At 29.4% G+C, this 144,179-nt stretch overlaps 3 protein-coding genes, 1 long non-coding RNA gene, 1 other non-coding gene and 1 pseudogene across 6 annotated transcripts; 4 read left to right on the top strand and 2 right to left on the bottom strand.

Annotated features, from left to right (window-relative positions):
* The first annotated feature begins 33,162 nt into the window (after positions 1-33,162).
* LOC111317374 (ketol-acid reductoisomerase, chloroplastic-like) lies at positions 33,163-35,989 on the top strand. 2 transcript variants are annotated; one of them, XM_089742854.1, is made up of 4 exons: positions 33,163-33,634; positions 33,730-33,895; positions 33,999-34,091; positions 35,709-35,989. In XM_089742854.1, the coding sequence occupies exons 1-4, from the start codon at positions 33,594-33,596 to the stop codon at positions 35,790-35,792; spliced, it is 384 nt and encodes a 127-aa protein (XP_089598980.1). In that variant the 5' UTR covers positions 33,163-33,593; the 3' UTR covers positions 35,793-35,989. The 2 variants fall into 2 exon arrangements, with proteins under 2 accessions (XP_089598980.1, XP_089598978.1); XM_089742852.1 differs by having other exon boundaries at positions 33,708-33,895.
* A 7,430-nt stretch (positions 35,990-43,419) lies between these two features.
* Positions 43,420-45,541, bottom strand: LOC111317373 (uncharacterized). The gene is made up of 4 exons (XR_002693492.2): positions 45,322-45,541; positions 45,070-45,204; positions 44,045-44,161; positions 43,420-43,706 (listed from the first exon to the last, which is right to left on the bottom strand). It is a non-coding gene; the product is annotated as an uncharacterized LOC111317373 (long non-coding RNA).
* A 35,960-nt stretch (positions 45,542-81,501) lies between these two features.
* LOC111317773 (L-serine--phosphatidylethanolamine / L-serine--phosphatidylcholine phosphatidyltransferase-like) lies at positions 81,502-90,117 on the top strand. Its single transcript, XM_022920173.2, has 10 exons — positions 81,502-81,682; positions 83,504-83,692; positions 84,757-84,840; positions 86,403-86,493; positions 87,085-87,201; positions 87,342-87,426; positions 88,660-88,751; positions 89,060-89,277; positions 89,393-89,481; positions 89,632-90,117. The coding sequence occupies exons 2-10, from the start codon at positions 83,529-83,531 to the stop codon at positions 89,757-89,759; spliced, it is 1,068 nt and encodes a 355-aa protein (XP_022775908.2). The 5' UTR covers positions 81,502-81,682; positions 83,504-83,528; the 3' UTR covers positions 89,760-90,117.
* An 11,662-nt stretch (positions 90,118-101,779) lies between these two features.
* On the bottom strand, positions 101,780-105,350 carry LOC111318455 (5-methyltetrahydropteroyltriglutamate--homocysteine methyltransferase 1-like; annotated as a pseudogene).
* Positions 104,603-107,849, top strand: LOC111317372 (palmitoyl-acyl carrier protein thioesterase, chloroplastic-like). Its single transcript, XM_022919803.2, has 6 exons — positions 104,603-105,744; positions 105,853-105,986; positions 106,391-106,504; positions 106,605-106,773; positions 106,856-106,924; positions 107,008-107,849. The coding sequence occupies exons 1-6, from the start codon at positions 105,370-105,372 to the stop codon at positions 107,338-107,340; spliced, it is 1,194 nt and encodes a 397-aa protein (XP_022775538.2). The 5' UTR covers positions 104,603-105,369; the 3' UTR covers positions 107,341-107,849.
* Positions 107,850-123,105: 15,256 nt separating this feature from the next.
* Positions 123,106-123,212, top strand: LOC149520100 (small nucleolar RNA R71). The gene has a single exon (XR_016335658.1). It is a non-coding gene; the product is annotated as a small nucleolar RNA R71 (small nucleolar RNA).
* Positions 123,213-144,179: the final 20,967 nt, after the last annotated feature.

Below are 144,179 nucleotides of genomic sequence, written 5' to 3'. Positions count from 1 at the left end.
TATCAAATTTTCCTAAATAAATAAGTTATTTCAAAATTTAAGGAAATAGATGAAATATTATTTTTTTAGGATAATTTTTTTAATGATGTTATGGAAAAAATTTAAAATATCAATATTTCTTTAAGGTAAATTTTTGAATGATTAGGAAGAAGTTAAAATATCAAATTTTCCTAAAATTTTGATAGATTAAATGAAGTTTTGAATCTTCCAAAGATTGAATTACTATAAAGTTCTAATTGTAATTTTATGTAATATTCTAGATGAAGAAATATTCTTAAATTTTTGCCAAAATATTAGAGTACTTTAAAAAGGTTTTTCAATATCAAAGATTCCAATTAAAATTGAAAGTTTGCAAAAGTTTTTAAAACTAATAATGAAGCCTTTTCAAGAGAAATAATAGTTTCGTTGATTACTCATGAAGTGAGAAAATGTTCTTAAATGTTTACCAAAATATTAAAGTCATTTAATAATAATTTCCAATTCATAAATTATTTTGAAATTTTCTTTAATAAAGTTTTTAAATACTTAATGGATAACATGAAAATTAGTTGGAATTATCCTTCGAATAAGTGTTGTGGAGTGATTCAACTTTCTCTTCACATAGTCATTTTTTCTAACCTAACTTAATTTCACAAACAAAAATCTATTATTTTAAGGAACCTAAGTTAAGTTTAGAATCTCTTTAAAAGAGGACAGGTTCAGTTAGGTGTCTAATTCTACCGAATAGAAAGTATTGGTGGCAACTCTTCTTTTTATGTTCAGTTATCGAGTTTTCTGACTTGTATGTTATGACAAGGTTGACAATGTTAATCCTAGTTTGTTATTTTTTAGGATTAATACCATGAATGGCCTTTAAACTATAGTTAAATATTCATTGCAGTACCTGAACTTTAAAAATCTCTAATGTGTTACTTGATTATAAATTTGTTAACTAATGTGGTACTAAAGTTATTTATTCACCACATGTCATCATTTAAAACTAACCGCATTATAGGTGAGTAGCACATTAGTTAATATATTAATAATTCACATACTATATGTCATAACATAAAAATCCGTAAATCTATAGCTAGACTTAACAAGAAAAATCACCATAAAGCTTTTATTAAGGTGTGATTGGCCAACTAATAAATCTATCCTTTTGAGAAGCTCCTAAGTTTGATTAAGGGTCCCTAAAGAATAGGTTCTGACCTTCTAAATAGAACTAAATTTGGGAGTTCGATTACGTGTGAGGAATGTTATAACACCTTCATAATGCCCATCCTAAGATGGTACCATTTAATTTTAAATTATCCTAGCAATCATCTTGGTTCTAACAATCCTTATTTTATTGTTTAAACATTGAAAATCACTTCTAAGATTTCTCTATCAATCTAGTAGAATTTTGAAAAATACTTCATCACCTCAAAAGTATTTAAGAATCCCATTTTTTTTTTTGAAAAGGCTCCATCATCGAAAAAAGATTTAATCATTTTTTTATTTTTGTTTTTATTGAAAAAAATCTAATTCTTCCACCATTTGGGTCAAAATTAAAAATATTTTCTCACCTAGAAATATCTTAGATAATCATTCATTTGTGATTACTAAGAATTTCGTAATCGAAATTTATTTTTATTTTACAAGTTTTATTTTTAAATTTTTCACCATTTGGGTCTATTTAGAAATATATTTCTTCTATTTATTCACCACTTGCTTATTAATCCTAAAAATTTTATAGAAATTAGCCACATGTAATTTTTAAAAATTTCATTATTGGATAATTATCAGTTATTTTTTAAATTTTATTAATGTTTAATTTTAATATTTTTTTATAGTTTTCTTAAAAATTTAATCATGCAAAAATATTCCAAAAAAATGAATAAAGAAAATAATAACATAAAATAAAAATAAATAAAAACCATAAAAAATACCAAAACAAAAGGACTTGCTTGGCTTAACTCAACTACAACACTGACTCAGCTCCGGACACAAATGATAACTTCAGAGGCGTGGCTCAACTGATTGGCAGCTCAGCTCCATAACATCTTAAAAAGGATGGGTTGTGGTTCAAAGTGCTACGGATCAAGTCGAGTTTTTGGGGTAGCACATGGATCTTAAAGGCTTTATGACCAAAACAACGTCATTTCTTGTGTAATATAAAAGCCCAAAAAACCTATTTTTTCCATATTTCTCTTTTCTCTTTCTCTCTCTTTAGCATTTTCTCTCCCTCTCTTTTTCTATAAAATCAGTTGAACTTTCATCAGATTCTGAGCAACAAAACCCGCAACTAGGAATGTACTAGAAAGACTTCAAACAAATTTTAGGATGGATCATCAAAATCTAGGGTGGTCATCGAAAACTAGGTTTTTCACTAGATTCCAGTCTAAAAGCTTAAATTTGGTTGGAAAATTCAACTAGATTCTGGAATTCCTAGAATTTTCCAAAAAAAAAATTTCAAAAAAATTTCAATGATTTTTCATACCAATTTTGACTTCCCAAATCAACCTAGATGAGAATCTCCAATAAAAAAAAACTCTCTTAAAAGCACTCCAAAATCCAACAATCAACCCAAAATCGAATTTCCAAACAATTGCCCCCTTCTAACTTTTTTCTTTTTTTTTTCAATTACCCTTTTTTTCTCCCTCTTCTATGTTAATTAAAGCCAATTTATATAACAGCTTCTCTAGTTCAACTAGTGTTGTGATAAGAATCAAATTCCTCAAAGAAAATCCACCAGAAATTAGGCTTTTTCTTTAAAAAGAATCCCTTTCCTCTTAAACTCACATATCATCTTTTAAAAAGTTCAACCTCTGTTTAACTTTCATTATCCCACTTTTTATTTTTTTTTAATTTCTTTTATTTCTTAGGAATTATCTTTTATTTTTTTAATCATTATTATTATTATTATCTTAGTATCATCTAACACCTAATTTTATAATAAAAACTAAAGATAAATCAATAAAAAAGTCAAAGATAGATAAAAAAAACTAATAACAAATAAATTAATAATTAACATATACAAAAAGATAAAACCAAACAAATGAAAATAGATAAATAAATAAAATAAAATGGGTTGGGCTTGAATAAATTAGCCTAAATTGGTTTGTGCCTAATTGCTTTGGGTCCGAATCAAATAGGGTGTCTACAGTTATCCTTCTTTACTCATTTTTTGTGCAACAGAAATTGTGCAAAGATATAGATAACCTAGTACGTTTGGGTCTAGATTATTTACCTTTCTTTTTTTAAAAAAAAAAAACTCTTTTAAACAAACACTTGGACTTTTTGAATAGCATAAAAGATCATCTAAACAAAGATTCAATAACTTAAAAAAAAAAATAGAGAAAGCTCTTCTAAATAGAAGCTCAATAACTTTTAAAAAATATAAATGGCCCATATAAATAGAGGCTTAATAACTTTTGAAAAATATAAAAGACTTTTCTAAACAGAGGCCCCAAAAACTTTTGAAAAATAAAGAAGGCTCCTCTAAACAAAGCTCAACAACTTTTGAAAAATAAAAAAAGGTTTCTCTAAACAGAGGCTCAACAATTTTTGAAAAATCCAAAAAACTCCTCTTAATAGATACTTAACAACTTTTGAAAAAATAAAAGACTCGTATCAACAAAGGCTCAACAACTTCTGAAAAAAATAAAAGGTTTATCTAAATAGTGGCTTGAGGTATTATAGATCATCTTTGAACTCCAATGATTCACAATTTAAAATACTTAAGAACTTCACAATCCGACAATTAGTAATGCAAGTTGCAACTCAAAGATTCACAATTTGAGTTTAAAGAATCACCATTTCGAAAATCACAAGTTTGCAATTCAAAGATTCGTAAAAATTCAAATTTGCAAGATTTTAGATTCACAAGACTTTTAAATTCATAAGATTTTTTAAATTCGCAAAATTTTTTAGATTTGCAAGTATTTCATATTTGTAAGCATTTCAGATTTGCAAGCATTTCAAATTCATAAGATTTTTCAGATTCATAAGGATTTCAAATTCATAATAATTTCAAATTCGTAAGCATTTCAGATTCATTAGATTTTTCATTCTCAAATATTTTAGGTTTACAAGAATTTGATTCTCAAAATTTTAGATTCATATTTGAGAGATTCACACCCAAAGTTCAATCCAAAAATTTGCATCAAAATTGCAAGGCTCACATCCAACATTTAAAGATTCACATTTTGGAGATTCACACCCAAAAGTTAAAGATTTTTTTTATTTGAAAAACTTTAGGGATTCACTTCTAAGATTTCAAAGATTCTGATTCAAAAATTTTAGTGTTTCACATTTGATATTTCTCATTTAAAAACTTCAAGATTTCATCCAAAATTTCAAAGCTTTTCATTCGAGTTCAAAGATTCACATTCGATAAATTTTAGAGTTTCACATCTAAATTCAAAGGTTCTCATTCAAAAGATTTAAGGATTCACATCCAAAATTCTAAAGCTTCTCATTTGAGTTTAAAGATTCACATTTGATAAATTTTAAAGTTTCACATCTAAATTTAAAGGTTCTTATTCAAAAAATTTAGGGGTATACATCTAAAATTTCAAAGCTTCTCGTTCGAGTTTAAATATTCATATTCGATAAATTTTAAAGTTTCACATCTAAATTCACATTCAATAAATTTTAGAGTTTCACATCTAAACTCAAAAGTTCTCATTTAAAACTCAAAGTTTCTTACTTAAAACTCAAATATTCTCATTTAAAACTCAAAGACAAAGATTCTCATTTAAAACTTCTTAAAGATTCTCATTTAAAACTCTTTAAAGATTTTCATTATTTTTAACTTTAAAAATGATCTTTTAAAAGGCTCTATAACTTTAAAATTCTAAATGTTTCCCTCATAAAACATTTTTCCATTCGAAGATTCCTAACCTTATTTTAAAAAGCTTTCCTTAAAAAGTTCAAAATTTCTTGTCATGAAAATTTTCAATCTTTTATCAAAGTCAAAATTTTATATATAAAGAATGTCATGATAATGACACATATGTTTTCTTAATGATGCAAATGCAACAGTCTAGATTCTCATAATAATGCAGATGCCATAGTTTAAACCATAATTCAAATGTTCACTACATGATACAAATGCATGGCCAGCCAAGATTCAAGTATTCACCAAGTTATAAACATGTATTGTGTACACGATAATGCAAACACAATGCATGGAAAGCAGATGTCACTAACATTAAGTCATGAAATTCTAATTAATTGTAGTAATATGATTCTCAAGACTCCACCATCTCATATTTCCTTTTCAGCTTTTTAGCATTAACCATTTTAGAATAAATTTCGTCCAATGATCCACATTATTTTCATCATCTGATCACAACTCACAAGTTATGTTGACCAATCCATCACTATATTCATCACTTGATCACCCCATATTCTTTTCAAATCTTCTTTTCAAGCTTCTTTTATCTTTTCATTTTCTTTTTACCCCCTGGATTTCTTTTCAAAGGAATACAAGAATCTTTTCTAAATATTATCATTCATTCATTATCATTTCAATTCTTGACAAATATAATGCAATCATACATTTCTTTGATTTATTCTAGAGATGTAAAAATAAGAGAGAATAAGGTGAATTGGGAGAAAGGTAATCAATACAAGAACGAGTTTGGTACAAAAATAAATAGGCAAAGGAACAAACTCAAAGCATATCACTAGGGATGAGTATTGAATGGTAAAACAATGTCCAAATAATGAATATTCAGATAATTCTTAACATTATTCTAGAATTCTTTTCAAAAACTTATTCTATTAACTTTCAAAATCATTTTGAGCTAATCAAACTTTGTCCCAACTTTAAAGGATATTTAGATGTCTTTGATCTTCTCTATATTTGACTGCTTATCTAACTCTCAGCTTTAATATTTTTTTACCCAAATTATCATTTCGGGTTTTCAATTTGAGTCTTCCTTTTCCATCATTTCACGTTTTTCTTTTTTTTTTTAAATTTTTTTCACTTTTCTCAATTTTTTCATTTTTCATTTTTTTAATTTTTTTATCCATTATTGATATTTCTCATACATCAATCTCTAAAATACAAGAACAAAGCACATTCCATTGCTCTACTATAAGCATGCCTTAGCCTAACATATGATCATTCAATTCAAGCATTCACATTTGATCAAAATAGACTTTTGAGGGTTGTAATGTAGGTTATGGTGAGGGATCATGAAAGAAATGGCTAAAATAGGCTCAAAGCATATGTTTAAAGGGTTCAAACCAAATGATCATTTCCCATCATGTGATGTAATTTGGCATTTTGCCCATTTCCAAATCATTTCACTATTTTTTCTTTTTTTTTTCATTAATCATATTCCTTACAAAAGGATTCTCATTATTTTACCCTAAATCATTTGTGGCATTCATTTTTTTTGTGTAAAGGGGTTATTCTTTTCCTTTTTTTCTTTTTAACTTTCTATCTTTAAGATCTTTTGTGATCTTTTGCCTCTTTTCTTTTTCAAGTAGGTTCTTCTCAAAATTTATTCCCTAATATGGAAGGTAATCCTTAGTTGGACTTCTTTAAAAAAAATCATAACAAGCACAAAAAGGGTAACAATGGATGATTTTATCATTGGTAAAAGAAATATGGCCATTTTCATCTTAAACATGAATGCTTTCTTTGAAAACCATTTATTGAACAAAGATAAACTCAAAAGTCATTATAAATGATTGCATATCTCTAAGTCATATCAATTTCATATTTGCTAGTAGTTTGCTTCTTTTACTCAAATAATCTTCATAGATCATTATGAATGAGTTTCTAAAATTAAATCCTAGAATTATTGTTATCATTGTCTAAGCATTCATCATTTAAAATTTGAGAATGGGAATAAAAAGACATGAAAAAAAAATAAAGCATGAAATAGTGGCTGGGATGAAAGAGAAAATGTAATGAAATGCATTATACTTGCTTTTTATTAAAATGATAAAAAATAAAATCTTATCATATAAAAAAATCGTAATATTACTTTAAAAGAAATCCCAAAATGACAAGCAACATCCAACTAGCCTTACCATCCTTATCTTTTTTAAAATTATGCCCTTACGTGATCAGAGGAAAGGTTTTTATTGACATCCACCCCTCTGATTTGTCAAAGCTCACCAAGCCTTTTTGGATCAAACTTTGTACTTGTGCTTGAAAGTATGGCAAGTTTCAATAAAATGAGCTATGTTCCTATTATGGTAATCATATATGGCATTAGCATCATACCATTTAGGATAGGATAGTTTCAGTAGTTTTAGAATAACTAGAGCTAACAAGTCATTTTTGACCAGTTCTGAAAATATCTCAATATAAGTCATGGGGATAAGATCAATATGGGCTCTTTTTTGGTTATTTCGAGATCTCCTCAAACCATTTGCTTGGTTGTTAGGCCTTGAAGCTAATGTAGTGATATAACTAGACTCATATGCAAGTATTTGAAATATTGGTTGATAGATTGATGAGTATTTTGGTTGTAGATATGGTTGGTAAGGGGCTTGCATAATACCATTAATTGTAAGGTAGTAAGAAGGATGAATAGATGATGAATATGAAGTATAGCTTCTAAATTGTTGCCAATTGAATTCACAGCTTAGGCTTCGATTTTTTTCTTTTTAAACAACTCTCTTTTTTTGGTGGTTTCTCATTCCTAGAGCTTACCGCTCTTGATAGTATTTTTAATAATTTCTCTTGAAATCACCATATCAACGAAGTTTTTCGTTGCATTCCCTATTATCTTTTCATAGCAAGGAGATTTTAAAATACTTACAAACAGCATCGTAGTCTCTTTCTTAATTAAAAGTGGCTAAATTTGAACAACCATGTCCCTCCACATTTGGACATACTCTTTAAATGACTCAGTCTCCTTCTTTTGCATATTCTACAAAAAAAGGTGATCAGGAGCTAGATCTATTATGTGTTGGTATTGACTGATGAAGTCACGTGTTAGCTTTTACTACGAGTGAATGTAAGATTAATCTAGTTAAACATACCATCTTGTCACAGAAACAGTAAGAGTGCTTGGAATACATGCATTAAAAGCTTTTTATCATTAGTATAGGCAGTCATTTTTGAACAATATATGGTAATATAACTTATTGGACACGTGATACCATTATATTTCTTGAACTTTGAAACTTTAAAATTTAGAGGAATAATAACATTTGGGACTAAACAAAGCCTAGCAGCATCCATTGAACTATAGAAACCAATTCTTTCCACCATTTGTAATTTTTTTTCAAGCTTGTTCATCTTTTGATAAACTTTTAAGTCCTTTAGTGACTCAACCAGTCTTAACTTTAACCTTTCTTTCTTTTTCGGATCATCCAAATTGGGGACCTGGATTGATTTTGAGATTTTCTCCTTAAAGTTTGGATTAACATAAGTTTGGAACTGACCTTAGGCAATAGTAGATTGCATTCCTAGGTAAGTGTATAGATAAGCTCTAGGAAAATTTGCTTGTTCCTCTTGAGAGTGTTGGCCTTGATAAGGGCTGAATCTTGGAGGGTTCAAAGGATCAAATACATCATACACAGGATGCTTTAGCTGACTTGAAACTTTTTTCGCCCCTTTTCTTTTATTCAACTTATTCAGAGCTTCCAAGATTTTATCCAACTCCTCTTTGATATCTTTTTGGGCCTTTTCAACTTTATCAAAATTATTGAAGTTTTCTTATTTCATCTGTCTAACTCAAGCTCTGGTGTTGTATTCGTGGTGAATGAGGTTTTTAGATGGTAAAAGTATCCTTGAACCTTTAGTACCACAATTATCATGTACATATCACTAAATGTTTATGCCAAAGTTTTTCAAGATTAACTTACATTGTTTAAGAATCCTATATGCATAAATGAATAAATGTATTGAATGTATGACACAACAAATTATGATGCATAAACACGTGAATGTATGTATAACGATGTATGAATGGATAAATGAATGCATGTGCTAATTTTTGTCATATTATGATGCATAGATGAATACATATGTTAGTGATGTTGGAATAAGAATACAACATACAACATACAACAACTTAATCAATAAATAAGGATCAAATAACATTTGTCATGAAAGTGATATGAATAAAGCTCAAAAGGTCCATTCATATGTCCTAACTAGGTTACATTCTAATGATGGATAGATAGGGCTCTAACCTAAGGTTGGATTCTTATGTTTTACTACATGTGATTTGGGTTAAATCTAAAGGTTCCCAAATTCTTTTCACATCATTATCCATCTTAGACTAGTAAAACACTCAAATCTTCGCCCATCATAGGCTACAAATGGAAATAATTCAATTTGAGTGAAAGTATTTCTCTAGCCATTATGAAGATTATCATTTCACAAAAGCATAGGTACTTTACTGCCTTCTAAGAAGGATAGAGCCCTAGTATAGAGGTCATATGATGCATATGCATGTGATAATGTGTGTGAAAGAATACATATATCTTGATTCACAATTTTCACAAGCTAAGTCAAAGAATAAAAAATAATAAAAATAAATGCAAACAAAAATGATGAATAATTTAAGACCAAAGAAACCAAAAGTTAGGATAATTCAAAATTAATTAATGGCCTGACTCTAGAGTCTTTAGTGGAGTTGCCAAACTATCATAACGTATAGATCTGTAAATCTATAGATAAACTTAACAAGAGACGTCACCACTAATTTTTTATTAAGGTGTGATTGGCCACCTAACGAATCTATCCTTTTAAGGAGCTCCTAAGCTTGACTAAGGGTCCCTGAAGAATAACTTCTGACCTTTTGAACATAACTAGATTCGAAAGTTCGATTACACATAGGGAAGGTTATAGAACCCCTAGAACACCAATCCTAAGATTGGTACCACTTAATTTTAAATTATTAATGTTTAAATATTGGAAATGACTTCTAAGATTTTTCCATCAATCTGGTAGAATTTTGAAAAATACTTTCTCACCTCAAGAGTATTCAATAATCCCATTTATTTTCTTAAAGAGGCTCCATCATCAAAAAAAGATTAAATCATTTTTTATTTTTTTATTAAAAATAAATTAAATTCTTCCACCATTTGGGTCAACATTAAAAATATTTTCTCACCTAGAAATATCTTAAATAATCATCCATTTGTGATTATTAAGAATTTCATCATCAAAATTTATTTTTATTTTATAAGTTTTATTTCTAAATTTTACACCATTTGGGTCTATTTAAAAATATATTTAATCTATTTATTCATCACATGCTTCTTAATCCTTAGAAAAATATTATGATAACTATTTTTTTAATTGTCATCTAAATTCTTCCTCCATTTGGGTTGAATTTAGAAAAAAAAATTCTCACATAGAAATTTTATAAAAGTTAGCTGCTTGTAATTTCTAAAAATTTCATCATTGGATAATTATCAATTATTTTTCAAATTTTATTAATGTTTAAGTTTAATTTTTTTTATAGTTTTCCTAAAAATTTAATCATGCAAAAATATTCCCAAAAAAATGAATAAAGAAAATAATAACATACAATAAAAAAAAATAAAAACCATAAAAAATACCAAAACAAAAAGACCGGCTTAGCTTGGCTCAGCTATGGTGCTAACTTATCTTTAGACACAAAGTATAGCTTCGGAGGCTCGACTCAACTGACTAATGGCTTGACTTCACAGCAACTTAAAAAGGTTGGGTCTCAGGTTAAAGCGTTGTAGATTGAATTAGGTGTTTGGGGTGGCACATGGATCTTGAAAGCTTAATGACCAAAACGGCATCATTTCTTATGTAATATAAATGCCCAAAAAACCTTTTTTATTTCCAAATTTCCCTTTTTTCCTTTCTCTCTCGTTAGCCTTTTCTCTTCATCTCTCTCTAAAATGTATGAGTGTCAGTTAAACCTTCACTAGATTATAGGCAACAATATCAAGAATTAAGGATGTGCCATAAAGATTTTAATCAAATTCTAGCTTGGATCATCGGAATCTGGGTTGATCATCGAAAACTGGGTTTTTCATCGAAATCCTACCAAAATACTTGAATTTGGCTGAAAAATTCAACCAAATTCTGGAATTCCCATAATTTTCCAAAAAAAATTCAAAAATTTTTTTTATAATTTTTCAGACCAATTTTGACTTCCCAAATCAACCTAAATTAAAACTCCAATAAAAAAACTCTTAAAAGCACTCCAAAATCCAACAATCAACCTAAAATCGAATTTCAAAAATAATTATCCCCTTTTTTGACTTTTTTTTCTCCCTAATTACCTTTTTTTCTTTCCCCCTTCCGTGTTAATTAAAACTAATTTATAGAATAGCTTCTCTAATTCAACTGGTGTTGTGATAAGAATAAAATTCCTCAAAGAAAATCCATCAGAAATTAAGCGTTTTCTTTAAAAAGAATTCTTTTCCTCTTAAACTCATAAATCATCTTTTAAACAAGCTTAACCTCTATTTAACTTTCATTATCCCATTTTTTCTTTTTCTTTTTTTTTTAATTTCTTCATTTCTTAGGAATTATCTTTTACTTTTTTAATCATTATTATTATTATCTTATTATTATTATCTAACACCTAATTTGATAGTTAAAACTCAAGATAAATGAATAAAAAAATCAAAGATAAATAAAAAATAATAAAAAATAAAAGAATAATCAACGTATACAAAAAGATAAAACCAAAAAAATGAACATAGATAAATAAATAAAATAAAATGGGTTGGGCTTGAATAAATTAGCCCAAATTGGTTTGAGTTCAATTGTTTTAGGCCTGGACCAAATAGGGTGTCTACACTATATTAGAAAATTTTAAAGTTCAGATATTGCATTGAACATTTCACTATAATTTAAGGGTCATACATGACATTAACAAATTTTTATTACTTTTATCTTACGTTGCTTTCAATTAGAAAGATATGACAAAAAAATGGAAGGTTGAAAAGTTTTTCCTTTAACTAAGAAAGTTTAAAACTTTAATTCCCAAAATAATGTACATCTAAACTTAATTTCATAATTAAGGTTTTACATGCCACCTCATTACCATATCATTTAAAAAAAATAATATTAATAACTACGTCTTTGATAGGGCATTAGATTTTTTGAATAATAAAAATATATAAAAATTCTAATTTTTACAAACACAAAATCTTGACACATGATTAAACACTAAATAATCTAATTCTATTCATCCCTAAATCTATATTCATGTGAAAATGCATGTAAAAATTATAGAATATTTACATTAAAATGCAAATTTCCCTACATATGATTATGTGAAATTGGATTTGTAGAGCATCGCTCCAATTACAAATCATTTTTTTTTTTTGTTTTTTCACTCTATAGAATATATTTGTTGATAGTGTTTTAGTTGTCTTAGTTGGAAGAGAGGTAGGAGGAGAAGACAATGGTAACTTGTAGCCAAAAAGCATGATTATGGGGCATAGGAGTTTTTACTTCGGGGTGTGCTTCGATGCTCAAGTTAGTTTGATGCTTAAGGTAAGAGTAAGAAGCAAGGTAGGTGAAAATGGTGAGTGTGCGAGGGAGTTTTCAATAGTGAGAGAACCTAAAAGAGGTGAGATGTTGGTTTTGTTTTTTCTTATGTTACCTTATGTATCTAGTTCTCCTTTACCTCTCGTGTGAGGTAAATGGTCTTAATTTGATTGGGGTGATTGATAGTTGAAAAGATATCTTTGTAAAGCTTTAGAAAGGTCCACTTGAATAGATGAAAATTACATTTAATGATGCCAACTAGGCATGGATCACATTTAATGATCTTGGGGCTACATTTAATGACCCTGGGCAAGCTGGTGGCCCATTGGTCAGTTCCAAAGTGATTGTCTTGACAAGCCATTGGTAGAACCTTGGGTGAATTCTTCTATTAGTAGTAACGAGCTATCTCCTTAAAGCAAGTGACGTGGTTGTTTGGGTGTGTTTCACCTAAACGACCCGAGGGCCTTGATGTGTTAACTAAGCTTTGACCAGTGATCAATTGACTTAGATGTAACAATTGCCTTTAGGTGTGAGGGGGTTATAAAATGACCGTTCTCAGACTGTTATCCAAAGCCTATGACAATGAGTTAAAGAGAATTAGAGTAATAATATTTTGGTGAGGGTTTTTTTTATCTTAGCAAGCTTGGCATGATCATTGTCCTCTTGGGGATGAAATGAGTGCGTTTAGGAAGTTGTTGTGCTGAAATGTTTTTGTAGGAATAGCAAATGTTTTTAGGGAGCTCTATTGTTGACATGTCATGTTGGGAAGTAATGACTGTGTTTGGGCAAGTTTAAGAATTGGTAGGATCATAAAGGCTATTAAGTAGGGATTTAGAAAAAATTTTTAAAAAATTTCTTGTACTCATTTATGGAATGCATGTGGTCAGGAAGCATCTGATGGAGTGGTTTGTTGTACGCATCCATGCTTCTAAGCAAAGTGACTGATGGGTCACCCTTGCCACATTCTTTAGCCCCATCTATTATGGTGGGAGAGAAAAGTGTTGGAAGAAAGGTTACTCTTCCAATTTCATAGATTTTTTTCTTACTATAAAGGCTTACAAATAAAGAGCCATCCCAAGGTAACTAGTGGTAATTACTTTTGATGACTTGTAGCTATTGAGTGCCAATCTAGCTCGAGATGGTTTCATGTAGAAAACATAGTTTTAAGGGATCAAGAAGAAAATTTGAAAGAATTATAGCTCAAAGAAGTGTGATGCCATGGATGTCGAGCCTCAATATACATTTATGTTCTTTAGCAATTATAGCTTGGGTTGTCATGGCATCTTATAGGGAACTTTATTTCTCTAATAGTTACCTGTTCTTGATTTTTTACTTGTGGAAATTCCTGTAGCATGAATTGGCTAGAGAAGTATCCTAGCCATCCATTAAGGCTGTATTTGAGTTGTAATCCTGTATTTTTCATTGACCATGTATACATTTTTTAGATATCAATGAAATAAACTCTTTGTTGTCTTTGTCCTATCTGGTTATTTTGTTCTTGATAACTGTGACATGGTTTAATACTGTGATTTGAGAATAACTGTTAGTAGAACTTGGTTATGGATGTACTTGCCATAAATGATTGAGGTAAAAGAGAATGAACTAACCATCTACTTGCTTTTAAAAAAAGGTTGATCTATAGACTAGATTGTTAAGTGGATTCTATCATAGATTTACTTGCCATAGAATAACCAAAATAAGGATGAAAAAATTGGCCATCTACTTACTTGTAGAAAATGGTCGAGAGAAAGACTAGACTATTAATAGGATTTAGCCATAGTATTAATTGGTAGAGAATAGCTGAGATAAAGATAAAGAGATTTTCCATTTATGTATTGGTAAGAATAACCAAGATAGAGACAAGGAATTGGCCAAGTCTTTTAAACAGAATCTCCGATCATGAGTCAATTGAAATAATTAGGCTAGACTTGAGCCTTGTTCAAATATACTAATTTCACAAAAATTAATCTCTAGCCAAGATTAAGCTAGTGAAGTAGATATTGAGTAGTGGTGTTATGCTTAAAGAATTCATACGAATCAAACTAGAGTGCACAATGAACATTGTTTTTGAATGTTGGAACATAACAATCTTGCATATAACTAGTTTTAATAGAGAGTAAACCAATATAGTGAATCTTAAGTAGTGAGATTATACTTTTATAATTTGTATAAGACAACTAAAGTGCATCATTGATATTTTACAGTTTCATATGATAAGTTTGGTTATTCCACAACATTCAATAGAGTAATGTAGATTAACATTGTGAACTAAACTTTTGCTTTTAAAAAAACTAGAACTTTGAATTTAATGAATTTCACAAAATATATCATAATAGAATTTCAAACTTAAGGCCATAACGTTGTAACTGACTTCAAGGATTATAAGAAGGGTAAAATCATGAAGGCAAGCATTGTCTTAGAGATGCTACAATATTTAAGTGCAATAATGGAGATAGAATAGCTTGTTAAAATTAACAAGCAAATATTCCATATTGTAAGGCCATTGAATTGTTGTGTGAAATTTGGCGTGGCAACTAGAAAGATGTTGCAAAGATTGTATTAGGCATATTAGTTGTAAAGTCTTAACACAAAAGATAAAAGTGGCATGGGCACATTGGGCTTGTTGGTGTAGGGCCCTAACATAAAAGAAAAAGGTGCTAGGGGCATGTTGAGTGTGTCAGCAAGAAGTGGAGACTACGTTAACCCATATACCTTAATGCAAATAAATGGCATACGGAGCGTGTTAGGCATGTTGTTAGGGAGTGTGGACCATGTTAACCCATATGCCTTAACACAAAAAAAATGGAGTGTGGGGTATGTTATAAGACAAAGTTTAAAGAAAGGCGATATAACACCATCCATCTTCATTAAAAAATTTTCTATACAAAATTGCTTACAAGGAAGGGCAATTAAAGCCAAACGTGTAGCTTGAAAAGATATAGATATTGTAAAAATAAATACAAAAATTGAAAAATGCTGTACAGATGTAAAAAACCTAGTTAAATGAATTACTTCTTTAAGTGAGTGGCATTCTAAGTCCTTGGTATAAGGTTTCCACTTATGTCTTCTAGTATGTATGCTTCAAACCTAATAATAATTGAAACTCTATATGGTCCTTCCTAGTTGTTTGATAGCTTCTTTCTTTTACTTGCTGATTTACTAGCTTCACAGTTTTTGAGTACCAAATTGCCCACCTAAAAGTGTCAATGTTTAACTTTGGAATTGTAGTGTTTGGCAACTTGTTATGTCCTAGCAACCATTTTGACTTTGACTAAGTCTCTAATTTCCTATAATAAGTCCAAATTTGCCCTTAGAGCTTTTTCGTTTTGGCTAGGGTCAAAGTGGGCTATTCTGAGTGTATTCACACTCATTTTAGTAGGTATGACTCATGTTATATGTCAATATGAAAGGGTTTTTTGTTGCTGAGTGATCTATGGTTCTGATTGCCTAAAGTATATCAAGGGTTTTTTTTATCCATGCCCCTTTTGTTTCATCCAACTTTTTTTTGAAGACAGTTAAAATTTTTTGGTTCATAGATTCTACCTATCCATTTCTTTGGGGATAAGCTATTGAGCTATGCACTAGAGTTATTTTAAAGTTTTGGTAGAATTGCTTCAATTTTTTAGCCTAGAATTGTGTTTCATTATCTACTATAATAGTGTGAAGAAAACCAAATATGCACACAATATACTTCTGATTGGTACCTTTTATATAGCCTACTTGTGCACATATCATAATCAAGTAATAAAGTGAGTAAGTAGAGTATCATTTCCAGGAGGATTATGTATGGGTGTTGAAACCAAGTACCAAAGAAATTTTTTTCTAACTTTATATTTAAACAATTAAAAGGGTTGATTGAAACTATAAAAGCAATGAAATTGTAAAGAATGAAAATGTGATAACCAAATGCATAACTAACCACCTGTCACTTGGTAGCTTTAAAGGTAGAATGATTATACAAGAAAATAAAAGAAAATAAAAAGCTTATAAAAAAAAGTTGTGCATACAAAGTAAGAAAGAGAGATTAGAGTGAAAAAAAAAACTTATATTAAAGAAAGCTTTGAAAACAAAATATGGTTAGATAGTCACTCTAACCAAGAATTACAAAAAATTTAAAAAAGATTTAGGCTAGTATTTCACCCTAGCCTATTTACAAAGAAAACAAGTAAAAACTAAAAGAACAAGAAAGAAGAAAGGAGAAATGTGTTAGGATACAAGAGAGAGCTTCCTATTTATAATGGTAGGTTTGGCCAAGATAGGGATTAGGATTACAAGTTTGCTTTTATTAAAACTCTAAATGATAAAGCTTTATCTTGATTTTATAAAAGTACGACTAAATAAAAGTCATCAATATTGAGTGCATTAGCCAAATGGTGCTTCTAGATTAGTCTTTGGTGTACATATGGCATGCCATCTCATCATCTTGCAATATTGATAGGAGTTTAAGCTAAACATGAATTCCAAGAGCAGTCTTCATGAAGTCATTGCTTTAGGTTTAAACTCTCTTAAGATAAATCATTTTTGAATAGAAACTTTAGCCTTATTTCTTGTAAAAATGTCTTTCTTGGTTTTAACTTTTGTAAGATAAATAAAGGAATCCTCTTACAATTAAATCTTTTCTTGATCGAATATACTTAGAAGTCATTGTCCAAGTATAAGCTTTTAATTATCAAGCACATGTAAGAGTCCTCTTAAATATGGTTTCGTTGAACATATGTAGAGTCATAGTTCAATTAAGATTCCTTTATCCAAGTGAAATTAGGAGTCCTAATATTAATCGAATTTAGCTAGTCTTTTTCTTTGCATGGAATTCATGTCCTATAAGCTTAATACCTAAAGATCAAGATAACACACATTAAAGGCACCAAAGTCAAATTAAATTTCAAAATTTTTAGACTGAAAATGACTTGTAAAACTTTATATATTTAATGTTATCAACTTTCATATAAAATACTCTATTATTTTAATAGTAATGGTGATGACTGGTTCACTTTTACCCATTTTGAGAAATAATCTTAGGCCATTATCATGAATTTCTTTTGGGCAATTGCTATAAAGAATGGTCCTAAAATATCAATGCCCCATTGTACGAATGGCCACGGGCTAAAAATCTAGTTGAGTGCTTATATTGGTTGCTTGGGGACTTTAGCAAACTTTTGCCATTTATCGTGTCTTTTAATCAGCTCTACTTCATCTCTTTTCATGGTGGGCTAGTAATAATCCTTTTTTAATGTTTTTTGTGCTAGGGTTTGCTCTTTTATATGGTGGCTACACACCCCTTCATGAATTTTCCTCAGAACATATTTTACTTTAGATGAGGAAACATACTTAAATAAAAAAGCTGAGGAGGCTTTCTTGTATACAATATCTCCTACTAGCACGAAACGTGTTGCTCTTTTTTGTACCTTTTTACATTTTGTAAGATCATAAAGGTATTTTCCTTTAAGGTATCTCGTAATAAGAGTCATCCAAGTGTCCTCTTTCTTTATACATAGGATAGGTGGGACTTATAAGAACTTGGGTATGGGCACATATTCTAACAAAATCTTCTTACACTATGTAATTTCAATTTATGCTACCAACTTTGACAAGGAGTCAACTCTGGTGTTGTTAGAGTTAAGGACCGGCTATAATGTCATTGAGGTTGGCATATGATGGCATGGTACTTGGCATACATAGGATTCCTAACTTTGTACTCGCCATTCACTTAGTAGGCAACCAATTGGGAGTTTGTGTATATGACCAAGTCTTTGACATTCAAACTTGCCACTAGCTCTAATCCTATAGCTAAGGCCTTATACTCAACTACATTATTAGAGACAAAACTGAAAGATAATCCATATTGCAACTCTTACCTCTCAGGTTTCATAATAGAAATCCTGTGCTAGAACCATTTTTTTCCTAAATAGCTATCTATATAGAATAGCCATGTGTGTTTTGGTAAGGGGCCCTCCACTAGAGGATGTTAAATAATCTAGGGGTGATGTGTAGTCTTCAATCAGTTTGTCTATTTTTTAGGTTTTTTGTGGTTCTTGTTAGGTTTGTCCTATTTGAGGTTTTAGACTTGTGGGTTAAGATTAGGGAGGTTCAAGGAAGATTTGTGCTAGAACTTTTGATTCGATTGTGAAAAAGCATAAGGCGAGAAAGTTTACTAAAGTTTGGGCCTTAATGGCCATTCACGACTTATTTTCAATATGGAACTCAATAAGTTTGACATTTCACTTCATGATTCTCCCTAAACTTCCTTAAGTGGACGATTCGTTAACACGATTATGGCATGTTAACTAGAAGTATTGTTTTAATCGGTAAGCTACCATGATCAGTGCAAACGCTATATTCTCTAACCTTATATAGTTAATCTCCCTATTTTGTAAAGCTCTACTAGCATAACACACTGCCACTTGATTTTTGTTGGCCTTTCTTACCAACATTGCTGCCACTGTTTCATCTGAAACTACCAAGTATACATATAAGGGTTCACCATGAACAGGGTTGGCAAGCGAAAGTGGATAGTGGAGATATTGCTTAAGTTCTACTAAAGGCCTTCTAACGTTGTTTATCCCATTTAAATCTTATTGCACTTCAGAGGACTTTAAAGAATGGCAAACACTTATCTACCAATTTAGAGACAAATTGTTAAAGATTGCCACTCATACTGTCAACTTTTTCTTTTTGTTAGTGGTTTTTAAGGGGCTCATGTCTAAGATAGCCATCACTTTCTCAAGGTTTGCCTCTATGCCTCTATCAAAAAACATGAACCTTAAAAAATTCTTTACTTGCAAGCCAAATATGCACTTAGTGGGATTCAATTTCATATTATATTTTCTCAAAATGGCAAAGGCCTTGACTAAGTCTTAAACATGCTATTCTAGAAAAAGGCTCTTAACAAGAATATTATCTATAGACACCTTCAAATACCATCCAATTTGCCCCTTGAATATTTTATTCACCAATCTCTATTAGGTGGCCCTTATATTCTTTAGCCCAAAGGGCATCATTGTGTAGCAAAATAAACCACCCTCAATGACGAAGGATGTTTTTTCTTGATTTGCCCTTATCTGTTTGATTTGGTTATACCTTAAGAAGACACCCATAAAATTCAAATACTCATAACACGTAAAGGAGTTTACTAATCTATCTACTAAGGGCAAAGGAAAACTGTCATTTGGACATGCATTGTTAAGATCGGTAAAGTTTACACACATTTTCCATTTACCATTTGTCTTTTTCACCGTGACCACATTGGCAAGCCAATCAAGATACTTGACTTCTCTAATATACCTAGCTACAAGTAACTTGTCCACCTCTTCTCTAACTGTTTGGATTTGCTTAAGGGTGAATTTTCTCTTTTTCTATTTTGACTAGCTTGGTAGTCAGATCAACATTTAAGTGATTAGTGATAACACGCTTATTAATCCCAATAATGTCTACTGCAAGCAACGTAAACATGTCAGCATGTTTTTGCAAAAATCTATGTAACATACCCTTACTTTAGCATCCAGTAGAGAACTCACTTGTGTTATGAGGTCTACATTTGAGGGGTAGAGTTAGACATGTATAGTTTGCTTAACATGGCGAGCTTTATCCTTTCTGGTTTCATCTTGTCATCCAATCTATTTCTAGTTTCATCTTGTCATCCAAGCTATTTTTGGTTTCATCTTGTCATCCAAGCTATTGATACTTAGATTTTAGGCTAAGGCTAGATTTATTACATGAATTGACGAGGAGAGATGTGTCTATAGGCCTTTTATGAGTATGGATGGAGATAGGTTGATGGTTTGATCCTTCTTCTAAGTAAGTTAGAGGCTCAAGAAATGGCATTGGCAAGTCATGATTTAGTTTATTTTCATATATCCTACCACTGTAAGGGTAGGAAATTTAACCTTCAGCTAATAGATGGCAATCACCATTGATGCCAGGAATTGATGGTTGAAATATTGAAAAGTAATTGTAAATAGAAAAAGCTCACAAAGAAGACAACTCATAAGAATTTGAATAATAGCAAAATATGATTATTGGATTAAAAGGATAGAAGTTCACCACTAAGACTAGACATTAAAGGATGTAGAAGCACCACCTTAAGAATTTCAATCAAGGATATATAACTATAGAAGTTCACCACTCTAGTAAATTCACCTAAGTGATACAAAACTTGAGAAGTATTTAAAGATTGCTTAAGGATAAAACAAACTTTATTTTGCCTTCTACAAAGAATAATATAAAATAATAGGCTAAAAACATCCCTTCAAGTATAAGAGTTTTAGAGATTTGATTACTAAATTGATTGGATGACCTTCAATCTTGTCTTGCTAAAATGGTGCCTCAAATTATGGGATTTGCATGTGAATATAATAATCTGTAGTGTGAACACAATTATATGCCCATTTACTTCTGTAAATCACATGATAATATGCTGAATATTTGGTGCCTAGGTTCATCCTTGAATCTGACCATAATTCCCATCCATTTTCATTCTTTTATTTTTCAGTTAGTGTGAACACAATCTCCTTATTTCGACCCACCTTAGTTTTTCATTTGTTTAATGGATTTGGATCAAGGATAGGTCCATTTTATTTTTAGATAAGTCTTTCTTAGTCTCAGTCTAAGTTGTAAGATATGTTGACACTCTAGTGTCAATCTCCTCTAGTTGGAAAAGACTGATCCTTAAGTTTAAATTAGTTTTCTTGCCATGATAGGGTGACAAATTAGCAACATTAAAGGTTAGAGATACTCCATAAATGTCAGAAAGCTCTATCTTGTAGGCGTTCTCTCCAATACATTGGAGAATTTTAAATGAACCATCTGCCTTAGGTTGAAATTTGCCAAACTTCTCTAAAAGAAATTTCTCTTTTCGTAAGTTAATCCACACCAAATCACCTTCTTTGAACTTCACATGTCTTCAATGCTTATTTGTTGCCCTTTGATACTTTTTGTTTTATTGTAAAATTCTAACTCTACCTTGTTCATGCAATCATTTGATACCCTTAGCCATTTTTTTTACGTTTTCACTAAATTATTGAATAGTAGGAAGAGGACCTAAATCTCAAAAGGTTGATTGGATTCTTACCATACATCACCTTAAAGGAGCTGCAACCAGTGATTTGGCCTAGTGAGCAATTGTAGGCAAACTCTACTTGAGGTAAAACAAGTCCCATTACTTGATTTTTTTCCTACATAACTTCTTAAAAGGTTACCCAAGCTATGGTTGGTTACTTCTATTTGACCATCTATTTGAGAATGATAAGAATAACTATACTTAAGATTGGTGCCAATATTCCTCTAAATGGTGCACCAAAAATTACTAAGAAACTTGGAATCTTGATTAGACACCATGGATCTAGGAACTCTATGTAGCCTTATGATTTCCCTAAAATATAAATAAAAAACTTGAAAAGCATTTATAATTTTGGTACAAGGAATGAAATGGGCCATCTTGGAAAATGATCCATAACTACCATGATAGGTCTTTATTCTTTTGAGTTCTAGGTAGTCCTACTATAAAGTCTAAACTAACATCCTCCCAATAAGCATTTGGCATGGGTAGTAGAGTATACAATTCAGTGTTTTAACCATAACTCTTGGCAATGTGGCACACTCTACATCGTTCAAGGTGTTTCATCACATTCTTCTCCATTCTCGACCAATATAACTAATTTTACAAAAAAGAAAGTGTCTTGTCTCTTCTAAAGTGTCCACCTAGTGCACCATCATAAGCTTCATTGATTAAGGCTTGTCTCAAGGAGCATAAAGGAATGCAAAGGCTATTAGCCTTGAAAAGATATCCATCATGCAACAAAAACTAGTTGTCTTGCTTGTATTCTTCTCAAATTCGGCCAAAGTAAAGGTTTACCTCGTAGAGCCCTTTGATCACATCAAAACCAATAACTTCAATAGCCATTATCCCTAATAAGGAATGCTTTTGACTCAAAGTATCTGCCACTACATTTTGAGTTCCCAATTTGTGTTTAATAGTGAAGTTGTAGGCTTGAAGGAACTCCACCTAAGCTATATGCCTTTGGTTGAGCTTGTGCTAGCTATTGATGAACTTTAAGGCCTCATAGCTGAATATAGGACAAATGGCTTGGCAAGGAGATATTGACTCCAATGGAATATAGCTCTATATATGGCATAGAACTTTTTATCATAGGTTGAATACTTTCTCTTAGCTTTATTAAACTTTTCATTGAAAAATGCTATAGGCTTTCCTCTTTGGCTTAACATAGCACCTATTTTAGAATTGGATGCATCACATTCCACCTTAAACACTTGATCAAAATTTGGTAAGGATAGGATGAGAGCTTCTGTAATCATTTTCTTGATGAGCTCAAAGCTGTGTTAGGCTTCTTTGGTCCACTAAAAAGCTTCATGCTTCAAGCATTCAGTGATGAGAGCCATAATAGAGTTAAACCCCTAATGAAACACCTATAAAAAGATGCAAAGTCATGGAAGCTTTGGGTATCATGTAAAGATACTGGTGTTGGCCAATTTAAAATTGCCTCAACCTTGCTAAGATCCATCTTTATTCCTTTCTTTGACATCACAAATCCTAGAAACACAAGTTTAAAAGTAAAGAAACTACACTTTTTAAGGTTAGCATAAAGTTTTTATTCCCTCAATATACAAAATAGTTGGTGTAGATGATTTAAGTGTTAGTCCTCATCTTTGTTGTACACCAAAATATCATTAAAATATACCACTAAATATTTGCCAATACAAGGTTTAAAGATATGATTCATAAATCTCATGAAAGTATTGAAAGCATTTGATAAATCAAAAGGCATTACCATCCATTCATAGGGACTATCCCTTGTCTTAAAGGTTATTTTTGACTCATCTCCAGGCCTCATTCTAATTTGATGATAGCCACTGCTTAGGTCTATCTTGGAGAAAATAGTTGCTCTATGTAGTTGGTCTAACAAGTCATCTAAACGTGGGATAAGAAAGCAATAATCAATTGTGATTTATTTAACCGCCCTACTATCCACACACATGTGCCATGATCCATCTTTCTTAGGCACTAAAAGGGTTAGGACTACATAAAGGCTCATGCTTTCATGCACCATTCTTTTTTTACTAATTCATCAACTTGGCACTGTAACTCTTCATGCTTTTTAAGACTCATCCTATAGGCTACCTTATTGGGTAGAACAGTACTTGGGATAAGGTTTATGCAGTGTTGAGTATCCTTTATTGGTGGTAGACCAACTGGTAACTCTTCTTGAACAACATCTTAAAATTTTTCCAGCAATGGTTTTATGACTATAGGGGGCTCCTCACTATCTTTATTTTACCCAATCAACACTAGTGCATACATAGTGCAACCTATTTTAATTTTCCTTTTGTAATTGGCCTTGGTAAACAAGCTGCTTCCTTCCCTTTTGGTTGGTTTTGACATCACTATGGGCTTGGTAAAACCTAAGATGATTTTGCATCCATCCTTCACAAATGTGTAAGTGTTGCAGTAACCATCATAAATAACCCTTATATCATAATGTCAAGGTCTTTCAAGTAGTAAGTGGCAAGCATCCATTAGAGCTACATCACACCACACTTCATCCTTATATTTTTTTATATGGAAAAAAAAACCAAACACCTTTTATTGACCTTGATTTCATTCTCTTTTTACAGCCAAGATAGCTTATATGGTTGAAAGTGATCCACTATTTTAAGGCCTAATTTTTACACCATAAAAGTAGAAATAATGTTTTCAAAACTTCCACTATCGATATCACATACATTCCTATGGGCAATACACATTTTTACACAACCAATCTTTTTCTTTAGCAGGTGCGGTACTCAAGCTACATTGTATGACTAAGGATTCTTTACAATTACCATAGGTTACCTTTTCTTTCTCTTCGAGGTTTTGATTCTCTTCAACCAGTTCCTCTTCATTTTTCTCTAAGTCTTTTTCTACTAAAGTCACAATCTTTCTATTTGGGCATTTTAAGGTAATGTGTCCAAGCCCTTAACACTTAAAACACCTTCTAGTTTATGCACTAAACTAAAGCTTGCTTGTTGAGGTTTTATTTTTCTTTTGGGGTTGCTTTCAAATAGGCTTAAAAAAAATAAAAGTTTTAGATGAGCCATATTTATTGATATAGCTTTCTCGGGACCCAAATCTCAAATTGCTATCACGGGACTCTTTTTGTCATCTCTCTACCTTAAAGGCAATCTTGCATACATCGTTGAAAGTCTAATAGGATTGTAGCTATACCATATTAGCTATCTCGATCTTTAACCCTCTAAGATATCGTATAATAGTCTACTCTTTTTGTTTCACTAATTCGTATTTTAACATGAAGTGGTCAAACTCAGTCGTATACTCCTCTACTAAGAGATCTCTTTACTTCAAGTTATGAAGCCTAAGTAAGACTTCTTACCAGAAGTTATCTAAGAGATACTTCTTCTTCAACTCTCTTTTCATTTCCTCTCAAGTTTTAATTTTTTTCTTTCCATCTTTTTCTTTTTGTTTCTTCAAATTTTTCCACCAAAAAGATGCATGCTTTCTAAGTTTGATGACTATTAGCTTCACCTTATGATGTTCAAGGGCATCATGGTTCTGAAAATGTGCTCCACAGCATGTAACCAATCTAAGAAGTCTTTGAGTTGTATTTTTCCCTCAAACTCGAGAATCTCTATATTTATGTTAAACATACTATGTTGAAATTGGTTTATAAGTAGGTAGTCTCTACCTTACCGTGGGTGAGGTGGGGTGCTATCATTAGAATCGTTATTGTTTTCATAGTATGGATTGGCCTCTCCTTCATCTTTTTCATTCCTCTTTCCTTGCTGCCTTATTTCTTCTCTCACTTTTTACATATGTAATTGTTGTTGGAGTTGAAAGATTTGTTACTGCATCTCCTCTATGAGGGCATCCCTTGGGTCAGCATTTGTAGCTGCTGTAATATTAGTGTTGGCTTCAACATCTTCTGCGGGTGCTTGATGATGATGACCTGTCATATCTAAGATACCAATTTGATGCTAGGAATTGATGGTTAAGATGTTGAAGAGTAATTGCAAATAAAAAAAGCTCACAAAGAAGACAACTCATAATAATTTGAATAATGGTAGAATATGATTATTGGATTAAAGGTATAGAAGTTCACCACTAAGACTAGACACTAAGAGATATAGAAACACCACCCTAAGAATTTTAATCAAGGATACAAAATTATAGAAGTTCACAACTTTAGGAAATCCACTTAAGATATACAAAACTTGAGAAGTATCTAAAAATTGTTTAAGGATAAAATAGACTTTCTTTTGCCTTCCACAAAGAATAATAAAAAATAAATATGCTAGGAATATCCCTCTAAGCATGGGAGTTTCAAAGATTTGATTGCTAAATTGGTAGGATTGCCTTCAATCTATAATGTGAACACAATTATCTTTCCATTTACTCCTATAAATAACATGATAATATGCTGAATATTTGGTGCTTAGGTTTATCCATGAATTGACCATAATTCCCATCCATCTTTATACTCTTATTTTTCAGCTAGTGTGACCACAATCTCCCTATTCTAGCCCACTTTATTTCTACATTTGTTTAGTGAATTTAGACCAAGGATAGGCTCATCTTATTTTTGAATAAGTCTTCTTTAGTCTCAGCCCAAGTTGTAAGATGTGTTGATACTTCAGTGTCAACCATCTTAGCTTTCTTCATCAATGGCCTACACAAGATGACATTATAGGTAGAAGGTTGGTCAACCACAAGAAAATTTACTAGTGTTGTCAATCTATACTCATTGTACCCTATTGTAACTAGTAGGGTGATGGATTTTTTTTACTACGATAGGCTAGTTGGCAAACCCAAATATAGGTCCTAATGGTCTCAAGTGTTCATCCATAAGCCTAATTTGCTTGAATGCCTGATACCGTATGAAATCTACTCACTACCACTATCAACCAATACACATTGCACTTAGTAGTTGGCTATTGTTGTTGTGACCACTATAGGGTCATTTCCATTATTAATTAGGATGTTACTATCTTCTTTTAAAAATTACACCTTCCAATCTTTAACTTTTTATTTCTTGGGTGTAATGTTAATGGCCATTACACTACGCAAATGTGACTTGTTCTTGGATTTGTTGTTGGCCTAGTCTTTAGTGGCTCCCATAATGACATGAATGGGTTTGGCATTTGCCTGTGACTTTTTCCTGATAGGCTTCTTTCATTTGGTTGGATAACCTCTCATTTTGCTGATGATTAATCATATCATGGCTTTGTTAAGGTGAAGGGTTACTAGATTGAGATTTAGGTTGGGCATTTATCATGTTCTCCAATCTTTCAATTTTCTTTAGGTGGGTCATTGGGTTGGGCATTATGTGATGGCATTTAGGGTTTTATTTTGGTTTTGGTACTAGTCAGATTGTGTTTGAGGGTTTTCATTATTGTTGTTGTTGTTATTATACCAATCTCTTTTTTTTTGGTTGGTCATGGGCTTGGCAGTTATAATGAAACCATTGGCTTGGTGTGATAGTTTGCTTGCTTTCTCCTAGTGGACATTCTTGACATTGTTCACGTCATTCGACTTTATTAGTAGCCCTAATCGTTTTGTCTTCTAGAAATTTCTAGGCTTTTTCATATATTTAATACAATTATTTTGGCTATTCTCCATCAACGAGTATATCAAATGGTCATGCTTCACCCCTGAGGTGAAAACTTGAATGGCCTATTCAACATTCAAATCTTTGATCTCCAGAGTGGCACTATTAATCCTTTTTAAGTACTACTGTAAAATTTTTTCAAGTTTCTACTTCATGGCCCATAAGCTTATAAATGAGTGTACAGTAGCCCTACTTTTTAAGAAGTGTGTCGAGAATTACCTAATCAAGGCATCAAAGCTATTATAATGGCAAAAGTCATAGAATAAAACCATGTCCTAGCTCTCCCACGTAGGGTGGTAGGGAAAGCCTTACATTTATTGCATCAAAAGCATTATGCAAGTCCATAAAGGTCCTGAAGTGGTCCAAATGGTCATTTAGGTTAGTGGTTCTTTGTAGGATCTTTTGGCAATTTCAGGGAAGATAGGATGCCAAATTGTCTAATGGTGGAGGTAAGGGGGTTGTGGTCATCTCAAGCCATTAAAGATCTTTATTTTTATCCTTTTTTAGCTCAGTTAATTCCTTGTGTAAGGTTACAATTTGCGTAGCTAACCCATTTTTCAAGTTAAGGTTTGCATGTGTTTGGTTTAGTGTTAGGTCATGACGATGAGTGCTATCATGCAATGTTTGGGGGTAGATTTCTTCAGGTTGGGTTGCATTCTGAGGTAGTGGTGGTTTTTTGAAAGATAATGCTAAGTTTTCCCTGAGATGAGATTATTCTTAAGAAGGCTTGTTAGTACTATTGGAATAATCTTTGTTGGGTAACCACTTGAGCATTTAATAGTTGTATCTACGCTATGAGCATTTGATAAAAGTTTGGTGGTGTTTGCATGACTGGTGGGCATTTTGGAGTTTGTGGACATGTAAATAAGACATGTATAATGGAAGTTACAAAGAGAATATTTGGCCATGAACTAGCATTAATGGGTTGTAAGGAATGGATTTGAGTCATGGGTAGTTAAGGAACATAGTTTAAAGGTCCAAATGTTGTGGTGTGGACCAACAATGGTGTCAATGTCATTTTTAGAGATAAAACTCCCATTAAATTCTGATAATAACTTAAAGGTTGTAATGTCCAAGCATTTAATGAAAGCTGATTACCAGGGAATAAAGAGTTACAAGAAAGAAAGTTGGTGATGGAATTTGATGAGGATTCAATAAAAAAGATGTTACCTCATTATGAGTTATAAGTTAAGTAGTAGCATTAATGATGAGAGTAAACGTCTCAAAAGAAGGCGATTGGTGCAACATGGCTACCGTTCCCACAGTAGTGCCAATTGTTGATGGTGTTTTTAGTTGTCTTAGTTGGAAGGAAAGAAGAGAGGTAAGAAGGGAATACAATAGTAACTTACAGTTAACAAGCACGGTTAGGGGGCACCAGAGTTTTGTCCTCCAAGATACACTCTGACATTCAAGTCAGTGTAATGCCAAATGTAAGAGTAGGGAGCAAGGCAAATAAAAATGATGAAGTGTGTGGGGGAGTTTTCAGCAGTGAAAGAACCTGGAAGGGTGAGATCTTGGTTCTATTTTTTCTTGTGTTACCTTGTGTATTTGGTTTTTCTTTACCTTTAGTGTAGGGCAAGGGTTCTAATCTAATTGAGATGATTAACAGTTGAAAAGATGTTTGTGTGGAGCTCAAGAAAGGTCCATATGAATGGATGAGAATTGAATTTAATAATCTCAAGCAGGTGTGGGTTACATTTAATGATCTTGGGGCTACATTTAATGACCTTGAGCAAGTTGGTGGCCCATTGGTCAGTTTCGAAGTAACTGCCTTGACAAGCCATTGGTGGAACTTAGGGTGAATTCTTCCCTTGATAGATGGCGAGCCATCTCCTTAGAGCAAGTGACATGGTTGTTTAGGTGTGTTTCAACTGAACGATCCAGGAACCTTGATGTGTTGACTAAGCTCTAATTGTTGACCTGTTGACTTAGGTGTAACAATATTCTTATCCTAAAACTTAAATCATTTACTACAATTTTGTCCAAATAATCTTTCTTTTTTCAAAATCAATCTCAAAAACCAAAATCTTCAAATATAAAGAAGAATAATTTGACTAAGCTCTAATTGTTGACCTGTTGACTTAGGTGTAACAATATTCTTATCCTAAAACTTAAATCATTTACTACAATTTTGTCCAAATAATCTTTCTTTTTTCAAAATCAATCTCAAAAACCAAAATCTTCAAATATAAAGAAGAATAATTTGAATAGAATCAAATTGTTGAAATCTCCTCCTAAGGGAGAAAAGTGAATGCATTCTTCTCAAATGAAGATATAGTAGTTGTAACAAAGGAAATATGCAAAGCTTTTCTAATTTTTTATTCGCCATAGCTTGAATGTATTTGGCACAGAATCCCTTGCTTGCTTGATAGGGCTTGAGGTAGAAATCCAAGATGAAATCTCAATGCATCATTGTGGAAAGTGGCCTATAAACTAGCTTTAAAGGTTAAGGAAAAGCTAAAGAGAAGGGGGCACCGAAGGTGATAAGGGATCGACTTTACAATCAGACGAGGAAAGAGACCCCTTTTCTCTTCCCTCAATATATATGGCACATTTTACTAATATGAAAAAAAGTAATGTATCTAGAATGAATGGAATCAAATTGTTTGGTGTTTAATCTTGTACAAAGATTTTGTGCTTGTAAAAATTAGAACTTTGATTTTTATTATTTAAAAAAAACCTAATATTCTATCAAAATGTAATTATTAATATTTTTCTTTTAAAAAATTATATGGCAATGAATTGGTATGAAATCACATAGTTATGAAAATAAGTCTGAATGTACCTTATTTTGTAAATTAAGATTTTAAACCTTAGTTAAGGAAAAAAAAAAAACCTCAGAGATGGAGCATGCTTGACAATTTACTTTTATCATCTGAATCCTTAAATCCATCTTATTGTCATCCATTCAATCATAGTTTTCAAAAGTTAAAAAAAGAATGTATTTGTTTGGATAAAAATAAAAGAAGATTTCAAATTTTAGGTGAAATTTCAACAGTGAATTTGAGGTGTTCAAATTCCTTCATGAAATTTCACTTAAAAAGTGATTTTTCAAAATTTTTCTAAATCATCTCTTTTTTTACAATACATGATCCACCATAAAATACAAAATTCAAAAAAATAAAATATGATTTTATTTAACTCTAATATATTTTTTATTTTTATATTATTAATAACATCTATATATTTTTAAAAATCTAAAAATAATCGTATTGGATATTATGTTTATACATATATATTTTTTATCTTTAATATATTATTCATCTTTTTTAATTTTTATTTTTAACTAATTATTATACATATATATTTTTTATCTTTAATATCATTATTCTTCTTTTTTATTTTTTATTTTTAACTTATTACATTCTAATAGACTAAGTTACTTTATAAGAAATATTTATCCAAACAAAATAATTAAAAATGCTAGCATTTTAAAATGATGCATTTAAAATGCTAGTATTTTAACTTTCATTTCAAATTTATTGAAATTTTCAAAATTCTTCATCCAAACACACTCTTAATCGATAGTATTTTAACTTTCATTTCAAATTTATTGAAATTTTCAAAATTCTTCACCCAAACACACTCTTAATGGATTTTAAAACAAAGAAATTTCATTTGAATTTTCTCAAAAAAAAAAAAAAAGAATATAAAAGGAGCAATAGAATTTTGTTCCTTGAATCCCATAAAAAATGTTGAATTGCCCCAATATTTTCTCTTTTCTCTCCTTGATTTTGCTCATTAGTTTCTCCATTTATGCTAAGATCGGTATCTTAGATTTGATTTTTTTTTAAAATTCTTTTTTTTCAATTAAATTGAGAACCCTAATTTCATTAATTCATATACAATTCATATTTTATCAATAATTCAATTTTTTTATAATTATAATATTTGTTCATTTTTTTCCTTTTTCCTTTTTTAAGAATACACTACAAAAAATCTAACAATTTGTGACACTTTTTCTAAGTGACACATTATATTTTGTCATGTAAAATATGTAAAAGGTGACGAAAAATATATTTCATCACCTTTTTATATTGTTTAGATATTTTATATGAGAATATATAAAATCGTCACTTGATAACGTCACCAAAATCTTGCCACTAGGTGGGAAATATTTTTGTGACATTTTCTTATTTTAGGCGACATTATAATTTTGTCATCAATTTAAAATTTTATCTGTGACCAATTTTTTCTGATAGATTTTAGGTGACAGTATTAATTTTTGTCACAAATTAAATACTTTAGTTAACTATTAATGACATTGCAATTTTGTCACATCAATGTATGGTGTTATATGATGATAATATAAATATTACAAACTTTTACCGTCAATTTTATTTGGTGAAAAATTTTTTTGTGATGTTTTTTATTTTAGGTGATCTTTAAATTTTGTCACTAATTTAAAATTTTATGTGACTAATTTTTTTAATAGATTTTAGGTGACGTTATCAATTTTTGTCATAAATGTAACACTTTAGTTAACTATTAATAACATTGCAATTTCGTCATGTCAATGTATAGTGTTATATGACGATAATGTCATAATCTTTTACTATCAAATTTATTTGGTGGGAAATTTTGTTGTGATATTTTTTATTTTAGGTTACGTTATAATTTTGTCATTAATTTAAAATTTTATTTGCAACAAATTTTTTCTAATAGATTTTAAATGATGTTATTAATTTTTTTCACAAATTGAACGCTTTAGTTAACTATTAATAACATTGCAATTTTGTCAGTCAATGTATAGTGTTGTGTGATAATAACATATATATCACAAACTTTTACTATTAAATTATTTGATGAAAATTTTTTTGTGACGTTTTTTTATTTTACGTGACGTTATAATTTTATTACCAATTTAAAAATTTGTCTACAATAAATTCTTTTTTATAAACTTTAGGTGACATTATCAATTTTTATCATAAATTGAACTCTTTAGTTCACTATTAATGACATTGCAATTTCGTCACGTCAATGTATAGTGTTATATAATGATGACATAAATATCACAAACTTTTAAAAAAAAAATTTTGATGATTTTTTATTTTAGGTGACGTTATAATTTTGTCACCAATTTAAAATTTTATCTGTGATTAATTTTATATGATTGATTTTAAGTGACATTATTAATTTTTGTGACAAATTGAATACTTTAGTTCATTATTAATGATAGTACAATTTCATCACATCAATGTACGATATTATATGATGATAACATAAATGTCATAAACTTTTAAGTGATGTTATGATATTATTTATCTGTCACTAATAAGTTTAAATTAATTTATAATTTAGAAGTGACGATTTTATTTAGATTATATATATCTATTTAAGAATATTATTTTTAATTTTTATTAAGCATAATTTATTTAAGTATGTATTCATATATAAAAATTTTCTAATTAAAAAAATGGATTAAATATTACATAAAATAAAAATTTTAAAATACACAATTTATTAAGAATTTTAAAATTTTGCAAATAATAAATAGCATAAAAATAATTTTAAAAAAGTTAAAGGGTATAAAAGGCCCTTAAATTATAATTAAAAATCATATAAACTATTATTTTTTGTTGCAATTGATTACTTCTCTAATATTTATTTGTGTCTAATTAAGTGATTATTTAGATGAAAAAATTAATATTGTTAACCATTTTACCAACTAAGTAAAATTTCATGTCATATCAATAAAATAGATTAAAATTTATCACTATGACACAATTAATATACATGAAAATTAAATAAAACAAATTTTTTTCTTTTTTTTTTATTTTCTTTTCCTTTCTCTCTAAAATCATTAAAGATTCAATTTATTGTAATTCAAAAATTGATTGATTTGATTTTGTTACGTAATTAAATTTCATTGAATTTAGAATTCAATTGAATAAAAAAAATTAAAAACTCGATTATTTATAATAAAATATTAAAAATTTAAAAAATATTTTAATTATAGTTTAGGAACTTTTTTTTTTTTTTGTAGGAGTTAAGGAACATTTTTTACCTTTAGAAAAAAAAATATTAAAGAGTTATCCACTTAAAAACAAAAGTGCAAAATGAAGCATTATTTTGGATTAAGCCTAGGCCTATAATGAGCCAAGTACATGAACCGTGGACTTTGATTTTGAATCAAAGGATATAGCTATACAAAGAGTAGTAGCGTAAAAAGAGGGAAAAAAGCCTATTTTCGATGTTTATTTCAAATTTTTTTCTTGCTTCTACCTATTGCTAAGGTTTTTTTTTTTCTTGTGAAATAGCTTTCATGGGGCTCTCCCTCCCTCCATCCTTCATCAGATTTCTACAATTTCCTCAAACAATCAAAAATCTCAAACACCAACAATGCTATGTACGAATCCAGAGGGAAAGTTCGTTAAAACCTTGATTTAAATTTTTTTTCTTCTTGTTCTTGAATGGAATGATTTAATTTGATGAATAAAATTTATAATTTAGCTTAAAAGGAAAAAAAAATACAATTTCATACTTTAATTACTTTTTTTCTCAATTTTTTACTGTTTGTTTCTCTTAGGTAATGCATATGAGTGGATTTCATGTTGGGTTTGGATCAATTGTATGGATTTTTTAATTCTAGGTTTGTTTCTCCACTCTCTCTCCTAATTTTTCTTAAAAACCCCTTAAAATCTTAACTGACCCTTGTAATCTAGGCTTATTGGTCTCTGCTTCCAGATCCTTGAGGTCTCTCAAAACAACTAGACTAACTACTGCTAATGGCTGCGGCTTAACTCTAGCCTCTTGCATGGTCTCCATTCCTACTATTAAGCCTCAAACTTCTCTCAATTTTGAGATCTCTGTCTTTAAGAAGGAGAAAGTCTCCTTTGCTGGTCACGGTAAGGTAGGTTTGGTTTTTTATTTTTTTATTTTAGTTTGGAATTTGCATTTCTGATCATTTCAAGGGCTTATTAATTTGGTTTAGTGTGTTAAATTTTGGTTTTTAGTACATTGTGAAAGGACGAAGGAATTTGTTAAAGTTGCTGCTTGATGCTTCCAAAGGGATTAAGCAGATTAACGTTATTGGTTGGGGTTCGTTGGTACCAAACAAAACCTTAGTGTTCTTTTTTTTTTAGTAAGCTTTGTTTGGTTTGTGTATTTCTTTTTTGTTTGTATTTCCAATCAGTTTTGTTATTACAATGTTTTTGCCGTTGCTATTTAAACAATATGCAACATGAGTTATTGTTGCCATTTCATTGATTATCTTCTTCTTAATGAAGAATGTGTGTTTTCTTTGCTCTGATTTTGTATCGGGCTTGACAAAATAATTAAAATGAATTAGATATAATAATGGAAAACAACCCCAAAATGAAATTTTGACTAAATTTCTTCATTTTCTATATAAAAGAAGAATTTTTCCTAATAAATTTCCCCATCTTGAAGTAATTAGGAAAAGAAATTGAGGATTAAAGTATGAAGGGAGATGTTATGCCCTTCTAACAACTAATCCCAAACTATTTTTCCCTTTGTTTTTAGTCCTCTTTTTGCACTTTCATCCTTCATCATAGCAAAAGTATCTATAATTCAAGCTATGAATCAACATAAACCATCATTTCCAAGTAGTTTCATATCACCTTATGAGCCTCTATTTGTAACACACATGTTCGGCTTAATCTTAATCATTGCCATCAACTTAGTAGCCTTATAATAAATTATGTCAGGGAACTTATTATATAGGAATGCTTTTTTACTTTTAGAAACAGACATCAGATTGTATTAATAGAGATCAATTTTGCAAAAAAAAAATGTATGATGAATAGAAATCAAACTTGAATGATTTAATATTTGTAGTTGGTGAAATATTTTGCTTTTAAGATTAATGCTTTGATCATTGCAATTTAATATAGGCTACTTGGCATCCAAACCTTATGAAATTTCATGGGCTAGAATAATTCTGATCAAACCAATCAAAAAACCAAGAGAAGTTCCATATTAATTGTGTTTATACAAATTGCAGCCTAGCTTTTCCAGGCCTGTGTTAATGCACAGCTTGATTTTTCTTTATTTGCTAAGTTTTTGTGAAGTTTATTTGTCAATTTCAAAGTTACAAAAACTCCCACAATCCCACTATAAATTTCACCTTCTAACAAGTTACAACTATATCTGTACAAGGGAACCTTTATCTCCATATTCTATATCAAAGAGCCCTTGCCCGGTTATTGCGATTCTTGATTTGATGTGGCTACCTATGCTATATCTGTGTGTTTCTGCTTTATTTGTTTACATGTTTATATCTTAGTTTACGTTATTATTACAACTTCTACTTTCCTATCTTGATTTGAATGATAAAATGTCATTCCTATGATGCAAGATATATCAAAGTATGATAGATATATAGGCTTCTTAAAAGCAGGTGCAATTATAATTTTCCTATGATTTATCCGAATTGATTTAAAAATAAGCTTGAGATAATGGTGATTACTTGTTTAAACATGAACCACCCATCTTTTGTCTATTTCCTATGATTAGTATCAACATTACAAATTGAGAAGTTTACTTGTCAATTTCTTGACAAGACCTATTCTTTAATATAGAGTAGGGCCTCATTTAAAAATTTTATATGCATAAATTGGATTAGTTTATTTTTTATATTAGTTTTGATCTTATTGTGTGCATTATGGTTTGTTTTGATATTTACTATTATTTATTTATTGCAGCTTCAAGTAACACAAACTCACCATCAACACAATCACCCTCGACACAAGATTTGGATTGAAAGCTTGAAGAGAAGATTTCGATGACTACGTATTTCATAGTTATGACCTTTTTATTTTTTAAACAATATTATTTCTAGATGATTTTAGGGTAGACTTTAAATAATATGATAAATTTAAAAACCAATTTAAATATTTGGTGGATTTGTAAGAACACTACATTAGATTATTCCACAAAAATGTTTTTATATATAGGATTTAATAATGTTAATTATGTTACCAATACTTTGATGATTTATCTTTTGTCACTAATATATCAAATTTAATTATTTATCTTGTGATGATTATAGCCATTAATAACATTTTTTCATAAATAGCTAATGAAAACTAATGTAAAAAAAAAAAAAAAGCATAATGTGACATTTGATTTTATTGTCACGTTTGACGTTATCTTATAACCTTTTGTGACGATAATTATGTTACTAATACTATGATGATTTATCTTTCATCATTAATATATCAGATTTTATCATTTATTTTGTGATGATTATAACCTTCAATGACATTTTTCTTTATAAATAGCTAATGAAAATTAACATCATATAAAAAAAAAGCATAAAGTAACATTTGATTTTATTGTCATGTTTGATATTATTTTATAATCATTTGAGATTATAATTGTGTCACCAATATTGTGACGATTTACCTTTTGTCACTAATATATAAGATTTTATCATTTATTTTGTGATGATTATAGCCTTTAATGATGTTTTTGTTTATAAATAGCTGACAAAAACTAACATCACAAAAATTAACACATAAGGTGATGTCTGATTTTATTGTCTTATAATCATTAGTGACGATAATTTTGTCACTAATATTGCAATGATTTATCTTTCGTTAGTAATATATCATATTTTCTCATTTTTTTGTGATGAATATAGCCTTCAATGACTTTTTTTTTTTATAAATAGCTAACGAAAACTAATGTCATAAAAAGGACATAGGGTGAGGTTTTATTTTATTGTAACAGTAGATTTACAATAGGTGACGATATTTTGCTATCGTCATATTAGACCTTTAGCAACGGTGTAAACGTGAAGAACGTTGTGACGTTTAATTTTTTGTCACGGAATATATAGGGTGACGAAAAACAAATATTTAGTCACATTATTTTATACGCCACTAATGACCAAATTTGTTATAGTGATAGATTCTATGACCTTTTTTAGTATGCTATATAGAATTATTTTTATTTTTCCTTTTCATGTTTCTACTTTGTTGCCAACAAAGATTTAATACGTTCAATTCACTAAAATTAAAGGTGTAAACAAATAAAGTTTTCAACAAATCGTTCATTATTATATTCGGTTTCTATTTGTTTATATTCATTTATTAAGTTTAACAAATGATTTTGAACAACATGTTTACGTTCATTTATTAAACGAACCAAATATGAACAAAGGTCTGTTTTGTTCATTTATATTCATAAACAAACTTGTTTAAGGTTTAAAACTTGTTTGTTTATTATTCGTTTATATTAATAACAAAATTACATTTTTATCATTTACCCTAATCCTATTTTAAGGTTCATTTATATTTGTTTAGGGTTTGTTTGTCTAAATTTGTTTGGTTATACTTTGTTTATTGTTTATGAACATGTTCGATTATATATGTTCATAAACATTTTTGTTTAATGTTCATAAATGAGTTCATTTAACTTAATTGAATTGAACACAAAATAAACTAAACTCGAACATCTTACCATTTTAACAAACTGAGCTTGAATGATTAGAGCAATTTTCTTATTTAGCCCAAACACCTCTAAAAATAAACAAACAAATCATAATCATACATTCATTTGTTCATGTAAGATTCATTTACATCCCTAACTAAAATGAAATTTAATCACAGTGATAGACTTGTTTTCTTAAGATTACAATTTGAAGTCATTTATCTTGGTGGAGATAAGGAAATTGAATGCTAGCTATTCTGTCTATGCACACGATAGTAGATTGGTTTCTTTTGCTTCAATAATGCAATGCAAGATGTTTAATGGACTTTAGATAAGCTTCACTATTTATCATAATCCTTTTACATTTAGTCTCCACTCAATGCAAGAAAATAAACTTAGAAATTAGTCGTGGAGGCTAAATGCGAGAAAATGGTCTAAAAAGCAAAATTATTCATCTATTGAAATGGGCATGAATATGTAGCATTAAAGTCAATACAAGAAAATAGGCTTTTTGTGGCATTTTTTTAGTGATGTTTTACAACAAATGTAACGAGTTTTCGTGTTTTGAATATAGCAACATTTGTAAAATCAAATGCCACTGATCATGGGCTTTTGGGGCATTTGAACAATAAAATGCTGCTAAATAATTTTGAATTTTATTAAGTCGGAAATATAATTTTATTATAGTTATTTTGCCGTGTTTCACTAAACAAAAAACAAGTCAAATTTTTTTTTTCAAAATAGCGACATTTATAGTATAAAATGCCACTAATTATTAAACATTTGCGACGCTTATAAAAGAAATCGCCACTAAATAAGCCTCACATATTGAAACGCATCATTTGGCATTATTTAGTGGCGTTTGTTCACACAAACGCCGCTAAATAAACCCCACATTAAACCCGCAATTTTCGACCATTTTCATGCCCAGAACATTTCTGTTTTGAATTTCTTCTCTGCCCAACTTTGTTTTCATTTTCTATTTTATTTTCTTGTTCCAGCTTTTCTTTTTCTTTCTATTTCTTCTTATTTTCCATCCGATTGTTGTTTGAATTTTGAACTGAAACCCATTCGAAAGCTCATACTGAAACCCATACAAATCCATCTTCTCTGGTGTTCCACCGCCGGCCGCCCTGTTGTTCTAAGCTGAAGCGACGACCTCCTATACCACAGCCAGCTTCTCCGGCCTACTGCTGCACGCACCAGGTTCCTTTTCATTCTGCTTAAACTATTGTTCAACTTCATTCTGCTTAGTTGTTTGATCATTTGTTGCAATATTTTTTAGAAAGGTTAAAAAGAGCAAAGCTTGAAGACTAAAAAATTAAGATTCTAGTTTTGGTTTTAATTTATGCGTAAACATCTGTATGGTCCTGTTAAGTTACATTTCATTTTCCTTTATTTTGTGAGCGAAGATCACTGTTTTACTGCTGTGATTTGCTGAAAGCGGTCTATGGAGGTAGTCCACGCATTTTATTTTTTATGTTGGTATTGCATAATTAGATTGAGACATGAGCTTTTAATGCCAAGAAACAGTTCATTTATAACATTTCAAATATAATGTGCTTTTAAAGAGGTTTTAATGTTATTCTTTCTAGTGACGGGACAGGGGACTCATAGGACAATTGTTTAAGCCAAATGCTCAAAAAAAAAAAAAAGAAAGAAAAGGTATAAGAACACAAGAGAGAAACGAATTAAAAGAAGACGCTGCGTATAGAGGTTGCAATTTTGCTAAATCAATTTTAGACTACAGTGTATTATGCCTTAGCATTCATATCTGATCTCTGTGGAATGCATCTGATCTCTGTGGAATGCAAATGGTGATGCAGAATGTCAGTTAGGTGGCTTCCTTTCTTCATTGCTGGGAACTGGATGTGAATGTGAGGGTTATATTTACGAATGGTCGGGCATTCCAAAGAGGTGCAATTGCTGCATTGCTAGGAATAAGAGTATGCTTTCCCTTGCTCCCCTGATGTGATAATCTGCAATTTGTTTATATACCATGCTAAATGATTGAATTAGACATAAGACCATAAAAACAAGGTTTAGGTAAACATGTATTTTGTGCCCACTGAATATGGCCATAATCTCCCCCTCTTTTTTTGCATCTTTTCTTCAAAGTGCAGATTGTTAAGTGACTTGCATGTCAGTAGATATCAAGATGAATCCATATTTATTAAACCATGGGAAAGTAGAAAGGAGGGTAAATTTCACTTAATTAAATATGACCTGACGGTTTCTAAAAGAATCTCTCAACTTGAATTTGTGGATACTTGTTAAAATTTGAAAGGACTTGGTTAAATAGAATGTAAATTTTAGTTGTTCAACTTGAATTTATGTTGGTATTCTGAGTAGTTTGTACCTGTCCTATAATGATTCCCACATGCTTCCTCCTCCCTCCCTCACCACAATTTTTCACACAAAGCTCTCTGACCTATAAAGCTCACTGTTCTACAAAGTTCATGAAACATTCCACATTTTCCAAAATATGCACAGAGGAACCAGATGAATTGATTCCCGTATCAATTTTTATAATCCTCCTTTAAATATGAAAATCCTCATACATTACCTTCTGTAAAAATTGCGGACTGGGACTTATTTCTCGTCATGTTTCTCTTATTATTTTGTTATTCTTTTATTTTACTATGTCCAGAAGAATATTTTTATTCTTTTTTTAAAATAAAATTTGATTAATTTTTGCAAGACGTGAAACTAAGAATACCCTCACTCATGCACCTCCAAGCTAAAGGTTTCCTCGATTTCAATGATTATTAATAAATTTTCCAAGTTTTATTTTTCTTGGTTTGATGATTGATTTTCATTTTTTGATAATTGATGATTGATTTTCTTCAATTGATGATTGATTCTTGGAATCTTAGAAAACATCAATTTTTATCATTTAAATTCATTGGTATCTCCAGAAAGCTTCAATTATACTGATCCTAATACCAAAATCTAAACCAAAACATGCAGATATTTGCCCTTATACATAAAAGTAAAGAATCAGTCCAAAACTACCTTTTTTAGCATATTTGAAGTGTATGTACGTCATGGTAATCAATGGAGTCAATGTTAAACTTGGAGTCAAGGCCTTTCTTTTTCACGATATCACTAAATACACCTTCAGCCACTCGACTCCTGTAGATGTTGCCTAAGTAAACAAACAAAACAGAGAAAGGCTTTGTTTATGTGACAACCCCTGTGGATGGTGCTGACGAGGCCATTGATGCTACCAGCGACCCAAAACAAGCTCCGCTTGAAAGTAGTGGCCACAAGTGGAGGCCATTAAAAATAGTGGGCACAAGGCCCAATAAATTAGGGAATTGGCTTTAGATTTAAGGAATAATAAAACTGATCAGCTGGTTAAAAGTGATGCGGACAATACATTACTGATGCACATATATAGAAGTGAATTGCTTAGTTGATGTCATTTATTTTTGTTTATTAATGAAATCTCTCTTGGTGCAATTCTTGCATATATTCCTGCATGCATTTGTTGAAAATAATGATTTAAACTTGCATCCTCTTAAAGAAAAAAAAAAAACTATAATATTTATCGTAGGAAATTAAAAAGTTATACACAAAAAATGTCCTTTTTTGTCACATCAAATTTTCTAATCCAGTAAGTCATCTCATTTTTTTATTATTATTTTAAAAAAGTCATCACAAAACAATTAAGTGCATTTTGTGTGTATGTTTTTTACACGTATATAGCGTTGTCATCGTATAAATGAGATATCAATAATTTTTAGTGATGTATGCATACACATACAATAATGCATACATACAAGTTTAAATTTGATATTAGTAAAAGTTAAAATTAATTAGGTCAGTCCAACAAGAAAGTCATTAACAAAGTTAAGGATTTTATGCAAGGTAGGACCCAAAGCATTTATAAATACACATAATTTCATCATGTAATATAAGTAGTCCATTTAAATATTTTATTTAATAATGAAAACATATGTTTTTTAATTAATTAATTAGGTGGGAACCTACAAATTTTCAAATAGAAAAAAAAAACATTTGTTCGTTATGAAACATATACTAATAGGTTAAAAAAGAATTAGCATATATATTTTAAAGGGGAAATAAAATATATATATATATAGTCCTTTTAATCTAGAAATCATATGAAAAAGAAAAATCAACCTAATAAATTAGCTTATTACTAGAAGCAGGTGCTCTTTATCGTACAATGTTTTCAACTGCTAACATGCAGTTTTCATTTTCTGCAAGTAGAAGAAAAGGGGATAATATTTCCCTTTTGCTTTGCAGAAAACTCGAAAAGTAGAAGTTTAATTTTGCAAAAAGAACTCTAAGAAGAAGCATTAATAGTGAAAGGAGTAACTCAAATTCCAAATATGAATTTTTGGGTTAGCTTTTGTTATCTTGACAATATTAAAACAAGCCCAAAACAATATATCCTCTGTATGCATCAGAAATAACTATCAATATGCATGTCTAATATGCTAGAGATAAAGGTTAGTTGCCAATTTTTTTTCTTATGTTTGACTGTTTGTTTTTAATTTTTTGCTTATTTTGTATATTAATCTGTAAAAATACTGTTATGTTTCTTTTTTCTTTTTTTTTTTCGATTGAGATAAGGGTTTGCTCATCAGCAATTGCTCCATTTCTGTCAATTGTGTTTTTGCCCATTGGTATTTTGCAATTGCTCTAGTTCTTAAGCACACTAGTGATCATAGTGAAAAAAATCCTTCATCAATGGCAATGCTACAAGTCTAAGAGATCATCAAATTTATACATTTTAAATTGTTGGTTAATGTAATGAAATAATATGAATGTTATTGTATTAAACTTTCACTTGCATGCATAATAGAAAAAATTATATATTTAGATATTTAAATATTTATAATATTTAATTTATGAATTTAAATTTGTTTTTATGAATTTAAAAATATTTATCTATTTTTATTTAATAATAATAATAAATATTAAAAAAATAAAAAAGTAAAATTTTTAATTTAAAGACGTTTGTAGTAAAAAAAACGTCGTTAATTTAACAACGCTTATGTCTAAAAACGTCGCTAAATTACAGAAATTAGTGGTGCCTCTAAATTATTGATTTTTTTACACAAATGCCACTAAATAACAATTTAGCAGTGTTTGTAAAGAAAAATACTGCTAAATTTAGTGGCATTTGTATGCGAAAATACTGATAGGTTAGTGACCTTGTTTTCTAAAATATTGCTATTTTTCCTTACGCATCGACACTCTTAATAACGTTTTTTTCAAATGCTGTGAATCATTTAACAACATTAATAAACGTCACTAAATATGAAAAAATACCACTAAAAACTTATTCTCCTGTAGTGAGTGAACGATGATTCCCCTTCCAAAAGGGATTTTTTTCCTCTGCAATTTCATTAATTGGACAAGTTGCTACCTTCTATGTTCATCTTTAATCTGCTAGGATTATTCGATTATCGACGTTTTGAGGTGGTAATGGTTGAGGAAGTGTAGATAGCACGGTTTGATACTACTAGAAAACTGGCTTTTAGTGTAAAAATTTTTCATCGCTAAAGTCCGAGTTCTGTTGCTAAATCATAGCAGCGATAAAATTTGGCGTTATTATTCCATCAAAAAAGTTGAAGTCGCTAAAAATATTCTATCTGTAACAAAAATTCCGTTAGTAATAGGTTAACTTGTAGCGACGGAAAATTCTGTTGCTAAACTTTTTAGCAACAGAAACAGTTTCTATATGAATATACTTTTAGCTATGGCAATTTCGTGAATAATTTACAAAATTCTGTTAATAAAATTATTTTCTTCAATAATATTTTAGTGACAAAATTATGTCGATAAAACTTTATATGGAAAACGGTTTTTTTGCAAAATTGCTATGTTTCCTTAAAAGCCCAAAAGATCATTTCTTTTTAGTAAAGGATCGATCTGCTTTGACTCTTCAACTAAAATAATTCTTCTGCATCCCAAAGGAAGATCAGTCCTTTTGCAGAAAAATATAATAAATACTCATAATAAGAAATAAAATAATATTTTATAAAATTGTTACAAACTCTATACAAAATGCAAAAATTAAACTTTGTACAATATGTTACAAACTTAAAACAAACAGGATACAAACTTAATATAAAAGTAAAAATAAGAAAAATAAATATGAGATATATCTTTCTATTTTGGAAAACGATACATCTTTCTCTCTCATCAAACATTGTGCGAATGATCCAACTAGATCAGCCTAGCATTAATCCCTATCCTCCAACATAGTCCATTTCTTTATACCTTTCCTGTATTTTACAAAGTTTTGTTTGCAATCAAAATGAAAGTAAACTACCCAACACAACTTTGAAACAGAAGATACAATGTACAAAGACTCCTAGTCAAAATTTAAAAAAAAAAAAAAAAAAAAGAAGATAAATTCCTTTGCCTAGTTGGAACAAGGCTAAAAGTAAACTTCACCTACTGCACCTTGAGATTATATGTGTGCTAAAGAAATAAAACTAAAATCATTTTTTCTTGATATAGGATAAACTCAATGTAAATAAGGAAACAATAAATTAGTAAATTAATAATAATATTTTCCCCATCTTAATTAACATACTGTTAAAAGTAGAAAGATCTGTACCTAGACAAACACATTCCCAACTCCATTTTTTCTTGCATCAGAATCTCGAAGTGACTTCATCACCCTTTCATTTTCCCATTAGAAAAGTGTTATTCTTTGCCTTAATAGCATGATGTGCTAGTCATATCACAAAAGAAAAGGAAGACATCTTAAAGATGAACCATATATAAAGTTCAACCGAGAATATACGTATAAAAGATCAACCAAAAAGTCAGACATAACTGAACACATTCTATCATTTAATAGCAAGCATTTGCTCCACCCTAAGAAAGTGTTTGATATAAGGTGATATGTTTAAAAATTACATTGATCTATACTCAATAGTTACATCACTTTATTTTATAAAAATTTTAAAATTTTATGTGTTAATGATATCAAATCATTATAATAATAAGCTCATTGTCTTTGAGAGTGATTTAATTCTCAATCTAAATGATGAAAAAAATTTTATCATCATGAAAAAATAATTTTTAATATTATTTTTTAACTAATTTACCTTTACGAAAAATATAATTAACACTAATATAAGATACTGGTCACTAAAAATTTTAAAATTTTTGTTTTTTTAATTACTTATTTTTTAAAAATGTTTTATGTTATAAATTTATATTGACTAAAAAAATAATAAATTTATTTTTTTTGGAAATTATTTTTATCAAAATTGATTTTATTTTATAGTTTTTTATAAAATAACTTTTAATTATTATATAAATTATTGATTCAAAAAGTATTATTTTTTTTTTTCAATGTTATTTTGGATATTTAGTATTATATGATTTATTTTTTTCATATACTACCAAATATAATGCTTTAAAACTATTAGTGATTTATAATATTGTATTAAATATAATAATTTAAGATTATTGATGATTTTATCACCATGGTAATTAGATCACTGTAAACGATGCCTAAAAGATCAAACTTTTTTGACAATATACTAGTAACCCAAAACAGATGAAAGATCAAATTTTGAAACAACGAGAAAGGAAAAACAAAGAATACTTTGAAAAAGAAAAGTTACTAACAAATTTGACGTTTTGTCCTGAGGAGGAATGAAGTCGACAAAATCACAAAAAGACTTGCCCGTAGAAGAACCCTTACAAACACGAACAGAGCCCAAGCTCTTAATCTCAGAGAAAGCATCAAAAACAGCTGCTTAACTAAACTCAGTGTAGATAAAAAAGCAATAAATTAGTAATTAGAAAAAAATCTCAAAACCCATATTTCAAATTGGAAAAAAACCTTAATAGGAAAAAATACCAAAATTCCAAACCCACCCTCAGATTTATGAAGAAGGAGCAATGGAAAGAGCAAGTGGGGGTGGTAATGTAAAGGAGGGCAACTGGAGAAAGAAGGGGAAACAAGGAGAGAAAGGGAAGGGAACAGGCTGTTGAATCTTACATGAACGATGGGATCAGGTGGCCAAACAGCGGAAAAACTTGCCGGAGTCAAGGAAAAGGTTGTGTGGTGTTGGTGTTGGTGTTGGTTGGGGAGGGAGGGCTAGGGGAGAGAGAAAGAAGTAACGGAGGAGAGGAGAGAAAAGAAATATAATAATTTAAACTAAAGTTTTGATTTAGCAGTGGAAATGTTTCGTCGGTAAAATCCGTTGTTAAAAAAAATTCTAACAAACTAATTAAGCATTAGCGACGAAAATTAACAATGGAAGTTCGTCTCTAATTCACCAGATGACAATTGGCAATGAAACTTTTCATCGCTAATGATTATTTTCCTTTTAAAAAATAAAAAAATAAAGGTTTTATGAAAATAAAGAATTAACGACGAAAATATTTCGTCACTAAATATGCGAAATAAAACATAATTAGTGACAGAAATCCATCATTAACTCTGTCGCTAATATTGGTGTCATTTCTAAACTTTTGACTGGAACATTTAGCGAAGAAATACCTTTTGACGTGTAATTTTTGTCTTTACAGATGGATTTTCGATGCTAACTCCGTTGCTAAAATTAAAATTCAATTCATTGGAATCCATCAATCATCTATAGTAAACCATCAGTATTAATGACTTTTAGCAATGAAAAATTCTAACAATAAATTTTCGTTGCTTAAAACATGTTTCCTTGTAGTGTGAGATTAGAAATCTGACACTAAATAGCTTTTCATCTTCCATCAGGCATTCTTTTGTTTGAATTTGTGATTGTGACAACATGATTTAAATTCTTGAATCAACAGTTTACGAGAATTTAAAATTTGATTCTTTTCTACAAGAAACCAAGGTGAGATGGATGACTAGAATACATTTCTTGTCGGATATAATGCCATTTGAAGCCTATAAATGTTTTTTCCTGCCATGAAGCTGTCATATTTATTCTTTTGTTTTTCAATTTTTATTGACTGGTGTGGACCTTATCAGTTGGGCTTTCTAGGCATTTTTATTAACTAGTGGTAGGATGAGATAACAATCATGAAAAGAATAATGGTAAGATTTTTTTATTTCATCGGCTCTTTCTTTAGCCAGTTGGGCAAACTAAAGGATAAGTCTCTTATTGCTGACTAGTACAAGACCATTAAAATTTTAATGCTTCTATATGATGCAATTATATGGTCGTAAAATGGTTTGGGCATAGCCCATACATGGCTTGGCAAAGTTAAATCTTTGTTAAGTGAACTATTTTTGCACTATATTCACAAAAAGACAATAGTATCTTTATTGTTATGGCTTCCTTAATTGTCATGGCTTCATAGTTGTCGTCTACCCCTTGATTTCTAGTAATGATCTTCTAATTTATGCAGTTTCCTTTTTTTTTTTTTTTCTTTTACTAAGCCACATTTATTAAAGCAACTGAATGTTTACAAAGCTGCAACAACTAGCAGGCAGAGATCCAGTACCATCACTAAGAGCGAAAAAGAAACACCTAATTGAGAACAATAGAACAAACCTCCTAGCAACAAGATATTAAACACTAAGATAAAACGAACCGATAGAACATAGCAAAAGCACAAAGAACAATTTCATAACCGCTCTTAAAGAAACTACAAACAACGATCCAAGCTTGTTAATATCATTGATGCAGCCTAACATATCGAAAGATTCAGCAAACTTTGAAAGCTAACCATAAGCTACTAATTTTTAACAATATCATCCCACTCCCTTTGTTCAATTTCCATTAATCTAGTAATAATGATCTCTTCATCACCTACACAATACTGCCCAAGACGTTTCCCAAGCTCCTAAGTTTTAACAGCCTTATCTCTATGTAAAAAATTCATTCATCAGATATCATTGTCAAAAAAAAAAAAAAAAGTATCATTTTTGAAATCACCAGAGGCATGGGAAAACAAACTATAGTCTTCAAATGAGCCATTTTCGTTTTCCAATTGAAATTCTTTTGTTTTTCTTTTTTTTTTTTTTCTAAGATATTTCAATTCTTTACTAAAAATGAAATCAACACAATGTTAAATATCTCCGCAATCAAACTTCACACTCTAATTCCCTATCAAATTCACTCTTATGTATGATAATTGCACATTGAATTAAGTAATATATACCTTTGAAAGAAAAGTTACAACATAAAAAAATGATGTAACACATATTATTTATAAGTTTAAAACTGCGTGTATGATAACTTTTGGATGATAAATATGTTTATATATATATATACTATTCACAATGCCATTAGGATTATCCTAGCTATTAAATACTAAAATTGATCTTAAAAAGAGTCCAAAATATATGGAAACGAAATGAAAAAAAATGATTTTTTACTTTAGAAAAATTCAAACATATAACAAAAGACTATAATTAAGTTAACGAAAATAGAAAAGATATGCATGATTTTAAAGTTATTAAAATTGTAGAATAAATTACAGTTAACGGACAATAAGATTTTAAATTTATAATAATTTTGAAAAGATCTTATTTATTTTGACTTTGATAAGTTATAAAAGTTACACATTTAAATATCAAATATAAGAATTAAGCTTTTTATTTGAGTTGGAAATTTAAATAAATTAATGCATTATCCTACATATCATGAAAAAAAAAATTCATATAAGCATCCACATCAACGCACCTTATCCAGCAATCTTGTACTTTACAATATTTTATATATATATATATATATATATATATATATTAGCAAATTTATGGCTTTGTTTAAGTCAAAATTTCTTTTAATATGAACAAATAATAAATATTTATAAAATAATATCTAATGTCAACAAATTTATTCAATTGGAACCCTATTGATAAATAAACTAAAAATAAAACCTTAATTTCTAATGATTCAAAACCAATAACTTAATAACTTATACTTTTACAATGTATTGAAATATTAAAAAAATTAAACTGAAATATAGTACTTTTGATTAATTTGATTCATGGTTATTTATACTATTTCATAGATATATTAAACTTAAATTACACTAAATATTAATTAAGTACATTCATCCACAATTAATTGGGTTTATGGTTATCATAGATTCATGAATGGCTAATTTCATTAATAGTTAAATTCAATTTATAATTATTTATACTACTTAATAGTATATATTAATCTAAAAATAAAATATTAAATTTAAATGGTACCAAATTGGAAGTACATTCATCCATAATTAAACGAGTTGATGGATACCAGGGATTCATGAATCACTTACTTCATGACTAGTTAGATTATATAACTTAAAATAAAAAAAAATAAATGTATTAGTTAATAATATCTATGAAACCAATTAATTACAAATCCCACAATAAAATTTGTAACCCTATTTATCAAAAGGCTTTGCTTGGGTAATTTTTTTTTCAGGATGAACAAATAATAGATATATATAAAATAATATTTAATATCAACCATTTTATTCAATTGGAACCCAATTGACATGTGTATAACCTTTATCAATCATCATGTGTCCTATGTTAATTATATTTATTTATATTTATTTCTTTTTAAATTGATATGAATTGATTTGATCTCATAAAAATTTTAAAATATTTTAATGCATTAATTATATTTATTTTCTTTTAAATTTTCAATTGACTTACCTTTTATTTCTAATAAAATATCCTAAATTATAAGCTAAATCAACGAGACATTATAATCAAAGAATTTCTTAATGATTCATAAAATTAATAAATACTATAATTATGATTATTAAACATTTTTTTAATGATTCAAAAGACTTCTATTGAAATCTAATAAAAAATTTTATAAAAAATTTAATAACCACTATAATTAGAGTTAAGAGTTGATTCCTTAATCAATTATTTGATACATTCATATTTGATTAAATATAATATCCAACTGAGCAATGGATATTATTCATTTATAAATATATATAACATAATGATCTTATATATTTATATAAGATTATGATACATTACAATGTTAGATTTTTGTTTTTGTTATAAAATCAATTGTACATTATAATTGTAGACACCCGATTTTGTTTATAATGATTCGATTTTGATCATTTTTATACTTGATTTAAATGTCTCAATTTAGACCAACTTAAGTGTTTTAGCCGAATTTGTGAACGAGTTTTGTGTTAAGATAATCGTTTTTCAATCATTTTTGCATGGGTTAAAACCCAATTCAATTCAATGTGGATCAAGTCAAATTTTGATAATTTGGGCTTGAAGGCACGAAGTCTAATGTGAGTCTATATTCAATTTAGAAAGCCCAATTTCATTTTGTTTTAAATTACTTACTTTAATTAATTAAAATTGAACCAAAATTTTTTTAACTTTAACTTAAAAAAAAAAAGTAAGAAGAAAAATTGAAGCTAGCACTGCCAGCAACTAGTTGGTCACTACCCTGCACCCTACAACAGGTAGCCTATTGGACACTACCTTGTAGCTCTGAGGAGCTGTTAAACCTTAGACTATTGCAATCCCAATTCAAAGATAAAATTCTCAAGCACCATTTGCAAAAAAAGAGGAAGGGAACAATTCATAAAAAAAAAAAAAAGAGAGAGAGAAAAAGCTCCTATCATTGGAAACCCATTTGGCCTCTTCAGCTTTCACCAACCCTAGAACTAACCTTTGCACATACCAACTCTAAGCTCCACCCCTAAGCACCAACCTAAACACGCCATGCACCATACCACAAATCTTGTAATCATCTTCAAACCACCAAACAGCTTATGTCCCTGTATGCATTGGGTCCATGTGAACACCACCCCCAATCACCAAAAAAACCTAAGCCCCCTAAACCCCTTTTCATAGCCTTCGACCACAACCTCTGTAAAACATAGCTCCAGCCCTTAGCACCAACATTGACAACCACTGCCCAAATTAGCCTTTTCACAACTCACTAACATCACCTCGAGCCTTGGCACCAGCAACGCAAGCCTTTCACCACCATAAACTATACCAAACCCAAGCACCACCACCACCATAACAAACCAAAGGGGCCTAATCCCTACGGTGCACCATCTCTCCATCACATTAGGGCCAATTTGACACCAAAATGTCAACGTATCTTACAACTTAGGCTGAGATTAAGGAAGACTTAGCCAAAAATAAGATGGGCCTATGTCCAAATCCACTAAACAAATATAAAAATAAGATGTGTTAGAATATAAAGACTGTGTTCACACTAGCTGAAAAAAGAAAGCTTGAAGATGGATGAGATTATGGTTAGATTTATGGATAAACCTAGACACCAAATATTAAACACATTATTAATGTGCAAAACTATAATTTACAGAAGTAAATGAGCAACTAATTGCGTTCACACTATAGATTATTGTGATCACATGCAAAGCTCATAATTTTAGGCACTATTTTAGTAAAATAAGATTAAAGGCAATTCCATCAATTTAGCAATCCAAAAAAAGGTAATCTTCAAAGTTTTTATGCTTAAAGAGATGTTCTTAGCTATTTATTTTCTGTTATTCTTTGTAAAAGGCAGAATAAAAAAATTTTTATCCTCAAACAATTTTTTAAATTGTAATCAAGTTCTATATCTCTTAGGTAGATTTCGTAGAGTGGTGAACTTTTATAGTTCTATATCTTTGATTAGAATTCTTAGGGTGGTGTTTCTATATCCCTTAGTTTCTAGTCTTGATGGTAAACCTTTATCCTTTTAATCCAATAACAATATTTTGTCATTATTCAAATTCTTGTGAGTTGTCTTCTTTGTGAGTTTTTTATTTACAATTATTCTTTAATATCTCAACCATCAATTTCCAACATCAAATTGGTATCAGAGCTATGGCAGATCATCATCATCAAGCACTAGTAGAAGATGTTGAAGCCAACACCAATGTTGCAGTAACTACAAATGCTAACCCAAGGGATGCTCTCATAAAGGAGATGCATCAACAAATCTTTCAACTACAATAATAGTTGTGTATACAAGAAGAGAGAGATGAGATAAGGTGATAAGGAAGAAGGAATCAAGAAGATGCATTAGAGGCCAATCCATACTATGAAAACAACAACGATTCTAATGATAGCACCCTACTTCACCTATGGTAAGTAAAAACTACCTACGCAAAAGCCACCTTCAACATAGCATGTTCAACCTGAAAATAAAGATTCTTGAGTTTGAAGAGAAAATATAATCTGAAGAGTTTTTAGATTGGCTACACACAGTGGAACACATCTTTAAATACCATGATGCCCTTGAACATCGCAATGTTAAGTTAGTGGCCATCAAACTTAAAAATTATGCATCTTTTTTGTGAAAAAATTTAAAAAAGTAAAGGGAAAGAGAAAACAGGAGTAAAATTGTAGCATGAGAAAAAATGAAAGAAGAGTTAAAGAAGAAGTATCTCTTAGATAACTTCTAACAAGATGTCTTTCTTAGGCTTCATAACTTAAAGTAAAGAGATCTCTTAGTATAGGAGTATATGGCTGAGTTTAACCACCTCATGTTGAAATGCAAATTAATGGAATAAAAGGAATAAACTATTGTATGATATCTTGAAAGGTTAAAGATCGAGATAGCTAATGTGGTATAGCTACAACCTTATTAGATATGTAAGCTCACCTTTAAGGTGGATAAAAAAAAGAGGCCCATGGTAGCAATTTGAAATTTAGGTCAGAAAAGGCTCAATAAAATGGCTCATCCAAATTTGTTGTTCCTTCTAAGCCCATTCCAAAATAGCCCTAAAAGAAAGATAAAATCTTAACTAGTAAGCCTTAATCTAGTGCATAAATCAGAAAGTATTTTAAGCATTAAAAGCTTGGACACATTACCTTAGAATGCCCAAACAGGAATATTGTAAATCTAGTAGAGGAAGACTTAAAAGAAAACGAAGATAAGCTGGTTAAAAAGAATCAAAACCTTGAGAAAGAGGAAAAGGTAACCTATAGTGATTGTGGAACATCCTTAGTCATACAATGTAGCTTGAATATTGCACCTATTGAGAAAGAAGATAGGTTACATAAAACCATATTCACACTAGGTGTACTACCATAGGAAGGTATGTGGTGTTATAATCGATAGTGAAAGTTTTGAAACTATTGTTTCTACTTTTATGGTACAGAAATTAAGCCTTAAAATAGTGGATCATCCCTAACTATACAAGCTATCTTGGCTGCAAAACAAGAATGAAATCAAGGTTAGCAAGAGATGTTTAGTTCCTTTTTCCATAGGAAAGTAATACCAGGATGGAGTATGGTGTGAAGTAGCTCTTATGGATGCTTGCCATTTACTACTTGGAAGACCTTGGCATTATGATAGGAGGGTTATTTATGATGGTTACTGTAACACTTACACATTTATAAAAGATGGATGCAAAATCATCCTAAGCCTTACCAAGCCTATAGTCATGTCAAAACCAATCAAAGGAGAAGGAAATAGCTTGTTTACTAAGGTTGATTATAGATGAAAAATTAAGATGGGTGGTACTATGTATGCGCTAGTGCTGATTGAGGAAAATGAAAATAATAAGGAGCTATCTACAATGATATAACCATTATTGGCAAAATTTCAAAATGCTCTTTAATAAGAGTTACCAACTAGTTATTACCAGTGAGGGGCATTTAACATTGCATAGACCTTATCCCTAAAGTGGTTCTACCCAATAAGGTAGCCTATAGGATGAGTCTTAAAAAACATGAAAAGTTATAGTGCCAAGTTAATGAATTAGTGAGAAAAGAAATGATGCACAAAAATATGAGCCCTTATGCAGTCCCAACCCTTTTGGTGCCTAAAAAAGATGGATCATGGTGCATGTGTATGGATAGTAGGGCAGTCAACAAAATCATGATTGATTATCATTTTCCTATTCTACGTTTAGATGACTTGCTAGACCAACTACATAGAGCAACTATTTTCTCCAAGATAGACCTACGTAGTGGTTATCATCAAATTAGAATGAGGCTTGGAGATGAGTGGAAAATAGCCTTCAAGACAAGGTATGGTCTTTATGAATGGATGGTAATACTTTTTGATTTATCCAATGCTCCTTGTACTTTCATGAGATTTATAAATCATATCCTTAAAGCATTGTTAGATATGTAACAGTATATTTTGATGATATTTTGATGTATAATAAAAATGATGGCCAACATTGAAATTATCTACACCAACTATTTTGCATATTTAAAGAATAAAAACTTTATGCTACCCTTAAAAAGTGCAATATCTTTACTTCCAGTCTTGTATTTCTAGGATTTATGGTGTCAAATGAAGGAATAAATATGGATTCTAGCAAGGTTGAGGCAATTTTAAATTGGCCAACACCAGCATCTTTACATATGAAGATTCCATGGTCTTGCATCTTTTTATAGGCACTTCATTAGGGGTTTTAGCTTCATTATGGCTCCTATTACTGAATGTTTGAAGAATGAAGCTTTTAAATGGACCAAAAAAGCCCAATACAGCTTTGAGCTCATCAAGATAAAGATCATCGAAGCTTTCATCTTATCCCTACTAGATTTTGATCAAGTGTTCAAGGTGGAATATGATACATCCAATTCTGGAATAGGTGTTGTTTTAAGCCAAGAAAGAATGCCTATAGCATTTTTCAATGAAAAGCTCAATGAATTCAAGAAAAAGTATTTAACCTATGATAAGGAGTTCTACACCATATATAGAGCTTTATTCCATTTGAGTCAATATCTCTTTACCAAGCCATTTGCCTTATATTCAGACCATGAGGTCTTAAAGTTCATTAATAGCTAGCCCAAGCTCAACCAATGGTATACAACTTGGGTAAAGTTCCTTCAAGCCTACAACTTCACTATCACGCATAAATCAAGAACTCAAAATGTGGTGGTAGATGCTTTGAGTCAAAAGTACTCTTTATTAGGGACTATGATTGTTAAAGTTATTGGATTTGATGTGATCAAATGGCTCAATAAGGCAGACCTTTACTTTGGCTAAATTTGGGAAGAATACAAGTAAGGACCATAAAACTAGTTTTAGTTGCATAATGGATATTGTCATAATGTCTAGATCTGGGGATCTATCGTTAGACATTAGCTTTAGGAGTCGCCACCAATCTTTTTTATCTAGGTTCGATTGGCCACCTAAAGAATCTATCTTTTTAAGGAACACCTAAGCTTAAGGGTCCCTAAAAGAATAGGTTCAGGTCTACTAACCAGAATAAGGTTTAGGAGTATGATTACGTGTGAGAAAGGTTGTAGCACCTTCACAATGCCTATCGAAAGATGGTACTAGCTTAATTTTGTGTTATCCAATAAGCCTTAAAAATTTACCAAGTAATTAATTATTAAAAATTATTCTCAATTGATTCTAATACTTTTAGCAAAAAATTGAAAAAATTCTCTCACCTCAAGAGTATGTAAGCAAACTAATATTTCACTTGCAGAGGCTCTATTGTCGGATTATTTAACATTAAAAAAAATTCAAGAAACAAAAAAGAAAAGAAAATGAAAAAAAAAATGATTCAGCTTTAGGTATAAATCCTTTTCTCTTCAAAAAAACTCATTGCTTTTGTATAAGAAAAATTGATACTTTCAACTTTTCCTCGAAAATATTTTTTAGAAAACTTATTTTCAAGAAAAATTGATACTTTCAATTTTTCCTCAAAAATATTTTTTCTGAAAACTTATTTTCAAGAAAAATGATACTTTCAACTTTTCCTCAAAAATATTTTTTAGAAAACTTATTTTCAAGAAAAATTGATACTTTCAACTTTTCCTCAAAAATATTTTTTTGGAATTTTATTTAAAGAAAATCATTAAAAAAATAAAATAAAAAAAATTAGGAATACTAAATAATTCTAATCTAATCAATAAATAATAATAATAATAATAAATATAAAAATATAAAAAAAATAAAAAAAATAAAAAAAACCTTTTGAATGGCTTGGCTCGATTGGGAAACGGCTAGGCTCAAGATAAAAAGGGCGGCTCAAAGACGCGGCTCGAGGACGTCGGCTCGACGCGGCTCGAGGATAGCACTCGGGTCACACGTGGGTCAAACGCGGGTTGAAGTTCTGGTTGGGTCAACCGATTTCAAAACGCGCGGATCTTCTGAGAATAGGAACTCCAAAATGACATTTTTTTTAGTAAGTATTAAAGGTTCTAACCTCTGTTTTTCAGCATATCGCTTCTTTTCCTCTCTCTTTTCTCCTCTTTTTCTCTCTTTCTCTCTAAACAATCCCATATTCCGATTGAATTTCTATCGAAATTTGGAAAAAGTCATCGAAATCTTCAAATCTGGTCGAAAAACTTGTTAGAAAATTCAAAGTTCGTTGAAAAATTTTGTCGGATTCTGAAAAATTTCTAGAAATTTTCCAAAAAAAAAAACCAAAAATTCAAAAAAAATTCCCACCAATTCCTAAAGTTGTTCTAACACATCAGAACCCTTTTTTAGCTTCTGTTTCCTTTCTGTCTATTTTCTGTGTTTGTTCCAGTACCTATTTATAGGGATTGATCAGAAGAGTTTCTGATCAATCCCAATTCCCTCTAGGATTTGGATTCAATCTTTGAATCCAATCCCAAGTCTGCCAGCCCCAAATTCATGCCAGAATTTCAATTTTTTCTGATCCTAATCCCAATCGAGAATCAATCAAGAAAAGATAAAATAAAAAATATATATTAATAGATAAATAATAAAATATATATATTAATAGATAAATAATAAAATATGTTAATAGATAAATAATAATAATAATAATAATAATAAAATTATATATTAATAAATAATAATAGTAATAATAAATAAATAAAAATTGAAAAAAATTAAAAATTAAAATTAAAATTAAAATTAAAATTAAAATTAAAAATAGGCTTACCCTTTTGGACCAGGCCCAATTGATTCGGGCCTGGACCAAATTAGGTGTCTACAGATATCTTTTCAAGGCTAACAGCCTTTGCTTTCCTTCATGTTCTTTGAGACGGGCCTTAATCAATAAAGCTCATGATGGTGCACTAGATTGACACTTTGGAAGAAATAAGACACTTGTTCTTTTGTAAGATAAGTTTTATTGGCCGAGAATAAAGAGGAATGTGATGAAATACCTTGAACGATGTAGAGTGTGACATATTGTTAAGAGTCTCAATTGCCTGTGCCTAATGCTTTTTAAAAGGATGTTAGTTTAGATTTTGTAGTAGGACTACCAAGAACTCAAAGGAACAAAAACTCCATCATGGTGTTTATGGATCATTTTTCCAAGCTAGCCCATTTCATTTCTTGTACCAAAACTATAGATGCTTCTCATGTTTCTAATCTGTATTTTAGAAAAATTGTGAGGCTACAAGGAGTTCTAGGATCCATGATGTCTAATCAGGATTTTAAGCTTTTTAGTTATTTTTGCCACTCTTTAGAGAAAATTTGGCACCAATTTCAAGTATAGTTCTTCTCATCATCCTTAAACAGATGGTCAAACAGAAAAAACCAACTGTAGCTTGGGTAACTTTTTAAGAAGTTATGTAGAAAAGAATATCAAGCAATATGATCTGGTTTTACCTTAAGTAGAGTTTGCCTACAACTGCTCACCAAGCTAAACCAATGGTTGCAGCCCTTTTAAAGTGGTGTATGGCAAGAATCCAATTAGCCTTTTAGATTTAGTTCATTTCCCTACTAATCAACAATTTAGTGGAAATGCATAAGAAATGACTAAGGGTATTAAACAACTACATGAGTAAGTGAAAGCTAAGATTTTACAATAAAATAAGAAATATAAAGGGCAATAAATAAGCATTGAAGACATTTAGAGTTCAAAGAAAGTGATTTGGTACGGATTAACTTCTGGAAAGAGAGATTTCCTCTAGGAAAGTTTGGCAAGTTACAACCTAAGGCAGATGGTCCATTTAGAATTCTCTAACACATTAAAGAGAATGCCTACAAGATAGAGCTTTTTGACACTTATAGAGTATCTCCTACTTTCAATTTTATTAATTTGACACTCTACCATTGCGAGAAGACTAATTTAGAATTGAGGACAAGTTTTTTCTAACCAAAGAAAATTGAAACTAAAGTGTCAACACATTTTACAACTTAGGCTGAGACTAAAAAAGATTTATCCAAAAATAAGATAGGTCTATCCTTGGTCCAAATTCACTAAATAAATGCAAAAATAAGGCGGGTTAGAATAGAGAGATTATGTTCACACTAACTAGAAAAAAAACATAAAGATGGATAGGATTATGATCAGATTCATGGATGAACCTTGACACTAAATATTAAGTACATTATCAATGTGCAAGGCTGTAATTTGTAAGAATAAATAGGCAGCTAAATGTGTTCACAATACAGATTATTGTGATCATATGCAAATCACAATAGTGATGGTGAACTGGCAAAACTATTGAATCGCCTATTTTTTCAGCAATTAAACTGATCAAACCAAGTTGAACCAGCTTGAATCTTTTGAATCGAATCGAATCGAACCGCTATTTTTCAAAGGTTGACAGGTTTGACTAACTATTTTTGGTAATTTTGTCATTTTATTTTTCTAATTTTGTTTATTTTATTTCTACCAAATAATTTATTATTATCATTTTTTATTATTCTTGCATGTCTAAAATTTTGGATCATGAAATAAATATTTAATCTTGTTAGTAAACTAAAAAATAAAAAATTTTCATAATAAGAACAAGAAAAAAAAAAGAATTTCCAATAATGGGATTCTATAGGTGAGAAAAGACTTCTAAAAATTGCCACAGTATTGGAATATTTAGAAATTCTTTTCAATACAAAGATTTTCATTTTTTAAAATTTAATTCGAATAGTTTTTTCTTTAAAAAAAGAAATAAAAAATAAAAAATATTTATGAAAACATGATTTCAAGATATAAAATATTTACAGATAATTGTATTATTGTGAAACTTTTAGCATGAAATTTTAATAATTAAAAAAAAGAGTTTTCGATGATGAGATTTAATGGTAATCTGAGTAATGATACCTATGAAACCTCAAGGTAAGAAGATTTTTTAAATACTACGCGTATTGGAGTATTTATAAAAGATTTTCAATATAAAAAACTCTCCTTTAAAAAAAAACAAAACAAATAAAATAAAATAAAATAAATATATATATAAATGAAAACAAATAAGCAATTTTTCTTTTCTAAAAAAGAAGGGAAAATAAAAAAATGTGTACCAATATTTTATTATTTGCATTGTATGCATATCACTAGATTTTTAAAAAGTAAACATGACCCTCCAAGGATGAGATTCTAAGGTAATCCAAGTAGCGATGCCTACGAAATCCCTAGGTGAGAAAAATTCTTTAAATGTTACAATGTACTGGGTCATTTTAAAAATTCTTTCAATAACAAGGTTCTAGGTTATTTTTCTCGAAGAAAATAGAATAATAAAAAAAACAAAAATTATTACAAATAAATGGAGTCAAGGAAATTATTTTTTTAAATACCAAATCTAAGATCGTTTTTGTCAAAACTAGGGAATAACACACAATTAATTGGTACCATTTTTAAAACAGGTGCTGTAGGAGTGCTAATAATTCCCCATGTGTAACCAACTCCCAAATTCAAATTGTTTTCATAGACCCAAAAACTCTTTTTAATAAATTTCAATTAATTGAAATTTTATTAAAAAGATAAGTTTTAATAGGTGGCCAATCACATCTAGCCAAAAAAGATTCATGATGACTTTTTTTTCACTTTATTTTTAATTTGTCTAGCAATCCTCAAAAACCATTATAATAGCTTGGTGACTCCATTAGGGACATCATTTTTTTTAGAGAGTCAGGTTGAAAATTAGTTATGTGCTATTCTTAATTTTGATTTAATGATCTTAATTAGTATTTGACTTTAATTTTTTTTATTTTGATTTTGTTTTTAGAGAACTATACTATTAAAAAATTTACATGCATTTCATTTTAATTTGTTCATTATTTATTTTATATATATATTATTCTCAATAAATTATGGGGCATGTAGGATAGAGATTACAATATTATTTTCTCTCACACACGATGACACATTTCATATCATGCATGAGCTTTACACCCAAGTTTCATATTTTTTAGGAGTTGAGTACATATGTTTCGTGAAGTGATACCTTCTACAATGGCAAGCGAAATACTCTCACTTATATTAAACCATTTTCGTTTGTAGCCTATAATGGGTGAGGATCGGGGTGCCTTACTAGTCCTGTGAGAATGCCAGTGAGGAATAATTTGGGAACATTTGAAACGTATAAATCTTCACTTAGCATATAGTGAGCCTTAGGAGACCAGCCTTAGGTAAAGTGTCGCTGACCTTTTTGGTATATTAAGACACTCCAATACAATATGCATTTAGGGATAATAATGGCACGGATAAAATTAAAATTTTAAAAAAAGAAATAGATAATAAAAGAAAAATATTTTCTTTAAAAAAAAAGAAAATTTTCTTTTGACATGTAGTTTGGTGGTTATCCAAAATTGGCATTTTCAAAAAAAATGTTTTAAAGCAAAATGAAGAAAAAAAATTTTCAACATTATCCGACAAAAAAAAAACAAACAAAAATTGTATTATTTGCATTGCATGCATATCACCAAATTTTTGAAAAGTAAACACGAGTCTCCAAGGATGGGATTCTAAGATATTTAAGTAACGATGCCTGAGAATCCCTATGTGAGAAAAATTCTTTCAATGTTACCAACGTACTAGGTCATTTTAAGAATTTTTTCAATAACAAGATTCTAGTTTATTTTTCTCGAATAAAATAAAATAATAAAAACCAAAATTATTGCAAATAAATTGAGTCAAGGAAATTATTTTTTAAATACCAAATCTAAGATCATTTTTGTCAAAACTAAGGAATAACACACAATTAATTGGTACTATTTTTAAAAAAAATGCTATGGGAGTGCTAATCATTTCTCATGCATAACCAACTCCCAAATCTAAACTGTTTTCGCAAACCCAAAAATTATCTTTTTAATAAATTTCAATTAATTTTGACATTTAATTGAAAAGATAAGTTTTAATAAGTGGCCAATCACACATAGCCAAAACATATTGGTGGTGACATTTTTTTATTTTTTTAAAAAATTCATCTAACGGTCCCTAAAATCGTTATGACAATAATGTTAGATTTTATATATACAGGTTGTGATCAATAAGTTGTGCATCCCATCTTATCTTATATCTTATATAAATGTATAAAAGCTAAAGCCTTTGATAGAAAAAGGAAAATTTCCAATATGGATGACCTATATTATTGACATATGAACGATCTTGAAAATCGACATGTCTCTTGTATCTTATTTTATTTGAATTATTTTTTAAAAATTAAATTAATTACATTTATTTTTATTATTATTTATATTAAATCACTCTCAATTAAATTAATATTAAAGGTAATAAAACTTTAATTGCCATCATCATAAAATAATTTTGTGTTCTTTTTTTTTCAATTATAATATTCAACTCTTAAATTACATTTGTATAAAAAAATTCACTTTCCAAAATTTTAATCTGTGGCTTATTTATTTATTTCACCTTTTAAGCTATGTATACACGTTTAACATGTATATATATTAATTTTAAAATGATTAAAAAATGATCAAATCAATTAAAATTAAATTTTGGAATATATAAAATAAAATGAATTTCTTTACCATTATTATACTAATTTCAAAATCCTTATTTTTCAATTTCTCCCAAACAAGTTAAATACATAATATGTTTGATTATTTTAATTGTCAAGTATAAATAACTCTTAATTTAAACTACTATTATTGATTTTGATTTGGTTCTTAAATTCATTTTAGTCAATTAGACATTCAAAAGTTACATATCATCCCATAAGTATTTTCAAGACCCATCCTATAAATAAGGGTGTTTTGGGATGCTTAAGAAATAAATTGCATCCCTACAATATTTTTTTCCTATTATCATGATATCCTTTTGCCATGTAGTAAACCAAGTTTAGGTTTTCTTCTTTTCTGTTTGCAATGTTATATATAGATTTATTAAATGCACAAATTACTTTATATTTGGTTTTGTATTATTTTGGGTATTGCTTTATTTTTTTTTCTTTTCTGTTATGATCTTTTAGATTAATTCTTCATCATAATTGTATAATGATTTACTTTTTGAAAAACAAATTCATTTTGAAAAGAAAATTTAAAATTAAGCAAAATTGCTTGAAAATTTAATGTTTTGGATTTCTTTTAAAGTTTTGGCTATTGTTATTAGTTCTATTATAGTTTAAATTATATATATAAATATATATATATATATATTTATAACTTTTTGTTTTTGAGTTTTTGTTATGATATTGATTTATATACCAAATTCCCATTATACTTTATCATGAAATAAAAGAGTCAACTAGGTGATAAATTATAAAAGAGTAATCACTTATCACTTATCACCTATCCTATCATATGTATCAAGTATACATTATATTTTTTATTTTTTGTATGAATGAATTGATTTATTTATTTTCTTAGTGATATGATTTTTTTTTGTTTGTCATTTGATATTATGTTTGTTGTTTTGATATTATCACTTTCATGATTTAACTTGAAGTAGAGCTAATTATTATTCACGTAAATGAAAATTGATAGAATTAGCTCTTTAATTTTAATTTTTTGATACATATAAGAATATAAGTGTTATAAAATTTCTTTTATTCAACGTTTTACTACGCTATTTTTTCTTTACAAAATTTTTAGGGGTGTAAAATTTTTTTTAAAACATTTAGAATAAGTTGAATTTCTTATAATTTAAAAAAACGTATAATATTATTTGGATTTAAGAGAAATTAAATCTAAATGTGAACTTTAATTACTTTTAATATATTGAAATATACGATTGGCAAAGAAGAGTTAAGCATATATAATAAATTAGTAGGTTTATATATATTGAGGTTGGTAGGTTTAATTTTTATGAGAATACTAACAACATATTTTATCATTTAAAAATAATTTTTTGTCAAAATTATGAATATAATATTTCTTAAAATAAAACAGGATGATTTTTTTGATAAATAATACTCTAATTTTTAAATAGTAGTATATATATTAAAAAATTATCTAATTTTGTGGTTGATTTATCTTTTTTGCATGTGATAGTCTAATTTAATATCACACGTCTTTGAATTAAGACATGTCCATATTGATTTACTTGACAACATATGACTTTTAATAATATTACAAATTTCAGCTTGAATTTGATAAAAAGTTTCTAATTATTAATCCAAAAGAATATATAAATGAAAATTTAATTACAAACAAATAAAAAAGAAATTTGCTATTCATATATTCAAATATTTGTATGTATTATCATCTCTTAATCAAAATTTTCATTGATTCTATCTTTATTGCCTTTATTTTAGGGTGTTTATAGATTAAATAAGTATTATTACTAATTCAAATATTTTTGGTGTAATTACCTCCAATCCATTGTTATTGTTAGTCAACTATTAGTGTTTAAATTTTTATTTTACTTTAAAAATTTATTATAAATCAAAATTATCATTTGTACATTAGACAGACTTAAATCTATTATAAATATACAAAAGTCAAAGCTTTTGGCAAAAAAAAAAAGTTCAATGTTGATGGCTTATATTATTGGCATATAGACAACTTTGAGAAATCACCATTTATCTTGTATTTTTTAAAATAATTTTTTAAAAATTAAATTAATATTATTTTTTCTATTATTATTTGCCTTAAATCATTCTTAATTAAATTCATATTGAAGGTAATAAAATTTTAATTGCCATCATCATAGAATATTTTTTTGTTCTCTTTTTCCACTTATAATGTAGACACCCTAATTTGTCTAGGGGTCTACTAGATTTGGATTTTGTTAATAAAAAATAAATAAATAAATAAAGGAAAATAGGTGGTTGTGTTTGAGTTTGGATTGAATTTAGGATTTCTATCTGAATTAGGGTTCTTTGGATTATAACCCTATAAATATAGACCATATTGAGGAGTCAGGGACACACAAAAAAGATACAGAGATCACATACACAAAAAATCAAAGAGAGAAACAAAGAGAAAGGCAAAAAAATAGTCAAAAAATTTTGGGTTAATAAGAAGATTTTTCTGAAAATTTCTAGTTTTTGGTGAATTTTTCGACATCGGTTGAATTTTCTAGTGAGTTTTCTAGTGTCAGTTAAATTTTTCAGCAGGTTTTCCATAATTCAATTGAAGATTCCAGTGAAGGTTAAATTTTCTGGTGAACTTCCAACGAACCAACCTAAATTTTGGTGAGATTTTTCAAAATTCAATGAAAATTCAACTAGAGTTCATCTGATTTTAGAGAGAGAATGAGAGAAAAAAGAAGGAAGAAAGAGAAGGAGAGGAGAAGATCTTAGGGGAAAAAAGGATTCTTACTATTTATACTTCATCAAAACGACGTCATTTTGGCGTTAAGAAACCACCCAATATCTGCATGTTTTTTATTTGGGCGATTTAACCCATGTGTAACCCACTTTTGTCGACCTATGTTCCAGCCCACTCCTTCAGTCGAGCTGAACTGAGCCCCAAGCCACTTCCCTAGAGCTAGCTCCTATGCTTGGAATTGAGTCGCATTAAGTCTTTAGCCGAGCCCCTTTTTTTTGGTTATTTTTTTATGTGTTTGATATTTTTAGGGATATTTTTGCATAATTAAATTTTTGAAAAACAAAAAATATAAAACAAAACAAAATATTTTTTTAGAATAAATACTAATTATCCAAGATGAAAATTTTTAGAAATTTCAAATGGTAAATTTCTATAAATTTTCTAGGTGAGATTTTTTTTCTAAATTTGTCCCAAATGGTAGAATAATTCAGATAAAATTTCAATAACAATGATTAATATTTATTTTCAAACAAAAAAAGAAAAATAAAAATTTTTTTGTTGAAAATATTTGACAATTATCCAACGTTGTGACTCTTAAAAATTTCGAATAGTAAATTTTCTAAGAAATCTCTAAGTGAGGAATTTCTTTAAATTTATCCCAAATGGTGGAAGAATTTAAATGAAATTCCAAGAAAAATAATTGTCATATTATTTTCTTTCCAAAATGGAAAAAATAAAAAAAAATTCTAAATAGAACCAAATGGTGGGGAATTTAGAAATTTTGAAAGAAAAAATATTTCTAATTTAGCCCAAATGGTGGAATAATTAGATGTATTTTCACTAAAAAAATAATTAGACCTTTTTTCGATGATGAAGCCTCTTAAAAAAAATAGAATTTTAAAATACTCTTGAAGTGAGAACATTTTTAAGAATTCTATCAGATTGATAGAAGAATCTTATGAATTATTTTCAATATTTAACATAAAAATTTGAAACCAATAGAATCAAAACCCTAAGATAAATTTAAAATAAAATGGTACCATCTTTTGGATGGGCGCGTAGGGGTGTTATAACCTTTCTCACATGTAACCGAACTCCTGAATCCTGTTCTGATTGGTAAACCCGAACCTATTTTTTTAGGGACCCTTAGTCAAGCTTAAGAGCTCTTTAGGTGGCCAATCACACCTAGTTAAAAAAGATTGGTGGTGACTCCATTTGTTAGGTCTAGCTATAGATTTTCGGATCTGTATGTTATAACAGTTTGACGACTCCACTAGGGACGCTATAGAGAGTTAGGCCATAACATTTTAAATTTATCCTATCCTTTAATTTAATTGTTTTAAATTGTAATGATTATGTTATTTGTTTACTAACATTTTTGTCTTTTTTGTTTTTTATTTTTGAGGTTTGAAACCAATATGTTCTTTTACACACACTGTCACATGCATTTACATTACATGAGCTCTATACTCGGGTTTCATCCTTCTTAGAAGGGAGTAATGTGCCTCGTTTTCATGAGATGATAATCTCCACAATGGCTAGCGAAATACTCCCACTCAAACTGAATCCTATCCGTTGGATAGGTAAGGACTAGACTGCCTTACTAGTCTATGATGCATAATGATAAAAGGAATAATTTGGAAACCTTTAATGGTCAAAGTCACCTAACCGTGTATATAATTTACACTTAAGAGGCCAACCTCAAGATAGAGCCATCCTACCCATTGATAGATATAACCCAAAGTTAAGACATAAAAAGGAATGGTTTGTGATCTAACTATTTTGTTTGTTTAGCTTTGTGCATTTGCATTACATGTCATGTATCATTTTCATTGTTACATGTAACATTGTGCATCTATATCATTTTCATATTAGATTTCATCCATGAAAATGTACATTTCATTTATGCATCAATATACCAAACATAAAGCATAACAATTTTAATAATACATAATTATGGTACTCAAAGTTCAAGGATAGCTCTACCAACCAAGAATCTCGCACAATCAATTCACCAATATAATACAAGGGCTAGAGCTAGACAAATGAAATAAAAATATTTTAATCATCTCAAAAAGATAGACAAAGCGCAAGAAAAGCTAGAATAAGAGTTGAATAAGATTATGGATGCCTTGAGCAAGTTAATAAAGGGAAAGGAATAAAAGAAAGTACTAGCCAACAAGAACATCCATCATAAGAGGTGACTAACCCTCTGTATCCTCCTGATTTTGGGCCACATCAAGCCTAATCCACAAAAGACCCACCACCATAGTAGTTTACATATCTGGTAGGGTATGCATACTTGGAATGCCATCAACTTCAAACTTAAGATAGAATAAGAGTTGAATAAGATTATGGATGCCTTGAGCAAGTTAATAAAGGGAAAGGAATAAAAGAAAGTACTAGCCAACAAGAACATCCATCATAAGAGGTGACTAACCCTCTGTATCCTCCTGATTTTGGGCCACATCAAGCCTAATCCACAAAAGACCCACCACCATAGTAGTTTACATATCTGGTAGGGTATGCATACTTGGAATGCCATCAACTTCAAACTTAAGATAGTACTAGAGTTATCAAACCCTATCTTTACTGAGAAGACAGTAGAACTAGTACCAATCCTTAGCTTGGATGATCCAAAAGAGAAAGAGAAACTGAGGCCTATAGAGAATGAGACTTTAAAAGCCTCAAAAATTGAATAGAAGATAAACTTATTAGAGGAAAGGTTATGAGCCTTAAAGGGAATCAATTTTTATGGTTCTGTAGATGTTACCGGGCTCTGTTTAGTCCCAGATATTGTTATTTCTCTAAAGTTCAAAGTGCTAGAGTTTGAAAAATATAATGGTACAAAGTGCCTAAAAACCTATATCACCATGTATTGTTAGAAAATGGCTGCCCATGCTAATAATAAGAAGCTATTAATGCATGTATTCTAAGACAATTTTACTGGCTTTATTGCTAGGTGGTATGTCCAGTTGGATAAGACCCGTATTTAATCCTGGAGTGATATAGCCTATGACTTCATCACTCAGTATCAGTATATCATAGATTTAGTCGCTGATCGTCTATCTTTGCAGAATATAAAAAAGAAGGCTATTAAATCGTTTAAGGAGATGCCCAGAAGTGGAAAGACATAACTACTCAAGATAAACCACTTTTGACAAAGAAAGAAACCACAATGCTGTTTGTAAACACTTTGAAATCTCCCTATTATGAAAAGATGATAGGAAATGCAATGAAGAACTTCATTGATATGATAATTTTAGGGGAAAATGCCATTAAGAGTGGCAAGCAAAAAGTCAAAACCACAAAGAAATGAGGGTTGCCTAAAAAAAAAAAAGCTGAAGCCCAAGCTATGAACTTTGATGGGCAACAATATAGAAACTATGCTTTATATCCACTGCCAGTTCATCTTGTTTACTATCTAGCAGTTAATGGTATTGGGCAAGCCTCTTATCATCATATCTACAACCAGCTTACCTACCAACCTATCAATCAACCTTTAAAGTACCTACATCAGCTTCAAAGCCTAACAACCAAGCAAGTGATTTAAAGAGATCTTGGGATAACTAAGAAATGGCGCATATTGATCCTATCCCCATGACTTACACTAAGTTATTCCTAGAGTTGGTCAAGAACAACTTAGTATCTCTAGTTATTCTAAAATCATTGAAGCCACCCTATGCAAAGTAGTACGATGCTAATGCGACGTGCGATTATCATAATGGGAATGTAGGTCATTCTATTGAAACATGTCCTACTTTCAAACACAAAGTGCAAAGCTTGATCTGGAAAGGCTTAGTGAGCTTCGACGAATCAGAAGGTAAAATGTCAATAAAAATCTTTCACCAGATTGCACAGAGGCATAACTTTGAGAAAGATATTAAGGCTGGTTGGAAGTTACTTGTCATTTTAACATTTTTTTCAAAGTAATGTTAGGAATTCTTTCATGCAATAAGATTTCATTTGTTATCATTTTAATGAAAGACAAGTTGATACATTTCATTACATTTTCTCTTTCATCCAGGCCATTATTCCATGCTTTGCTATTTACCACATCTTTTTATTCCCATTTTCAAATTTCAAATGATGAATGTTTAAATAATGATAACAATAATTTTGGAATTTAATTTTGGAAACTCATTCACATTGATAAAGTTTAATCTGAAGAGACTATTTGAGCAAAAAAAAAAAAAACTGCTAGCAGATATGAAATAGATATGTCTTGAAAATATGTAGTCATTTATAAAGAACCATAAGCTTGTTTTGTTCAATAAGTGATGTTTAAGGAAAGAATTCACATTTGAGATGAAAAATGGTCATCTTTTTTTTACTATTCAAAAAACCAATCATTGTTACCCTTTTGAGCCTATTATGATTTTTTTTTCTAAAGAACATTGATCAAGGATCACCCTTCATACTGGAGGATAATTTTTGAAAAAGAAAAAGGTCTCATAGAAAGAAAGCTAAAAAAAACACAAAAGAAAAGCAAAACAAAGGAAAAAAAGAGAAAAGAAAAATTAATGCCACAAATAAGTTGGGACAAAGTAATGAGAGTCCTTTTGTAAGGGATAAGATGAATGAAAAAAGAAAAAAGTAGTGAAATGATATGGAATGGGGCAAAATGCCAAGTTATATCAAATGATGAGAAATGATCCTTTGGTTTTGAGCCCTTTAAACACATGTTTTGAGCCTATTTTATCTATTTCTTTCATGACCCATTACCATAGCCTACATTACAACCTTCAAAAGTCTATTTGGATCAAATGTGAGTGCTTAAATTGAATGATCATATGTTGAGCTAAGGCATGCTCATGATGAAACTATGAAATCATGTACATTGCTCTAAAGATTGATGTGTGAAAGATATCACTAGTGGATGGAAAAAATAAATAAATAATAAATAAAAAAAAATGAAAAATGAAAGAAAATGAGAAAATGAAAGAATGAAAAAAAAAGATAAAAAGTAGAGAAAAGGAAGACTCAAATTGAAAACCTGAAAGGGCGATTTGGGTAAAAAAATCTTTGAGTTGAGGTTAGATAAACAGTTTACATGGATGAAAGGTCAAAGACATACGAAGATCTCTCAAAGCTGGGACAAAGTTCAATGAGTTTAAAATAACTTCGAAAGTTAATAGAATGAGTTTTTGAGAAAGAATTATGGATCAAAGTTAAGAATTGTCAAGTATTCATTATTTGGACATTGTCACACCATTCAATACCATCCCTATTGATATGCTTTGAATTCCTTCCTTTGTCTATTTGTTTTTGCACCAAACTCACTTATCATGGATTACCTTTCTTTCAATTCATCTTGGACTTTGTTATCCCTAGAATAAATCAAAAAAATGTGTGATTGCATTATATTTGTCATTATTGAAATGATAATGAATGATGATGTTCAAGAAAGATTCATGTATTTCTTTGAAAAGAAATTTAGAATGAGGGCAAAGAAAAAATGGAAAAAACCTAAGAAAATTATTTGAAAAGATATCTAGGATGACCAAGTGATGAATATGATGATGGATTGGTTGACATAATTTATGAATTGTGATCAAATAATGGAAATAATGTGGATGAAAATTATTCTGAAAATGGCTAGTTTCGGGAAGCCTATAGGTTGTGATAAAAGTGATGTGGGTTAATAAATGAAACTTATTTTGAAATTGTCGGTGCTAAAAAGCCTATGAATTATGATTAAGTGATGGAAATAATTAGGACCAGTTGACGAAACTTGTTCTAACATGTTGGGAAGCTAAAAAGGTAAAAGATGAGATAGTGGAGTCTTAAAAACCATATTACCACAATTAATTAGAATTTCATGACATTTATCCACATTACATGCATTATGTTGGCATCATCATTTGAACAATACATGTACGTAATTTGGTTTGGACATGCATCAGCCAGCAAACATTTGAATTATGACTTAGAATATGGCATCTACATTATTAAGAGAATCCAAATTGTTGCATTTGCATCATTGATCATGACATTCATTACATACAAAATTTTATCTTTGACAGTCATCTGGAAAAAAAATTTTGAATCTTTTTGATGAAGTCTCTTAAGATAAAATAATGAGTTTTCAAATAAGAATCTTTAAGTTTCAAATAAAAATATTTGAGTTTTCAAATAAGAATCTTTGAGTTTTCAAATGAGAATCTTTAAGTTTTCAAATAAGAATCTTTGCATTTTCAAATGAAAATCTTTAAGTTTCAAATAAGAATCTTTCAGATGGAAAACCCTAAAAGTTGTCAAATGTGAATCTTCAAATTTGACTAAGAAGCTTTGAATTTTTGAATGAAAACCTTCAAATTTAGATGTGAAACTCTAAAATTTATTAGGTGTGAACTTGAATAAGGAGTTGGAAATTTTGGATGAAATCCTGAAGTTTTTAACTTTTGGGTTTGAATCACCAAAATTCGAATATGAATCTCTAGAATAAAAATATTTAAATGTTGGATGTGAGCTTTGCAATTTACATGCAAACTCCTGAATTAAAATTTTAGATGTGAATTTTGAAATCTTACAAATCAGAATTATTGTGAAGTTGAAAAGCCTTGCGAATATGAAATTTTGTGAATTAAATTCTTATGAATCTAAAATTTTGAGAATCAAATTTTGGTGAATTCTTGCGAAGCTGAAAATTTCTTACAAATCTGAAAATTCTTATGAATCTTTGAATTACAAACCTTTGAATTTTGAACTCAAATTATGAATTTTTGAGTTTTGATTACAAACTTTAGTAGATATGGTCTAGACTCCTCTTAACATGATTGTTGAGGAGCTTTTTTTATTTTCTCCAAAGTTATTAAGCCTCTGTTTAAAAGAGCATTTAGTTTTTCAAAGTTGTTGAGCCTCTATTTAAAAGAGATTTTAGGATGTGTGAGTATGCTTAAAAAAAAAGTTGTTTAGTTTATTTTGATTGGGTTGTTTATGTCTTTGCACAATTCTTATTTCATAGAAAATATGAAAAGAGGAGTAGCTATAGACAGCTCAATCCGTCTGGGGGTCTACTAGATTTCAATTTTGTTAATAAAAAATAAAAAATAAATAAAAAAGCAAGAAAATAGGTGGTTGAGTTTGAGTTTGGGTTGAAATTGGGATTTCTATTTAAATTAGGGTTTTTTGGATTATAACCCTATAAATATAGACCCTAATTAAGGAATCAAGGACACACAAAAAAGATACAAAGATCACATACAAAAAAAATCAAGGAAAGAAACAGAGAGAAAGGCAGAAAAGTAGTCAAAAAATTTTAGAAAAATTTTTGGTTAAAAATAAGGTTTTTCTGAAAAAATTTTTGAAAAATTTTCAATTTTTGGTGAATTTTTTGGCGTTGGTTGAACTTTTCGATAAGTTTTTTGGCACCGATTGAAATTTTTTTGTAGGTTTTCCAAAATCCAGTTGAAGATTTCGAAGAAAGTTGAATTTTTTGGTGAACTTTGGTGAACCAACCTAGATTTCAATAAAATTTTCTAGAATTCAACAAAGATTTAACTAAAGTTCATCTGGTTTTAGAGAAAAAGAGGAGAGAAAAAAAGAGGAAAATAGAGAAGGAGAAGAGAAAATCTAAGGGGAAAAAAGGATTCTTGCTATTTATACTCCATCAAAACAATGACATTTTGGCATTAAGAAACCGCCCATGATCTGCATGTTTTTTATTTGGGTGACCCAACCCGCGTACAACCCACTTCTACCGACCCGTGTTCCAACCCATTCCTTCAGTCGAGCCGAGCCCTAAGCCACTTCCCTTGAGTTGAGTCGCGCTAAGTATTTAGTCGAGCCCTTTTTTTTTTTTGGTTATTTATTTATATGTTTGATTATTTTTAGGGGTATTTTTGCATAACTAAATTTATGAAAAATAAAAAATAAAAAATAAAACAAAATATTTTTTAGAATAAATACTAATTATCCGATGCTGGAATTTTTTAAAAATTTCAGATGGTAAATTTCTATAAATTTCCTAGGTGAGATTTTTTTTCTAAATTTTTTCCAAATGGTGGAATAATTTAGATAAAATTTCAATAACAATAATTAATATTTATTTTTAAACAAAAAAAGAAAAATAAAAATTTTTTTGTTGAAAATATTTGACAACTATCCAATGGTGAGACTCTTAGAAATTTCAAATGGTAAATTTTCTAAGAAATCTCTAGGTGAGGAATTTCTTTAAATTTGTCCCAAATGATGGAAGAATTTAAATGAAATTTCAAGAAAAATAATTGTCATATTATTTTCTTTCCAAAAGGGAAAAAATAAAAAAAAAATTCTAAATAGGCCCAAATGGTGGAGAATATAGAAATTCCAAAAGAGAAAATATTTCTAATTCGGCCCAAATGGTGGAATAATTAGATGTATTTTCAATAAAAAAATAAATTTTTTTTCGATGACGGAGCCTCTTCAAGAAAACAAATGAGATTTTTAAATACTTTTGAAATGAGAAAATATTTATAAGAATTCTACTAGATTGATGGAAGAATCTTATGAATTATTTTCAATATTTAATATAAAAATTTAAAACCATTAGAATCAAGACCCTAGGATAAATTTAAAACAAAATGTTACCATACTTTGGATGGCATGTAAGGGTGCTATAACCTTCCTCACATATAATTGAACTCTCGAACCTTATTCTGGTTGGTAGACCTGAACCTATTCTTTTAGGGACCCTTAGTCAAGCTTAAGAGTTCTTTAGAAAGTTAGATTCATTAGGTGTCCAATCACACCTAGTTAAAAAAGATTGGTGGTGACTCCGTTTGTTAAGTCCAACTATAGATTTTCATATCTATATGTTATGACATATAATATTCAACTTTTAAATTACATTTGTATAAAAAAAAATTCAATTTCCAATTTTTTAATCTATAACCTATTTATTTACTCCACTTTTTAAGCTATGTATAAGTTTAATATACATATATATGTATATATTGATTTTAAAATGATTAATAGATGATCAAGTTGATTAAAATTAATTTTAGAATATATCAAATAAAATGAATTTTATTACAATTATTATATTAATTTCAAGATCCTTATTTTTTCATTTCTCCCAAATAAGTTAAATACTAATATGTTTGATTATTCTAATTGTCAAGCATAAATTACTCTTAATTTAAAATACTATTATTGATTTTGTTTGGTTATTAAATTCATTTTAGTAAATTAAACATTCAAAAGTTAAAAAATATCTTATAATTATTTTCAAGACCCATCCACTAAATAAAGGTATTTTGGGATGCTTAAGAAATAAAATTGCATCCCTACAATATTTTTTCCAATTGTCATGGTATTCTTTTTGTCATGCAGGAAACCTAATTTAGGTTATCTTTCTTTTTGTTTGTGATGTTATTAGGTTTGGTTTTGTTTTATAATGGGTGCTGTTTTATTTTTTTTCTTTTTTGTTAAGATCTTTTAAATTAATTCTTCATCTTAGTTGTATTATGATTTATTTTTTGAAAAAAGTCATTTTGAAAAGAAATTCCCTTCATAAAATTTGTTTGTGTTTCAAGAAAATTAAGCAAAAGTTCTTGAAATTTTAATGTTTATGATTTGTTTTTAAGTTTTGGCTATTTTTATTATTTCTATTATAGTTTAAATTATACATATATTCGTATACATTTTTATACCTTTTTTTAGTTTTTATTTTGATATTGATTTATATACTAAATTCCAATTTTACTTTATCATAAAATAAAAGAACAAGTTAGGTGATAAATTAGAGGAAAATAATCACTTATCACCTATCCTATCATATGTATCAGTGAATTGATTTTTTTCTTTTCTTATTGATATGAATTTTTTTGTCATTCAATATTATGTTTGTTGCTTTGATATTATCACTTTTATGATTTAACTTAAAGTGGAATTAATTACTATCCAAGTAAATAAATATTGATAGAAGTAGCTCTTTAGTTTCAATTTTTTGATATTATTACATGTCTTTTAATTAGTACATTTTATTTGATTTAATATATATTTATTTTAAAAATATCATGACAATGGTAAAAAAATATTGTAAGGACGCAACTTATTTTTTAAGTATCCCAAAACATCTTTATTTATAGGATGGGTCTTAAAAATAATTATGGGATGATTTTTAACTTTTGAATCTCTAATTGACTAAAATGAATTTAAAAACCAAATCAAGATCAATAATAGTATTTTAAATTAGAAGTAATTTATACTTGACAATTAGAATAATGAAACATATTATGTATTTTACCTATTCGGGAGAAATGGAAAAATAAGGATCTTGAAATTAGTGTAATAATGGTAATAAAATTCATTTATTTAATATATTCCAAAATTAAATTTAATTAACTTGATAATCTATTAATCATTTTAATATATATATATATATATATATTAAACTTATGCATAGCTTAAAAGGTGGAGTAAATAAATAGGTTATAGATTAAAAATTTGAAAAGCGAATTTTTTTATGCAATCGTAACTTTAGTGTTGAATATTATAATTGGAAAAAGAAAACACAAAATTATTCTATGATGATGGCAATTAAAGTTTTACTGCTTTCAATATGAGTTTAATTAAGAATGATTTAAGATAAATAATAATAGAAAAAATATAATTAATTTAATTTTTAAAAAATTATTTTAAAAAATAAAATATTGAACACATGACGATTTTTCAAAATCGTCCACATGTCAACAATATAAGCCATCAACATCGGACATTTTCCTTTTTTCTCAAAAGATTTAACTTTTATATATTTGTAAAAGATTCAAGCATGTGCGATGCATGAATGATAATTTTGATTTATAATAAATTTTAAATAAAATAAAATGAAAATTGAAATACTAATAAGAATGGATTAGAAGTAATTACAACAAAAATATTTGAATTAGTAATAATGCTCATTTAATCTATAAACACCTTAAAATAAAAAGGTAATAAAAATAGAATCAATGAAAATTTTGATTGAGAGATGATTATGCATACAAATATTTGAATATATGAGTAGCAAATTCCATTTTCATTTGAATTTGTAATTAAATTTTCATTTATATATTCTTTTGGGTTAATAATAAAAAGTTTTTATCAAATTTAAGCCATAATTTATAATATTATTGAAAGTTATATGTTATCAAGTAAATCAATATGAACATGTGATAATCAAAAGACATGTGATACTAAATTAGACTATCACATGTAAAAGAGATAGATTAACTATAAAATTAGATAATTTTTTAATATATATACTACTATTTAAAATTAGAGTATTATTTATCGAAAAACATCATCCTGTTTTATTTTAAGAAACATTATATTTATAATTTTGACCAAAAATTATTTTTAATAATAAAATATGTTGTTAGTATTCTCATAAAAATTAAACCCATCAGCCTCAATATATATAAAACTAATAATTTTTATGTAAGCTTAACACTTTTTTGCCAATCGTATATTCCAATATATTAAAAGTAATAAAAGTTCACATTTAAATTTAATTTTTCTTAAATCCAAATGATATTATATGTTTTTTTTTAATTATTAAAAATTCAACTTCTTCTAAATGTTTTAAAAAAATTTCACACCCCTAATAATTTTGTAAAAAAAATTATGGTATATAAAATGTTGAATAAAAAATTACATTTTTGAATTATTTGATGACAATAACTATCATTTAACATATACCGTATAACACTTATCTTGTTATAGGTATCAAAAAATAAAAACTAAAGAGTTGTTTCTATCAATTTCAATTTACTTGAATAGTAATTAGCTCCACTTCAAGTTAAATCATGAAAATGATAATATCAAAACAACAAACATAATATCAAATGATGAACAAAAAAAATCATATCACTAAGAAAAGAAATAAATCAATTCACTTCATACAAAAAATTAAAAAAAAATACATACTTGATACATATAACAGGAAAAGTGATAAGTGATCACTTTTTTTATAATTTATCACCTAGCTTGCTTTATTTCATAATAAAGTATTATGGGAATTTGGTATATAAATCAATATCATAACAAAAAATATAAAAAAAAGGTATAAAAATATATAAAAATATATGTATAATTTAAACTATAATAGAACTAATAGTAATAGCCAAAACTTTAGAAGAAATCCAAAACATTAAATTTTTAAGAAATTTTGCTTAATTTTAAATTTTCTTTTCAAAATGAATTTGTTTTTCAAAAAATAAATCATTATACTACTGTGATGAAGAATTAATCTAAAAAATCATAACAAAAAAAAAAAAAACAATACCCAAAATAATACAAAACCAAACATAAAGTAATTTTTGCGTCTAATCCATCTATGTATAACATTACAAACAAAAAGAAAGAAAACCTAGGTTAGGTTTACTGCATAGCAAAAGAATATCATGATAATAGGAAAAAAATATTGTAGGAATGCAATTTATTTCTTAAGCATCCCAAAACACCCTTATTTATAGGATGGATCTTGAAAATAATTATGGGATGATTTGTAACTTTTGAATATTTAATTGACTAAAATTAATGTAAGAACCAAATCAAAATCAATAGTAGTATTTTAAATTAAGAGTTATTTATGCTTGATAATTAAAATAATCAAACATATTATGTATTTAATTTGTATGGGAAAAATTGAAAAATAAGGATTTTGAAATTAGTGTAATAATGGTAATGAAATTCATTTTATTTGATATATTCTAAAATTAATTTTAATTGATTTGATCATGTTTTAATCATTTTAAAATTAATATATATATATATATACACGTATTAAACATGTATACATAGCTTAAAGGTGAAATAAATAAATAGACCACAGATTAAAAAATTGAAAAGTGAATATTTTTTTTACACAAATGTAATTTAAGAATATCATGACAATGGGAAAAAAATATTGTAGGGATATAATATTTTTCTTAAGCATCCCAAAACATCCTTATTTATAAGATAGGTCTTGAAAATAATTATGGGATAATTTTAATTTTTGAATGTCTAATTGACTAAAATGAATTTAAGAACCAAATCATGACATTTATATTTTTAATTATCCATTGTTATTCCCATATATATAAGTTTCAATTCAATTTAATTTATCTTACATAAAAACTTACAATCCAACATTTAAAAATTAAAATTACAAAGTAAATTAATATTGAATGAATTTTTTTTATTTTTGTCCAAATTGATTTACTTGATAACATTTGGCTTTTAATAATATTATAAATTTCAGCTTGAATTTGGTAAAAATTTATAATTATTAGCCTAGAAGACTATATAAATAAAAATTCAATTACAAATTCAAATAAAAAAAGAATTTGCTACTCATGTATTCAAATATTTGTATACATTATTATCTCTCAAACAAAAATTTCATTGATTGCCTTTTATTTTAGGGGTGTTTATAGATTAAATGAGCATTACTGCTAATTCGAATCTTCTTTTATGTAATTACTCCTATTTATTATTATTAATCAACCATTAGTATTTTAAATTTTCATTTTATTTTATTTAAATAATTATTATCAATTAAAATTATCACCTGTGCTTTTAAATCTGGTAAATATATAAAAATCAAAACTTTTGGTAAAAAAGAAAAAAAAATCCAATGTGAATAATCTATTTTTTTACATGTGGATTGTTTTGAACAATTGCCATGTGTCTTGCATTTAATTATTTTGATTTGACTTCATATACGTTTTCTTAATTTAAAAGATATTTATTTGGCTAAATTAGGTTATTTATTTTTTTATAAATATCCAATATTTTTGCTTTTTATAAATGTGTTACAGTTAAATTATTTTAAATTATTTTCAATCAAATTTAATTCTTAATTTTAAACATCAAATATGTATACTATAAATAAAAAGTATGCTTTGAAAGCATTGACTATTTACTAATCGTGATTTTAGTATTTAATTAAAAAATAATTTATGTATTTATTAACCTAAATGGATATATAAGGCATATAATGCTAAAAATTCAAACCTAAAATAAAAATCTAATTAGTTGGAAATATATTTTCATATTTCTTTCTATATAAGTATTAATTACAATTGGTATAAATTGTTGTCTTACAAGAATTTTTCAAAATAATATGTAGACTTTTCAAATAAAAGATATATTACATAAATAATTAATAATCCATTATAATTTTTTACATAAATTACTTTCAATTTATAAAAGTCTCTCAAATTCTTATTATAAATAAAGAACCATGTATGCTAAAAATAGTAGAAGGTTAGTCCTCAAAAGCCTCAAAATGTATTGGTTTCATTATGATCAAGAAAATTTTGATCACCAAGTTACATATCTTTTTATGTTGATAAACTTTTTTCTTTGTCATATTTGTTGATTGATTTTTTTTTATTCACTTTTTTATGCATGTTCATACTTCATTTATCCATTCATTTTTAATATTAACTTTTTTTTTTTTTTAACTTTTGAATGGAATAATATCATATATTTTATCTCTTTTTAGTTTTTAGTCCCTACAGATTTTGTTAGATTTTTCTTCATGATTAGTAATAGATGTCAACAAAATTAGATTTTTTAATTAAATTTGGAGTTTGTTAGAATTTGGCACAAGTTTTTGCTCTCCTATTTACCTTTCATTTACAGTTTTATCTATGTTGAATATATAATATATGGTTTCAATCCCATTAGCCAAAGAATACAAATTCAAGTTTAATTACTTTGACCTTTGTGAATACAATGTAAGGATGGACACCACTTATGCAAGGGTTTATTGTTGTAATTGAGTTCTAAATGTTTTGCACCAAAGCAAGGGGTAGCACCAAGCAAAAGTTTCTACAAAAAATGATTTTAAGTGGAATAAATTTTTAACCTTTGCAATCTAATATTATTTTATTTTATGTAAATATTATTATTAGATGAGATATGATGCAAAGCATTTTTCTTTATATTATATAGGTACATGTTGATCTACAAAATTTTTATTTTTCTATTATTTTATATTGAAATTTTTTATTTTTATATAAAATTTATTAGTTATATTATATATAACTAAGTTATATATTATATATATAATTGCATTTACGCACATCGCACGAGCTAAAAACTAATTAATCTAAAAATAAAATATTAAATTTAAATGGCACTAAATTGGAAGTGCATTCATCCATAATTAAATGAGTTAATGGTTACCATGGATCCATGAATCACTAATTTCATGACTAGTTAGATTCATATAACTTAAAATAAAAAAAATAAAATTATTAATTAATAATATCTATGAATCCAATTAATTGCAAATCCCACAATATATCTTGTAACCCTATTTACTAATAAATAGGCTTTGCAGGTGTAATAAGTTTTTTCAGTATGAACAAATAATAAACATTTTACAAAATAATATTTAATATAAAAAAATTTATTCAATTGGAACCCTATTGATAAATAAACCAAAAATAAAACTTAATTTCCAATGATTCAAAATCAATAATTTAATAACTTATACTTTTACAATGTACTGAAATATAAAAAGAAAATCAAGTTGAAATATATTACTCTTGATTTCATTCACGGGTATTTATACTATTTGATAGATACGTTAAACTTAAATTATATTAAATTTTAAGTACATTCACCTACAATTAATAAGGCTTATAAATATCATAGATTCATGAATTACTAAGTCATAAATAGTCAGATTCATGTATTTTAGATTTGGTTTATGGTTATTTATACTACTTACTAATATATATGAATCTAGATGTAAAGTATTAAATTTAAATAATACTAAAGAGGAAGTACATTTATCCATAATTAATTGAGTTTATAGATACTATGGATTCATAAATTACTAAATTCATAAATAGTTAAATTCATATAACTTAAAATAAAAAATTTTAATTTTAATTAATATTATCTATAAATCCAATTAATTTCAAATCCCACGATTATATCCTATAACCCAACCAACTTAGCTAGCTCATAAAAACTCTTATAATGAACCAAGCCAACTTAGCCTATTCAAAATCCCAAGATTAAAGACACTTGTCATTCAATTAAACATTTAATTGATCGATAGATTAATTTTTGTTAAATCTTAAAATAATATTATATGATATTGATATGTTGCATTTTGAGATTTAAAATAAATAAAAAAATTTGGTAAAAACTAAAAATTTAGGAAAAAAATCAATTCTCTAACAATTTTTAAAAATCTTTAAAACCATGGGATAATGGTCTATATTTAAAACAATGGTTAAATCTTAAGTGTAAAAAAATATTTCAACATTTCTAGAATTACATTTCGAGACTTTAATGCTTGGATTGAAATTAATTAAGGTTATAATTAGTTACCAAGCGTTTGATTTTAAAAAAGGTCTAAAATTACATGAAAATGAATCTATGAAAAGTTTTACTTTAGGAAGATCTTAATGATAAAGTATTATAATTATTAGTTAGCAAGTATAAAGTGAATCAAATTTATTGATAGAAACAAATTTAAATTTATAATCATAAAAAGATTTTGGTTTTTATTTGAATTTATTTTTTTATATTATCTATGTCTAAAAAATATAAGCTATTCACGTAAATATTATTTATCATACATTCCTATATCTTATAACATATATCATTTAAGAAAAGACAATACAATAATTACAAAATTTTTTTATAAATATCATCTAAATAAATTAATTATTAAATGAACACGTGGCAATTATTTAAAAACTATAATTTTGGAAGTGCATGAAATAATTAATAATTGAAATGTATGTATGCTCGTAAAATTTTTTTTGGAGAGCTTCCATTTGCACTCCAAATTTTACTCTCCACACTTCATTGTTAATAACACACAAAATTCAAACTCAACCCACTCATTTCTACTCTCTTCACCCCATACCCATAATTTTATAATTCCTTTCATATCCTTATTGCCTTGTTCTCTTCTCCTAAATCGATGCAATTCTGAATCCTCATTCTCCCTTGGATTTTTAGTTGAATCAATACAAAAAATCTAAAGTTTAAGATGATATAAGCATTTACAAATAATCCTTTCCAATATAGGGTTATTTTTAATTTTTTGTATTGATTGAACGAGATTAAATAATGTAAATTATTTTTGTTTTTGCGTGAAAATGTGACTCATGAAAATATTTTTCCTAAAAAGGACGGAAATTCATATCCATCTTCTTTTCACAGTTTACGAAAAGTCATTTTTGTTTGCTTTTTGAAGCTTTTGAATATGTTAAATTCTAAAGCTTTTAGAAGTTTAAAGACTTAAATTGCTTTGAAATTTTTTTTGTCTCTGAACATATTAATTGGATATATATATATATATATTCAAAAATTTTCTAAACATTTAAAAAATGCATATCCAAAACGTTTAAAAATTTTACGAAAAGACATATTTGGAAATGTTTTAAATATATTGAATATGTATTTTTCAAAAAATTTAAAATTTTTAGATATATATTTTTAGAAAGTTTTAAAAATTTTTGAATACACATTTTCTTATATACTATAAATTAAGAATAAGTGAATTTTGTTGAGGGATAGAAAAATAATTTCATTAAAGATAATTAAGTAATTTTATTAATTGATATTTTTATCATAAAAATAAATTTTTTTTTTTTTGTCGAGAGTGTGCTTTTAAAAGCTTCCTTGTAATAAAAGAAAAACAAGAAAGAAGAGCATAAGAGAATCTAATCTTGAAACTTTAATTACATGTCTTCCCCACGCGTAGCACACTTTCGGATGAAAGTTAAAAAAAAAAAAAAAAAAAAAAAGAAAAAGAAGTTAAAATTGTGAAAGGGTATTTTAGGGAATAAAAACATTAAGAAAGAAGCGTAATGGGTTAACATTTTTAGATAGCAATACCCCTTTTTTTGTTCTTTCTTTCCTCCCTTTCATCCTCATCGTTTGGTTCCGGCTCTTATTCAGTCATATCTTTATAATCTCTCTTTCTACACTATTGCTTTTTCCGTCTGGCAATCTACGTCCTCGTCTACTCCTCTTCCTTTTATCAAATCTGCTCTTTCACTAAATCTCTGCAAGTAATTGTTGCCATTGCCTGCTATCAATTGTTTTTTTTACTTTTGTTTTATTTTTATTTCCCCTTTCTAATGCTGTTCTGGTTACATGCATGTGAATAAAGTTTTCTTTTTCTATTTTTTTCCGACTTGGAATTTGTTGATTCTGTTCTATGTATGGAAAGTGATTAATTTTATTAGTTTTCCATTATCAGAAAGGAATTTGAATTTGTTATTTTTTTAAATATATGTAGTACTTACTGGGTGTTATCGCGTTTGTTCTTTTCTATATTCCCTGCTTAATGCTTTTATAGTTGTTATGTATGGGCTTTACTTTTAATTGTCATGGTGAAGCTGTTTGCATTCTTATGTTTTTATTTTATTTATTTATTTATTTTTTTAAGTTTTCTAAGACATAAATGCCTGTTTACAAACATTTATTATGTTTGAAAGAGATTTAGAAGCTTGAGATCGCTCTTGTGGATCATGATATAATGATCTGAAATGTTTCTATTTTAGTTGCATGTGCGGAATATTTAATGTTGTTTTAAAGAAATGCCGCTAAAACTATAGTTCTCAAAACAAGATTTAGAAAGGCACCTTAAAGCTTGGATCTTTTTATCTTGTCCCGCTAGTGAAAATTTTTGCTTTTTGTGATTGAAATGACCATTAGCTTTGACTATTATAAGGGTAAATAATAAAAGCAACTATTTTGATAATTATTATGCGGTAGATAGATTACAATGGAGAATATCACTTTTCTCTTGAGGAAAGTGGATTGTCACGTCATATGAACTGTGTTGAATATGAGTTTCAATTATTGGCCAAGCTGTAGGGACCATGGCTTCAGAGATGGTTTAGTGGTTTGCTTTCATCCTTCATAAGATTGTTTTCTTACGTCTTTCATTACACGTGTACAATTTGTCTTAATTGGTCTTGCATTTTGCACATTCCTGCGCAAACATGTCGCTTGTCTTTGATTGTCCTGCGAATTCAATGTCTCAGTTACAATGTTTATATCTTTTGTAGTAACCAAATCATCCCCTGGAGTTAAGATGACATAAAAAAAAAAAAATGGTGTGTTACCACATCAACACTAATGGTGTGTGTTCGGTCTTATGTATTTTTCATATGTATGATGGGAGATTTATATGTGTAGTTACCTGTAAAAATGTTGTAAATGTTTTGGTTAACATGGGACTTACATTGTGGCTGGACAGTCTTCCCTTGAATCTGCATGAATTAATGGGGAGATAACTACTGTTTATATAAGTTTAAAAAGCATTGTTCGTTAAGAAATAGCTTAATATATACTTTTGGGAAACACTCCCTAAAATGTTCTTAAAAGAGAGAGAGAGAGAGAGAGAGAGAGAGAGAGAGAGAGAGAGGTGTATATCCTTGGTGGTATTTATGGAATGTTGAATTATATCTTGGTATCAGATTTAATGGAAATCCGTCCCAAAGGGTTTTTTTTAACCGAATATAGAGAGATGAAAGTATCTTTTTTGGGGATATATCTGATGATAAGAGTTTGCCATTTTTTTAAATTGTTGCATGGAAGATGTTTTAATGCTTATGCTAAGTTTGTCCTCCTTTCCCCATATTCCCCATAAAGTTGGTTAATAAGACAAGTTCTTTTAATGCTAGATCTAGTTAATTAATTTATTGTATTTCATATTAATATATGTTGTTAACACCCTTTTTCTTTGCTACTTAATATTTTAGCTCTGGTACTGCTTTTTTTGTATTTACAGTAACTTACTTAGATTTTCTTTTAGCTGTAAGATTGTCATGTTTAGAAATTCTCAAGTTCAATTCCCTGAATCTTATGATGTTGTTCTGCAGTGTATTTGTGAAACACCGAGAGCCTATGGAACCTAATGGTCATAGGAGAGCAAGGACAAGGGATCCTCTTGTTCAGGAAAACGGGGATGCCGGTTTATCATATTCCGTCGATGAACTAGATCCATGGACTGCATGGGCGTACAAACCTTGTACTATTTCATTATTATTTATTGGTGCATGCTTTCTTATGTGAGTGCACTGCTTAATATATACTTCCTCTTAGCTGCAATTCAACTGTAAATTGTGCAGTTTCTCCCTTGTTAGATTAGCATTCATCTTTTATATTGTTGGTCTGTTATCTTTCCGTACACATAGAATCTTCTTTTATGTCCTAGAACTTTTATCTTTTGGTTTGAATTTATGCTCATGTTTTTGTTGCAAATGGCTGTCAATCTTTTGGTTGTCATCAACCATATGGTTGTCTGTGGATCCTAATTTTGGAACTTGTTTCTGTTGCATGTATATATGTTCTGGAAAGGATTTGCTAAGTAAAGCTTAATTCTCACTTACAATTAGTTTTTCTGCTAGTCTACATCCTATGTAGATATTCTTGATGTTGCTATAGCATCACCAACACGTTCAGTGAATCAAGGTTTTGAGCAAGGGTACGGGGTCTGTTTTCTAAAAAGGACACTATGGTTGCAATGATGCTATGGTTTTGGAGATTGTTTTAAAAATTTTAGGAAAATCTCATGGCAGCCTACATATTTGTTTTGAATCTATATCATTGAACAAATGTTATTCAAACATAGTTGTTTCTTTTTTCTTTTTCCATTTTACCCTTGTAAAAGTAACTGTAATGTAAGGCAAACAATTGTTGTATTATCTATTTGACTAAATGCAGAACCCTGAAATTATACAGTTTTCTTCTATTTAATATTAAGGAAATTTCTTAAAATAGTGTTCTATAAATTTTTCTACGAGGTGGAACTAGTACCATGTCTTTAAGTTGCATCCCACTGTTTAATTTTTTTTCCTAATTCCTATGATACATAACAGAAAACCATAGATAATCTAGATTATTTTATTTTTCTTTGTTTTTAAAGGAATGAACCTCATTCTCTTTTTATTTTAAAATCATTTCTCAATTCTTATATTAGTATTTATTTATTTACTGTCTTTATTGGGCAAGTGGACCCCTTGATCCTGAGAACAGTGAATCTGATGATCTTGTAATATCTGTAAAAAGGTTTCTATTTATTTCTAATGGCATTATACCGTCTTTACGTTTTTACTTGCTAACATATTTTAAGTTGCTCATGTGAGCCTTTTTGTAGGGGTGTATGGGCAATGATTGCAGTTTTTCTAGCTTTTTGCTTGCTGCAGGCTCCTTCTACGTAAGTTGTTAGTTTGATCTTCTTCTGTAAAACTTGGTCTGTTTAACTGTTTGCCATTGGATTCTCTACTATTTGGGTCTTTAAAGATTTACTTGTGCATGGCTTGTGTATCTAGTGGTATAACTAGATTATTTTATTTTAGTGAGTTACTTTGGTTTATGGAGAATTCACTTTTAAAAATTTGGGAGTCCAAATGTCTCTGGAAATTTGTAAGGCTTTGTCATTTTATACGAAAGAAGAAACATGGAGTTAAGTTTTAACAGAGCCATTTTATCATCTTGGCTTGCAGCCCTAGCTTGTTTATTTGGCCTGTAAAAGCCTATTAACTATGTTTGTCTACTTTGTAAACATGGTGCCAATTAAGGTGGTGTAGAATGGTGTAGTCTCCCATTTGACTGAGTACATATACCTTGGTGCATTTCTTTTGCTTGTTTGCATTGGTAGTTAGTAGTAGGTTTAAAGCCTTCCAGCCACATGAGAAAAAATAAATTTTGTGGTATTGATTTGCATTACAATTCTTTTGGTCCATTACAAAACTTCCCGGGAAAGCTACAGTATATATTTTTCTGTAACCCTTTAGAAACACAGAATTTTGAATTTTCCTTTTCTCAGAATATATACCAAAATAAAAGATACTCAAACCATCAGAGTTTTCATGATAAGGAGGGCTGAAAATTTTGCCTTGGAGATTTATCAATGACTTTCAGTTGGTTTCTCTAGGCTATTAAAGCAAATACATTGATTATGTGGCCTGTATTATGCTGGATGAGGAACTAACTAATCTCTATCATCATTAAGTGCTTTTATTGTATAAATATTCACGGTTTTATGTGCATCAAAGTTTTACTTTTGAAAAAAAGCTTGAACCTTATAATGGGGGAGGGGCAGGTGAAATTTAAAGTGGATTATGTATTTGCATTTGCTATAAGATTGCTTTGATCTGGCCCAAACTTTAAATGCTTTTGATAATGTCATAGCAATTCTATTATGATTATGCTGGCTAGAGAAGATGGTGACTGAATTCTATAAATTTTCTTTATGGATAATTATAGAGTTTAATCTGTGTTCCTTTTTTTTGTGTGTCAATGTTTATGTAAATCCGTGTTCTAATCACCAGCATTTTGTATTCGTAAGAACTAACTCATATCTATCATTATTAAGTGTTTTTATTGTATAAATATTCATGGTTTTATGTGCTTCAAAGTTTTACTTTTCAAAAAAGCTTGAACCTTATAATGGGGCGGGGGCAGGTGAAATTTAAAGTGGATTATGTATTTGTGTTAGCTATAAGATCCCTTTGATCTGGCCTGAACTTTATATGGTTTTAATGATTTCATTAGCAATTCTATTATGATTATGCTGGCTGGTGAAGATGGTGACCGAATTCTGTAAATTTTGCTTATGGATAAGTATAGAGTTTAATCTGTGTTCCTTTTTGTGTGTGTGTGTGTGTGTGTGTGTGTGTGAATCTGTGTTCTAATCACCAGCATTTTGTATTTGTATGGTTAGTGGACTGCTAGTTTTATTGCTCTAACAGATCAAGATTTTAAACTTCTTTTCAGGGTCCTTATTCGGCCACATCCTGCAATTTGGCGTTTAGTTCATGGAATGGCTGTTGTTTATCTTGTTGCACTCACATTTTTGCTTTTTCAGGTTAGTTTCCTTATGTTCAGTTTTTATTTCTTTTTTATCTATACGGTTTGTTCAGTGTAATGTGTGTGTTTATATATATATATTAGACGTGCATATTTGCATTTGTCTATAGTAGCTTTTCTATATTTTTTTGGTTGACATTGTGTACTGCACCTGGACTCTTTTGGTTGACCTTAAGAAAACCTTGCAACTCATAATTTGTTAGCATAAACCCTTGCCCCCTTAACAATTTAAAGCTTTTGGTACTGCTTTTGAATCTGGAAGGCTTTTAGTTTCATATTTGTTCTGCTATTATTAATTATATTATAGTTTCTTCATTATTGTTTGCATCTTCATGCAGAGCTTCCAGAAAGATCCTATGGTGCTGATTGTCGCATATATATTCCTGAAAATCCCTCTAGCAGGTTTAAGAATGTTATGTATGAATCTTCTTGCACAACCTGGCTTCTCTACTTTATTCTACTTCTTTTACCTCTGTTTCTTTTGGTATTTATTTTAGATGCACACTTGAGCCTGTGTTTCTGATGCTAATTATCATGATTTTTATTTCATACTTCTGATTTTTGTTATGTATAAAAAAATTATTTCTAGGAAATGCTGTTTGATGAATTTGTTCTAGCCCACATCTTTGGTTGGTGGGGCAAGGCCATTTTAATCCATAATCAGCCACTTCTCTGGGTGCTTTCAATTGGATTTGAGTTGATGGAGGTTAGTTTCTTGAATGGACATGCTTAATGTTTTTTCTTGTCGTTCATTTCCCATTTAGTTGTATTACTATTGGTAAGTCTATGCATGTCCTTGCTGTCTGTTTCTCCGCAATAAACTAACTACTATTATGGCAAATACAGTTTAGCTTCCAACACATGCTACCCAACTTTAATGAGTGCTGGTGGGACAGCATTATTCTTGATATTTTGACATGTAATTGGTTTGGTAAGATCCTGCATTGCCATTTTTGTTTCCCTTTGCATTTCGTTTTTCTTTTCCTTTGTTCACCATTGTGCTGTAGGCTGTAGCATACGAGATTGTCTGCTTTTGAATCATTAAAAGTGATAAGGCCATAGAAGTGTGCACAAGCAACTGAAAAATATATATTCTAATTGACCTGGTGTTGGGAATACTCTATTTTGAGTTTCATTTTCTATCTTTTCAAATGTTTGCTAGAAAGTTGTATGTGGTGTGATAAAATAAAATAATTTGTTGGTGGGGGTCATATTTTCTGCTTTGATGTTATCAAGTATGAATTTCCTCCAATTTTTAGACTAGTTCGGCAGCTGTCAGCTCCATTATTTTGTCATTATTGTTTTTAGTTGTATGACAGAATTTTGCTGCCATCCTATTTGGTATTTCTGGTTCTGCTGATTTTTTCATGTAGTTGTTGATGCTTATATGATATCAATGCTTTTATTCATTACTAGAATATTAGATTTTATGCACACTAAGCACGTTGGTGAAAGAGTAGAAAGAGGAAAGGCTGTGTTCTTTTTCCAAGGCAAAAGGTAGTTCTAAGTGCGTGTGAAACAACAAAACACTTTTAATTTAAAGTGGATCCCAATCATAATACTTAGGAAGGCAAATGACTAATATAACTCTATCTAAATCTGTTATTATATTGTTTTGTTATATTTTTACCTAATTTTAATAGTATAAATGTGGGTGTGGAAGCTCTTTTGTAGCCCTTCATATCATAGTCTCGGTCTGCTTTACTGTTTGCCCGGTTAAGTTTTTCGAAATGTGCAATCTAAGTTGGAAAAGCAGTTTCTCCATGTCTAGATTATCAATTATATTGTTGTGATCTCAAGTAGACCTTGCAATTTGTTTATTCAAAACGTGTGAACCACTGACAATTCATGTATTCATATCGTGTTTTACACACAATTATGTATCACAATTCATGTCAATACGAAGACACAATACATTTTTTTTGGTTTTACTAAAATTTTAAATCTTATCACTTTTTTGTTTTTTTTTTCATATCGTTTTTGTGTCTTGTTATTATATCATTGTATCGTGTTTTAGATTGTTGGGTATATCTCAAGTGCTTAGTCTGTGCTGTTATCATGAATAAAGATTTCACTATTATTTTGTACTTAGTTTCTGGTCTGGAAACAAAGTCTTAATTATTCTTCAGTCTATCTTGAGAATGTGCTTCTGGTTTGCTTGTAGGTATTTGGGCTGGAATGCCTACTGTTAGGTACTTTGACGGGAGAACTTATCAGTGGGTTGGTATAAGTCGCCAGCCTAACATCATTGGCAAAGTATGTTTCTTGTTGTGCAATCACATTTTACAAAATGTGAAAACTGCTGCAATATTTAAACCCTAGTCTGCTTGGAAGTTGAAAGATGGTCCCTTTTCCTTTTATATATGGCTTTTTTTTTTACTTCCGGTTTTTCATATTTTGCACTTGGCTTGGAAACTTAGCTTGGGCTTCACCTTTTAATTGCCTAGTTAGAATTTTTGAAGCTTTCATTGACCAATGTACTTAAAAATTTCGAGACCTGCAATGGTCATTATTGCTCTTTTGCTGCTTCCAAACTAACATTAGGACAATTTACGCCAGCACAGTGGGACAAAGATGAATGGCACCCTCTCCTTGGTCCATGGCGTTTCATTCAAGTTCTCAGCCTTTGCATTGTCTTCTTGACAGTGGAACTTAATACATTCTTTCTAAAGTTTTGTCTCTGGATTTCTCCTCGAAACCCTGTGATTCTGTATAGGTTGATCTTGTGGTGGCTAATAACAGTACCAACAATTCGTGAATACAACTCATACCTCCAAGACCGGTACACTCTCTTTCTCTCTCCATTTGTTTTGGATGCAAATATACATAATGCCAGAAAAATGTTAATAACCCAATGAAGAGTTTTCTTCTTTCACTTGAACACTGGATTTTTTCAGAAAACCAGTGAAAAAGGTTGGAGCATTTTGTTGGTTTTCCCTCGCAATTTGCATTGTTGAGCTTCTCATTTGCATCAAGTTTGGACATGGTATGTTCCAATCCCATACAATATTTGACTAGAGTCAGTTTGAATTATATTAATTGTTTTTACACTAATGATAATGGTATTCCGGTTGATTTTCTCCCCCAGTTTATAATTGCAGTAACCTCTTTTATTTTTCGTTTCCCCACCCAGCAGGTTTATATCCTAAGCCGATGCCAAAGTGGTTGGTGGTTTTCTGGCTGTCTGTTGGAGTAGCCCTTGTTTCATTCATTCTCATTTGGTCTTGGAAACTGCAGCAGAGTTACAGCCAAAAGAGAAGATAATTTTGGCAATGCGGTATCCGTCAATGTCCGTAAATATGTTTCACTTCATAAATTGTAAATGCTTATTCCCAGGGTGTGGATCACAGATTCCAGTGCAACATATTTTATCTTTGTTGTTAGGATGGTGAGAAGTGCTCTTCTAATGTTAGGCCCGCAAGTTCACAATTTGCCACCATTTACCAATGTGGCAAATTTTTCCGTACTTGTCTTGAGTGAAATGTTTCAGATTTAGAAGCTTTTCATACTGTAGTTCTCATTTTTTAGATGCTATTTATTTTATTGGATTTTTCCACCACTTTACAATGTCTTTGGTAGGAGGGAAAAGAAAGAGGGTGAAAGGCAAAAGTACTTATTTTCATTTTTTTTTCATTCCTTTTTTTTTGTTTGGTAGGAGAGAAAAAACAAAGGGAAGGAAAATTTTGTTTGATATCAGAGAAATAGGATGAGGGAAAGGAAATGAGTGGGTTTTGTATTTTTTGAATGATAGACTAATCTTGAATTTAAATAGAGAGGGAAGTCTGCTTGATTCAAAATTTCAAAAAAAAAAAAAAAAACTTGAATGAATGTTTTAATGGCGTGAAGTGAAAAGATTATAAGTGCAGTTGATCCCATAAAAAACTTACATATATGACAATTCAGTAAAAAAAAAAATTATATGCGGGGGATTATTTGCACCCCATCTTTTTACTACACACTCCCTACCTTAACACTCCATTATTTACTCATCATATCCCACATCCAAAACATAAATATACTTAAAACTCAAGCATTCTTTCTCCTTTCTCTTACAGTTCTTTCTTTCACAGCTCAAACTTAAACCCTAAACTCTAAAATTTATAACTTTAAATCAAGCCAAAATTCATCCATTTGAAGTTGAAAGTATAAAATCAAAGGTAAATCATTTTTTCCTTTTGTTTTTTTCTTTTGATTTGGTGTTTATTTCATATGTTTTTTAATGTTGAAATGTTTGAGTTCAGGGTTTCGAAACTTTTGAAAATGTATTTCATAAAGTTTTTAAGTGTTTTCGAAAATTTATGTCTAGAAGATTTTAAAAACTTCTTAAAATTCATTGCCAAAGTTTTCAAAAGTTTGAAAAAAATGAATGTTTAGAAGTATTTAAGAATTTTTGAAAATAAATTTTTGGAAGTTCATAAAATCTTTCGAACATCTATTTTTGGAAATCTTTAAAAATTTCTAACAGTGGATTTCTAGCACTTATAAAAGGTTTTCCATAAAAAACTGACAAGCAAATGTAAGGGTATCTAATTTAACATAGTTTCCTTACTCATACAAATCCACATCCCAAGAATTGTTCATTATAGGTGACTACAACGTTTTCATATGGTCACTAGTATTAGTGGTTCTTTGAAGCTTGGTACTGCTTTGCCCAAGAGAAGAAATTGATGCTTGGAGGAAATGGATAAGTAGTAGAGTGGAGCTTGTCCAAACCATAATTATTTTTTGGAGACAAGCTCCACTTTGCTACTTCATCCACTTCCATTAGGTCATTAACTTCTTATCCTAAGCAAGCAGTATCAGAATTGGTTTCACCACTAACACTAGTGACTATGTGCAGAAAGTTGTAGACATCCATTCCACTCACTTTTGGGGTTTTCATTGCACTAATGATGGCCTAGGTACACTTCAAGAATTGTGTTATGTTTTTTGACTGTTCGTTTCAAGAATTGTTTCTTTTATTAGGGTTTCTCATATTTTAAAGAGTTGGTTGGCTTTCTTTTTTGTAAGTTCCAAGTATATTTGAATTTTTTTAAGGGTAAAATGTAATGACATGCATGCCTGAATCGTGGTGTTTACTAATGGTATGAATGAGAGGGAAATGGGGGTGATTTGATGTGTATGGGATTGAGTGCAATTGTCACTGCTTTAAAATGTAGGATGTTACTAAGGTATTTATTTAAAGTGGTTGGTATTAAGAATTTGTCAATTATCATTGCTTTCAACTTTTTTGAAAAAATGAGGTTTTAAACTTCTTATATTGTATATTGAGAAGAGGGCATTTGTTGCTAGGTTTGGAGTATTTTTGGGGAAGGAAAAGGAGTACAGGACTCCAGGTGAGAAACAATTTCATAGGATAAGGTAAATGAGAAGTCATTCAGCAAAGGTTACTAAATGCATTTAATAGTTTTTTACTTTTCAACCACCCAGAGGTTTCAATTATCCCTTGAAAATTCTTAATTTGTTTGTATCGCTTTTCAATTATATTGTTTCAATACATAGTCAGCGCTAAATTGAGTGGTTTTTAATCGATATCAGATGGATTACTTGTTGACTGTTATGTGTGTTTTACTTTTGGGATTTGGTCTTTATGCTTTGGAGGGAATAGTGAGAGGTTTGATATGGCTCATGAATGATGATAGGAGTGTGGTTGTGCTATGGACAAAAAGAAGGCAGCAGTACTTAGTGTGTTGGTTGAGTTGGTGCTTTTGTTGAACGATGGTGATAGGTGTTGATAAACATAAGTTTGAACATGAATTAAGACAACAGAAGCTGAAACTGAAACAAAGAGCCAGAGCCCTATGGATCATAGGATCCGATCTGATTGCTTTTCATACCATAATGCACCTTACAAGAGGGATTCTCGTTGGGGTTTCAGGTTTGGTATTTTTCAATCATTGAGTTATTTTCTTTCCTCAGCTACTTAAGTGGCTTGAGGGAAAAAGTGTTAATGTATTGTTTTGAAAAAATTTTCTTTTCTCCCTATAATTGTAATGTAAATCTTTAAAGAATGTTGAATGTCATAACTCCATAGAGGAAATTACATGGATCTACATGTCATTTTCAATCTAAGCTATTTGTTTGGGAATTTACTTGGCTAGTTTCACAAATAAAAAAGCCCATGTTTCTCAAGTGTTTTAAGTCATGGTGGTTAAGTAAAAATAATTTCGCTTTAGATATTGTCCTTTAGTTTCACACTAAACGGGAACCTATAACATGGTTATAATAATCACAAAGCAATATTTTCTAACACTAGGAAAATCATTATCAGTAATGGTAAAAGTGCTATCCAGGAAAGGCATGCTTAAACACTGCCTAACCATTTCATTCTACACAAGCCCAAATGGACTAATAGAGAGAATTGCTACTAGGAGTTGAATCAAGAACTGTTTTACTTTCAGAAATCAAACGAAATCAGAATTTTGAAAAAGAAAAAACTTCCAGAAATGCATTTTTTATATCATAGTATTGTATTTTGAAAATGAATTTTCCATATGTTGAAGAAGTTTCTGAAAATAAATTTTTGATAACATTTGTTCACTTTCGAAAATAAATTTATGGTAAATAATTTATTTTTTCAAAAATGAATTTTTGAAACTTTTTGAGCCGTTTCAGATATGTATATCTGGTTACTTTCACATTCTCCCTAAAATTCATTTTCAATAAAAACTATCTAGAAAAAAAAAAGATGAAAGATGTGTGAAGGACAAAAAGGTAATTGATTAATGGATATTTAAGTAATTTCATTAAAAGTAAAATTTTTTAAGGTGTATTGTGAAAAAGTTGAGATGTGAAGAATCACTCTTAAATTATATATACCTTGATTTTGATCATAAATGATGTTTGGATTAGTGGTTAAAGAATTTCAAATTCCAAAAGTTTTTCTTGATATATAAATGGTCAAATTATGGCATTGTATTTTATGAAAATTTGAGATTTAATTCCTCTATGAAATTTATATTCATTTAATAATTTTAATCAAATTTTAAAGTCTTTTAAATTTTTATCGTTAAAAATATTGACATATTAATTGATCATTGACTTAATGATGTAATCGTTGACTTCATATTTGTGACATTTTGATTGATTGATATTATATATAACCTATTAATCTACATCATATTTTTATTTTATTTTTAAAAAATTAATTACAAATTTTTAATTTGTTAATAACAAAAAAAGACTTTGACAAACAAAAAAAATCCCCAAAATTTTTTTTTTCATTTTTCTCTTAACCCTTCTTTCTTTAACTTTTTTCTCTCTCCAAATCTCTCTCTGCCTTAAGAACCAGCCATAGGATAATTCAAAGGGAAATGCCAGGGACAATCGAAAAAATATCTACCTTATACTTTCAATTTTGTGAAACTATTTCATTCACCTTTTGCACTTCAAAACTGGATACTTGTTATCACCAGTTGCTTAATATTTTTGATGTGGTTGTGAGAGAAAAGAACGAAACATTTTAAAAACTTTTCAAATACCAAGTTACTGCATACCATACACTGCACCAATAAAAAGTGAGAAATCTGATGGGAATAATAAATACCATACACATAAGATTACCCTAATTTAAAATATTGGGAAATAGTTATAACTTTAGAATAAAATTTAATGCTCTGATCAAAGAAAAAACTAATAAGACCAAATTTTGACTTAAAACATTTTTCATATTATACATGTAAATAAGATAATTTTAGATGTGATATGATAATACATTATAGAAAAGATATGAAAATGATATATTTCCAAATTTTAATAATATATATATGTTTGACAAAAAAGAAAAAATATATTTTGTATTTAATGTATCGATACAAATTGTAATGCGATAATTTTTATATTTTATACATATTAAACAAGAAATACATAAATAAAAATACATAAATTAGCATGTCTACATAGATTTTTATAGTTCTATTTCAATCCTTTATCACCAAATTATCTATTAAGAAAATTTAATTACAAAAGAAAAGTTTTAATAATATATAATTTTAGATTAAAAAAATTTAATTACAAAAGAAAATTTTTAATAATATATAATTTTAGATTAAAATGATTGCTTATTTTATTTTAATTTTTTATAAATATATTATTTGATATATTGTGAGTGGAGATTTTTAACTTCAACGAAGTTAAACAATTAACACATACCCCTTTTCTTTTTTAATTTTTAATATACCTTAGAGAATATTTGTCCGTCAAAGATGGCAACAAGTCTGAGAAAAGGTGGTTTTTTGCTTGACTCGATGCCTTAATATTCATTCCTGACTTTAACCTAATACGACATCAAAATATTATTTTTTTGATATCTGACTCTGACTTTTATCTGTATATTCATAAATTATAATCAGCTCGACTTTAAATTAATTTAATAATTTTAATTTAATATAATATTCATAAATATTATTTTTAATATAAATAACATTTTAATTATACATAGATATAATATTTTTGTTAAGTTAATATCTTAAATTAAAATATTAAATAATAATTTTATTAATATAATACATATATAAATATAAAATTAAACAAAAAAATATTTTTTATATATTCCCAATTGGGACGGTGCAATATAAAATCTAACTTTGACTCAAACTAGATTTAGAAAAAAAAAAAAAAACCCTTGACTCACCTTTAACTTGACCTTTTATTTAATATATATATATATATATATATGATGTTATTTGATCAGGGTGGGTTGGAATTAGTTAACTACGAGTTATTTTACCATTCCTATATGGCATCTTGCAAATTTTATTTGTAGAATTAAAAAATTTTACTATTAGTATAATTTTTTTTTTTTATAGTAAGAATGCTTTAACATTTGGTGAGTTTGCACTTTAGACTCATTTGTTGTGCTCACTTTCTTTTTTATAATAACAAAAATGACTTAATTTTTCATTTTTAATTAATATCATATAGTGGCAAATTAAGGTTGAAAAAATCAACAATTAAAGAAAAATGTTTAAGTTAACAAAAAAATAATAATAGCAATATATTTATTTTTCTATGTAATAAAGATTTAAAACATTTTTTAGATAAATTGATTGTTAAGAAATTTGAATTAAAACTTAAAAGCATTACTTGAAAAAAATTATAGGTTGAATTTTTTTATTTTTTGAAAAAAAATACAACAAAAGGTTATTTTAATCTTTGTGGAACAATACTAAAATATTGATTTTTATAGATGAAAATTTTTGTCAATAATAACATATTTTCTGTTGGTAATAGAATTACCAATGGAATTTTTTCATCAGTGATAGATAAGTCAATAATACTATTTTGTTGGTAATGTATAAAATCCGTAAGTAATTACTAACAAAATTTTTCGTTGGTAATAAATTCGTCAGTAAACTGTCAATAATCATTCAGTAATCTTTTAATAATCATTAAAATTCTGTCAGTAATAGTTAATATTTCTGTTGGTAATACTTATTTTTCAATTATTTTTAATTATATTTTTTTATAATTTTTATAATTTTTTTCTATTTTTTATTAAATTTATTTTTAAAGCAATTATATAAATATTAAAATATACATAAAGAGAAAAAATAAATAAACAAAACATTTCATTTCATTTATAGAAGAATAATAATATTTTACAAAGTTGTTTACAAATTCTAATTAGAAGAAAATATAAAAAATACATCAAAGAGTGCATAAGGAATTAAAGCTTTGAAGGTATGAATGTTGCCACCAGCAGTTAGATAAAGAATTGTTGTTCCAAAAGGTGCAATCACTTCACAATTGTAGATTTTATTGTAATTTTCACCAATCAAGAGTTAATTCTTGAAGAAAATTGGAAAAGAGTTTCTTTTTTGAATGAAATTATAACTTTCATGCATTTGTTATTTCTCAAATCAATATAATGAAATTATAAATTAAAAGCATTACTTGAAAAAAATATGGGTTGAATTTTTTTTTGAAAAAAATACAACAAAAAGTTATTTTAATTTGTTTGGAACACTACTTGAAAATTGATTTTTATAGATAGAATTTTTTGTCAATAATAATATATTTTCTGTTGGTAATAGTATTACTGACGAAATTTTTCATCAGTGATAGATAAGTCAACAATATTATTCCGTCAGTAATGTGCAAAATCCGTAAGTAATTACCGATAAAATTTTTCATTAGTAATAAATTTGTCAGTAATCTGTCGATAATCCATCAGTAAACCTTCAGTAATCATTAAAATTCCATCAGTAATAGTTAATATTTTCATTGGTAATACTCATTTTTTAATTATTTTTAGTTAGATTTTTGTTTATAATTTTTATCATTTTACTCTACTTTTTATTAAATTTATTTTTAAAGCAATTATATAAATATTAAAATATCCATAAATAGAAAAAATAAATAAATAAAACATTACATTTCATTTATAAAAGAATAATAATATTTTACAAAGTTGTTTACGAATTCTAATTAAATGAAAATATAAAAATACATCAAAAAGTGCACAAAGAGTTAAAGCTTTAAAGCTATGAATGTTACCACCAGTAGTTGGATAAAGAATTGTTGTTCCAAAAGGTGCAGTCATTTCACAATCTTTAACAAGTTTTGCAAGTCTTACTATAATTTTCTTCAATCAAGAGTTAATTCTTGAAAGAAAATTGGGAAAGAGTTTCTTATTTGAATGAAATTATAACTTTCATGCATTTGTTGTTTCTCAATCAATATAATGAAATTATAACTTAAAAGCATTACTTGAAAAAAATATGGGTTGATTTTTTTTTTGAAAAAAATACAACAAAATGTTATTTTAATCTTTGTAGAACACTACTAGAAAATTGAATTTCACAGATAGAATTTTTCGTCAGTAATAACATATTTTTCGTTGGTAATAGTATTACTGATGAAAATTTCCATCAATGATAGATAAGTCAATAATAGTATTCCGTCAATAATGTGTAAAATTCGTAAGTAATTACTGATGAAAATTTTCTTCTGTAATAATTCATCAGTAATCCTTCATAATCATTAAAATTCCATCGGTAATAGTTAATATTTCCATTGATAACACTTATTTTTAAATATATTTTTGTTTATAATTTTATTTTCATTTTATTCTTCTTTTCATTAAATTTATTTTCAAAGCAATTATATAAATATTAAAATATACATAAATAGAAAAAATAAATAAACAAAACATTAAATTTCATTTATAAAAGAATAATAATATTTTACAAAGTTGTTTACGAATTCTAATTAAATGAAAATATAAAATATACATCAAAAAGTGCATAAGGAGTTAAAGCTTTAAAGCTATGAATGTTACCGCCAGTAGTTGGATAAAGAATTGTTGTTCCAAAAGGTGCAATCACTTCACAATCTCTAACAAGTTTTGTAGGTCTTACTGTAATTTTCATTAATCAAGAGTTAATTCTTGAAGAGAATTGGGAAAAAGTTTCTTTTTTGAATGAAATTATAACTTTCATGCATTTGTTGTTTCTCAAATCAATATAAAGGCAAAAAAATTAGTTAACACAACTACAAAACAAAATGCCATATCATCCCATTTTCTCTTGAAAAAATTGAGAACTCAACTTAACAAAGTTTTCTAGAGAAAATGGGTCATTTAACCATACAACCATACAAGTAGATTAAATAAAAATGTATAACTACACAATTGCCTATACATAGAATCAACAGAGGATTAAAAGTCTTTAACTTCAAAAACTTAAGCATATATAAATATAGTGGTTGAAAAATTATTTTATCCTTTCAAATTTAGGTAGCTCAAATATCCAAGTACAAAGAAAATTTATAAAATTAGAAAACCTACATAGCAAGAGATGAATGTTAAAATTTAAAGTAGCATTCCTCAAAATTAAAGTATCAATAAGCGTATTATGTGTTTAAGATCATGTTCATGCTATTGCATAATATCCTTTTAGAACAAGAAAAACACAAGCAAGATAAGAAAACATCTTGTGATCTTGTTAAACTATTGAAAGCAATTAAGCATTCATAGGTTAAATGTTTACATTATCCAAATTTCTTGTAGATAGCCTATGTATCAGATTCACGTGCTTATAGGACTTTTGCACCCTCAAGAAGGTCCAATCAATCAACTAACCAACACCATTAGCAAAATAGCCAAATCCCACATGTCTAGTGTTTACATAATCTTGAGAGTAACAAAAAGACCAATGGGCACAACAAACAATTGATAATAATCCATGCTTTATTGCCAAAAGCATTGGGTTAAAGGAAAGTTAGAGATAAAAACCATGTGGCATTAGGTAGAAGTAGTTGCATCACTAGTAAAGTAAGAAAGTTTTAGGAGCAGTTGAGGTGGTTGTAATGGTTTAAGGTAAACACGTTTTCTTTGACAAAAGTTGCTTGCCATAGAAAAACCAACACCCTTAAATAACCGTGAGTCATCCCAAATAAAACTCTATAACATTAGGCGTCTAATTTACTACACTTACCAAGACCACTGGATACAACTAATACCAAAGATACTATATATTATTGGCTTAAGCTATTGGAAAATAAATGTATGTTTGTATTTATCAGTACTCATTATCATAAGAAGCCACAAATCCTTCAATGTTAACATTTAGGTATCTCTTCCAAACGATAGTTCTTACAGAATAACAATATGACTTTTAAGCTTTATCTAACAACTAAGCATACTTCACAGTAGAAGCCAAATGCTAGTAAGTATCAATTTGAAAAGCTTTGACTCAACTATATCTTAACATTGCAAATAGTAATAGATAGTAATGAATGCATGAAAGATGCATAATTTGTTAAAATAGAGGTGTTATTCTACTTGAAAAAATTTATATAGGTGACTGCTTCTTCAAAGCACTTATCTATTCCATGATTAAAATAAAGCTTTAAAACACAATACGGCTAAGGAAATGATGAATTAGGTTATTTGCTTTAATAATGGTAGGAAATGATGATTGTAAAAAATAAAAATTTGTCTCATACAAGATTTTATTTGAGAAAAACCTACCAATATGAGTATTGAAATGAAGCAACAATGATAATTAGTTCAATTTGAAACAAAGTAATGGTTTTGAATAATTTCAATTATGTCATAGCTACATAGAATTTTGATTGTTTAAAAAAGATAATCGTTGCAAATCTTGTGAGCATAATGAAGCAAGAGATGCTTTACTGACACATGTATGTTATCTTTGCTTAGACAAAGTTAAAGGATCAATTATTTTCTACTAGTTAAGGTTTAAAACAATCTGAAGACACTTATAATAGCTCAAAGAGCAATACATTTTGATTGGGTTTGAAGTGGTTTTAATCGTAATATAAATTACAAATTAATTATACATTTTTAATATGTTTGAAGTGGTTTACTATAGAATTACACTTCATTGACAACTCTAAAGTTTTGACCCAACATGAAATTTTTCCTTCAATATGTAGGTGCACACCAATACATACATACATTAAGCAAGAGCAAGAAAGCATGAAGGACATAAAACAATTCCATATAAAAGAAATATTAAAATTAATGACTTCAGATACACATAATTTTTTTTTATTTCAAACACATCAAATATGCAGAAGAGGATTGATGAACTGAATGTCAAGAAAATTTTTTGATTTCAAACACATTAGACACATAATGGCAGGATGAAAAACAAATATACCTACAGGAGCGATGGTGGGATGACAGTGCGATAGCGACGATATGACAAAGGGAGAGCGACAATGGGTTAAAGAGAGAGAAAAGAGTTTGGGTTAGGCATTATGTGAGAAAAATAAAAAAAGGGTTTGAGAATTTTAATTTTATACAAATTACTGAATTAATTTTTTTATAAAAAATTTTATCGATGAAAAATTTCATTAATAATCCATCAATTAAAAATTTTATCTACGGAATACTAATGGATATTTTTAATCAATAAATCTCGTGTCACTTATTGCATCAAAATCTCTACCAATGATTTTTTATTTGTTGAAAAATTTCATTGATAAATTCATAATAATTTTTTCTTATGATCTGTTGGCAATTCATCCTAAAAAAATTTTATCAATAAAAATCTATCGATACTTAACAATTTTTTTGATACTGAAAGCATTTGAGGTAATCCAATCAACTCACATGCCAAAAACCAAAAAGAGCTTTGACTACCGAAAAGTTTATAACCATCAAAACGGGTGACCACTTTTTAATTATAAAATATGAACGACTTGGGTTCACAGAATTCGTAGCGTTGGAATGCGGGTGTCTTTTCGACTGCACCTGGCATTCCCCTAACCCAAAATTTGACAAACCTCCATTGTACAAGCCGCCATCCGTCATCGGCGACCATGGCTGCCGGTGACAATGGTCGCCGATGACAAGAAACCTTAAAATCCCTTTTCGATTCCTCTCACTCCCTTCTTCATTTTGGTCAGATTGAATTTTTTGAAAATCCTTTAAATTTCCTTAGATCTAAGTTAGAAAGTCAAGATTGCCGTTGCTATTTCTGTCCCCTTCCGCCTCTAAATTTCTCATGTCTTCTTCCTCTTACCTAACCCAAAACTTCCCGATAAAAACCCAAACCACAACCCTTCTACCAAGTGCAGAATGAAAGGAAAAGGGTCATGAAGACAGTGTACAGTGTTTGTGTGTTTATTTTTAATGGGTATCCTGTACAGTGCTGGGGCGGGATGTCGATGGCACGTTTGGTAGCAGAATGTAAAATTGGTATTTACTTTTTTATGTTGAGGTTCGTTTTTTAATGTTTACCATTACTTGTAAGGAAGGTGTGTATGTTACAGCTTGGTTGTGACTTGTTGAAACCATATTAAGGAAGGTAAGAAAAAGAAAAGAAAAAGAGGTAGAAGGAGATAGAAAATTAGAGAATAGAAAGGAAAAGAAAAGGAGACCAGAAACAGAACAGAATATAGAAGAAATGAGACATAATATTTCCATTCACACCTCATGCATCACATTCCTGCCTTTTATAGGCTTACACTTGCTAGTAGTTGCTGAATACAAGGACCAGTAAGAATTAAGAATCTAACAGCTAATGATTGCCACGCTAACTAACTAAAATACCAGCTCAGCCTCCCCAACGGTCTTGCTAGCATTTTCAATTGCTCTGTCTTTTCCCCTGTCCTCATTCTTGCTTCTAGACATTACCTTTCTCGGCTCCTTACCCCTTGCATCCTTTTTTCTGTTTGTGCCTTCAACTACTGCTACTCTTTCTGCCATTTCATCAGCACCAATTATCAAATTTATCACATTACCATCCCCTACGGCTGATCCTTGTCCCCATGGATCAAAGGACAGGAACAACAATTGAGTCACTATTTGGATACCCTTTTTTTCACTATCATCTTGTCTAGTAAATTACCACCAGGTGGATGCTTCCACACTTTGCAAATAAGACCAACCTTTTGATTGTCCTTCCAGTAAAGTGCATCATTGAACTCCTTCATTACGCATTGAGTCATAATTTTGGGCAGTAGATGACAAGGAAACTGTCATTGGTTTTGGGCAACTAACAGCACCATAGATATTTGGTGGTTTGACACAGTGAGGTCCATAAGATTGCACCCACCTGTTAATAGTGAAAGCAAAACAGGACAACTGCCGACCAAAATACTCAACCATGCTGTTTTTTTCAAGCTTTCCTTAAACCAAGACATCATTGTTAAGTTCTACCTAAAGGTCAACAATCTTCTTAATTTCATCCTTAATGGCTTTAATGTAATCATCCTCAGAGATCTTGTTAGCCTTGAATCCACCACGAACTTTCCTGAGTTCCAAGTTTTGAGGAAGGGATCCAGTGGTTGTGCTGCTTTTTCTGCTGGTTACCCAGTGTAGAAATAATATTTGTTGCACGAATGTGGTCTGAGTCTTTCTAAGCAATACCAGCCTTTTGAACAACCACATTGGTCACTCTTGGGAAGAACTTCCTGGAAGCCTGAACAGCAGCTTTTGCAGAGAAGGCCGCGTCCTTCTGACCAGCCAATGCCTTGGCAAGTGCATTGACTTCAACAACATTCTGGGCAAGGAATGCAAGCCAAGATTTGATTTCGACATCCAGCTGTATCTCATTTACTAGATCAACAACAGTGTGGAGAAGTGAGCAGGAGGTGGACACAACAAGGTTGTTTTTGCCCATAACAGCCTTAAGCTCTTACAAGGTGCTTAGAGAAGAAGCAAGATCATTGGCCCAGATGTTCCTTCCATCATCAACTCCAACAAAGAGGTACTTGCACTTCGGGAAATTACTCTTGATTAAATCAATGGTTTGAGTTCCACGAACCAAATCCAAACCATAGGCACTGACACCCTTCAATCCAATGAGAATCTTATATGCCTCAGCAATAAGATCAGCTAAGTAGGTCTCAATCAGAACATTTAAGCCAGAGAGAGTAGATTCCAAATCAGCATAAGCAGCAGTGAATGCTTGCAATTGGTGGGAGTCGAGATCTAAGTCAAGGGTGGGTTCATTGATATGAATCCAGAAAGCACTAGCTGCCTTAAGCACAGATATAACTTCCTTGTGGATAGAAAGGATTTTGGGGAGGACAGAGAAACGGAAGCAAGAGTAATGATTTTCTCTGAACACCCAAACTCTTTTGAAGCTAGAATCTTTTTTGAGATTATTGATTCAAGAGATGAGAATGCTGGCCAATCAAAGACCAGAATATTATCAAAGCCTATGGCTTTTAATTGAATCACACGAGAAACAAGTTTTGACCTTTTTACCTCTGGAATTCCTTGAACAGACATTTCACTGGCAAAATACTCTTCTGTATATAGCTATTATCCTAGATTACCAGCCCTGCCAACTCTTTGTCTAGCAGATGTCTTGGATATTGGTGCCACTTAGGAGTTGAAGAAAACAACAATTCCTGTTCTGCACGTGAAAGTCTTGTTGGTTCTTGGTCATGAATCCATGGCGCAGATAAAACGGCAGCTTGAACATGGTCTTGGACGGGATCCTTCACATAATGAATTTGCACATTAGACCTTCTACCCTCAACAGATAGGATCGCAAGCTCCAACCTTGGTCTAAGCTCCTTATCCTTAGCTTCTTCAAATTTTGAAGAAGCTGTACATATGAATTCAGAACTTCATGAAATGAAACGAAACCAAGATAGTTAATTTTGTTTTGGTACCGACGAGTTAAATTATATTAAAATACGATACATTTAAGGGTGTTTTTCATACTGAACTTGGTTTCACGTAATACATGTTATTTTTGGTGGTTTTGGTTGGTTTTAATAAATTTTAGTAGATTAACATTTTTGGCGGTATGTGATTACGAAACATGATTGTAATTTTGTGACTATTTTTTTATTTTTTTTTCTCTATTTTTAACTTAATAATAAAAAAAAAACTTTTAAAAATTAAAACTTGAGCCGCATCTTTCTAATTTTTTAAAGCAATTCTTTCTTTTTTCAATGAAGTTTGGTAATTAATTATTTTTGGTCAATATGTGATTATGAAACATGATTTGTTATTTTGTGACTTATTATTTTTACTATTTTTAATCTAATAAAAATTTTTAAAAAACACTTTAAAAGTTAAAACTTGAGCTACATCTTTCTACTTTTTAAAGCAATTCCTTTTTTTTTTTACGCATTGTTTTTTCAAACTAAGGATTTATGTCTATTTTAATCTCTTCTAAAAAAAAGCAACTATGATCCCTCTCTAAAATTTAAGGTTCTTAAGGGTTATTTTTTAATCTTTTTATTTTTATCTTAATATATTCTTCTATAAAAAAAAATTCTTTTAAATATTATATTATCATATTAAATATTTAAAAATATTATAATAAATTAATAATAAACAAATGATATCTATACATACCATTTTCTTTTCGAAAAACTAAATGTTGTTTGATAAGATATTAACATACTTCAACAAAACAACTCACCTCTTCAAAAATCGCATCATGTTATTTGATTGTTTTGCACCTTTTTTTTTTTTTTTTTTTTTGCTTGGAGGAGTTAAAACACATATTGGGATTAATTTGCACAATATGAATTTTAAAAGCCAACGCTGCCTTCCTATTATCCTACAGCGATTAGTTAAAAAAGTATGAACTATGAAGAGAATTAGAAGGAACCGATCACCCAAAAAGAAAAACTGCTTTGTTAGAAATTATTCAAAATACTGTTAATCAAGACTGGCTAATGGCTACTTATTTGCACTTTGGTTGAATATGAAGATAGCAGAGTCAAGACGCCGTGTGCTTCTGTTTACAAATGCCATGACCCATGAGTCAAACATATATTATAAGACGCTCCTTTAGATTTCAATCTCTCTTGCCTTGAACTCCAATAAATGCGCACAAGTCACTCGGAAGCTGCTCCACACAATTGTCAACTTCTGCTGCCTTCTCAAACTTACAAAAGACAATGGTAATCGTTGAGAATGCGTATCCTGCTCTCTAAAACAGTAAAACTCAATTGTAACTCGAAATTGATGAACAACACCCTAGCCCTTTCTCTGTCATAGTCGAAACTTCTTTCTTGTCTGTTACTTGTCAACTTTTCAACATGGTGTCAGAGCCTCCATTGGAATTTATTTCTTCCCTCCCGACAAACCATAACAACAAATTTGGCCTATTCGAAAACACCGACCCAAGCTTTTAGTTTGTTTTTCAATTCCACAAGAATGCCAAAAGCAAATAAACACTTTTTCCTACTTGTCCGTGATGGATCCTGGGATGTATCGGTATTAAATTTATTGCACATGAACAGCCTCATATCAACAGACACAGACAAGCGTCTCTTCTCTTTGTAATGGAAATTACTATAACAAAGTTCTTTCACTTTGTCCTCTACGGGGAAACTTTCTTGGATAGGTCCGCCAACAAATTGCTATAAAAAATTTCAATAGCACTCACTCTGTTCCAAACTTTCCATAGCGAGACTAGTGAAAGCAATGGCTACTTTCTCTTGTCCAATCTCCTTTCCATTCAGATGTTCTTCTAACGGTAATCATAACCATAGAGATCATAGAGTCGATATCAAAATTAATGGGAGCACTTCTACTAGGCCCATTAAGCTTGACCCATTGAATGAAATTGCTGGAGTTGTAAAAGCTTCCACTTCACTTGCTACTGTCCATGAAAACGGGCGCATAAGCGAAGAGCAGATTCGGCAGAGAATTCCAACGCAGAAGCAGCTGGTTGACCCTTACCGTCAAGGGCTCATCATTGAAAGGGAAGTTGGCTATAGACAGACGGTTGTCGTCCGCTCTTATGAAGTTGGCCCTGATAAAACTGCTACCCTGGAAAGCCTCCTTAATCTTTTCCAGGTGATAAACCGTATCATCTTTCAATTAAATTCCTCCCACTCCCATTCCCATAATCAGTATTGTATGCAGACAACTTCGTAATGTTCAGAAATACTCATGAGTTTGTAGGAAACAGCATTAAATCATGTATGGATGTCTGGACTTCTAAGCAATGGATTTGGAGCCACACATGGAATGATGAGGAACAATCTCATATGGGTGGTCTCAAGAATGCACGTGCAAGTTGATCACTATCCCATATGGTCAGCCTTTTCATCATCAAATGCACCGAACTAAAGCTTTTCTGATGATAATAAGCTCATCAATTAACTCACAATATAAAAAATTATAGATAAATTTAAAATTACGTTTGGCAATCAAATAACCATCCGAACCATATTTTCAACAACTTCAAGTAATTTTTATTGCATTGCATCTCTAAGGTTCGGTGTTAGTGTTGTATATATAAGCAACTTAATGATCTGAATCAACATAGATAGAACTTTAATCTGTTAGTAGGGTATGCCTCAAGTAAAACAAATTTCAAGTTGGAGAATCTAAGTGTCCTTAGCATGGATATATCTGACTCACTTCCCGCCTTGGCCTACATTCTACAGTCTAGACTTTTTACATAAGTAGCTGCTAAGTACAATTGCACCTGTTGCAGGGGAGAGGTAGTCGAAATCGACACATGGGTTGGAGCATCAGGGAAGAATGGGATGAGGCGAGACTGGCTAATCCGGAGTCAAGCCACAGACATCACTTATGCACGTGCAACTAGGTATGCATGGAATGTTTAGACTTGCCATCCCATCTGTTTATCATCTTCTTAGTTTTATCAATAATCATCCTTTTCCTATGGAACATAAAACATGAAACAGTACTTGGGTAATGATGAACGAGCAAACAAGACGACTCTCAAAGATGCCGGAGGAAGTGAGAGATGAAATTTCTCCTTGGTTTATAGGGAAGCATGCAATCAAAGAAGATGTTCCCGAGAAAATTGTCAAGTTGGATGATAAAGCAAAATATGTAAACTCTGACTTGAAGGTAATATTTACAATTATTCAACAGCCAACGGAATTAATGGCTGAAGGAGCAGAGACTAACTATTCTGCTTTATACCTTGTAGCCAAAGAGGAGTGATTTGGACATGAACCACCATGTAAATAATGTCAAGTATGTAAGATGGATGCTTGAGGTAAAAGACAAACAACTACCATCAATCTACATTAAATGTCTCAAATCCAATCTCAACCTTAAATCATCACTATTTTTCTGCAGACAATCCCCGACAAATTTTTGGAGTCTTATCTGCTATCTAGTATTATACTGGAATATAGAAGGGAATGCGGGAGTTCAGATCTAGTTCAATCACTTTGCCAACCAGATGAAGATGGAATTTTTACAAATGGAGTGGAACAAAATCTACTTAAAAACATGGTTTTGGCATCTGGAATCATGGGAGGAAATGGACACCTGGGCTCCCTGGATATGAAGACATACGGATATACTCATCTCCTCCAAATCAAAGGGGAGAGTCAAAATGAAGAGATAGTCAGAGGAAGGACCAGATGGAAGAAAAAGCTTTCTACAATCCCATATTCCACTTACTAACAATTATTTGATAGGCACGAGGGATTTAGCAAGCTGATCTTCTTTGAACATCATTGAGAAAAACCTGAAAATAATATTACTTAAAGATGGCATGAAGGAAATAATTAAGAGGCTTTGGATCTGCTCTGCTCTATATCCCAGAAGTTTGATTTTTGTGGTCCTGTGATCATGGGTTTGGGTAGATGAATGAAGACCATCTTAATAACATGTCAGGAGCAGTGCCACTGGCACGGTATTGAGTTCATGGAAAACTGACGTCCTGGAACGTGTCAATCCCTGGGGAAGGTGCCAGAAAGAACAAGAGTTATCCATGCCCTAAATGAAATAAGTGGTGTGATTATGTGCTGATAAATGTTAGAAGAGGTCCAAAATTTGGGCCCCAAAAAAGCCAGGTGAGTTACTAAAACCATCATGTACCATTATTGCGCTGAAGTGTTTACAGTGTGCCAATATGTATTTAATGGAATTGGGGAATTTAACAGTATGTAATTAATTATCTATTAAAAGTTTCAAAAGATTCAGTTGTTCCAGAACCCTAATTAATGGATATTAAGCCCAAATTCCCTTCGTCAAGGCCCCAACCTTTAGAAGAAAAAATTGAAATGGAAGGAAATGGAGGGAAAAAGAAGGGTGAAAATGAGCTCATCCTATTTCCCGCAAAATAAAAAAGAAAAAATTTAGAAAAATTACTAGTCTTTATTTGGGCAACGTATAATCAGACAATGTATAAAAAGGGTGGTAAACAAGCCCTTGTACAGCATATTCTGCATGGGATGGAATTTTAGAGTTAAGACTTTCTTCTTTCACCCTTTTTTTTTTCTTTATTAAATTTCAATAAATATATCATTATCATTCACATGTTTATGATTCACCTACAATGAAAATCAAAACTATGAATAAAACTTACTGTCTAAGAATTTGATTCCCATGCATTTATAATCAATTAAAAAATTCAACCATAAATATAATACCAAACAAGACAAAGCCCGTTGGCATGAATTTATTCCCTACGAAAAAAAAATAAAACTTACATTATGATTTGCATTGAATTTAATGAATTATTTCATTGAAAATTTAATGAAAATGTACTTTTGAAACTACTATGAATTTGCTTTAAAATGAACATTTAAGATGAATTTAGGCTTAAATACATAAAATCATGAAACTTAACTAAATTTATAGATGAAAATTCTTCTTTTTATTAAAACTAATGGAGTTATCATATACTTCTTTCATCCCAAAGTGTTTGCACAGCATCGACTTTCATTGAATTTAATTTTTTTTTATTTTAATGTATTTAATATTAAAATTAAAAATATTTTTTTATAAAATTAAAATTCCATGACTTTTAATGTCAAAAAATTTAAAAAAATCATAAAAATAATTTTAAAATATAAAAAAAAAATAAGAGTTTTAAATACTAAGAAAAAGTATATAATTTTGGAACGTCCAAAAAAGAAAAGATAAACAAAAAAAAATTGGATAAAGGGACTAGTTATTTATATCCAATTATACGTTTATGATCACTCTTAAGGATAAGTGAGAGGCCCAAAGTCCAAGCCAAGCTTATATAATAATAGGACATGTGTCCCATTTCAAGTGCATAAAGGTCATTTTGGAGAGACAAATATCCGTTGCAAGAGAGCTTCGACCTGCACACCTATAAATACTCTCCATACCATTTTGTAAAAAAAACATTTTTAAGTAAAATTATTTAATTATCCTTTTTTTTCTTAATTTTAAAAGTCTCTAAATGCATGTTTGATAAATTTTATAACTTATCAAATATTCATATCCAATAAGTTAATTTACTAGATATGCATATTTGATAAATTATATAACTAATTGAATTTTCATATCTAATAAGTTATTTATCCAATCTTTTTAAAAAAAAATCTATATTTGTGTATCTAACATTTGTTAAAGAGTTATATTTAAGGTTTAGGATTTAAAGTTTAAGTTTTATGGTTTAGAGTTTTCATCAAAACCTATCTAATCAATGTTATCCCAATCTAACAAAACTATTTATTTAATATTTTTATATTCCAACAAAACCTAAAAATTTAGTTGAAAAAAAAAATCTCATATAATAAAAAATTTTCACAATAATACAAAGAAAAGCGTGATTTGTTTTAAATAATAATAAGCTCATTTATAAATTTATGGTCTTTGAAATTCTTCTTGATTTCAACAATATGAGGAAAGGAAATAATCGATGTTCCTAATGAGATTTTTAAACCATTTAAATGATGTTTGCTAATAAGAGGATGAAAACTTTTAAAAGCTTCTAGATATACAAATAAAAAAACATTTAAAGTTTTCCAATTTGCAAATTCAGAGACTTTTAAAAATGGGAAGAGTGGGAAAAGTTGAAAGATAGTTTAAGATAGGATAATTAAGTAATTTTACTTAAAGATAATTTTAAAAAAAAGTGTGGAGAGCATTTGTTGGGATTTATCATAATGATTTTATTTGAGGATTCAACTACTAGATGACTTTTAAAAAAACACAAAGCATCATCACAAATCTTTTTTTGTTAGGTGTAACTGACCACCTAATAAAACTTATCTTTTTACTAAAATTTTAAAATTAATTAAAACCTATTAAAAAGATAACTTTTAGGATTAGAAAAATAGTCTAGGTTCGAAAATACAATTACCTATATGGAAAGATTAGCATCCCTACAGCATCCGTTTTAAAAAAAAAATGGCACCAATTAATCATGTGTTATCCTTTAATTTCAACAAAAAAAATCTTTATTTTAATATTTTAAAAAGATTTCTTATCTCTTTTTTATTGTCACAATTTTAATTTTTTTACTAGTTTTAATTCATTTTTTAAATTTTCTTAAAAATAGAATTATGTTTTATTTTAAAAAATAAACCAGAACCTTGTTTGTTGAAAAACTAAAATATTCTAATATTTATAACATTAATAGAGTTTTTCTCACCTAAAGATTTATTAGAAATTAATATTTGGATTTCCTTATAATCTTATATTTGGAAGCTCATGTTTATTTTTCCATAATCAAATGATGTACACAAGATGCAAATAATAAAACATAATATTCACGCATAAATATGTGTACTTTTATTTGTTTACTTATTTATTTAATTCATATTTTTTAAAAGGTTTGCTTGTTGATTTTCCTTTCTTTTTTTTCATCTTTCAATTCTTATGAGTAGATGAAAGAAGAATTTTTTATAAATATCCCAATACGCTAGCGACATTTAAAAAAATTTCACCTAAATTATTATACAGATTTCTTTAAAATCTTAGCATTGAAAATTTTTTTCTCTTTTTCGTCTTTTTATTTATTTAGGAAAATTCTTTTTTTTATGAAGTATAAATAAATTAAATTCAATATTTTTGAAATCTAAAATTTATCTATATTGCACTATTTTTTTTAAATATATATATATATATATGAAATACTTATTTTAAAAATCTAGAATTTTAATTATGCATGTATAAGAGAATAAATAATTTAGAAAAAATAAAATAAAATAAAAAAAATCCAAAATGGTCCGTTAATGCCAATAAATGGTCGATCAACATTGGTCAATAATAGTTAGCGTTAATTAACAAAATGGTCTAGTCAATAGTTCGACGTAGTTTAGTCTAGTTCATTCAACAGTTTATTGCAGCCTTAAGTGGCTTGTCTTGAATTTTTTTTGTGATTCAGAGCAATTTAGTTGAACTGATCCTTCGTTTGAACTGATTCGAATCATCATGTTAGATGCATGGGTTGTTGGGTTAGGTCCATGCGTGGTAAACCTTCTTTTTTAACACTATGAAAGTCAACACTTTTTTTTTACTTCATTTTTATCTTCTCCTTAAAAAATCATCTTTTCTTTAAATAAAAAAATTCTGACTGCCAAACACTTTCAAATCCCCAAACCTAGATTCCAACGTTGGACCACCTGATCAATCGTCGCTTGTCGGAGTTGGTTTTTCACCAAAATACACCAAGATATTTCTTTTGACCTTTTCTTCCCTATTCTCAAATCAATTTCCATAAAAACTATTAAAAACTCCTAAATCTAGGTTGAAAAGCTAGGGCTCTAAACCTTAAAACAATCTATCTCCATTGGCAAAATAACTCTTCCTTCCCATATGTTCTTCATGTTGTCTTAGCCTTCTTTCTCTCCAAAAATCAAATCCTAACCCTCTCTAAAATACCCCAAACCTGAAGCTTCCCTTTACACTTTTTTAATTTTTATTTGTTTTGTTGCTAGTGTTTGCCTTTTGTGGTTGAGTTTGATTCTTTTTTTTTAGGCTATTATGTGGTTTTTTGTTTTTGTTTTCATTGCTTGACAAAAAAGGAAATGGGTTTTAGGTCTTTTTGGTTCAAATAGGAGAGGGTTCAGTAGAATAAGGGTTTGATAGTGGTGAAATTATAAAGAAGGTTGGCCTTTCACCCAAACCATAAACTAAAGTAAGCTTAAAAAAATAGAAAAACAATAAAAAAAAGCTAAGTAATTGGAGAAGATGGGTTGTGACCCAAACCATACCTTGTTCCTAATGTCTAAGCTAGCTATTTATAGAACAAGATTATATAGAAACCATAAACTAATGGTTAGCTAACTTGAACTCTCATTCTTGAAGAAGATTGGTTTGGTTTTATTTGATTTCTTAAATGGATGCCTTCTTGAAATAAATCTTCAAAAGGATAAGGTTGATTTGGATCTTTCTTTAGTGACTAAAATGTATCTAATATGACATGGCTCTTTTGAAATTAAAGAAGAGTGGTTCGGTAACTTCTTTAGGAGAAAATAAGTTGATTCTCTCTTAAACTCTCTCAAGCAACTTTCAAACTCCTAACTTTACGGTACTTACAACCTTTTTTTTAGCAAAGAGTCTTATATGACTTTTTAGCAAAGTTTGAAAAAGGTTTGTTCCCCCTCCTTAAAAAAAAAGAAAAAAAATGAAGATCCCTAATGATCTTAGAGGTAAAACTTTTTTGTGCTTGGATAACTAATGAGTTAAGAGATACAAAAATGATAAATAAAAAGATGAAAAAAGAAAAAAAAAAGACTTAAATTGATAACTCAAAAGAATGATTTAAGTAAAAAAAGATGCATATGAGCTTAAAACTTTAAAAATAATTTAATGATTGCTACTTTTTATAATGTCTGTAAATGCACAAATATAATCAAGTAATAAAGTGATGAAATAGAGTATCATCCCACAAGGATTATAGAATCGAATTGTTGGGTAGATTTAAGTACCAAAAATGACAAACTACTATCTTATATCTGAACTACAAAAAGATTGAATTGATTGTAATAATATAGGCCAAGATCTCAATATCCAACTATCACTAGGAATCTTAGATTAAGGTTGAATAGAACTAGATCTAAGAATCAAATATTGAAACTTGAAATAAAGAAAGATTTGTGGTTATTAAAAGTAGGATTGCATAAAAGAAATAATTGAACAAAGATTGCATCAAAACCTAAAGCTTGTATGAAAGAAAGAAGTATGGCCAAAACTTAAAGAACAATAAAAAACCTAAAAACTGAAAAAAAAAATGAAGAATGCTTTAAAGAACTTGTTAACCAAAAATAAGAAAGCTTTAAAATAAAGAATGCTCTTATTGAAATAAAAAAAGAATTTAGAAAAAAAAAGCTTTTGCTAATATATCATTTTAGCCTAACATAAAAAAACTAAGAATTAAAGAAAAGAGAGAAGAAGAATAGTGTGGAATGGGGTGTGGAATACAAGAGAGAGCTTCTTTATTTATAATAGATGGTTTAGCTATGGGGTAAAGATAGAGAACACAAGTTGCTTTTTATCTAAACTCTAAAAAATAGAAGTTATCTTGATCCAAAATAGGTTGATCGAACACAGTTTCTTGCTTCATGGAATGCCTTGTCTGCATATGCTTTTTAAATTCAATCTTGGACATTGATAATACTTGTATACTCTTGATCTTGCAATCTTTCAAAAAGTTTTGGCTAAACATGGTTTATCAAGGCCATGTATTTACTTCACATCTAAATTCCTATGAACATAGATCAAAAAGTCATTTTTTAAATACAATCTTTTAATGATGATAAAAAATAGTCATTGAACAATCAAAACTATCTTAGCTAAAGCACCTAAAAGTCCTTCCTTGAATGAAAATCTTTAATATCACATGCTTATAAAAGTCCTCTTTGATGTGGGAAAACCAAAATATTTAGGAGTTAAGTGTCATTAGAATTCCTACTTCAAGTAGAATTAAGGAAACCATATACTAAATGGATTTGGCTAAATGGGTTCTTGCATGGCTAAATGTTGTCTTGCATGGACTCTTGCATGGTTTTGCATGTAAATCACATTCCATGTAGAAAAACCTAAAGATCAAGAAAACACACATAAAAGGTACCAAATTCAAGCAAATTTCAAAATTTTCTACTAAAAAAAACTTGTAAATATTTATCTATTTTAGTTCTATCTCACCCCCAAACTTAAATATTTACTTATCTTTAAGCAAAAGCTCTCGAATTAACAATACTCACAATCAGTATTCATGTACATAATGTCACAGTTATATAAATTCTTAATCATGTACTATAGCATAATATAAAGATATTTACAAACATAGTTAACAAGAAACTCATTCAAAAATAAGCTTTCAACATCATACAATTTCTGTGCATATGAAGTTAATCCATCTCTAATCCATACATATAATTTAAGTAAAAAGAATGCAACATATGCCATCACATATCAACTAAAAGATAAAACATACTTCATATTTTTACTTTCCTCTTTCCTCTCCACTAATCTTAGACTTACATACTTGACTCAAGATCAAAAGGTCTTTTAGGCTTGTCATGTAAAGCTTGGGTTGATGTAGCAAAAAGGAAAATTTAGGCTTAAAAAATCCTTTGCTTACTTTCTTGATTTCTTGGAAAAAAAGATTGAAAATTTAAGAACTTTTAAGACTTTCCACTTTGAGGCATTTTTATTTCGGCATTTTTTCTCATTTAGCCATTTTCAGCTTTTATTTTCTCTTTTTGCCAACCTTTTTCTTTTTCTTTTTGATTTCATTGCGTCTCCCCTCCTTCCAAATATAACTTGTTCTCTTAATTTGTCCAAAACAATTGCATAAGCAACATTGGGTTGGGTAATAAAAAAGGATAAGTTCAAAGAAAAGGCATTGGCTTATTCATGTCGCTAAATAAACAAAGAAAATGATATATATCAAAGGCTTAAAATAATGGTACTAGGGATGCAAATCATAGATCAATTTTCTAAACCTCTATAATGTAACTTAATGCATTACATATCTCTTCATAAAAATCCATGCAAATCATAGATCAAGACTAAGAACATAAAACATAAAAATCATACTCAATCAAAATTCTTATTGAAGAACTCATCTCATGCTTCACTACATTTATACTTCATTTTATGTCATACTTAAGTCAATCTTGAACAATTCACGAAAAATTAATAAGCTTGCATAATAAAGATTTTAGCATGCCAATTCAGTTTAAAAACAAGTTTAGTTCAAAAGCATTCTTTTTCCCCCACACTTACATAAAGCAATACTTCAAACAAAGCATTAAAGAACTAGGACAAAAAACACTCTCCTAAATTTTGCTTTAAGGTTGAATCTTGAAATTTCCATCAGGCATCTTATTGCATCACTTTCATCCCTAAAAAAAACTTCAAACAAAAGAATCAAAGCATACTTGTCCTAGAAAAATAAACAAAAACAAAGAAAACAAATGCATGTAAATAAACAATTAATGTAAAACTTGGGTTGCCTACCAAGCAATGCTAGTTTTGGTCAAGCTTGACCATATTTAATTATTTGGTTCAGTTAAGTGCATTATCTCTTCAACTTGCTTAACAACTCCCCATTGGTAGATCTTTAATCTATGCCCATTAACAAAGATTGCTTTTTTTTCCTTATCCTTGATTTCTATGGTTTCGTATAGGAAAATTTTAGTCTCAATGAAGGGTCCACTCCATTTAGGCCTAAGTTTACCAGGAAATTGTTTTAGCCAAGAATTGAAAAGCAACACTTGTTGACCAGCCTCAAAATGCTTTTCCAAGATCTTTTTAGCATGCCATCTTTTCATTTTTTTCTTTATATAGCTTGGCATTTTCATTCGCTCACAACCTAAATTCATGCAACAAGTTTAATTGCAATAGCTTTTTGTCACCTACTAATTTTTTATCAAGGTTAAGTTTTTTGATGGCCCAATATGCCTTGTGCTCTAATCCTATAGGTAGATGACAAGCTTTTCTATAAACTAACTGGTATGGAGACATTCTCAAAAAAGTTTTGAAGGTTATTCTGTATGCCCTTAAGTAATCATCCAATTTAGCAGTTCGATCTTTTTTGGATGGGTTCACAATATTTTCAAGGATTCTTTGGATCTCACTATTTGAGGCCTCAGGCTGGCCATTAGTTTGAGGGTGATATGTTGTAGCTATCCTATGGGTTACTACACATTTAGCTAATAGTTTTTAAAAATCTTATTATAGAAATAGGTGACTTCATAGCTTATACTAGCCCTAGGTGCACTGAACCTTAAGAAAATATTTTTCTTTAAAAATCAAGTACTACCTTAGTGTCATTAGAAGGTGAGACCGAGGCTTCAACCCATTTGGAAACATAATCCATTATTAGTAAAATATACACATTCCCATAAGAAGACACAAAAGGCCCCAAAAAGTCTATCCCTTAGACAATAAGATCTCAACTTCCAAAATACTATTAAGTGGCATCTCATATCACTTGGTTAGAGTCCTCATCTTTTAACATCTATCGCATTGTGTGGCAAATCTATATACATCTTTAAATAGGGAAAGCCAATAAAAACCACATTTGGATGTATGGCATTGTTGTAGAATGCTTACTACTTTTTCCCTTAGGACATATTTTCCCAATAATCAATCTTTACATTGCTTAAATAGAAAATGGTCATCCTACATTGAATATTTAACATCATGAAGGAATTTTTTCTTTTTTGATAATTTAAATTAGGTGGAAGGACATTACCAATAAGGTAGTTTACCAGATCAACGTACCATGATAGATTTTTAATTATAAAAAATTACTCATTTGGGAAGGATTCTTGAATAATCTCTTCATCGATTGCTCTTTTTTTTATTCTCGACAAGTGATCTGCCATATACTTCTTACAACCTTTTTTTTTTCTAATTTTCAAATCAAACTCTTGTAAAAGTATGACCCATCTAATCAGTCATAGTTTTGCATATTTTTTTGTGATCAAACACTTAACAACAATATGATTTATATACACAATCACCTTCATTCTTATTAAGTAGGATTTGAATTTTTTAGGGTAAAAACTACAGCAAGCAACTTCTTTTTTATTCTGGCATAGTTAAGCTATGCGCCATTAAGGGTTTTACTTGCATAGTAAATCAAGTGAAATATATTTTCTTTTCTTTGCCCTAATATAGCTCTCACTGTGAAATCACTTGCATCACTTATAAGGTCAAAAGGTTGATTCCAATCATGCCATGAAAAGATAGGTGCCATAATCAACTTGTCTTTTAGGGTTTGAAATGCCAATGCACAGTCTTGGTTGAATTCAAACTTGGTGTCTTTCTGTAATAGCTTGCATAGCAGCTTAAAGGTCATAAAGAAATCATGGATGAATATTTGAAAGAAGCTAGTATGCCCCAAGAAACTCTAATATTTTTTACTAAAGTGGGCTAGGGTAAAATCTTAATTACTTTGATTTTTGCTTGATCAACTTCGATCCCCTTTGTAGATACCTTGTGTCTATACTTTCTTCTTGAATTATGAAATGACACTTTTCTTAGTTGAGCAGTAAGTTGGTTTCCTTACATCTTTGAAGTACCTTAGATGAATTGGCAATGCATAAATCATAATTATCCTTAAAAGCTAAAAAGTCCTCCATAAACACCTCTAAAATATCTTTCACCATGTTTGAAAAAATTACCATTATACATCGTTGGAATATGGCTGGGGCATTGCAAAGACTAAAACACATTCTTCTAAAAGCAAACGTGCTATATGGATAGGTGAAAATGGTCTTTTCTTGGTCTTGTAGAGCTATGGCTATTTGGTTGTATCTAAAATACCCATCAAGTATACAGTAATATACATGACTAGCCAATCTATTAAACATTTGGTCTACCAATCGTAATGGGAAATGATCTTCGCAAGTTGCTTTATTCAATTTTTTATAGTCCATGTAGATTCTCCATCCAATAATGGTTTGAATGGAATCAACTCATTATTCTTGTTAATGACCACAGTCATTTCTTCTTTTTTTTTTGTACATATTGAACTAGGCTCACCTATAAACTATTTGAGGTTGGATAGATAATTCCAACATCCAACCATTTAATTATCTTTTTTTACCACCTCTTTCATGGCAGGGTTTGAATGCCATTATTGCTCAAACATTGCCTTGCGATCATCCTTTAGCAATTTTTTTTGCATACATATGGTTGGCCTAATACCTTAATGTATGCTATTGACTAAGCAAATGCCTTTTTGTGTTTTTCAAAACTTTTACAACTTATTCTTTTGATTCTTGCTTAAGGTTATAGAGATGATGATTGGAATAGTAGATGTTTTACCTCGGAATACATACCTAAGATGGGATGGTAAGGGCTTCAACTCTAATGTCAGAGGTTCCTCAATGAATGGTTTGAGACTTTGAGTAAATGACTCCAACTTGTAGTCTTTTCTTAGGTCAAAGTATAGTGTTATGAGACCTACTTTTTCAAAACTTGTTTGAGCATCCCCCTTTTTATACATCTTCATGCTAAAAATCTTCTTTTGATCATGCACATTTATTTTAAGTTCCCCTTGATACATATTAATCATGGCTTTTCTAGTTCTCAAAAAAGGTCTTCTTAAATTAATTGGTATTTTGACATTCTTTTCAATATTTAGAATTATAAAGTCAACTAGGAACATCAAATTTCCCATTCACACCATTACATCTTCTGTTATGTCTTCTAGTCGTCCAAGGGACCCATTAGCCAATTGGATAGTTGTCATGATTGGTTCTAGATTTCTTTCACCAGTCTCCATAAAAATAGATGAAGGCATTACATTAACAATTGCACCAATATCACATAATGTTTTTTCAAAATATCAATTGCTAATAGTGCAAGTCCCTAGATTTTTTAGTTTTGATGAGGTCCTATTTTGTAATATGGCATTGCATTCTTTAGCTATTGCTATTGTTTCATAGTTATCCCATCATCTCTTTTTAGATAAAATCCCTTTAAAAAATTTGGCATACTTAGGCATGTGTTCTATGGCCTCAGTAAGAGGAATGGTGACTTGTAGGCTTTTAAAGATTTTGGCAAATCTTGCAAATAGCCTTTCCTCTTTTTGTCACTAAAACCATTATTGGAACAAGATTATTGGACTAACTGATTATGAGGGAACTTTTTTGGTAAATAGCTCTTCTCCTCATTCTTTATTTGCTTCACCATCTAGAATGACCTTCTCTATTAGTTTTTTAAAGGTAACCTTTCGAGCAACTAGTTGTAAGCTTTTCCTACTTCTCAAGGTTAGGGAAACTATCTCTTCAGGTGTTGGATGACTAAGAAGGTTTTTAGCTATCTGGTTAACTTGTAGTTCTAAACTCTTAATGTATTTAGCTTGATCATGTAAAGTGGCTTTTTGGTTTTGAATAAACTAGAAGACTACTTATTCAAAGATTGGTGATTGGTGTTAGCTCAAAGATTTGGAATAAACCAAGAGGGGGGTGAATTGGTTTTAATGAAGTTTTTAAAAACAATATTCAATAAGCATAAATTTTGCTAAACAATTAAACACAATAATTGAAAGTAAATAAGATATAGGGATAGAGAAAATAACATCGCGATTTATAGAGATTCGATCCTTCCTTAGGCACCTACGTCCTCTCCTTTAGCCTTTCTTGCTATGGAGTTCAATCCACTATAAGTGTTGAAGATTACAACCAAGCTTCTCTAAGCTTTACAAACTCAACACAATATACTCTTAAGGGTTATCCTCCCCCTTAAGCTTACAAACTCACAAAATAAAAAAATGAAGTGTTTTGCAAACTCTAAGAACCTCACAAAGGTTGGGTATTTGTTAAGTTGAAGTACATAAAGGTATAGACAAGAGAATGATAAATGAACAACAAAAATAGTTTGGATACAATAGATACAAAGATATAGACTTTAAAGCTCTAAAAACTCTTGATTATTTGAGAGAATGAAAATATTACTTTTTGACTCTTGCTCTCTTAATTCTTCTATCTTTTTAGTGTGTTAGAGTGCCCTCTTTATAGAGAAATTGATGAACTAACCGTTGGGGAAGCTTGGAGTGAAGAAATGCCAGTTGAAAGCATGAAAAAGTAGCCATTAGAGCATTCTGAGCAAGAACCGATCGATCCCTTCCATGAAGGGATCGATTGGTTCATGTTTTGAACCATTTTTCACTTGAAAATTGCCTAACCAATCAATCCCCTATATGGGGGGATCGATCCCTTTTCTAAAAATTCAGTCCTGGGGCATTCTGGTTGAAAACCAATCGATCCCTTCTAGAGGGGATCGATCCTGCCCATGCTAGGCGGTAGTTTCCTATTTTGTACTCTACTCATTTGATCATAACTTGAGTTATACAAATTCAAATTACAAACCGTTTGAAGATTTAGAAACTAGACTTAAAGGGCTTTTTATCCATATAATTTCATCACCTAATTCACTGTGTATGAATTATAGTGAATTTTCAAACTTACCCCTTGTGCAATTTTTTTGACAACTGCAGAGTGTCTAGTAAAAATTCAAAATCTTTTCTTCGAAAATTTGGATTTTGATTTTGTTTGATCCATTAGAAAGGAGACTCAAAGAGCTTTCCAACCATATAAAATTCAAATATTAAAAATTTATGAATTAATACAAAAAAATAAAACAAATTCAATGTTGGAAAACTGTGTTCTTGTAAAACAGCTTTCTTAAGTTAATCTATTTCTCAAAACTAATATTGTCAAAATTGTATTAATTCCAAAATGAATAAGTTCACTTTAAAAACAACAATTGGACTTTCATTTACGCTTAAATAAATAATCTTTAAAAGTAAATTTGATTTGAGAAATATGAAAACAAAGAAATGTTTGTTTAAGCTTTGAAAATCATATTATTTATTTAGTACCAAAATATAAAAGTTAAAAACATGTACTAAATAAATCTTTTTCAAAATATTGATCAAGTTTATTTAGCTTTAATGTTTTGACATTTCAAAATAATGATCAATTCAAGGCCAACAATTAGGTTACCTAATGTTGGGAAAATGATAACTCTATAAAATAAAGTTACTGTTAGTGCTTAAATGATTGTTTTTTGCTTAATTCTTAGCTAAATAAGGACCTTTTACTCCTAAAGTGCTTAATTTTTTGTTTTGTAGAAAATATTGAAGAAAAGATTGAATCTTGTTGAATCTTGATAATTCTTTATCAATCTTTAGATGATTCTTGATGCATTGGAATGATTCTTAGAATCTTCTTGCTATAATGTTGGTAATTCTTGAATTTCTTGGAAATTTTGGATGGAAATAATGAAAAAGTATTCAAGAATGGTTTTACCAAATTTAAAAGAGTTGGAATTGTTTAATCTTGATGAAAAATGGAGAAAATTCATGCCAAAATCAAGCTAGGCATGTTCAGTTATAATGAAGGGTCAAATTATAATTTTAAGTTAATATAAGTCCATGGTAGCTTATGTAGGTGCCCATGCATAGGATTATTAATGAATGACATGGCATTGAGTCTTTTTTTATTAGTTAAGATATAAGAGTTGGATGTTTATGTGACATGATGAGGTGGCAATTTTGTTTACTTAGGAAAAGACTAAACAGCCCTCAATTTTTCCTATTTGGATTTGGATTTTCTATTTTTAGTTGGATTGTATTTCTATTTCTATTTGGGGTAGGATTTGCATGAGTTATAAAGCATCTTATATGAGGCAAAACAATGATTTTTTACTTGAAGGAAAACTCTTAATTTTCTCCAAGAAGAGAGCCTAAGTTGTGGAATACAAGAACAATGCAAGATTACACAATTTCAATATCTCTTTAGAAGGTTAGTTAAGTTTATAGCCTAACCAAGTTTTTGCTTTTAAATATTCTATTTTTGCTTTCTTTTCTTCTATTTAAAAAGTTGCTAGAAGATTTTTATAATCTAGAAGATAAGAATTGATCTACAAGAGTTCTTTTTGAAGAGCCTTAATTCAAGTCAACTTAAAAAAGCATTCTTGGATTCAAAAAGTTCATTCTAACCGAAACAAATGAACTGCCAATTGGAGTCCAAGCTGGCCAAACACTTCTTAGGGTTTATTTGTCTATAAATAGCTTGTTTTAAGTCTTAGAAAAGAGTGTAAGTGGTTAGGGTGACATACTAATCTTAGAAATCATTAGTTTTCTTGTTCTAGTTTTCTTTTTAAGCTTTCTTGGTTCTTTAATTTTATATTCTTTTTAAATTCAGGTTATGCCACTTTCTCTTTAAAGTTTTCAATTCAATAAAGTTTTATTTAAGCTATTTTCATTCAATTTCTAGTAGATATAAATTCTGGTTTGTCAATCTTGATAAAATCAGTTTTGGTTTTATGGTTCTTGATCCATGGTTATTGTGTTTTTGGTTCTTGCTTAATTTTATTTGCAATCTTGATTAGTTTTGGTTTAATAAGTTGTGATTTAGCTACTATTTTCATATTAGTTTCTCAATTGAATGTTAAACTCATTTCATAACTTTAGGTTATTGTTATGAAGTTTAAATATTGACTTATGTTTGCATGGTTTGCATGTTTAGGGTTTTAATTAGTTGAGTTGCATGATTTCTTACATGAAAGCTTTGGTTTACATATGTTAATCTTAACATAGTTTCTATTTGTAGTTATTTGATTAATTTTAGTTTGAATTCTTGTATCTTTAATCTTGATTACATTCGGTTATTGCTACTTTAGGTCTATTGCATCTATTGTATGTGTTTAGGGTTAATTTAAGTTCCATTCAGTTTGGTTTACATGATTTAGGTTAATCTTGATTTACTTTGCTACATATTAGATTTAATTGCATGTTTTTAGGTTAATTTTAGTTCATTCCAGTTTATTGCATGTTTAACAGTTATTTAGGGTTAGTTAAAGTTTAATCACTTGCTGTTTCAATTTAGTTTATGCTTAATTGGTTTATATTGGTTTTGGTTTATGCTAGTTTGATTAGTTATGCATGTTTTAAGTTTAAATGCATATTTAGATTTAGTTTTGCATATTTATTGAATTTTCCAAGAATAAGATATGGTGAGATAATTTCGATACTTGTTACTCTCAATATAACAATATTAAAAGGAACAATCTTTATTTACTACTTGTATGATTCTATGCATTTGCAAATTATTAATCAGTAAAAAGATCATTTCTATCCTAAATTAATACTTTTTAATAGCATGAGATCGATTATAAATTTCACAAAAGATAAAAGGGTTTTGTCTAGCATGAGTGATTTGGGATGGGGTTGGCAAGGCTTCAATCTTTTTGGTTAGATTTGCTAGTTGTGAATTAATTAAAGTAAAAGCATCAAGTTCATACACACTAGCAGTTTTTTTGTGTACTTTACATTCCATACCCCATCAGTAATTGTTGGTTGCCATCTCTTTGATTAACTTATGTGCTTCCTCAATAGTCTTGCTCATAATGGCTCCTCTAGCAATCGAATCTAATGTAGTCCTCATGGATGGTGTGAGACCATTGTAAAGGACTTGAATTTGTAGCCATTGGGGGAGACCATGATATGGACACTTGTGTAATAGCTCCTTGAATCTATTTCTTACGTCATAAAGATTCTCACCATCAAATTGCATAAAAGTAGTTATTTCGTTCTTTAGCTTTGTTGTTTTGGTAGGTGTAAAGAACTCAGCAAGGAACTTTTACACCAAACTATCCCAAGTTGTGATTATTCCAAATGGTAAAGAAGATAACCAACTCTTTGCCTTGTCCCTAAAACACCATTATATTTAAAAATATCACATAATTCAAAAAAATTAGATAAGTGGAGATTTGGTTCATCGCTTGATAACCCTATAAACTATATAGAAGTTTGATTCATTTGAATAATAAAAGCTTTATTTCAAAATTGTTTGTTTGTATGGCCAGCCATCTTATGTATGGTTGAAAACCATCAGCATTAGGGACAACATAATCCCTCAACATCTTATAACCTTCATTGTTTGCATTTGCCGTTTGAACTAGTCTAGATGGTACGGTTTGCTCTCTTCTCAAACATCTAAAAGTTCTTTCAATTTCTATCTTAAGTGGAACTAGGTCAACACTTATAGATCTGTGCATGCAAACAAAGAAAAAATCAAAACAATTTAAAGCAAATAAAAGTAAATGTTTAGATTATAATGGAGTAAAAAATCCTTATTGTTATTGAATAGAACACCACTATAATACCTTGTAATGGCACCAAAAACTTGATTGCAACTTTTTATAATGCTTATAAGTACACAGATCGTAATCCAATAATAAAATGATAAAATAGAATATCATCCCCCAAGGATTATAGAAGTCAATTGTTGGGTGGATTCACGTACCAAAGATGACGAACTACTACCTTATATCTAAACTACTAAAAGATTGAATTGATTGCAAGCCTAATAAACCAAAAGCATATAAGGAACAATAATATAGGCCAAGATCTCAATATCCAACTATCAATATGATTGTTAGATTAAGGCTAAATAGAACTAGATCTAAGTATCAAAGATTGAAACTTACAATAAAGAAAGATTTGTGCTTGTCAAAAGTAAGATAGCATAAAAGAAATAATTAAACAAAGATTACATCAAAACCGAAAGCATGTATGATAGAAAGATTTATGGCCAAAACTTAAAGAACAATAAAGAATTTAAAAACTGAAAAGAATAAAGAAAGTTTTAGAGAATTTTGTAAATCAAAAACAAAAAAACTTTAAAATAAAGAATGCTTGTATTGAAATAAAAAAAGACTTTAAAAAAAAAAAAGCTTTTTATAATGGTTAATCTATCACCTTAGCTTAATACAAGGAAACTAAAAAAAAAAAATCCAAGAACTAAAGAAAAAAAGAAAGAAGAATGGTATGGAGTGGGATGTGGAATACAAGAGAAAGCCTCCCTATTTATAATAGAAGGTTCAGCTATGGGGTAAAAATAAAGAATACAAGTTTCTTTTATCTAAACTCTAAAAGATAGAAGTTATCTTGATCCAAAAGAGGTTGGATGAACATGGTTTCTTGCTTTTTAGAATGCTTTGGCTGAATATGCTTCTTGAATTCAATCTTGGATGTTGATCACACTTGCATGCTCTTGATCTTGCAATTTTTCTTAGAGTTTCGACTAAACATGGTTTATCAAGAAGTGTATTTACTTTAAATTTAAATTCTTAAGAACAAAGATGAAAGAGTCTTTCTTTAAATACAACTCTTTTAATGGTGATCAAAAGAGTCTTTGAACAATCAAAACTCTCTTAGCTGAATACACCTAGGAGTCTTTCCTTGAATAAAAATCTTCAAATATCACATGCTTGTAGAAGTCCTCTTGGATGTAGGAAAATCAAATACATGTAAGAGTTAAGTGCCATTAGGATTCCTACTTCAAGTAGATTTTAGGAAACCATATACTAAATGGATTCAGCTAAATGGGTTCTTGCATGGTCGAATGCTATCTTGTAATATACTTTTGCATGGTTTTCCATGTAAATCATGCTCCAAGTAGAAAAACCTAAAGAGCAAGAAAACACATATAAAAGATACCAAATTCAAGCAAATTTTAATCTACTAAAAAGAACTTGTAAATCTCTATATATTTTAATGCTATCACTTAAATGTATGAATATTTGAAGATCTCATGAGGTATGGATAATGTTTGGATTGGTGAGCTCGAGGATAAAGAATATCAATGGAATGAGTTTTTGAAAAAGAATTTAAAATTAATTTGTTTAGAATTGTCTAAATATTCATTATATTAGATGTTGTGAACCCTTCCAAGCACTCTTCTTAATAATTTACTTTGCAATGGTTTCTATTTGTGCCGAGTTATCTCCTAGGTGTAAAACCCTAAAATCAAAAAAAAAAGAGAAAGACAACAGTTAAAGATAAAGGCTAGGAGTGGTCCCAGCATTTGTACTCTAATGCTCAATTCAAAGATCAATTAAAAAGGTATATATAAAGGAGAATATGGAAAAGTATAAGAGAGCAAGATGGATCAAATGGTACCTAGATGGTGTTATTTATACATGCACTGTGGGGAAGGGGGGTTTGGGTAGCTTAGGCTACCTGAGGTCAACCTTAGGGTGAAGGATGACCTAGTAGGCCAAGTTGAGCTAGACATTGATGTGGTAAACTGGTGAGGTGTCTAATGAGTAGACTGGTAAGGTGGTCGAACTAACGTGGCACTATGGAATTAGGTAGGCCTAACACATCAGCTCACTTAAAAAGTAAAAAATACCCTTGGTTGTCTGTTGACTGTCTCTAATAAGAAAAAATGACTATTTTGCCCCTTTAGACTCAAAAATACCCTTAACATTCTGTCTCCCCACAAAGCAATTTAAGTATCAAACTAATGAGTGTAATTTGGACCGATCTAACCCGTGTTTGATGATACCATGCTTAAACTCTAGAGTGTGAATTTCAAAAAGAATTTTATTTTGTTGATCTGATCTCAAGTTACTAAGGTGGTAATTGTGGGTGCTGATGTGGATGAGAGCTGCATTGGGCAAACCTGTGAGTGATAGCCGATGTGTTCATATTTTCAACATCATATTTGTTTATGATTTGCTACTTTGTTATTTTAGTAGTTGACGTGGTACTCGTATATTTTTCCTGTTGTTGTTAAATTTTCCTTTCCTTGTGGTACGTGACTAACCTGACATGTTGCACATACCAGAGATGATGTTAAACACGAAATTGAATGTTTTCCTTTTGCTAAACAAAACTTGGATGGAAATATCTCTTGTAACTCTACTCAATGGGTTAGCGAAGATGTTGATGAAGACATTTATAAACCATGATGGATTGTAATTAGAATGTTCAAAACATAATGTAATAAATGCTTTTATGTAATTTATGTGGCATTCGTTCTTGTATATATATTGCATTGTAAACCATACATTATCTTTTAATTTAATTAAATCAATATGTTATTTATATATCATTGGTTATGATTTCTTAAATTCTCAATGTCTTTATATATGTTCTTTATATATTGTTAGTTATATTTATAGTTTCTTAACTTTTCAACTGTTAACTAAATTGCTTTTATGATGTAGCTAAGTTACAATATTGAGGAGTAGATTGAGGAGAATACATATAAAGACATTAGTTTAGAACAGTCTAGAGCACCTATTGATCTTGGCCATGGATTGAATCCTTAAATTGCTTTTATGATATAGCTAAGTTACAATGCTAAGGAGTAAATTAAGAAGAGTACATATAAAAACATTAGTTTAGAATGGTGTACGACACCTATTGATCTTGGCCATGGATTGAATCCTTTGAAGGGCAGTGTGCGTACTGTCAATTCTAACTTAATATCTTCTAGCCCTTCAATTGATACTAGATATGGCGATATGGGAGGTCTAGGTTTAGATAGTATCCCTTCAATTGATTTTACTTCTAATTTAAATGCAAGTATTGTAAACCCCATGTTTAGATTTCGATTATAATCATTAAGATATTGGTAATTTACTAATTTACTTTTTATTTTTTGCTGTTGATAACAATGGTCAAAGGAAAACCAAAAGCAAATTATAAAAATACCATTTATGAATGCATGTGCCAAAGGCATGATATGAGAAAAAAAACTTAACAAAACCAAGGTGTTTACAAAACTAAATCACAAACAAGACATGCATGCAAAAAAAATAGAAAATGGATAAAACATAATGTACTTTTGAAATTAATTTGAATGTTCTACCATTTTTCCATCATTAAAACCCAAGCAAACAACTTCAAAAATTACTCAAACCAACCATTAAAACAATAATTTTTTCATTAGAAATTTAATTTAACCACTCAAAAACTTGAAAATTATAACTAAAACATAATCCATCTATCATGAATCAAGCAACAAATGCTTACCAAACCAAGCGCAAGGTTCGGCCAAAGAGAAAAATAGAATGGCCAAACATTCCATGATGTTTCCTTAAGCATATTTTCATTCCATTTCATCCAAACAAGAATTATTTACTTACTCACTCATTACATAAAGACATTTGAATCATGAGAAGGCATCTATCAAGCATGAAGTGAGCTAAAATGATTGAGGAAATGAACGACTTGAAAATGAGCCAAACACCATCATATACCACAAAACTAAATCATAAACTAAACAAATAATAAGTGAACCATCAACCAAACATACATAGGTAGCAAAAGCAGTAAAGAAAACATTTAAAGGGAAAGCTAAAAGGAAGTTTGACCATGGTGGAAGAGGTTGGCCAAACCTCAAACTTAGTTTTTAAATGGTGGATTGTTTTGTTTTTGCTTGTTTTCTAGCTTCACTTCAACTATTAATTAGTTGGATGAAGTTTGATTGAAACTTTGAACAAGAAAATGAACTAGAAACCTTTAAGAAAAGCAAGAAAGAAATGGATGAAATAAAATGAAAATGCAATGGAAAAATGTGATGAGGATGCAAGAAATGCAAAGATGGATGTTAAGAAACTATACCTTCAAGCAAGCAAAGGATAAATTTTTTCCTTATTTTTGTCCTCACGATTTTCTTTTCTCTTTTCTCTCCTTTGTTTTCTCACTCCTCTGGTTTTTTCTATGTACAAAATGTCCCCCTTTACAACTCTTCAAGCAGATGGAAAAAATATCTCATACAATTGAATCTTGTCCTTAAGATCAAAAGTTCATCCAAGGGCTAATATTTTTCCTTTATTTTAGTGTCAAGGACCAACTTTAGCCATTGGATCAAGATTTCCAATGTGATCCAATGGCCAAAATTGTTCACTACAAACATTGGATTTTTACATCCATTAAAATGAGTGAAAAGTCCATTTTGCCCATTTCTTGCAAATCAATGCTTTTGCGTTCATTTTTGAGATTTTAAACCACCAAAAATCATGAAATAATATGAAATTAAGATCTAAAAATTTTCATGAAAATTCGATCTCATGAAGGTCAAATTATGAATTACCCTTTAAGGGTATTATGATAATTTCACACCTCATAAGATACTACTATAATTTTGAATGCACTAAAAATCATCAGATATTATAAAAACAGGATCTGAAAAGTTTAACGAAAAACTGACCTCGAAAAGGTCAAATTACAAAATTACCCCTAAAAGGCATTTTAGTAATTTCACACCTTACGAGGTACAATCAAGATTTTTAAAGTTCTAAAAATCATCAAATAATATTAAACTATGATCGGGAGCATTTCGTGAAATTCCAACCTTAAGAAGGTTAATTTATGAAAATACCCCTAAAGCATATTCTTGTAATTTCACATCTCTTAAGTTGTGATTAAGGTTTTTAATGCATCAAAAATCATAAAATAGTGTTCAATTATGATTTGAAAGTTTCACAAAAATTTGACTTTGAGAAGGTCAAATTACAAAAATAGCTTTACCCCTAAAGGGTATTTTAGTAATTTTACCCTTCTTAAAGTGCAATCAAGCTTTTTAGTGCTTTAAAGTCACAAATTTCAATCTTAATCCACATTGATTCCAATTTGATTGTGAATTTTGAAAGTTGACTTGAGTTTCATCTGTTTTAACCAAGTTTGACCAATTTTGAGTAAGTTTGATTTTATTTAATCAGGTTTGACCAATTTTGATCTCAAGGTATTTGGATCAAATGCATCTCAATTTTCATTTTGAAAACTTGTCAAAATTAAAGAATTGTTGGATTTGAACTGGGTTGGACTTTAAGAGCTTTGCAAATGGCTGAGATTTTGCCCAAACAAAATTAAGTATTCACAATTACCTCTCTTTGCATATTTCTGAGAACAAAAAATAATGTAAAGACCAAAACATCGATTTTGTCCTACACTAAGGGATGAGATGGCTCTATTTGTGTTCTTTGTTTGTTTTGATGTTGGAGGAGGTTTTTTTTTTTTATTTAAAGGTGTTCTTATAATCATAAGCAAGTGACTTAAAAAATCATTTTTAAAAAGTGCTAGTGTTGTGTGAGACCTTGAAAAGGATTTTTTGTTTTTTTTTTATCTTTTTTCCTTTTTTTTTAGCTTTCAGGGATTTTTTTTTGAAAAACTATTTTTGGAAAGGGCTCCTATAAAAATAGTTAATGAACTTTAAAAATTCTCTTTCTAGAAATGGGTCTTATGAAAATAGCTAACAAATTTTAAAAAACTCTTTATAGAAAGGACTTCTATGAAAATACACAACGAACTTTTAAAAAAAAAACTTTTTTGGGAAAAAGCTCCTATGAATATATGCAACAAACTTTGCAAATCTCTTTCTGGAAAAGGCTCTTATGAAAGTAGGCAATGAATTTAAAAAATCTCTTTCTAGTGCCAACTAATATGGGTTTAATTCTTTTTTGTATTTGCTAAACTGTGTTTAATTCTCCTTTGTGCTAACTAAATTGAGCTTAAATTTTCACAGGTACTAGCTAATCTAGGCTTAAATTTTTATAGGTACCAACAAATCTAGGCTTGATTCTCCTTTGTGCCAGCTAAACTAGGCTTAATTCTCTATAGGTAATAATTAATCTAGGCATAATTCTTATTTCTTTCAAATTTTCTTGACATTAATTCTTTCTAAGAACCCAACTTGTTATCATTTCTCATCTTTTTCATTCATTTCATTTTTGTCAGCAACCCCTATTCTTTATAGATTCTCTTTTTTTTTTTACTCCTCAAACTCATTTGTCACTTTTGTCTATGGTCAAACTATTTTCTCTCTTTTTGCTTACTTTTTCCCTTTCCCTCCACTTTTTTTCTTGGCAAACTCTTCTTTTTCTTGTTTCTTGAACTGGGAGATCCTTTTTTTCCTTTTTTTTAACTCTTTTCCTCCACCCTATTTTTTTTTTGTTTTTCTTATTTGATAGACCTTTCCCTTTCTTTCTTTTACTTTTTTTTGTTCTATTTTTGTTTTGTTCTTTTTAAACCTTTTTCGTTTACTTTCTTTACCTTTATATGGCTTAAAGTGTTTCTGTTTTCTTTTTGTTCTTTTTTTATTTTTTTACAAAGTTGAAAAATGCTACAATGACACAAATGTTAACTCACATCAAATGATGTGAATACAAATGTTTTTATTAAGTGCAAGCATCCATGACATTATTTTTTCATAATGCAAATACTAATGTAAATGCAACTGACTTTCATAATGCAGATGCCAATTCAAATTTTGATACTCTTTCATGATATAGATGCCCCAAAGAGATATATATATATATATATATGGAAATTTTGCAAGTCCAATTGTTTTGTTGTTTTTTTTATGATGTCAACTCTCATGTAAATGCAAAAATATGATGATATGTGTGTCCTAACTTGGATGCAAACAACAAGAACACTCTTTTTCCTAAAGAAAATTTTTTCCCAATTCTATTTATCTCAGCTGTTTATTCAATCAAATTTTCAACTTCTTCTTAAAATAATCTCAACTTTCCATTCTTCTACTTCTTCACCTATTCCACCTTGCTTATTTACCAGTATCTACCTTTTATTTTGATTTTCCTTTCATTTACAACATGCTTTCCTTTTTATTTTTAGTTCCAACACACAAACATGCAATATGCAGTATGTAAAATGCATTTTGGATTTTATTATAAAAACAATAAGACAAATCACCATTTTTGGAAATATTTTTTTCAATGAAAAGCAATTTTCTTTTCTTGAATCCAAACTGGTCTAAAGATTGTCACAATTCAACAACTTTTTTTTTACAATAAACATGACTTCCCTATTTTTTTTTTCTCTAAGATGTGTGATTGGTCATTCAAAATTTTTTCCAAAATGGTCATCAAAACCTTTCCCCATATAATTAAATTCCTTAATTAGGGTTAATACAACATCCAAATAAATGTGATTTTGGGAGTCTTTTTAAGATTGGAGTTCCCTATTAGTAATGAAAAAGGTGACAATGTTGTCTTCAAATGGGTTAAATGTTTCAACATGTGAAGGCTCCAGTTTATTTCACGAAGGTTTCACAACTAGAAGGGCATAAAAGAAGTGTATATTTTTTCATCTAAACTCACAAATGAAATATAAATTTTTCTAAAAAGATAAATCCTTCGAAAATCGAACAAGTTTGACACTTTCTTTAGTATGTGAATGTGGTATTTTAATTGATGTCAAGGTTAGTTATGATGGGTTTAAAATTTTTGAAAGGTTTTTTAGGGATGAGAAAGGGAAGACTCAAATTTTCAAAATCAACTCCATTATTCATTTCAGACTCTTAGGACTTTGGAATATTTGGGTTTTTAAAAGGGATTTAGGTTACTTTTGGTCAGTATTAAGAGTGGCTTAGAAATTTGCTCTAAACTACCTTTTTATAAGGTTTTCACTCTAGAGGCACATTCATCGCCTTTTCATCCCTTCTTTTTCTTTTTTTATTGATCTTATTGATTTTTTAATTATCACACCATGCACTTAAGAATTCAAACTTAGCCAAATAGGTTAGAGGTCCATGTGGGTAATTAAGGAATAAAAAAAGACCAAAAAGGATTTACAGGTTTGTGGCCATTCCTCAAAAAGAAACTCTTCAATTTTAAGCATTCATGCATGATCCAACATTGACTTTTCTAGAGATGTAACACAAGCCAAGGCTCGAGGTTGCCCAAGATAAGTGTTTAAGAAGGAATTCGAACCAATGATCATTCTTTCATTTGAATAATTGAATCTGAAAGCATTTGTTCTTCCATTTGCCATTCTTTCTACTCAATTATTCTTTTCTTTTCTTCTCCTTTTCTTTTTTTTTCTTCTGTTTCTTCCCTCTTTTTCTTTTTTTTTTCTTTCCTTTTTTCTTTTCCTTTTTTTTTTTTTTTTCATTTCTTTCATTTTTCTTACTTTCTCATTTCTGCTTTTTTTTGCCCTTTCTTCTCTTTTTTTTTTTTCTTTAGAGCAAATTTAAAACTTTAAGAACATTTTATTGGCCATTTTACCCCCAACATGCAAGAACTCTTCTTAGTTATTACCACACTTAAACCTCTAAATGCATCCCTTTTTTATCCTCTGATTTCAAAGGTGATCCTTAGTCAAGGTTCATTTTAAAAAAATTTTATCAGGCTCAAACGGGATACCAAGACAAGGGATAAATTTATTACATTTGTGAAGGAATGATGAAATATGGCCATTTATCATCTCAAGCATAGGTTACTTAAATTTGAAGAGCAATTCTTTTTGAAAAAAAGGTTTAAGGGAAGTTTTGTTACTTCTTTTAAGGATTTTCTTGATTTTTAACTCTCTTTGAACTCTTTGGTTTTCTTTCATTGGTTTCTTTGTGAATTTATTGAAATCTTTTCATTTTTGGATTCATTTAAATGGCTTAAGTGCATGATGTCACAATACTCTTTATTTCTTTTCATTCTTTTTTATTTTCTCTCTTATTTTTTCTTTTTTCTTTTTTTTTCTTTTTTTTTTTTTTTTTTTTTGCGTGCCTTCCACCATTATTTGAGACAAATGCCTTATTTGCAAACAATCCCTAATGAAGCTTGAGGTAAAAAAAAAAAGGGCCATGTTACTCCACAATAAGGGTTAATCACAATTCAAGTTGTCTTGAGGGCAATAAAGTTTTTTTTTTTTTGGCTAATATGCCTCAAAACACCAGAGAGTGACTATTTTAGGGTACAGAACTAAAAGGTTGATGTGCTTGTGATCATTTTGAAGGATTTGGGTGGCTTTGATTTTGGAAATTTTAGGAGTTATAGCATAGCTTTGACATATCAAATTACCACACCTAAATTCTCAAAAAAATGTCACGTTTGTTTGATCTTTTAAGAATCTCGAATATATATATTTTTTGAAATTGGTTGTCATATTGTTCATTACCTAAGAAAAGAATACCACCTTTTTATATCACAATATTATTAAGCGAAGGCAAGGTTTATAAATGAGTTCATGCCTCTAAAGGATTATGGTTGATGAATGAAATCAACTGATTTGAAAAAAATGTTGAGGTATTTGGTGAGTCATTTCTAATAGAGATCGCCAACTCTTTTAAGACTCCCTTCACCTTTTTAATACAAAAGAAACCTTTTTTCTTTTTTTTAATGCACTTTCTTTTTTTTCCTTTTTCTTCTTCTCTCTCTTCTTTTTATGACTTTGAAAATTAATTATGTAGGGCTTTATTCCAAATCCAATAATTTCCTTTTTACTATTTTTTTTAGGAAAAATCCCAAAAATCCAAGGCTTAAAACAAATTAAAATTTCAAATAACTATATTCGCAAATGCAATGAGACAATGCAATGCACTATGTCCATTCATTCAAAACAAATATTCAAACCCAACTCTAAATTCTCATCCTCAACAGTGCTTTCAAGATGATATATAAGTTTAAATAAGAAAGGGTCCCTTACTTGGCACCCCACCTATACAATCTTATCCATTAATTCCACTATCATTAATTGTCATAGCCACCAACCAAGTCTTTTAAATTTTGTAAGAACTGTATCGATTAATGATTAAACTATATCCTTGAAGGCAGTGGAATTTTTTATGGAACATCCTTTAACCCCATTATGATACTCACATTTAGCATTAAGATCATACTACTCTGGTAAGAAAGCTTTTAGGCTTTACAAGGATCAGGCAAATCATATGACTATTTACAAGTAGAGGGAAAAAGCTCTATGTAGGACATCAAAAGTGAGTGGTGTGTTTTGCCTCTCTTCTTCCTTTTTTTTTTTTTTTGTGGCTCTGTGGATAAACTGAGTTGATCTTTTGTTTTATGAACATCCTTGTTGAAAAAGTCTAGGATATAGACATTAGGACATAAGGATGACAAGGTTGAGGAAAATCACTAGCTTGAGGTGTCAAATTGTAATAAATTAGGACAGATGCAGTGACTAGTGAAAATGAGCATTCACCAAATCTTCTTGCATTACACTAAGGTTTCCTTAATTTCACCCTTCAACATTTGTTTCTTAGGCATGTTCACCAATAACTCCCTTCCTTTCATTATGAATTTTATCACCAAACCCATAATTCTTTTTTTTTTTACCCCATGCTCAATTCTACCTATGGCAAATAGTAAGTCTAAAAACTCCAAAGAAGTATTGCCTATCAACCTATAATAATAAAAAGAAGGAAAGGTATCCACAAACAGGAAATGTAACTCCCTATTAGTAAAGGTGATTGTACTTACAATGTTACATTTTTTCATCCAGCAACATCTTCTTTGTAGCTCTCATTGGGGCTCATTTTCATATTTTGAAGGGTTAATCGATCTGGGGTTATCTTTAACTTGTGTTGGTATCAATTCAAGAATGCTTGAGATAAATCCCTCCAAGTACGAATTTGGTCACTTTCCAAACTATAATACCAATTGGCTGCTGCCCTAGTCAAACTTTCCTAAAAGACATGAATAACCAATTTTTCATCACAAGCATACCTAACTATCTTATGGCAATATTGAAACAAATGCATCTTAGGGCACCCACTTCTATCATATTTCTCAAATGTAGAAACCTTGAACTTTGTAGGGATTACCAAGTCAAGAACTAGGCTAAGCTTATTGGCATCAATATTCCTGAAGACATCATTTTCTTCTACCACCATAATTTTTTCTTCCAACAGATTGTACTTGTTTTTCATATGTGTTCTTAACCAGCTTTAGCACCTTTTCCAGCTTCTCCTATTCTTCAAGATCATCCAAATTAAGCACAGTGATGGGGTCATAAGGAGTAGACCCCATCTTCATTTATCTGAATAAAAGATAGCCTAACAAAAGTGCTAGGCTGTCTGAGTAACATGGAGATAAGGGTATGTGAATCCTGCATACACGAGCTCCTTTACTACTACCTCTTCCCTTATATCATGTGTCTTAATGACCCCATTTCCTTTAGATAATGCTACCAACATCTATTTTAGTTCTGCCAACTACTTATCCATGTTTTACTACATTTGCCCAATTGTCACCCTGGTTTCTTTCTATGCCCTTTCTACCCTTCCATTCTGGTTAGCATTCTCATTCTTTATGACTTTTAGTATAAGCTACCCTTAAACCTTATATTAATCCCTAAAAGTAAAAAATGCATGTTATGAATCTTATTATTGGCCTTAAGAGATAGTTTAAAAATCTTTCTTAGGTAAAACCTTTAATAATATCTCTTTGCTTCAAAGGTTTGATGAAAGTATACTTACAATCATCCTTCCTTGTTCTTAGCTAGCATAAAAAATAATGAATTCATACAAATAATGCATGGTATGCAAGTCCAATTTTATTATTATTGTTGAAAAGGAACTTAAATTCTCTTTTATATTTAGGTGAGGTTATTTAAAAACATTCCTTCCGCCTCAAAAGTTTAATGAAAGCATATTTCATAACCATCATTCTTTTTCATCAACATACTATTAAATGAAACCATATTTCATAAGCATACTATTAAATATAAGCAAGAATATTCATTTCAAGATAATTTAAATTAACAAGAGTTCTCATTCATTCCAACAATTTCAAGTTCTAGACATTGTGAATTGTACTATAACTAGGGCCATAAATATGTTCAGCTTGCTCGTACTGTCCTTTTGCTTCCTTCAAAAAATCTAAGAGAAGCTGACCAAACTGCTAGTAGGGTATCTTTCTGCCTCAAAGCTTCTGCCTTTTCCACCATGACCTTGGCCTACCTAACTGCCTTCAGATGTGGTCAATATACATTTGTCTCCCATGATTCTTAGTCTTCCAATACTTATGGGCTTCTACCTCTTGGTTGCACACTTGTTTCCATTCAACTACGTTTTCTTGCCATTCTCTATGTAAGAAAGCAATGTAATCCTTGTTTTCTTGCAACTGCATGTCTATGGCCTCTTTTTTTCACATCTTAACTCTTCTTTCAATTCTTCATTCTCTTTTTAGGTCTTACTAAATTTTCTTTTGTTTGTTGTGAAGGCTTTGTGTGAATCCCTTTTTTTCTTGTGCTATCACAGTGATTTTGTCTTCATTATCTCGAGCCCTATGTTTTCAAAAATGAACTTCCTCCCAAGGTTGTTCTATTTCATCTTGACACTTACTTCCTTTTGTCTTGTCCTTTAACTAAGCCTTCAATCGTTGGTTTTTTAAATGTAGTTTTTTAAGGTCACTCTAAGCCAAATCTCTCTCCTTTGTCATCTTTTCTAACATATCCTTTTGCACACCTTCTTCATACTTCAACTAACATATTTCTTTTTGTAGCCTTTGGTTTTCTTTCTTTAACTTTTCCATCTCTGCCTTAAACTCCCTTATGATAATCTTTAATTTTGATGGTAGTGGCTCAGCCTACGGGTTCACTGCCTATACCATCTCTTAATTTGCTAGTAGTACCAAATTATTTACTCGCTTGGCTCACCGAACTATGTATCCCAAAGTCACATCATTTGTATTCTTTCTTAATTCTAACCTAAATGTATGCCTTCAAGCTTTGGTGATGATGCACCATACAACCCTCTATGCCATAGTCAAACTCTACCTGATCCAAACCTCAAGTCATCAAAATAAATTGCTAGGACCCATATTGTCATCTAACCATCAATGACGCATAACTAATGGCTCTCGAAATACCAGGTAATGAAAACTGAGCTTGATCTCCACAACTATACAAAATAAACACTAAAGGCATTGCAATGCTTTCCAAGTCACCCCATCTCTCTCTAAACTCTAGAAGAAAACCATCCACTGTTCCTTTAAAAGATTCTTAGGCCATTCTTTTGTGTTAAACTCAGTTAATGGTGCTAAGGATTTTGTATAAATCAACAACAAAGCTTAATCAGTACTCTAAAATGGCTCTAAATCCATGCATACAACAACTGAATACAACATATCAATCTTTATTCTCCTTTCCTTCCATAATAGTTCAAAGATCTAATGGTTTCTACCAAAATTATTTATTAAAGGTTAATCTTTTATTCCAATGCACAAAAAAGTCTACCATAAAGGCCTCTATATATCCTAAGACTCTAAAAAAGATCACCAAACGGTAAACAACCAAAGCAAACATATCCATAACTTGGTCTTTATTCAAACTTCGAAGCATGATATCTTGTAGGAAAGTCTATGGTACATCTTTTTTGTCAGACCCTTTTTTCTTGTCAATCATTTAAACTTCAACCCCTATTATCTTCACCAACTTTTTCTTTTACCCAGTAAACTTTTGTGCTTACAATATACTCTATCAGTTTTAGAGAGCTCTAAGAGTAACAAGGTAAAATATTCGACTATAATAGGTGTCAGGTCTGCCCTATTGAACATGAAGCATCGATATGCTAGATTCCAGAACCTTATAGCAGTTTTCAGCATCTAATCATTAGCTTTTAATAGTACCAACAAAGCAATATCTCCATACTTTGCTATTAAGGCTACTTTCTTTCTAAACTCCACTAATTTGAAACACCCTTTAAGTCAATCATGTTTTTTTTTTCTTAAATCCAAATAAATCGACTTTGGCAATTTTGAGACATACCCATCTGTCAAACAATCCCCCTCTATCTGTCACCCATTTTCTGACTAATCTTTCACTTCCCAAAATGCTTTGCTTGTCGAAGACCATACTTGAAACCCCTTAGATGCCATGAGAGCCTCTATCAACAAATTATCTAGAAAGTATTTTTCTAATGTTTTATTTTAAAGAAGGATACATGCAGCAAACAAAAAAATACAAAAAAAACATTAAAAAATGGAAAATTAGTACAAAAAAACTTAAAGAATGTAATGCAAAAGGATAAATTAATAAGCAATTTCTTTTATTCCATTTTTTAGTGATTTAGATTGATTTTTTTTTATCATTTCTAATAATTTCCTATGTCTTTCATTAAGAGCAACAAACATAAATGATCAAACTGACAGCAAAATGAAAATGAAAAAAGTAAGAGGTGTTCATTCATATGACTTAACTGGGGTAATTTATATGGAAAGGGTGCAACATGGCTTTACCTAAGGTTGGCTTCCTAGAGTTAATGATATGCCTAGTTAGGGAACTAATGCACCTAAAGGTTCTTAAATTGCTCATCACATCATCGTCTATCACAAACTAGTGTGGCACTCTGATCCTCACCCATTGCAGGCTACAAACGAAAAAGGTTCAATTTGAGCAGGAGTGTTTCACTAGCCATTGTGGAAGTTTATACCTCAAGAGAGCATAGCTACTTTACTTCCTCCTAAATAGGGTTAAAGCTTGGGTATAGAGTTTATGCATGTATACAACTGTAAGTGTGTATGAAAGAAAATAAACCTCTGACATTTTCCTAAACTACCACTATCCTAAATGGCCCACAAATATTAAGAACAAAATAAAAGAACAACAATATATAATAAATGACATAATTAAAATATGCATGATATTACATGATTAAAATACGCATCAAACGTAAAACACGCATTTTTTTCAAACTAAGAAATTAAAATCAAAACACTTTTTTTCATGTTTTTTCAAATTTTTTCAAATCTTTTTGAATTTTTTGAAAACATGGAAATTAAAAACAAGACATTTTTTCCCTTTTGTTATTTTTTTAAAATTTTCACTTTTTAAGAAAACAAAAAAATCAAAATCAAGGAATTAAGATTAAACACAAATTAAGACATTAAACCAAAATTCAAGTTAACATGCAATCAATATTTAGCCTGACTTTAAAAAATGTGTCCCTAGTGGAGTCATCAAATTGTCACGACATCTCGAGACCCAGGCAAGGGTGACTAGAAAGCCTAACGAATGGGGAAATTGGGAAAAATATGGGGCTAAAAATATTTTCAATGAAAATTAAAACAATTTATAGTCTGTAAAATCATAATTAGGTCTAGGAGTCAATTACGCATAGGGAAGGATTAGCACCCCCATAGTGCCCGTTAAAGATGGTACCAATTAATTGCATGTTATCCTTTAATTTTGTAAATATGAACCTATTTGTCTTATTGTTTAAAATTATTTCTTTATTTCTTTTTTTTTTAAAAACAAAAACAAAACAAATTTTAAAAACAACTTTTTTTTGTTTTAGATTAAGATGAAAACTCCTTAAATATTGAAAAACCTCTTTCACTCTCCTACAATTAGGTTGAGTTTCAAAAATCTTCTAATCTAAGGGTTTTCAAATTATTTCACTAAAATCGAGATAATACCTCACATAAATAATAATCACTAAGAGTCCACCTATAGTTAGGCCGGATCTTGATGACTATATTTATTTGAAATACTATCTTATTTTAAAACATTGATTTTTGAAAAACCAATTTTTGAAAACAAATGCATGAACATAATAAAATATGATGAATGCATGACAATGAAACATGAATGACAAAGTATCTATGCATGACAATATAAAAATGTATGTAATGGAAAAATAAGATGAAATGCAAATACATGATTGGTTTTAGGGTTTAAAGGTTGGCTTGAGATTTTAGGTTTGGTTGGTGGTTTAAGGTTTAGCTTGGGGTTTGGGGTTTGGTTTAGAGTTTAGGATTTAAAGTTTAAGATTTAGGTTTTAGGGTTTCATGGGAATTTGGGCATTCTAGTTGGGTTTCAAGTTTTTGGGGTTTTATAGAAATGGACATTTGATAAAATCAAATTACAAAAATGCCATTAATGAATGCATATATCAAAAGCATGGCATAAGGAAAATAATTACAAAAACAAGGTATTTACAAAACTAAATCACAAACAAGACATGCATGTAAAAAAAAAAAAAAGGACCAAACATAAAAACGTTCTGAAATTGGTTTGAATGTTCCACCATTTGTTCATCATTAAAACCAAACCAAACAACTTCAAAAATCACTCAAAACAACCATTAAAACAACATTTTTTCATTGGAAATTTAATTTAACCACTTGAAAACTTGAAAATCATAACTAACTCACAATCCATCAATCATGAATCAAGTAACAAATGCTTACCAAACTAAGCACAAGGTTCGGCCAAAGAGAAGAATGCAATGGTCGAACCTTCCATGATGTTTCCTTAAGCATATTCTCATTCCATTTAATCCAAAGCATTATTTACTTACTCACTGAGCACATAAAAACATTTGAATTATGAGAAGGCATTTATTAAGCATGAAATAAACTAAAACAATTAAGAAAAAGAATAACTTGAACATGAGCCAAACACCCTCACATACCACAAAACTAAATCATAAACTAAACAAATAACAATTGAACCATTAACCAAACATACATAGATAGCAAAAGAAGTAAAGAAAACATTTTGAAAGAGAGCCAAAATGAGGTTCGGCCATGGTGGAGGAGGTTGGCTGAACCTCTAACTTCGGTTTTAAATGGTGGATTATTTTATTTTGTTTATTTTCTAGCTTCATTCTAACTATTGATTACTTGGATGAAGTTTGATTCAAATTTTGAACAAGAAAATAAACTAGAAACCTTCAAGAAAAACAACAAAGAAATGGATGAAACCAAATGAAAATGTAATGGAAAATGTGATGAGTATGCAAGAAATGCAAAGATGGATGTTGAGAAATTATACCTTCAAGCAAGCAAAGCAAAAAGAAAATTTTTTTCCTTCTTTTTTTCCTCATAGTTTCTTTCTCCTTTCCCTCCTTTGTTTTCTCATGAGCTCTCCTCTAGTTTTTTCAATGCAAAACCATGTAAAATATCCCATGTAATTGAATATTCGCCTTAGGATCAAAAGTTCATCCGAGGGCTAAAATTTTCCCCTTATTTTGCTTTCAATGAGCCAACTTTAGCCATTAGATCAAGATCCTCAATATGATCGAATGGCTTAGATTGTTCACTTCAAAGGTTGGATTTTTATAGCCATTAAACCAAGTGAAAAGATAATTTTGCCCCTAACACAAAGTTTTCAGTCTTTAGGACATTTTCTTGGAACTCAATGCTCACATGTTCATTTTTGTGATTTTAAAGCTCTAAAAACCATTGAATAATATGGAATTAAAATTTGAAAATTTTTGCAAAAATCTAACCTCAGGAGGTCAAATTATAAAATTACTTTTAAGAGGTGTTTTGGTAATTTTACACCTTTCAAGGCACTATTGTAGTTTTGAATGCACCAAAAATTATCAAATATTACAAAAACAGTATTTGAAAAGTTTCATGAAAAACCAGCCTCAGAAAGGTCAAATTATGAAATTACTCCTTAGAGGCATTTTGATAATTTACCACCTCCCGAGATGTAATCAAGGTTTTTGAAATTCTAAAAATCATCAAATAATATAAAATCATGATCTGGAGTGTTTCACGAAATTCTAACCCTTGGAAGGTTAATTTATTAAAATACCCCTAAAGGATATTTTTGTAATTTCATATCTTTCAAGGTGTGATCTGGGTTTTTAATGTATCAAAAATCATAAAATCATGTTCAATTATAATCTAAAAGTTTTTACAAAAATTCAACTACGAGAAAGGCAAAATTATGAAAATACCTTTAAAAGATATTTTGGTAATTTTACCCTTCTCAAAGTGCAATCAAGGTTTTTAGTGCTTTAAAACCAGAAATTTCAATCTTAATCCACATTGTTCCAATTTGATATGGAATTTTGAAAGTTGACCTGAGTTTCTTCCGTTTTGATTAAGTTTGACATAGATTGACCAAATTTGACTAATTTTGACATCGAGACATTTAGGTCAAATTGGTCTCAATTTTGAATTTAGAAACTTGTCAAAATTAAAGAAATGTTGGATTTGAACTGGTTTGAATTTTAAGAGCTTAACAAATGGCCAAGATTTGGTCGAACAAAATTAGGTATCCACAAACACTAGTTGTAACCAATTTCTCCTTTAATTTGTTGCCAAATACAAACTATTGAATGGACAATTTATGTATAAAAATTTTTGGAAAATTATCAATTCCAATGAAAGCTTCAAACTACACTAATGGATATATCACCCTTTTAACACTTGTAAAAATAATACAAAGGTAAAGATACACTAATGAACTAAAAAGACATTTCCAAATGAAAAATATGAAGATTGAGGCTTGAAATAAAGTTCATTTGAGCTAAATTAAATGAAGAAAATTATAGAAGAAAAAGGTAAGAAAAACTCCCATAAGTGGCACTATAGCACAAGCACACTAGCTTATGCCTTTCATGACTTTTGCACAAAAAATCCTCCAAAATGGTTCAAAAGCTCCAAATTTCTCATTTTCCATATTTTCACATAAACATTGAACATTTATGCAGTTAGGAGTATTTTTGCCAAATTTTTCAAAGAAGAAGCTAATATTCAAGAGAAATTGCACTAGAAAAGGTAATAAAATACAAAATTTTAGTGCAATCAATATTAAACTTGTCCAAATAATTGAACTTGATTTTCATGATTGATATATGTGAAAAAGTTATCATTTATGTCTGTTTAGGATATTTTGTGTCGTTAAAAGGCAAAAATATAATTTTATAGTTATATTTCTATTTTAACAGTTTAGCTTAAACATAAGATTTTAAACTTGTCTGAATAATTAAACTTGGTTTTCACAATTGATATGTATGAAAAAGTTGCTATTTATGTCTATTACCACTTTCGATGATGTTAAAAGGTAAAAATGTAATTTTACAGTGGTATTTATGTTTTAATAATGTAGATAGCTTAAATATATGATATTAAAATTGTCTGAATGCTATAGTTTATGTCTGTTTAAGACTTTTTGTGACGTGTAAAGGCAAAAATGAAAATTTGTATTTATTATTATGTATAACAATTTAGATAGTTCCAAAACATGATATTAAACTTGTTCGAACGTGTGTTTAACAATAATATGTCTTTTTTTTAAGAGATTAAGTTGGGTGAAAAAATTGGATATATGAAACTTTTTTTATTAACCCACACAAAAAAAAATGGATCTTACCTGAATGTCAAAACATAAGAAATTATGTTAATTTTTCAAAATCATTTTATACAAAAAGCAAATATTTACTATTTTAAATATATTATGAATTAATTATTAAACTTGATAGGTTTCTTTGATTAATTTATAGGAGAAAGCAAAAGAAAAATGGCCTTTGAAATTGAAGTAGTGTTCGATTATTTTGTCAACATATAAGAATTGAAAGATCAAATTTTCATAGAAGTTATTAGAAAAGAAAGACATGGATGAGTCTGAGGTGTTGGATTAGGTCCAACACCATCTAGCTACCATGGACGTAGCTTTTAACAATTTACACTTTCAATAAATCAGTCTTCACGAGACATTTCCATATTGAGAGAAGGGTTGTAAACTATGCAACAACGTGTCAAGTAAGTAAAAGTAGAAATAGAATAGGAACATGCTAGAATAGATCAAGAGCGAGCAAGATTTCAATAGTTGCATGATCGATTCGACACTCTTATGAATTTTGTACAACAACAATTTTCAGGAACCAATCTAGGTGGTCCACCAACTCAGGTATTATATTTAGTAATTATTTATATATTTTAATTAAATGTAAAAACTTGTAACCAATTAGGCATGCACATGTGCCAATTGTAACTAGCTGCTCCTTCAATTTGCTACCAAAAACAAACCATTTAATGGACAATTTATGCATAAAAAATTTTGGAAAATTATCAATTCCAATGACAGCTTCGAACTACACTAATGCATAAATCACACTTTTAACACTTGTAAAAATATTGCAAAGAAAAAAATGCACTAATGAACTAAAAAGATATTTCCAAATGAAAAATATAAAGCTTAAGGCTCGAAATAAAGTTCAATTGAGCTAAATTAAGCTAAGGAAATCATAGAAGAAAAAGGCGAGAAAAATTCCCATAAG

Source organism: Durio zibethinus, chromosome 2, assembly GCF_047325235.1.
Source record: "Durio zibethinus cultivar Kanyao isolate XHJ-2024 chromosome 2, ASM4732523v1, whole genome shotgun sequence".
Classification (NCBI taxonomy): Eukaryota; Viridiplantae; Streptophyta; class Magnoliopsida; order Malvales; family Malvaceae; genus Durio; species Durio zibethinus.
The sequence above is the reverse complement of the archived record's forward strand: the minus strand, read 5'-3'. Positions and strand labels throughout refer to the sequence as shown.

What these genes read in the sequence shown, in the direction of transcription:
- LOC111317374 (XM_089742854.1), top strand. Translation starts at nt 33,594, where the DNA reads ATGTTGGGTTTGGATCAATTGTATGGATTTTTTAATTCTAG. An exon ending in CCTTTGCTGGTCACGGTAAG is followed by an intron (nt 33,896 to 33,998) that starts GTAGGTTTGGTT and finishes TTTGGTTTTTAG; the next exon opens with TACATTGTGAAAGGACGAAG. An exon ending in TTATTGGTTGGGGTTCGTTG is followed by an intron (nt 34,092 to 35,708) that starts GTACCAAACAAA and finishes TATTTATTGCAG; the next exon opens with CTTCAAGTAACACAAACTCA.
- LOC111317773 (XM_022920173.2), top strand. Translation starts at nt 83,529, where the DNA reads ATGGAACCTAATGGTCATAGGAGAGCAAGGACAAGGGATCCTCTTGTT. An exon ending in TTGCTGCAGGCTCCTTCTAC is followed by an intron (nt 84,841 to 86,402) that starts GTAAGTTGTTAG and finishes ACTTCTTTTCAG; the next exon opens with GGTCCTTATTCGGCCACATC. An exon ending in TTGCATCAAGTTTGGACATG is followed by an intron (nt 89,482 to 89,631) that starts GTATGTTCCAAT and finishes CCCACCCAGCAG; the next exon opens with GTTTATATCCTAAGCCGATG.
- LOC111317372 (XM_022919803.2), top strand. Translation starts at nt 105,370, where the DNA reads ATGGCTACTTTCTCTTGTCCAATCTCCTTTCCATTCAGATGTTCTTCT. An exon ending in GTTGATCACTATCCCATATG is followed by an intron (nt 105,987 to 106,390) that starts GTCAGCCTTTTC and finishes CACCTGTTGCAG; the next exon opens with GGGAGAGGTAGTCGAAATCG. An exon ending in ACTTATGCACGTGCAACTAG is followed by an intron (nt 106,505 to 106,604) that starts GTATGCATGGAA and finishes AACATGAAACAG; the next exon opens with TACTTGGGTAATGATGAACG.